This window comes from Malania oleifera, chromosome 3 (genome assembly GCF_029873635.1).
Source record: "Malania oleifera isolate guangnan ecotype guangnan chromosome 3, ASM2987363v1, whole genome shotgun sequence".
Classification (NCBI taxonomy): domain Eukaryota; kingdom Viridiplantae; phylum Streptophyta; class Magnoliopsida; order Santalales; family Ximeniaceae; genus Malania; species Malania oleifera.
This window is the reverse complement of record NC_080419.1, coordinates 73147802-73291980: the sequence shown is the minus strand read 5'-3', so window position 1 is coordinate 73291980 and position 144179 is coordinate 73147802. Positions and strand designations below refer to the sequence as shown.

Below are 144179 nucleotides of genomic sequence, written 5' to 3'. Positions count from 1 at the left end.
AGATAAATCTTGATTTCTGTAAATCTACATACATATATAACTGTGAAAACTTCTCTAGATGGATAACTATATATCATGAATTAACCCCACATGAATCAGGTTATGCAGCCCGTGGGCTGGACTTAACTCTGGATGGCCTACCAGGTTAAGTCAAATTATAAACCTTTATAGTACGATTGGCCTGCTCAACCTGGTCTTGACTGCCAGGGAGCTCGTCGTCTCTTCCTTAAGGCTTAGTCGACTGTCATTCCACACTCTATCTGAGATGTGTGGTTGCCCTATCTATACTGTATTAGCTACGGTACCGTGCTCTGTAATCTGTTTTGGTCTATCAGGGATCCGATACTATATAATACTATGTCAGTATATTACTGTTTTACTATGATTCTGTATAAACTGAAATAGTCATGATTTTATGATAACTGTAATACCATGATTATGTAATAACTATAATATCATGGTTCTGTAAAAACTGTAATATCATGGTTCTATAAAAGCTGTAATATCATGGTTTTGTAATATCTGTAATACCATGATTCTATAATATCTGTATTTCATGGTTCTGTAATATCTAAATAATCATGGTTCTGTAAAAAACTGTATAATCATGGTACTATAAAAGCTATGTAAAAATCTGTACTATACTAATATTTCTCATGCCACACAATTAAATAAAACTCATATATTATAATCTATATTTTTCCGTTGTATAAGAAATATATCTAATCAATAATTTTTTTTTCCTGAAATCCAGATTTCTGAATTTTTTTTGAAAATACATAATTTCATACCCACAATGTCATACTTCTAAATTATCCAAAAATCATATTCTAAAAGCACGTAATTATATATATATATATATATATATATTATATTTTACTGGTAAAAATTTCTAAAATAACTGGCATAACATATTTCCCTTACCTGATTCTTGAAAATAAGCCTGCAAGGATCCTAATTTGCGCCTGCGGCGTATCTGCAAAAAACCCCTATATTTATAAATCCTATTCCAATCACATTAACCCCAAAACATTCTCTATTTAACATTCCTTAACCCATATTCCTTAAATAATTAACAAAACTCAAACATAACTTCCTTACCCTAATTTTGGAGTGATGTCCAAGTACCCCAAATCAATAATCTACTTTGATTAACTTGCATAGAATCATCCCTAGATCCCCGTGGTGGTTTTTGATCATTGAAACGGACTAAAACCGGGCCGAAATCAAAGAGAGAAGGGGGATTGGTCCGAAACCTAGAGAGAGAGAGAGTGAAGGAGAGAAATTTCTTCACAGAAAAATGATTTTAAGCCTATATATAGATTGCTGGCCACGTGTACTCATCGACGAGTACATAAGATTCGTCGGCGAGTCAATGAAGAACACACGTCGACGAGAGAAGCGAGTTCATTGACGATCCTTAAATACTCTAAAATTTCCTGACTCTCAGGATGTCCTCGTCGACGAGCCTAGGGCGCTTGTTGACGAGTCCCTGCTGTGTGCCCTTTCAAATTTTCTTTTCCTTTGAGATATGTCACACATGTATGTTTGTATTTATTTCTCAATCATTATACATACACACTTTGAAATTTAAATGGGATATGATGTATTTGTTGTATGCAAATATTTAATTTGTAGAGAATACCATATATGTTTTAAATATTTGTATGCTTGATTTATTAGGGGAATTGAGACTGTTTAGAAAGACATATTGTCTAAGATCTTAAATTGACTTAGAAAGTTTTAAATCTCCAATTCACCCCCCCCCCTTTTGGGATCATACCATTTACATCAGTTTGGTAAGCCTCGGATTATCTGTCAACTGTGTGAAAAAGTGGGTCACTCGGCCAAGACTTGTTACTCGACTTCTGGACTGAAGTCTGTAAATTGTGTCGCTACCAACACATCCACCAACAAAAAGCAACTTGTGGATTCCTCTACTTCTCACAACATCACCTCCGATCTTGCCAATCTCTCTGTTCACTCGGAGTATGATGGCACGGATGAGGTCGTCATCGGCAATGGCTTAAGTTTGCAAGTCACACATATTGGCTCTATGTCTCTTCCCTCTTGATCGAAGCCTTTTAAATTGACTAATACTCTTTGTGTTAGTATTCACAAGAATTTAATCTTTGTTCATAATTTTACTCGTAAAAATAATGTCTACCTTGAGTCTCACCCGTTTTATTTTCTTATGAATTATCGGAGCACAGGGGCAACTCTTCTTCACGGTAAATGTCAGGATGGTGTCTATCCAACGCCAATGGTGCCTTCTGCTAAAGAGCCTTATTTTTTTGCACTTTTTGGTGAACAAACAACAGCTGACACCTGGCATAGATGTCTTGGGCATTTGTCAAATAAAGTAGTTGATTTTGTTATTCGTACTTTTTCCCTTCTAGTTGTAGTGTCTTGTGTCTCTTCATCATCTATCTGTAATGCTTGTCAATACAATAAAATTCATAAGTTGCCTTTCTCTTCCACTTCTCTTGCTAGCACTCACCCCCTTGAATATATTTATACTGATGTTTAGGGGCCTACGACTTCCACTTCACTTGATGGGTTTCGATTTTATGTCATATTTATTTATCACTTTACTAAATATTGTTGGTTGTTTCCCATCCTAGGAAAAAAAAATGATGTTTGCAACATTTTTTGTCAATTGAAAGGGCTACTTGAAAAACAATTTGAATTTCAGATAAAACACTTGTACTCTGATAATGGGGTTGAATATCAAGCTCTTCATCATTTTCTCTTCTCTAATTCCATTAGCTGGTTTACCACTGCTCCATATACACCTCAGCAAATAGTACAAGTGAAGATCGGCATTGGCACATTGTTGAAATTGGTCTCACTCCGTTGAGTCAAGCGAGTCCTCCTCCCTCTAATTGGCCCTATGTGTTTCAAGTAGTGGTTTATTTAATAAATCGTATGCCCACTCCTATTTTGAAAAATAAAATCTCTTTCAAATGTTTGTTTGGTTGTCACCTCGATTACAAAAAAAAATGCGTATTTTTGGTTGTTAGTGTTACCCATGGCTCAAATCTTATACCACCAGTAAACTTCAACCAAAATATACGCCTTGTCTCTTTCTTGGTTACTCGAGTTCTCAGAGTGCCTATAGATGTATGGATCTTGTTACCTCTCCTATTTACGTGTTTGGGTATGTGATTTTTGATGAATTTGTCTTTCCCTTTTCTTCCTATGCCCATGTTGTTTTGCCTTCTCTGTCAATTTCAAGTGCTACCACAAAGGATCTCGCCATACCAGCGATGTCTTTCATTGGACGGATACCCTCCTTTCCTACCATCATAATGGACAATGCTCCTACAGCTCTGACTTCCCCTTCCAAGTCTTCATTACCCTCTCTTACACATTCTCCACCAGAGGTAATCCCTTCATCCACCACACCTGCATTTCCGGCCCGGTCCAACTGTACTCATGGTATGACTACCAGGATAAATAATATTCATAGACCCAAGAATCTTTACCTTGCCACTAGACACCCTCTTCCTCATCCTATTGAGCTTATATGTGTGTCTCATGCCTTGAAAGATCCCAAGTGGTGGCATGTTATGTTTGAAGAATTCACTGCATTGGTCAAACATGGCATATAAGAGTTAGTTCCACTGCGCTCTACAATCAAACCCGTTGGTTGGAAATGAGTTTTCCGTATCAAACGAAATGTTGATGGTAGTATTCCTCATTATAAAGCACGAATAGTGGCCAAAGGTTTTCATCAACAGTTTGGTTTTGATTATAATGAGACGTTCAGCCCTGTTTTGAAGCCGGTAACTATTCGACATGTCCTCTCCATTGCTATTCAAAAAAATTGGCCCCTTCGACAACTGGATGTCGATAATGCATTTCTATATGGCCACCTTCAGGAGGATATATTCATGGTTCAACCTCCGAGTTTTTTTTATCCTTATATGCCTTCTTATGTTTTTTAGTTAAAGTGGTCTTTGTATGGCTTGAAACGAGCACCTCGTGCTTGGTATCAAGAACTGAATGCTTTTCTTCTTTAGCTCAATTTTCAACAGTCCAAATCTAATTCCTCCCATTTATCTACACTTGTGATGATGTTACTCTGTATTTTTTGGTATATGTGGATGATCTCTTAGTCACTGGAAGTAACTTTACTGCTATTTCTAAGGTTGTTCAGTAACTCGGTCATCGATTTTCTCCAAAGGATCTTGGTCCCTTACATTATTTTCTTGGTGTTGAGGTAATTTTAGTTAACCGTGGGTTGTTTCTCTCCCAACAAAATTATATTTGGGATATTCTTTATCGCACCAAAGATGGATGGTGCTAAGGTAGTGATGACTACACTTTCCACAAAGGATCTTCTTCAGCTTCAAGATGGCTTTTCTCCTACTGATCTGACTTAGTACCGCTGTGTTATAGGAGCTCTCCAATATCTCTCTCTAATTCGGCCCGACATTGCCTTCCCGGTCAATAAGCTGGCTCAATTCATGCATAAACCATCTTAGCTTCATTGGACTACTACCAATCATGTTCTTCGACACTTGAAGGGCACTCTTCATCATGACATCCTCCTCAAGCGCACTGGGAATATCACTTTTCAAGGGTTCTCTGATGTTGATTGGGCCAGTGATAGGGATACCAGATCCTCCACCTTTGCCTATCTTATTTTTCTAGATGATTGTCCTATATCATGCAGCATGCGCAAGCTGCGTGTTGTGGCTCGTTCCTCCACTGAGGCGAATATTGAGCTCTTGCTTCAGCCATCTCTGAGCTTGTTTGGATTCGCTCATTATTTCAAGAACTCGGTATTCTGATTACTAAGCCCTTATATTTGTTTTGTGATAATATTGGTGCTACCCAATTGAGTTTTAATCCTCTTATGCATTCACGGATGAAGCATATTTCCATTGATCTTCATTTTGTTCTTAATCCGGTCACCAAAGGTTTGCTGCAAGTCTCTCATGTTAGCACCCACGATCAACTTGCGGACCTCTTGACTAAGGCTCAATCCCATCACAAATTTCACTCTTTGTGCTCCAAGATCGGCTTAACTGATGACACGCCTATCTTGAGGGGGCGTATAAAGGAAATTGTATTGTTTTCCAACAAACTGTCGATGATTTCAATAAACCCCTTAATGGTTGTTTTGACGGTTAGAGACAGAATGTTTGCTATGAGACCGTCAATAGATTCTGCAAACCGTCGATGGTTATGCATGTTGCTGAATTGGTGAGAATCCTAATAGTTGAAAATTTGATAACATTTGATAGTCTGTGACGATATAAGATTCTTCAGTTGTAGTACTTGAATATTTGTTTGTATTTAATAGTCTAGAATCTATTTGATTTAGTATTTAAATACTTTTAAATTTATAACAACTATACTTTATACAAGTCTTATATATAGGACATCTATACATTAATGAAAGTGCCTTGTATTTTCTATACTATAACTCTGGATGGTGGTAATGTTCTCTCTTTCTTACTTTTGATTTGCAATGCTAAAAAATACCCAATTATGCCTAATCGAAACATCAACATGTTGTGCTTCCCTTCAAAGTAACATCCAATTATTTTTGAAGCAGCAGCACCCATTTGCATAGATGGTGATGAGTATCTTTATATCTCAATTTTCCCAATTTGTTGTGAAGTGTAGACGTGCTAGCTCCTCTCTCAGAGCATGTTCTCAGGTAATCTCACCTTCTCTCTATTTCTTGCATGTTTTACAGTGGAAATTAGTATTTTTCATATTAAGGGAAAGGCCGAGATAAATTGTATTTTGAATGTATACATGCATGTTAGAAGTCCATGATTTTGATTTATATTCTATCAATGCTCTATTGCATAAAAGAATTAAAATAAATTGAATTTTTTTTCTTGAAGCTTGAGATCCCTCAAATTTTTTCATTGGTTGTTTCTTTATCCCTCTTAGGTATTCATGCTTGTTAAAAAATACGTTTTTATTTATTTATTTATTTATTGTGGCTTTTATCACAGCTGTTGGATCGTCTCTAAATCCAATGGTTGTGTGATGTCATATATATGTTTGTAAGCCATGGAACAAAGAGAGTATTGCTCTCTAGGAAGAATTTTCTTCACTGGTTTAACAGGTGAAGGGGTGTACAAGGGATTTGGGATTGGGGAGAGTCTGATCAGATCTTGTACTGCCATCATTTCCTAATGGATTTTTCTCCAGGTGCACACTTCATGGACGTAGGCAATCTTGCCGAACCATGTAAAATCTCGTCTACATTTTTTCTGTGAATGTTCTTTGTGCTATTTATTTTTTTGATCAGAAGATTAAAATCACTACGCGTCAACAAGTGGTATTAGAGTACGGTTTCAATTGGGTGCAGATTTGATAGATCATATCAAATCGAAAGAAATTTGTTGGATAGTTTTTCTACGGGAGTGCTCAAGATCAGAGCGGTTCGTTCAGATCGGATTAAGGTACACGAATTTAGATCAGGTGCCGAAAAATTATTCTGAAATTTTTCAATTGAAAAATCGGATTAAGGTACGCGAATTCAGATCAGGTGTCGGAAAATAATTTCGAAATTTTTTCAATTGAAGGAGGATCATTTTTCAATTGAAGGTGTGAAATTTTTTTTTTTCGTGGATGAAGAACATAATGAACAGTGCCAGAATTGGGTGATAGACTCAAATTCAAAATCAGGTCGGGTATGGAACGCAATGGGTTGACACGTGGGTCAAGAGGCTAGGTTGCAGGTCAGATCCAAGGGGAACCCGTCGAGTCAAGGCGCGGGTTAGCATACGGGTCGGCTAGAACACGTGCAGGTTGCATGTGCAGTGGATCAGGGATCCGGGTTGAGTGGAACGGGTCGGGTCGAGGCGCGGATCCTCCTTGTGGAGCGTTGACGTCATCTTAATAGGACGTCAAAGGAGAGAAAGAAAAAAAGGAAGAAAGAAAAATTTTTTTTAAATGGCGAGTACTTCGACGGCCAAGTTCGAGGTGGAGCCCTTTACTGGAAAAAATAAATTCAATTTGTGGCAGAGCACTATGAAGGATGTATTGGTCCAATAGGGACTGATTAAGGCACTGTATGGGAAAGACAAGAAGCCAGAGACCATGTTAGATGATCAGTGGGAGGAGCTGGAAATGAAAGAGGTAAGTACCATTCGCTTAAGTTTAGTTCTAGAAATTAAATACAATGTGTTGAATGAAACATCACCAGCCGAGCTTTGGAAAAAAATTGGAGAATATTTATATGTCCAAGTCCTTAGTTAATAGATTGTATTTGGAGAAATAGTTGTATTAGTTAAGGATGACTGAGGGCACAGAAGTTAGATACCACCTCAATTATTTCAATAAAATAATCATGCAGTTGCTGAGTATTGAGGTAAAATTGAGGAGGAAGATAAAACACTGATTATGTTGTATTCGCTTCCCAATTCACTTGATACTTTGAAAACCACACTACTGCTAGGTAAGGAGACTCTTACAGTTAATGAGGTGACTACTATCATTCTGGAGAGTGAGAATTTTCATAAACCAGATTATTCAGGACATGGAGAAGGGTTGGTGGCTAAGGGTGAGTCTAGCCAATGGCGGGGCAAGAGTTCTAGCAGGGGTAATTGGAATAGAGGGAAATATTTATCCAAGTGTAGGCATAAGAATGGGAACTGGAGGAGTGGTTGTTTTTATTGTGGGAAAGAAGGGCATATGAAAAAGGATTGTCTAAGGAGGAAAAGAGATTTAGAGGAAAAGAACAAGAAGAAGACTGAGCAAGCTACTGTAGTCAAGAGCAGTTCGTCAGTTTTTTATGGGGATCTTTTGGCTGTTACTACAACTTCCAGTTACTTAGCCGATACCTAGACTTTGGATTCGGCATGCCCATATCATATGTGTCCACACAGGGACTGGTTTGACTCTTATGAACCAATCTCTGGAGGGATGGTGTTGATGGGTAATGATGCTCCCTGTGGTATTCTTGGTATTGGAACGGTCAGAATTAGGATGTTTAATTGTGTGGTTAGAACCATCAGGGATGTGAGGCATGTTCTAGATCTGAAAAGCAATTTGATTTCCTTGGGGCTCTTTGGACAATAATGGTTTCTCTTTTTCAGTTAGGGATGGTGTGCTAAAAGTGGCTGGAGGTTCACTAGTAGTAATGAAGGGTCATCTGAGTGTACAATTTATACACTTTGGTGGGTAGCACAGTGATAGGCAGAGCTGCAACTAGTACCTCTTCAGATACAAATACAGATGATACTACTCTATGGCATATGAGGTTGGGTCACGTGAGTGAGGGTGGTTTGTAGGATCTTAAGTTCTATAAATACTATGTAAACAATGCTGGGTGAGTTTCAGAATAGGAAAGCATACGAGCAAGGAGGTGTTGGAGTACATTCATTCAGATGTATGGGGTACAGTACAAGTACAGTCTCACAGTGGTGCTATTTATTTTGTCTCATTTATTGATGACTTTTCCAGGAAAGTTTGGGTGTATTTTCTGAAGCACAGGAGTGAGGTATTCAGTAAGTTCAAAAAATGGAAAACTCAGGTAGAGAAACAAACAAGGAAACAGGTGAAGTTTCTGAGATCTAACAATGGACTGAAGTGCAAAAACAACCAGTTAATTGACTTCTATAAAGAAGAAGGGATCACTAGGCACTATATAGTTTCACATGGGCCATAGCAGAATGGGGTGACTGAAAGGATGAGCAGAACATTACTAGAGAGGGCAAGATGTTTGAGGATTCAGGCTAATCTTCTTAAGTCATTCTGGGTAGAAGTAATGAGTATAGCATGCTACCTAGTAAACAGGTCTCCTTCTGCAACTATTGACGCAAAGATTCCTGAGGAGGTATGGACAGATAAGCCAGTAGATTACTCTGTGTTGAGAATATTTGGTTTTCCATCGTATATGCGTGTGCAGGAATAAGAAAATCAAAGTTGCACTCTAAGCCCAAACCGTGCGTATTTCTTGGTTTCCAAGATGGAGTGAAGGGATACTAGTTGTGGACCTTATGGTACGAAAGGTGGTCATTAGTAGGGATGTGGTCTTCGATGAATAAGCTATGTTGAAGGAGAATGCTGATAAGAAGGTGGAGTCTAATTCAGCGGGAGTACTTATTTTGGTGGAGCTAGACAATATTCAGAATTCAGGTATGGGTAATACTCAGATTACTATTGTTGATTATGTTGCATAGGATACAGCGAGACAGGTTACAGTTCCTCAAGAAATTCCTTAGACAGGTGATAGACATGAGCCTATAGGGCTAACCATTGGTAGAGAAAGGAGGAATGTTAAGCCTCCAGTCAGGTATGAGTTTGAGGACTTAGTTGCATTTGCTCTGATTGCTAGTAATGGAGATCCTTCTGATTTTCAGGAAGCAGTTTAGAGTTCTGAATGAGATAGTTGGCTTGGAACCATGCTTGAGGAGATGGAGTCTCTTCATAAGAATAACACTTGGGTGTTGGTTCAGAAGCCTAAGGACAGGAAAAGGATACAAATAGGAGGAAGGTATAGATTATAATGAAATCTTTTCTCCTGTTGTTAAGCATGCTTCTATTAGACCCTTATTAGCATTGGTTGTCATGCATGATTTAGATCTGGAACAGATGGATGTAAAGATAGTTTTCCTTCATAGTGAGTTGGAGGAAGATATCTTTATGGAGCAACCGAAGGGGTTTGTGGAACAAGGTAAAGAATGCCTGGTATGTAAGTTGAATAGGTCTCTTTATGGTTTAAAGCAATCCCCTAGGCAATGGTATAATAGGTTTGATTCTTATATGTTGAGGATTGGGTATGTTAAAAGAAGTTATGACAGTTGTGTTTACTTCAGATTGCTTAACAGTGGTGTATATGTGATCCTTATGCTATATGTGGATGACATGTTGATTTCCTCTAACAGTATTGATGAGTTGAATGTGTTGAAAGCCAGGTTACAAGATGAGTTTGAGATGAAAGATTTTGGTGCAGCTGAAAAGATCATTGGCATGAAAATCAAGAGGGACAGACAACAAAAAAGGTTGTGGTTGTCATAGGGTAAGTATATTGAGAAGGTGTTGGAAAGGTTTAATATGGATAAGGCTAAACCAGTAAGTATACCTCTAGGTGCTCATTTTCAGTTGTCTGCTAAACTATCTCTTTCTACTGATGAGGATAAGTTGGATATGGCTAGTGTGCCTTATGCCAGTACAGTAGGGAGTTTGATGTATGCTATGGTATGTAGTATACCAGACTTGTCATATGCAATTATTTTGGTAAGCAAATATATGGTTAATCCAGGTAGAATGCATTGGAATGTGGTGAAATGGATTTTCAAATATTTGCGTGGCACTTCTGATTATGGTATCTTGTTTGAAAGTATTGATGATTGTAATGTTTAGGGTTATGTGGACTGCGATTATACAGGTGATTTGGATAAGAGGAGGTCTACTTCTGGCTTCATTTTTACCATGGCTGGTGGTTCCATTAGTTGGAAGGCTATGTTGCAACCTACTACAGCTTTGTCAACTCCAGAAGCTGAATACATAGCTTTGGCAGAGGCAGGTAAGGAGGCTTTGTGGTTAACTGGATTGATTCAGGAACTTGGTGTTATGTAGGATAGGTTACACGTATTCTATGATAGTCAGAGTGCGATCCACTTGGCAAGGAATTAGGTCTACCACTCTCGCACGAAGCATATTGACATGCGATACCATGTAGTTAGAGGTTGGGTTGAAAGTGTAAGTTCCAGTTATTAAAGATCCACATAGATGGAAATGGTGTAGATATGTTCACGAAGCTTGTTACATTAGCTAAGTTCAAGCGCTGTCTGGACTTAATTAATGTAGTCTCTTGTTGGTTGTTGACAGAGCATCCCAGAGCGTGGGGATGGAATGTTGTGTGATTAAAAGCCAAAGTGGAGATTGTTAAAAAATACGTTTTTATTTATTTATTTATTGTGGCTTTTATCACAACTGTTGGATCGTCTCTAAATTCAACGGTTGTGTGGTGTCATATGTATGTTTGTAAGTCATGGGAAAAAGAGAGTATTGCTTGTCATTTTGTGCGAGAGCTAAAGGGGGCTTTCTCTTTAGGAAGATTTTTTCTTCACTGGTTTGACAGGTGAAGGGGTATACAGGGGATCTCGGATCGGGGAGAGTCTGATCAGATCTTGTACTGCTATCGTTTCATAGTGGATTTTTCTCTAGGTGTACGCTCCGTGGACGTATGTAATCTTACCGAACCACGTAAAATCTCTCATCAATATTTTTTCTATAAATGTTCTTTGTGCTATTTATTTTGTTGATCGGAAAATTAAAATCACTGCACGTCAACAATGCTAATCTTGGGTTGATATACATAAATTTTATGTTTATTGTGTGGTAGAATTAAGATAATTTTGATTTTTGACAGTGAACCAATTTTCTCATTGGTTGCTTTCTCCATGCCTTCTCTGGTATTCATCTTAAGATTGGGTTGGTAAATGACATTTGTGAATGTTGTGGTGGCTCCAAGTCCCTCAGCTATTTTATTGATATCCAATTAAATTGTTAAGTACTGAGCTGTTTCTTTGCAGAGTGTCAAACAAGCTGCTGCAGATAGGGGCTGGGCTGACATATGTTAAATTGCTTTATTTGGAACTGGTAAAAAATGCCAGGCCTGCTATCAAATCTCCAACCGTCGCTGCTAGTTTATCCAAGCATTGGTAAGACAGAGGTCAGGCCAAGCTATAAAATTAAGTTTACCTTAAAACATTTTTGTTGACATAAGTTTAAACTATATTCTGAACTTCTCTAAAACAAATATGGTAATGATTATAATACCTGTTGAAATGCATTTACCTAAACCCAATATTTGGATAGCCTTTGAATTTGAATTATACTAAATCAGAATATATATTTATACTCATAGTTCTTTTCCTTTTTAATTGTTGATATGTTTGTAGATGCCTTACCTAGATGATTTTAATAGTAGATGAGTCCTATTTCTGTGTGTTTGGGAGAGATTTTCAATTTGAATTTGTACATATTTAAATAAGATGTAATGTAATATTGTATTGATTTTTATTCAAATGCATACAAATCTAAATTCAACACCTGAAATCTATGATTCCAAGGAAAAGAAAAAAAATACAAAATACAATACTTATGCTTTTTGGATGACCCAAACTTCTACCAGGGCTTGCCCTTCGAATCCATCCATGCGGCACCAAATTTTGAGAGAGGCGGTGGTGAAAACATTGGCAACCGTCCATTGATACATGCTTGGTAATTCACCTGGCAAACCACAAGTGATAATTGAACTTGGGACCTCGGGGTCACCAAGACCCAATTTCGCACTTATTTAATATGAGATTTTTCGAACATTCTAGTTGAGTTTCGGTGACTTGCCAAAAGCAAAGACCTTCTCCTCATTCTTTAACTTCAAGCAAAAATCTTTACAATTGAAATCTCCTAAAACAAGCAAACCATCCACCATCGATGCTAAAAACTTCAAGACCACAGTGAAAATCATATATATATATTTTTTTTACTTTCCCTCCCTAAAAGAAATTGCAGATGAGCACGAACTTTGAATTTCTTGGGGTTTATATAGAGCCAGATTTGAAGTCATATTATTATTATTATTATTATTATTATTATTGTGAACTTCCCTAATTACTGCATACCATATTTAGCTATGCAATTTCCTATTTGTCATCATAGTGTGCAAACATTTCTACTTTAAGCCATTACAGCCCAAGAAAAGCTTGAATCTCCATAAATGTTATCAAATTTTAGAAGATTTTTACAGAAATATATTTACTACGATTAATTGGTTCTTGTCCATATTCATAAATTAAAGATCTTTTTGATGTTGAACAAATGCATTTTTCCAAGTAAGCACTTGCAATAAAAGTATGCATACTTTATTTTACTTTTACAACCGTGTTAAACCATTTTCCTTTTACCAAAATTTTGGATCTTAAAATTAAGACCTTAAATTTGAGTTTATGTGAATTTTTTAAAAAATATATCTTAAAATATAATAAATTTTGTCTAAACTCACATGGGTCTAAATTTAATACCTGAAATCCGTACTCTAAAGACATCCTCAATATCTAAATTATAAGCAATTATTTCAAAAGCTTTCTCATCGATATATTTTTTTTGTGCAAACTATTTGAAGTGGTTGGCGGCACAAAACTAAATTCCCATGCAATGGGACAAAAAATATTTTTATTTTTATATAACATTCTTATATAACCTGTATATTGCTCCCACACTATTCTATTATGTGAACAATTGACAAGATTTTTTTTTTTTTTTGGTCAAGTCCATTAAATTGAACTGCAAAATAGTAAGATGGGAATTAGAAAGGAAAAGTTAAAATAAACATATAATAATTAACATTTATTAGACACAATTCATTAATTAATTATAATTATTATACTACTAAACTTACCTTGATTAAGCAAAATATCTTATTATTGTATATATCCTTCAAATTAGCCAAAAAGAACATACTAATATATGATTTTCCTTTGTATTACACAAATAGTCAAAAACTACGTTCCATTGGGCTGCGTTTGGTAACATTTAATTATTCAGTAATCATTTTTTTTCGTAAGTAATTGTACATATATAATTTCATGTACATGTACTTTCATATATCACATGTTTTGCTTGCTCATAGTTTTTTCAGTTCTTCACTTGAAATACTTCTCCTACTACTCCAATAAATATTTCTATTATAAATTAATAAGATCAAAATTCCATTTAAAATTTGAAAAATATTAGGAAAAAACATGATGAAAAAACAGCTTCTTTTTTTTTTTTTCCATGTTTATAAATCTTTGAACAAAGATTTAATTTTACATGTAATTAATAGTTGGTCTTTATAATTTTAATCATAACTGAATAACCTTTCAAATTTAATAATGTCTAATACAGAAAGAACATATAAAGAAATATAAATTTTTCTTTTCTCAAATAAAATACTTACCTAAATAGGGCTCAAATAAAATTTTAAATATATAAAAAAATTAAATTTCGTTGGCTTGATTTTGATTTAAAAACAATATAAAGCACATATCTAGAAAAGATCGATAATTATTTCACCAAGAAGAAGAAGAAGAAGTCGTGTTTGGTAATTACACTTTAACATTTTCATTGGAACAAGAAAATCATGACCGTCAACTGTAATCTAATTTGGCCTTTGATCAGTAACAAGAGTCCCAAAAATAAGAATTGTTAGGCAAACTAAATTTTTGATTCCCTCAAATTAATTTTTTTTCAAAATTTTTCTTCTTTCTTGGCATGCAATTCATGTTGTTTCGACCTTAGGGTTTTAATATATATATATATATTGTATGTATTATTCTTTCATTATGAAAAGTTATTTTAATTTATCCCATGGAGAAACATTAATTCATTTACTGCAAGAATAAAATGGAGTAGACTCGAATTAGTATTTGTATTTTTACAAATTCGTCATATTATTTTCCATTCTACTACACCCTCAATGTATTCCATTCAAACATTGTAAACTATGTCGAATTAAAGTAACTTTGTTCATTTTATTGGTGCACTGTAAAACTGGAATTTGCTTGGAAACCTTTCTATCCTACATCGGATTGTGTCATGATTTGTGTTCCACATAAGGTGAATACCTTTAGATGACCTTTCATTTTAAATAAAGTATTTAATTATAAGGTAGGTATATAAAATTAAATGTGTTAGTTGTTGTTTGGTTTGACCGTATTTTTCTTTAATTTTCTATTCAAATTTGTTCTTTATTTTGTCTAAAATTCATTTGATCATGTGACTATTCGTTTTATTCAATTTTAGTGTATCGATTTTGCAAACTCACTAGATTTTGTTGATTCTCCGTTTGATATTGTCTTATATATGATTTTTAAATGTTTTATATTTTCTTTAGTACTTGGCTGTAATTGCATCTTTAATTAGTATTCTTAACAAAAATTCTCAGCAAAAAAAAAATAAATAAAAAAAATTCCTATTTAGTAATGTTGGAGTGTCAAACTTGGAGAAAGAAGAAAATCCAGGTCATCCATTTCGTTGGAGAGATCCAGCAGCTGTGTTTTCTACTTTTGTTAGTGGAGGGGCAATAATGTAATTTTATTTGTAATGTATTGTGAAAAAAAAAAAAAAAACCACAACAAGGGCAGGGGTTCTTTTTACCTTCTGTTTGGCGGATTCAGAGAGCAGCCGCGAGAATCTTCTGCTTCACTCGAGCGTGAGAGTCTTTTGTGCACGAGGGAGACCTACAACCCGAGGAAGCCATCACCCGCTGAGAGAGCCTTTCAGCCGTAGCGCACGTGAAAGGGAGACGGCAGGAGGTGGGTGCAGCATTGGGGATCTCCAGCCTCCAGCAAAGGTCCACGTAAGGGTAAGGGAAGGTAATGCACAGATCTATTTCTTAGGAGGGTTTCTTTTAGGGAAATTGGGGAGGAAAATAGGAAGAAGCCTAGGGTTCTTCGCAGGTGCGAAGAGAGGCTTTCTTGGGTTGTTCTTGAACTGATTTCCAGAGGAGATTGGTAAGCCAAGAAAGGGTAAATCTATGTATGTATACTTATTTCCATCGATTTAAAATAGTGTCTACGAAGGTGAGTTCCTGTCGTGGATGTAGGCCAATTTTTGGGCAGAACCATGTAAATGTGTTCTTGTGGTTGTGTGATTTTGACATGTTTATATTTTTTAAAATTTATTGTTGCTTTGTTGAATATTGGATTGGTGAATAAAAGATTTTTCTTGATCAGGCTTGGCACACACGCACGTTGGAATAAATAGGTTTTTGTTTAGGTGTGATTGTGGTTGATGCTTAGATAAAATTAGATTATTATTGTGGTTTGTTTATAATTGGTTAAAATCTGAAAATTAGAATTAGCAATCAGCTTATACACACAACAAGTGGTATCAGAGCCTGGTTATGTGATGGGGACCGCTAGGTTTGAAATTGAAAAATTCACCGGAAAGAATGATTTTGGTTTATGGAGGATTAAGATGTGTGCCATCTTAGTATAGCAGGGGCTTGAGGAGGCTCTTCTTGGAGAAAAGAAGGGGGCTTCCACTTCACAAGAGGGGAAACCAAGTTTTCCCTCCGCCGACAAAGTGAAGCCCGAAATCCTCCTAAAGGCACATAGTGTCACTATCTTGTCCTTAAGAGACTAAATGCTTAGGGAAGTTGCCAATGAGGATACGACAACTAGAGTTTGGTCAAAACTAGAGAGTTTGTACATGACAAAATCCCTAGCAAATAGACTCCATAAGAAGACTAGACTCTACACCTTTAGAATGACCCATGGAACATCTATTGATGAACATTTAGATGAATTTAATAAAATTCTTTTGGATCTTGCTAATATTGATATTAGTATAGATGAATAAGACCAGACAATTTTTTATTGAGTTTTCTTTATTCCACATATGAAAATATTAAAGAAACTATGATGTATGGGAGAGAGAGAGAGGTTGACTTTAGAAGATGTGCAAGCCGTTTTGCACTTTAGGGAATTGCACACTAAGTTTGAGTCTAAATCAGGGTCAGGGGAAGGGTTAAATGTGAGAGGTAGGTTTGAAAAGAGGGACAAGAAAGGAAAAGGCAAGAGGTTTAGATCAAAGTCTAAAAGCAAAGCACTAAAGTGTTTTGCCTGTCATAAGGAATGACATTTTAAAAGGGACTACCCTGAAAGGAAAAAGGTTGCCAATGCCACCACCTCTGAATCAAAGGGTAAGATAGCTGTAGTTTTAGATAGGTATGATAGTGCAGAAGTGTTGAATGTCTCTGAGAAAGATTCGAGAAAAGAATGGATATTAGATTCAGGATGTTCCTTCCACATATATCCATTGAAAAACTAGTTTGAGTCCTTTACATGCTTAGAAGAAGGTCATGTTGTCCTAGGAAACAATAAGTCATGTAAAATACATGGTATTGGGACTGTGAGGCTTCTAATGCATGATGGGATTGAAAGAGTACTAAGAGATGTGAGGTACATACCTCTGTTGCAGAGAAACTTGATTTCTCTTGGTAGCTTAGATAAGACAGGATGCACGTTTAAGTCTAAAGAAGGTAGCATAAGGGTATGTAGGGGTTCACTGGTAGTGATGAAAGGGGTGCTAAAGAATGGGTTGTACACTTTGGTAGGAAAGACAGTGATTGGTGAGGCTTCACCTATCAATCACAGGGTAGAAAATTAGGTTTCTTTGTGGCATAAGAGGCTAGGGCATGTTAGCCAACAGGGCCTAAAGAAGCTAGAGAAACAGGGGCTGCTTGGGGATAGGAAACTTGAGGAATTGTCATTATATGAGGAGTGTGTCTTGGGTAAGTCTACTAGGGTTAGTTTTAAGAAGTCCACTCATACCACGAAATAGACTCTTGATTATATACATTCAGACTTGTGGGGGCCTGTTACGGTTAGTTCTCATGGTGGTTATAGGTATTTTCTGTCAATTATAGATGACTTTTCTAGGAAAGTATGGGTTTATATTCTAAAACATAAAAGTGATACTTTTTAAAAGTTTAAAGAATGGAAAACCTTAGTTGAAACTCAAGTTGGCAGAAAAGTTAAAACACTGAGAACAGGTAATGGATTAGAATACTTGTCAAATGAATTTTTTGAATTTTATAGAGCTAAGGGCATTGCTATACATAGGACTATTAGGGATACTCCCCAACAAAATGGACTAGCTGAAAGGATGAGTAGGACTATTCTGGAAAGGGTAAGATGCATGTTAGCCACTTCAAGTTTGCCCAAGACCTTTTGGGCAGAGACTGTGACCATTGCTGTATACCTTATTAATAGGTGTCCTTCCTCAGCTCTAAATTTTAAAACCTCTTAATAAATTTGGTCGGGTAAGCCTGCTAATTATTAGGTTTTAAAAATTTTTGGGTGCGTAGCCTATGCCCACATTAGAACTGATAAATTAGAGCCTAGGGCTATTAAATGCATTGTTGTGGGATACCCTGAGGGGGTTAAAGGCTATAAGGTTTGGGTTATAGAACCTAGAAAACAAAAATATATTATTAGTAGGGATGTAGTTTTTAATGAAACTAAAATGGGGGGAAAACTAGAAAATTCAGATGAAAGTGTTAGGCACTCTGATACTAGTGACCTACAGCTTGAGGTGGAGCAACCCTCCACTTCTCATAGCCATTTAGAAGCAGATGCTACAGATTTTGAGGAGGAAAACTCAAAACCAGAAACTTCTGAATTAAGTATAACCTACCTTCTAGCACAGGATAGGGAGAGGAGGGTCATAAAACCTCCTCAAAGGTATGGGGAAACTGATATGACAACTTTTGTTCTTTCTGTTGCTGAAATAGAAATTGAGGTGGAGCCTAGCCTAGGACTTTTAGAGAGGTCATGGATAGTAAAGAGGCTAAAAAATGGATTCTTGCAATGTAAGAAGAAATGAAGTCTCTAAACAAGAATAAGACATCGGTGATGGTACCTAGATAAAAAAAAACAGAAACTCATAAGATCCAAGTGGATCTTTAAGAGGAAAGAGGGAATCCCTAGAGTTGAACCACCTGGGTATAAAGTTAGGTTAGTGGCTAAGGGATTTACACAAAGGGAAGGGGTAGAGTATAATGAAATATCTTCCCCTGTTGTGAGGCATAGTTTAATTAGAATTCTATTATCTTTTGTTGCTGTACATGACTTGCATTTGGAATAACTTGATGTTAAAACTGCTTTCTTACATGGTACTTTAGAAGAAACAGTTTATATGCAACCTCCTGAGGGTTTTGATATAGAAATGAATAAAAATCATGTATGTTTATTAAAAAAATCTTTATATAGGCTAAAACAATCACCTAGATAATTGTATAAATGATTTGATTCTTAAATGATTCAAAATTATTTATGTAGAAGCAATTATGATGGTTGTGTTATTATAAATCATGTGATAAATGTCATATATATTTGCTATTATATGTTGATGACATGATGGTTGCTTGTGGAGACTTTGATATGTTAAATCAAGTTAAGTGCATGCTTAAATCTGAATTTGAAATGAAAGACTTAGGGCCTGTTAAAAGAATACTTGGTATGGAAACTAGAGAAAGGAATAAAAGGCTTCTTTATTTGTCTTAATAGTCTTATATTTCAAAGGTGTTGAAAAGATTTGGAATGAGTCATGTTAAATCTACTTCTATTCCTATTGATAGCATGTTAAATTGTCTAGAAAACAGTGTCCTGAAACTGAAAATGAGTCACTATTTATGAATAGAATACCTTATGCTAGTATGGTTGGTAGTGTAATGTATGCTATGATATGTTCTAGACCTGATCTATCTTATGTTGTAAGTCAAGTGAGTAGATTTATGAGCAAACTTGGAAAACCACATTGGCATGCTTTGAAACGAATTTTTCAATACTTGTCTAAAACAAAACAACAAGGATTAATATTTGGAAAAAAGGATATGCATTGTGAAATAGGGTTAAAAGGATATGTAGATTATGACTATGCTGGAAATCTAGATACCAGGAAGTTTTTGTCTGGTATGGTCTTTTCTTTTTTAGGTAGTGCTATTATTTAGAAATCACACATGCAGTCGGTGGTAGCCTTGTCTACCACGGAGGCTGAATATATTGCCATGACTGAAGCCTTTAAGAAGGCTATATGGATAAAAGGACTGTGTCTAGAGTTAAGAATGTATAGTGGAACCATTATAATTTTTTGTGACAATCAAAGCACTATTCATTTGGCTAGGAATAATGTTTATCATGATAGGTCCAAACATATAGATGTTAGGCTGCATTTTGTGAGGGATATTATTTCTAATGGTGAAATAGAAGTAAGGAAAACTCCAACAGAGGATAATCCTTCTGATATGATGACTAAAGTAGTACCTAAATCCAAGTTTGAACATTGTTCAAACTTGGTTAACCTTGGAAGTTGCTAGTGTTTGTTTTGCAGGAACCGCCATAGGAGATTCTAAGGAGGTGTAAGGGTTACAAGCTTGCCAAGGTGGAGAATTATTGGAGTGTCAAGCTTGGAGAAAGAAGAAAATCCAAACCGTCCATTTCGTTGGAGAAATCCAGTGGCTGTGTTTTCTACTTTTGTTAGTGGAGGGGCAATAATGTAATTTTATCTTTAATGTATTGTAAATAAAAATAAAAAAACACAGCAAGGGCGAGGGTTCTTTTTACCTTCTATTTGGCAAATTCAAAGAGCAACCGCAAAAGTCTTCTACTTCACCCGAGCATGAGAGTCTTTAGCGCACGAGAGAGACCTACAACCCGAGGAAGCCATAACCCGCCGAGAGAGCCTTTCAGCCGCAGCACATGAGAGAGGGAGACGACAGGAGGTGGGTGCGGCATTGGGGATCTCCACCCTCCAGTGGATGTCCACGCAAAGGTAAGGGAAGGTAATGCACAGATTTATTTCTTAGGAAGGTTTCTTTTAAGGAAATCAGGGAGGAAGATAGGAAGAAGCCTAGAGTTCTTTGCAAGTGCAAAGAGGGGCTTTCTTGGGTTGTTCTTGAACTGATTTCCAGAGGAGATTGGTAAGCCCAGAAAGGGTAAATATGTGTATGTATATTTATTTCCACCGATTTAATATATTGTCTCCGAATGTGAGTTTCTGCCGTGGATGTAGGCCAATTTTTGGGCCAAACCATGTAAATGTGTTCTTGTGGTTGTGTAATTTTGGCATGTTTATATTTTGCTGAATTTATTGTTGCTTTGCTGAATACTGGATTGGTGAATAAAAGATTTTTCTTGATCAGGCTTGGCACACACGCACGTTGGAATAAACAGGTTTTCGTTTAGGTGTGATTGTGGTTGATGCTTAGATAAAATTAGATTATTATTGTGGTTTGTTTATAATTGGTTAAAATCTGAAAATTAGAATAGCAATTAGCTTATACACACAACAAGTAATTTCTATATCAAAATATTTATCAGTAATCACAATTCTCTTCATTCTCAACTATTGATAAGTTTGTAGATACCTTGTATACTATTTGTATTTTGTACATAGACAAATCTATATAAATTGTTTAATTCTTTTGTGACCAAACTTATTTATAAAAATCTAAGGTGGAAACGATGTTTTTTGAGATTTTACAAATTACAGTTGAAACGGTGGAATTTAAAGAAATGATTTAGAGGTTGATATCTAAGGTGGGTTTAAAAAAAAAAGAATTCAAAGCTTTGTTAACTAAGCACATGGATTAAGAAATGGTTTTAAATAAACTTTCATATGAAAATCTCCTACGAGCGTTGACCACCCGGTGACGTTAGGGGTGAGCATAATTTGGGAAAACCTGAATTAACCAACCAAAATTGGTCGGTTCGGTTTTGCTAAGAACACAAGATTGGTTGGTTCGGTTATGGTTTGACAAAGTTCGATTAATCAGTTAATCAGTTTAATTTAAGAGGAATGTTAATTTGGTTAACCAAAATAACCGATTTAATAATTAATTAAAATATAAATATAAATTTGAATATGTTAATTAGTATATGCTAATTTGTTAATATGTTAATTAGTATATGTTAATTTTTTAATATATTAATTAGTATTTAGTAAAAAATATACAATTATATTTTATTTTTATTAATTAATTTCAAATTAATTCGGTTAAATTTGGTTAACTAAATTACTCAAAAAGGTAATTAGGTCGGGTTCGGCTCGGTGAGGCTCCTCTATTCAATTGGTTTGATTAACAGTTCTTATTAACTGGAAATTTCAGTTAATTCGGTTAATTAACCGAATTTGTCCAAGCCGACCGTTTGTTCACGCCTAGTTGACGTAGAACAATTGTTTTTAACAATTTTGATTTTGCATTTAGTTAGTTTTTATTTTTCTAGACTTCAAAATTTATAAAGAAAAAATATATTTTTATTTTGGGATATATATATTTGTTCCAAAATTTTGACTCAATGGTGATTTTTTTGTTTTTATTTTGTGACACTATATTTTAGCTATGAAAATTAAATATTAAAAGAGAAATAACAAATTATATTTATTATATATATATTAATTAATATACATTCATCTAAAATTTTTAATTAATTGGACGAATTCTGGTATTAATTTTAGGATTTTATTTACCTTTTTAAAGAAACCGATCGAATAGAATCCATTCAGTTAAAGTCTTATCCATTAACAACAAGAACTGATCCATTTGCAGCCCGGGTCGGGTCTTAGGTCAAAGCCCACTAGTTATGCAGAACACCCTTCTTGAAGAGAAATTATTAGGTAGACCGAGTCACCATGTCATCCATAGATTAATCCAATAAAATAAAGACAACACATACAATAAACCACATAAGTAAAACATAGTTAACTTTCTTTCGAAACAAATAAAAAAAGTCCATGATTAATTTTCCTTCAAATAAAAACTAAGTACAAAAAAAATCCACCATTAATTTTTCTTTCTAAAATAAATTACAAAGAGATTAATATAAATTGAGGATCAAAAATTTTAAAAACTCATATTTAATATAATTATTTTACAAAAAGAATTAATATTTTAAGTGTTAATTTAATTAGTAGTTTTAGCAGATTGGTAGTTCATTGAAACTTTTTTATTTTATTTAACAAAAAATGTTATGAAGTTGCTAAGCTAATTTTTTATAAACAAATTAATGGATTTATTTAATTTTCAGATGTTTATAAAATTATTTAATCATATGAATATTTTAACTATTTTTAAAATTTTCTTTGAACTAACCATAAAATTTTATAAAATATAGATAAATAATAGTATTATATTTTTCATACAAAAAATAAAGATCGTTCTAAATAATAATAATCGTTTAATTAAATTAAATAATAACACATTTTCACATTTTAATTTTTTAATATGAAATCACATGGACAAAAATGAATAATAGAAAAAATATTGATTTACAAAAGAAAATTAACTATGTATTTTTTTTTTCTTTTTGTAGTTTTTAACCATAAATTAATTTAGATATCTTTGTAATTTGTTTTGAGAAGAAATTTTAACTATGAATTAAAAAAAAATTTATGGGAAGGAAAATTAATCATGTATTTTTGAGAAAGATACACTAATTTCTCCTGAGGTTTGCAAAAAGACAATGACCTCTTTTAAGGTTTCAAAAATTTTAGAAACCTCCCCTCAGGTTTAAAAAATCTCAAGGACCTTCCTTGAGATTTTTCAAAACGACACAAGCCTCCCTTTATATTTTACAAAAAGAAAATTTTTTTTAAGGTTGGTCTCTGTCATTTTTGACAAACTTCAAAAGAGATTCTTTGGATTGTTAAAATCTTAGGCGAAGTCTTTGTCTTTTTGTCAAAGTTTAGGAAAAGTGATTGTCTTTTGTCCTAATTTTTTTTATTTGTTTTAGATGATTAATTATATTTTACTTATATGATCTAGCATATGTGTAACGACCTGGTTAATTTACCCCATAATTAAATATCATTTACTTTAAACATAATAAGGTCAACTCGAACCCATGGGTAACGAGGACACACATGTCATACACAGCGGAAACCTAGTAGCAGTATACATAAATTTCAACCATTCAACCATTTTACACAAAATATCAGAGTACCTATATTCCACCATATACTGTATATATATATATATATATACAATCCTCCAAAATATCAAAAGATAACACTAGGATCTTACATTTAAAAAAAAAACCTATTAACCCTAGTTCAAAAGACTCACCCTCCCGTCTGTCTTTTTGGGTTTCCTAAAATGGTTTAAACTGGGGTGAGACATCTTTCAGTAAGGAAAAATAAACTAAATACAGTTATTTGGTAACATGAATATTTGCGTGTTATAATAAATATACAGTACACATCACATTTCTGAAAACACCGATAATATCATAACTGAAAAATTCATACATTTCATAGTCATACTGAATCATACTATATTTCACTAATCATAAAATCATCTGATATGACTAGTAATTATGAAATTTACCCAAAATGAATAGCTAGTTGGTGTCATGTATTACCCCCCCATAATGGGTTGTGTAGCTCAAAAGCGGGACCAACAATGGCTGACCGACCACTACAAAATCAAAAATGTCTGTAAGTATGAAGGGCCCGCCACACCCTAGTCTAGACTGCCAGGTGGACATTTACAACTCTACACTGAAAGCCACATCGATTATCCATCTCCCACCCCCTCTACTAGTAGGGGCGGCTAGCACAAGTTTGAACTAAAATGAACTGTATAGCTACGGTACCGTGCTCCTAAAACTAATCTAAACTGTCATCTGGGTTCTAATAACATATAATACATGAACATATACTGTTTTTAACATAAATAGATTGATAACATTTTCTGAATTCTGTAATAACATAAAAAAATTACGGCCTTATGTCGGATACATGCATAATTGCGGCCTTGCGCTGGCTATCAATCATGGCCTTGCACCGAACATAACATACATACTGATCTGAGTAAAGGTATTATTTATCATGTATTCTGAAATCATAATGTACTGCATTATCTTGTTGTTTCTGAAAATCACTAAAACATGCTTTAACTGTAAAATTGACTTAACATTAGGGGTGAACATAATTCGGTGAAAACAGAATTAACCGAAATAACTGGCCAAAATTGGCCTGTTCAGTTCGCGTAAAAAACTCGGTTTGATCCGTTCAGTTAAAATTCTACAAAAGTCCGGTTAATCGGTTTCGGTTTGGTTAACGGTAACAAATATATCGGTTAACCAATTAACCAATTACTACTTAATTACATTTAAATATAATCATGTCGGACAGTCGGGGGACTCGGGCTTGGGGCTTGGGGCCTAAGGGGGAAAAGGGCGAAGCCGCGGAGGGGTCTCACTTCACTGAGACACTAAGTGGGAGAAAAGGAATTTGGGAATTAGGGATTGGGGATTAGAGTTAGGGCTAGGGTTTTCATTTCTCTGTGCTCTACCCATTTGCGCCGTAGGCCCACCGCCCGCAGCTCTTCATCGGAGTCATTGGACCACCTCTCGGAGTCGACGAATCCCCTCTTCGAGTCTTCAGCAGCTCGGCTCTCTAGAGTCCAACCTCTCGGCCCTCAGCGTCTCAACCACTCCACTTGGCCCTCGGCGTCTCAGCTTCTCTTCTCTATCTCAGCTCGGCGGCCACCAGCTCGTCGTGCAAACCCGATAACTCTTCCTCTCCTCTTCTTCTTCTTCTTCTTCTTCTTCTTTCGTAATATAATTATCTGAATCCAACCTATGTCCTTTAGCTATATTCAATGATCTTTTCTGTGAATTTGCTCTTCCATTCTCAATAATAGTAGAAACATATGGTATTTCTATCTCTAATATTTAGCCAACTTTCTTTATCTTTGAATTTCTTTATTAGCAATATAAAAAAAAACTAGATATTCTTCCATTTTTTTTCTTAGCTTTTGTAGGATTTAGCAGTCAACACATCCTCTTTGGCAGAAGTAATTATACTATTTATCTTGCAGTTGCATTGCTTATGGAAAAGCCTTAGTTTACCTTATAGAAATTTCAACTTCATGCATGAGAATACATGGGAAATCCATTCACAAATATATTCCAAGTACTTGCAACAATTGATAGGAAAGGCTGAACTTTTTTTTTTTTTTTTTTGCAATCAAAATTGATGGTATTCTCACAGGACAGGTTTCTTTGTTTCCAAGCATAAGAGTAATAGGAGAGTGATTGGAAATACCTAGATACAAGAATTCATTTTGAGAATAGGAGAGAAATTCATCAGCCTCGGGAGAGAACAAGATTCTATCTAATTTTCCACTTTTTGAGAATCAACTTGCTTGACTTTAAATCTTGCTTGAGATGAGTTTATAGAACCTTTATATTTATTGCATTTCCATTCAACACTTTTTTTTTTCCATACAAACAAGGACTTCCATTTTTCTCAGTAGAAGGGAGAATTCTTCCACTTTTGATAGTAGCCCCTAAAGGAATTTCCTTTACAGAATCAGTAACCATATCTGCCAAACTTGTGGAAGAAGGTTCTTCATATTGTTTTATTTTAGTTTTTTCCTTCAATAAACAAAGCCATGCGTGTTTCGTTTTTATTTTTTTTTAGATATTAAAGGGAAAATGAGCAATGACTTGCCTATAGAGGTGGAGGTGCCAAACTTGGAGGATACAATAATGATGCAAGCTAATTCCCAACATTAGCCTTCAAATCCGAGCAAGACAAGTGAGAGTGCTACTAATCCTCCTACTCAATCTAATTAGAAAATTAGGAAGAGAATGAGACCAAGATCTGAAGTGTGGGATCACTTTACTAAATTTGTAACGGAGTCTGGTGAAATTAAGGGTAAATGTCATTATTGTCATATTGATTACTGTGATGATCCTAAAAAAAATGGTACGGGCACACTTAGATATCATATGGTTAGATGTGCACAAAATCCACATGTTGAAGAAACAAAATAGACACAATTAAATTATCAACCAGCCTCAAAAAATGTAGAGGGCTCAGAGGCAACTTTTACAAATTGAAAATTTGACCAAGAGGCAATTCGAAAGGCATTATCTTACATGCTTACGGTTGATGAATTGCCTTTTAAATTTGTAGAGAATATGGGATTCAAACATCTTATGAAAGTTGCATGCCCTCGTTTTCGAATTCCATCAAGATGGACAATTTCTTGGGATTGTTATGACCTTTACATGGAAGAGAGGTTAAAGTTGAATTTTTTTTTGAAAACCTCATCTCAAAGGGTTAGTTTCGCAACTGATAGATGGACTTCTTTGCAAAAGGTCAATTATATGTGTTTGACTGCACACTTTATAGATAATAATTGGAAAATGAACAAAAAGATCCTTAACTTTTGTCCAATTTATAGTCATAAAGGTGAAGATATAGGTATGGCCATTGAGAGGTGTTTGCTTGGCTAGGGAGTTGATAATGTGTTTACAATGACTGTAGATAATGCAAGTTCAAATGATGTTGCAATTGCCTATATAAAAAGAAAAGTTTCAAATTGGAGAAAATACATTCTAGGGGGCAAATTCTTGCACATGAGATGCATTGCACATATAATTAACCTAGTTGTGCAAGATGGTTTGAAAGAAATGGGGGATTCAGTTGCTCGTGTTAGAGACTTAGTCAGATATGTTAGGCATTCACCTGCTAGGTTGAAAAATTTCAAGCGTTGTGTAGAAGTAGAAAAAGTAGAATGCAAAAAGATGTTATGCCTAGATGTTAGCACTCGATGGAATTCTACTTATATGATGCTAAACACAGCTCAAAGATATGAAATGGATTTTGAAAGCTTTAGGGATGAAGATCCTTCATTTAGAATTGAGCTTGAGACTAGGGATGGCATATCAAGTAGTTTTGATTGGGAAAAAGTCAGAAAATTTGTGATGTTTTTGAAACATTTTTATGAACTCACTGTACGAGTTTCAGGTTCTTTGATGAAATTAGTGGGATTGATTGTCTTCTAAAAAAGTGGGAAAATAGTGATGACCTGGAGTTGAGTTTAATGAGCATGAAAATGAAGGATAAATACAACAAGTACTGGGGAAACATTGACAAAATGAATATGTTGATTTTTGTTGCATTTGTTCTTGACCCTAGATGTAAGTTGGGATTTGTGCAATATGCTCTTTCTACTATGTATGAAGGTGACAAAGGTTTATTGGTGGGGAAAAAGGTTCAAGATACAACATTTGAATTGTTTGCTGAGTATAAAAAGTTGTCACAATCTAAAAATGAAGAATCAAACAGAAGTGAAACTTCAAGCTCCATTTGCTCCACTAGTCAAGGTGAAGCAGCAGAACGAAAGTTCAAAGTTTTGTATCAAAAGTACAAGACTCAAATTGGAGGTGGAGATAATAAATCAGAGTTGGATAGGTATTTGGGGGAGGATTGTGAAAAAGATGTGGAGGGCTTTGATATTTTGGAGTGGTGGAGGTTAAATAGTCAAAGGTTTCCCGTCCTTTCACATATGGTTCGTGATGTTTTAGCAGTACCCATCTCTACAGTTGCTTTAGAGTCTGCTTTTAGCACAAGGGGGCATGTTCTCGATGCCTTTAGGAGTTCTTCGACTCCTAAAATTGTTTAAGCTCTTATCTGTACACAAGATTGGATGTGGGGTTCATATACTCCAATTAAGGTTGAAGAAGACATAGATGACCTTGAAAATCTAGAAAAAGGTAATATTATATTTATATATTATCAAAAATTTTCATTTGTTCATTGAATGATTAATTATTACAACTTACAAGTGCTTCTATACAATTTTTTAAAGTTTTCAACCGTTGCATTGGAGTCCATAATTGGTGAATAAGTCAAACAAAGAAAGACAAAGGGTTAGTTTCATACTTTCATATTGAGATTATGCTTTAGTGTTTTGTCATATAAATTACATGCTATCAATTATCATTATTTTGATTTGTTGCAGACTTGCAGGTGAAATAAGCGCAGAGAAATTGTAGTTTGTATTTTGTAATGTAAGAAGTTGAAGAGTGGGGGTTTGTAATACAAGAAGCTAGTCAGCTCATGTATGAAGCATTGAAGCCCTAGTTTTTTTTCTTAATTTTTCAGAAACAATTTATATTTCAAGTTTATTTTTTATTTTTATTTCATACAAACTATTTACATTGGTTTGTAATATAATATTAGGGACTTTGAACTCTTGAACTCAAATCCAAGTAGACACTACAGACCTTTAAATTTCATGTTTGGTCTGTGATTATATTTTTTTAGGAAGATTTTCTAGATTGTTTTGATATGCTCATGATTTTATTTTTACATCGATTAGATTTTATGTAAACAGGGTTCTATACTTCTATTTTTACATTGACTAGATTTTATCTAAGCAGAGATAAGACACCTAGCTAGCTAGCTAGTTATGAGCCTTTGATGGTGTCATCATAGATTTTTTTTTTCTTCGGAATTAAGAGTTTCTTAATTAAGCTGACGATGGGTAACCCTACCACCAATTCACTCCACCCCACCTATTTTTTTTTTTTTCCTATTGAACTCTAGGATTGTCTTGCTTAATTTGCCTTTACTCTTTAGTAGAAACTAAACTTGTGCTTATACTCGTCATTTGGTTTGGCAATTTTATGAACACTGGTTATGCTTATTGTGAACCACCTTATTTTGCTTATGCAGGTGCATTAAGGAGTTTAATTAAGCTTGCTTATACTCGACATTATTATTATTATTATTTTTTGTCGTAGTTTTTCTTGTTTTGGATTCTTTGTTCTATGGTAAAATATTATTTTCATTAATAAAATTAATAAATAAGGTATTTAATTAAGATGGATTTGGTTTTAAAAAAAATTATAACTGTATTCTATTTCTAGCAATTAATTTTAAATAATTTCGGTTAAAATCAATTAAAATCGGTTAACTGAATTACCCGAATGGGCAAATCGGTCGGGCTCAGTTCGGTGTCCTTCGTCAATTCGTTCAGTTCCGTTAATGGTATTATTTGACCGAATTTTTTGGTTAATTCGGTTAATTACCCGAATTTAGCCGAACCGACCGTTTGCTCACCCATACTTAACGTAATACAATATGCGTAAAACTATATTCATGCCACACAATGCTAAATAAAATCATACATTTTGTTCTGAAATCATATTTCCTATATATTAGCAGTATTTTTCCCAAATATACATTTTCTCAATAATACCCATATATAATACATACTATCTGAATATAAATCAGCTAATAAATAATAAAAATTTTCATGGAAAATTACTACTTTAATTTATTCCCTTACCTGACTACTAAAAAGTCCCCTAGTATAACAAGGACTACACCCGCAGGGTTCCTTGTTCAACTCTCTAAAACAATATCTTTCAGAACAAAACTTCAGTATTTCTTTAAGTATTATACTTTCTACAACCGTAGGAAAGCCAAATATTGAATAAAAGGATTTTCCTTGAATTTAGGATGAAATCCAAGTTGACCCCACCAACGATCCACTCTGGCAGACTTGAAGACAACTTCCCTATAACTGCTGTGGCAGCCTCGGATCATCGAACCGACAAGAATTCGGCCCGAAATCTTAGAGAGAGAGAGAGAGAGTGTGTGTGTTCTGCATGAAATTTTCTTAAGAAAATTGAATCTAGGGCTATTAATACACTAGTCTTCGTCGATGAGCCACGTGAGTTTGTTGACGAAGCCACGAAGGGAGTTCGTCGATGAATGCTATCCCTTGTCGACAAAATTTAGAGCTTAAAATAGCCTTCTCGGTATCTTCTTGTCGACGAGACACGTGTCCCCATCGATGAGCCCAAGAATCCCGTTCGTCAATGAGACCCTGTTTAGTTCCATTTTTCAATTCCCTTTTCTCTCTCCTCCTTTATTATTTAATTGATATAATTCATCGGGTCTCTACATTCACCCCTCCTTATAAAATTTCATCCTAGAAATTTACTATCCATATGATTCATCATCCCTTAAGAAAAGTGGTCTACTTATTTTATTACTTACCCTTACTTATGACAGAGGAATACAATGGTTACATTCCAAGTTCTAGGAGATTACATGTATAAAATAAAATTCTCCCAAAACCAAAATACTACTTACTAACTAAACTAATACATACACTGACTAACCTGCAAAAGAAACATTACACTTACCTAATTACAACTGAACCCCATGGAACAATTACAGGTATTTCTGTCTTATCTGTTCCTCAAGTTCCCAAGAAACTTCTTTTATTGCATGATTTTTCCACAGAACTTTTACTAGAGGAATCTTCTTATTATGTAATTCATGTTCTTTCCTGTCCATAATCTGTACTAGTACCTCCTTATAAATTAGTGAATCATTGAATTCTAATTCACCATAACTAATTACGTGAGAAGTGTCTGAGACATATTTCCTCGACATAGAGACATGGAATACATCGTGTATCCTGGACAACACAGGTGGTAAAGCTAACCTAATAACTGTTATTGTACGCGAACTCTACCAGCGGCATAAACTGAGTCCAACTACCCCCGAAATCCAGCATGCATGCTCGAAGCATATCTTATAATATCTGAATCGTTCTCTCAGCCTACCCATTTGACTGAGGATGAAAATCCATGTTGAAAGATAACTGAGACCCTAGAGCCTCCTACAAGTTCCTCTAAAAACATGACGTGAAACGTGGGTCTTGATCTGGCACTATAGACACTAGCACACCATGAGAACGGACTATTTCCTGAAGATAAATCTTTGCCAGTCTATCCATGGAGTAGCTAATCTTAATGGGAAGGAAGTGGACGGTCATAGTCAAATGATCCATGATCAGGCAGATTGCATTATGGTCATGCAATGCCGACGGTAGCCCTGAAACAAAATCCATAGATATGTGATCTCATTTCCATTCTAGGATAAAAAGTGACTACAAAAGGCTTGCTAGCCTCTGGTGCTCAGTTTTTACCTACTGACACATCAAACACTATGCTACATACTTGGCAATCTCCTTCTTCATACCACTCCACCAATAGGATTCTCACAGATCCCTATACATTTTCGTACTACCGGGATGAACCATGTACAAAGATCTGTGAGCCTCTTCTAAAATGGTCTTCCTAATATCAGCATCAGCAGGAACACATAATCTTGAACGAAACATCAAAGCTCCATCATCTATAATACAAAAATCCTCTCCCTGACCATTCTGTACTCTGACCATTACCTCTGCTAATTCTGGATCCTCCTTCTAAGCAACTTTAATCCTTTCCTGCAGAGTAGGCTGCACCACTAAACTAGCAACGCATGTGTGAGGATCACTCTCAACTATCTCTATACCAAGCCTCTCCAGATCCATCATGATCGGATACTAAATCTCCATAACTACTAGCGCTGGTCCCACAGACTTCCTGCTCAACGCATCAACTACCACGTTTTCTTTCCCTGAGTGGTAACTAATAGTACAATCAAAATCTTTAATTAGCTCCAACCACCTTCTCTGTCTCATATTTAGTTCCTTCTGAGTGAAAAAGTACTTTAAACTCTTATGGTCGGAGAAGATTTCGCATCGTTCGCCATACAGGTAATGCCTCCAAATCTTCAATGCATATACTACTGCAACCAATTTAAGATCATAGGTAGGGTAGTTCTTCTCATACTCTTTCAACTGCCTGGAAGCATATGCTACCACTCTACCATGCTGCATTAGTACACAGCCAAGTCCCTTCAAGGACACATCACTGTAGATAACATAACCTTCACCCCCTGACGGGATGATCAACACAGGTGTCGTGACAAGCCTTTGCTTCAATTCCTAAAAGTTCTACTCACAGCTATTGTCCCATTCAAACCTGACGTTCTTCCTAGTTAATCACGTCAAAGGCCCTGATAATGCTGAAAATTTCTCAACAAAATGACGGTAATACCCAGCTAGCCCCAAGAAACTTCTAATCTCCTGGACGTTCCTCGGTCTAGCCCAATTCATTATCGCATCAATTTCACTAGGATCCACAGAAATTTAATTCCCTGAGATGACGTGCCCCAAAAACACAACCTTTTCGAGCTAGAATTCACATTTACTGAATTTGGCATATAACTTCTTTTCCCTAAGCGTTTGTAAGACCTACCTCAAATGAGTCTCATGCTCCTCATAGCTCCTCGAATAGACCAGTACATCATCAATAAAAATAACAACAAACTAGTATAAGTATTGGTGGAAGATTCTATTAATCAAATCCATGAATATTGTAGGAGCATTTGTCAGGTCAAAAGGCATAACAAGAAACTCATAATGCCCATACCTGGTCCGAAAAGCCGTCTTCGATACATCTTCTACCCTTACCTTTACGTGATTATAGCCTGATCTAAGGTCAATCTTAGAATACACCCGTGTACCCTAGAGCTGGTCAAATAAATCATCTATATGGGGTAGAGGATACTTGTTCTTGATGTCACATTATTAATTTTCCTATAATCTATACACATCCTCATAGACCCGTCTTTCTTCTTCACAAATAGTACTGGAGCTCCCTACCGAGATACACTAGGCCGTATAAAACCCTTATCAAGTAGATCCTGTAACTGATTCTTTAATTCTACCAACTCTGCGGACGTCATTCGGTAAGGTGCTTTATAAATTGGTGTTGTACCTAACAACAGATCAATAGGAAAATCTATCTCACGATCAGGTGGCAAACCTGGTAACTCATTTGGAAAAACATCTGTAAACTCTTTTACTACTGGCGTACTAGTGAGTTTCAATTCATTCCTTAACATTTCCTTCACAAAGGCCAAGAATCCCTGACAATCACTCAGGAGTAGTCTCCTCGCCTGAATAGCTGAAACTAACTAAGATAGGGATTGCACTCGCGACCCTATAAACCTGAATTCTGGTCTTCCTAGAGGTATGAATATTACTTCTCCTAAACGGAAATCTATACTGGCAAAATTAGTTGCTAGCTAATCCATGCTGAATATGACATCAAACCTGTGCATGTCCAAAACTATCAAATCAGCAGACAAAATCTTCCCCTGAATATCAATTGGACAGCCCCAGAGCACCCTACTACACCTCACTGCTAACCCGATCGGTGTAGTTACTAATAGTTCAGTATCTAATAACTGTGTTTCTGTCCCACATAATTTAATGCACCCCATAGACACGAATGAGTGTGTGGCTCCTGAATCAAATAATATAATAACTTTAAATGAAAACATGCTAACTATACCTGTCATTACGTCGTCGACTGTCTCTGCATCACCTGACATCAAAGCAAAAACTCTAACTAGAGCCATATTCCTCTGTTGGCCTCCACGTGGCACCTAATAGACCCCCCGGGGTGCCAAATAGGTATAGGAGCGAGAGCAGCACCAATCTGAGCTTGACAATCTCTCATTATATGTCATGCCTCCCCACAAAGATAACAGATACCTTGTCCTGCACGACACTCACACGAATGTCTCTTCCCACAAGACGGGCAAGCTAGAAAAGGTTGCATACCCTGAAAACCACGATTCCCTAACTCCTACCTTCGATCCTTATAGTAGCCACCTCTCTTCCACGAACCACGACCGAACCCCTGCTGAGAACTAGAAGGCGTGGATATCTTCTTCTATCTCTGCTCCTCAGCCTCCAACCGCTCCCCGTTTTCTGCCATAGTTGCCCTATTTACCAGCTCGGTAAAATCTTACAATTTTAGTATCGACACTTGCTTATATAATTCTCTCCTTAAACCTCTTTCAAACTATCGTACCTTCTTCGTCTCGTTTGGAATAATGTATGGGGCGAAGCAAGATAACTTAATGAACCTCGCTGCGTACTATTGTATTGTCTATTGTCCTTGCTTCAAATTTAGGAACTCCTCTATCTTGGCTTCCCTAGATGAGTTAGGAAAATATCTATCGAAAAATATCTCCTTAAATCGCTCCCATGTCATTTCTATAGGCACTGTCCTTTGCTACTCCAAGAGTTTCACTGACGTCCACCATCTCTCAGCCTCCCCAATCAGTTTATACGTAGCGAACAACACCCTATGCTTCTCAGAACACTACAACACTGCAAATACTTTTTCAATCTCCTGTACCCAATTTTCAGTGACTACATGATCAGTTCCTCCTAAGAAAGCTGGAGGATTCATCTTAATGAACTTTTCAATCGAACTGTCGTGGCCTACAGACGGACCACCCTACTCTCTGGAGCTCCTAACAATTTCAGTCATAACTTGCTGAGCCACGCTCCGTAGTACTGCATCTGAATCACCATCCGCAGTGCCTGAGGGCCCAGCATCCTCATTACCACTAGCATGGGTGCTACTACCTCCAGTGTCCATCTTGAAAAGACAATAAACTTAGTTTAGGACCCTATCACCACAATATACCCTACACAAATTATTCAACTAATATGCCATATCCTTAACTATTTCATTACCCCTGATCTTGATTTAAAGTTCAGTCCTGTAACCTAGATACCCAACCCGACAATAGTTTACCATGACTTTCCTAAAATCGTCACCCCAGGAAAGACACACAAACCATCACTACAAACTTGCGCCGAATAACATAAATAACTGCGGCCTTACGCTAGCTATCAATCACGGCCTTGCACCGAACATAACATACATACTGATCTGAGTAAAGGTATTATTTATCATATATTATGAAATCATAATGTATTGCATTATCCTGTTATTTTTAAAAATCACTAAAACATGCTTTAACTGTAAAATCGACTTAACATAATACAATATGTGTAAAATTATATTCATGCCACACAATGCTAAATAAAATCATACATTTTGTTCTGAAATCATATTTCCTGTATATCAGCAGTATTTTTCTCAAATATACATTTTCTCAATAATACTCATATATAATACATGCTTTCTAAATATAAATCAACTAATAAATAATAACAATTTTCATGGAAAATTATTACTTTAGTTTATTCTCTTACATGACTACTGAAAAGTCCCCTAGTATGACAAGGCCTACACCCGCAGAGTTCTCCGTTCAACTCCCTAATAGGGGTATTCTTCGCCCCATAAGGAGAGGTTGTAAATAGCTTCTACCCCACCCGTTTAAGTGAGCAGGGATAGTGAAATCCTTGGGGGGTATGTCCAAGGCGAGGACATAGGCTGGTTTAGCCGAACCTCGATAACAAATCATGTCTCTCACTCTCTCTCTCTCTCTCTCTCTCTCTCTCTCTCATTTAATCTCTGCACTTTAAATTCAGTTTGTGTATGCTTGTTCATTTATAGTTATAATTATTTGCATGCACACATTTAAATTTAATTTTTTTTCTTTTCTTTCTTTTTCCTTTTTCTTGTTTTCTCATAAATTAAAATTTTTGGGTCTTTACATCTATGGTGCGGCCAATGGAATGTGGTTTCTTGTCTCATGCTCACTTTTGAAGAGTCCGAGTTTGCTTCTCCTTTTTAATCCTCTACCATTTCAAAATTCAAGGTCAAATTTTTTTTAGCCAGGAGAGAGTTGATGTAGGAAAAAAAGTAAGACCTTTGGGAAGATCCTTGTTGGAGAATACTTAAGAAAAATTGGATTAGGGATTGTTGAGTTTAGTAAGTAGTTTATTATGTGTTTACTTTAATTAGTAAAGTATTATGTGTATTTGGGGGCTTGTTTATAGTATTTGTAAATTCTAGGGGAATGTTTGTAATATAATGTAATTTCAGGTATTTATGCAATTTCATGTGAAGATGTTTTCTTATAAATAGTGTGTGAAAGCCACGTTGTAGGCAGTTGTTGATGAATTTAAATTGAATTGAATGTGAAATTTCCCCTTAGTACCCCCTATCTCCTCCCTTCCCCTTCCTCTCTTCTAATTTCTCCATGGCTGCAAAATCTTGATGTTGCCCCTACATCAACATGTGTTTTTATTTATTATTAACCATAAATTATACCATCCATTACAAATATTCCCTTAAACTTTTAATATGACACTTAAACCCTCTTGACTATATAAGGAGTAAGAGAGTTAACATCCATTGGCTAAAATAAATTTTTAAAGAATACTTAAATACTCTTTTGTTTTAATTTCACTCCACATAATTTGGTAGCAACTTTTCAATAATAAGTATCAAACAACCTCAAAACTGTCGAAATTGTTGTGAAGTTTCAAGGATTTCTAGGTATAAAGTGTATTAAATATTATGAATAAATAAAAAAGTAGTTCATTGATTAAGTTTAAATTAATTTTTGAATTAAGTTTTTGGGATAGTACAATGTAAGTTCATAAGATAATGTTATGGGAATAGATAAAATTATAATATATAGGATACGCTACTTTATTAATGTATACTATACTACCTATGTAATGTGGATACCGTGTATTTTAATTTTAGAAAATTAATTATTTAATTCCTCAATATTTTGTCAATTTTTTATTTTTATAATTCAATTAATATTTCTATGTTTTTTCTTTTGTTTTTTGTCATTTGAGCCCAAAGTGATTTCTTCACCCCCCCGCCCCCCTCTCTTACGGGCATTTTTGCCACAATCACTCAGTAAAATGCATTAAAAACAATATATTCCTTCGATTTGTGAGGGAAATTTTGTCTTAAAAATGATTAATTATTCATGTGTCATATGTATTACATTAATCCATTATATTTAACTATTTTTAATTAATGAAAGGAACTTTTTACAATCATGAAGATAGTTTAGAGAATATAAGTGTCACTCTTAAAAGTTTAAGGAGGCATTTGTAATAAATAGTATAATTTAAGAGGGTATAAGTGTATTTTTTTCTAATTTTTATTACATTTATTTTTCTTCTATTATTTTTCACACAATTTTAAAACCAAATGTTATCTCAATTTTGGAAAAAAGAAACTGTAGATAGATGTATGTCCATCTTGGTGAGTATTTGGATTTGTTCATCAAACAGTTTAAGGATTTGATTAACGTATGAAATATGCTTATCTGTGCATAGATTTGCTCATTAAATCTTTGAAAATTTTAGTTCTAGAATTCATTACGAAGTCACAGAAATAATTGCCAGATTGGTACTTCTTAAGAACCCAACTCCTAGAGAGAAAAGGGAAAACGATAAATTTTGGATTCTATTTTTTCTATAACACACGCTTCAAGATTAAAATTTTATTTTCTCAAGTAGATTTAGAAGGCTAATATTATTTTTATCCATTTGCATTTTGCAATAAAATATTGAGCTTTGAAATTCTTCATCATAGCATTTATCGAAATTGTCTTCACAATTAATTTCTGATTTTTCTCTTGAGTACTTTGATGGCTTATTACCAATATCATCTTCATACTCGAAAATGATGCTCCTTCACTTCTTTGATATTCCTTCTATTCTAATTTCAAAATAAAATGATTTCGGATGTTTTAAACTGCTAATTTTGGATGCACATGTTTTGTTTAATATGATTCGATTTGTTTTAATTGTTTGACAGCAAATTGAGGTTCATGCTTACGCAGGCATTAGTGTATTTGTATTGAATTATCAGTTTGATTGTTCAGGTCTACTTAGAATTAAGATGGATTGATTAGGAGTATGTAATATGGGGAGTTTGAAATTACTTTTATAACTTATTGAAGTCAAGTATCTAAGTGGTAATATATCTTTTGTAACTTTAAAACTAATATAAGCTTTAGGTAGGCACAAAAAGTGTATAAAAATATTAGCATGCCTAAACAAACGACAAATGTTGTGTGTACCATTTTTCTATTTATTCAAAGAATATACTTGTGCATATGCCATGACACATTTGTCCTAATTTTTTTGTGGTATCATTCAATTTTCGTTTGTCTATTACTTTACTAGAAATATGGAGACGTTACACTATAAGGATCTGCATGATTTATCTTATAACAAGTAAATTTATTGACATTGAAAAGTTTTACAATTAAGTAATTTATTAGACTTATTCACAATTTTACATACCATTGTATACTCAAAGTTATTCTAGTAGAGATATCCATCAAAGTCGTGTTGCATAGTTTGATACTTGGATATTGTAACAATATTGTTCTTCATTATCATTACTGGAATTGTGATTTATGTTATTTTAAGTACTCTTGATTCTTGTGAATTTGTTAAAATACTATTATCACATTTATAAAATAAAATAACAATTAGAAAACATATAAAAGATAAACAAATGTGCATTTGTTCCTCAACCATCATGAATATAGGTAGAACTTGAAATCCATGTAATCTATTTATTATAATATCTCTTATGAGCACTATAATTTTTTTTTTCTTTCAACAATAGTAGTTTTTTATAGGACTAATTTGGGATTTTTTTTTTTGAATCTTTCTAAATTTTTATTCGAGATATAATGGGAGTTTACAAAGAATTATTGCGAAACAAATATTACTCTCTAACGAATTTCACCATATTGATTGCATGAATTTTTGTTTTGTTGTGATGCTTTAGACTTATTTGATATGAGAAAAATTTATCGTCTATAATTGCAGAAATTATTAAATATGATTTTTGATATATTTTTTAATATGATAAATATGCAGTGGTGCATAAGTATGCAAATAAGTATGCCACGTAATTATTATTAATATTTTTTAAAGAAAGATAAGTGCAAACGAAGTGCAATCTTTGTGTGGGAGCAGTAGTGGGGTAATGGAGTCACCTAATTTTATGAGCCATAAATGATACAAAAAAATAAATTGGAGTATGATAATTGATGCATATAGATGTGTAAACTTGTGTTGCATTTGTTCAAGTGGATAATAGACACATAGCTATAGTTTCGACATTGGTTAGTGTATGCGTGTTCTAACAACATCTAATTGAATAGTTAAAATGGACTATTGTAAGAGTGATGACAAAAATGTGGGGAGATACTTGGTACCAATACAATGAAAATTGTAACATTTGAGAAACAACTACAACTATTGAAAAAGGAACTTCTTAACTAGAGGTCTAGCTAAAAATTAATAGAAAAAATATTGGGGGGGAGGGGTCTTTAGCCCTTAACATAAATTACTAATGGCGACAATCCAAACTATATGATTTGAGATTGCATGAACTAAGTTCAGTGGGTAAAAACAAGTTATTGAGTAGTTTGGCGAGCACCATTATTTTTCTACTCACTCCTATGATTTTGAAATAGTGCAACTACAATATTATGAGGTTGACTTTATCTCTTAACAATTTTGGTCTTTATTAGGTGGTAAGTAACACATTAGATGGATTTACCTATATTAGTGTGGAAATGGGATCGCTTCCTATGAAAGTTTATTGTGGTTAAACTTTATAAAGCACTCATGAAAATTTGGGTATGATGCATGATCTATTTGTATCAACTCGCAAGAGTTTTGTGTCCAAAGTTGTTTTGTGTCTATTTGTATCAACTCACACTAAAACAATTTGGTTCAAAAATTAAACATTCTCAAGTTGTTATAATGTTATGTGACTTGACTCTAAAAACACCTTAGAGATTACTCCCAAGTATAAGAGTGTCGACAAGTAGTAATTAAGGGAAGTTCCTAAGTCATCTCCACATGGAACAGTATATGTGAATTCCAAATTTAACTATTACCCAAAAAATGAAGAGAATTAAAACATTACAACTAACTAAAGTGATATTTACAATGAAATGGGGTTTCCGGACATGATCCAAAAATGGTTCTTTTTCTTGATTTTGTATAAGATGGTAAGTTATCTAATCAATGGACTAAATGAAATTAAAACACAACATGTTCACAATCCAAGTAAAACAAAAAATATGATTACGTAATTGTTAGTACCAGAGGAGCCCATGGGTGGGCTTGATACACATGAGTGAACACCAACCTAACCTAAAAGTTTAAGCCTATTGGGTCTTGAGCACAACCATGTATATAAGCATCCATTATCCACTCTAATTTTCCAATGTGGGACAAGCTCACAAGTGGAATTCTCAACAATCTCCCTCTCACTTGTAATTTCCAACTACTCCCCCTTGAACGGAAATCGTCTCCCTTTTGGGAGTAAGCCCAATTCTCCAACAATTGCTCAAGTGGGCCTTACCATTTGCACCTTACGTGCGTCGGATTACATTCCACATGCCTCTGAACCAATCCTACCTCTCATGTCTTGACCCTATTCGGATCCATCCGCAACCTAGATGATCCTTATTGGCCTCAGCCACACACTTGGTCCTCCAACTGTTAGCACGTCAGGGGAATGAACTTCATGTCTCGACTTTTTACGATGTCGCTCACCCAGAGTTACGAACCGTCGACTCTGATACCACTTGTTAGGATCAGAGGAGCCCATGGGTAGGCTTGATACACATGGGTGAACAATAATTTGACCCAAAAGCTTAAACTTATTGGGTCTTGGGCCCAACCATGTATGTAAGCATCCATTATCCATTTTAATTTTTCAATGTGACAAAAGCTCACAAGTAGAATTCTCAATGGTAACAAGTTCAAAAATTCACACACCAATATCCGTGTCACCAACACTATATTTGTACCTAAATCATAAGAAATGAAGGATGTGTGTTGAATGAAAGGAGATTATCCTTGCTTCAAGGAGCTAAACCACATTCAACAACATTATCTAATCCATTATTTCTAACAATCAATGGTCAACTATAGTATTCATGCTCTAACGGACATTTTATCGAACACCTTGTATGTAACCTTGTTACTTAACCAAATTCTAGTTTTTTTGTGTTTTAGAACATCCCATGAATGCAAATAAAATCTAAACAACTAAGTAACACCCATGCAACCAATTTTACTCCCTCAATGATTCATCCAAACAATAAAATAAACGATAACCAAATTAAATTAGTAAAATAAACCTATGTTTAAACATTCATACAACAACTAAATACTAGGTTTGAAATTTTGGACAAAAGACCAAATATGAGAACTTTATTAATCAAATTAAACATTGAACCATAAAATCCTCAATCAAACATTAACTTAAACAAAACAAACTTAAACCAACAACTTAATTGAAGCAAACTTAACCCAACAATAAGCCAAAATGCAATATTGAAATAAACATGAAATTAAAGAAATTAAAAGATAAAAGATGGAAGTATGAAAGAGGAGAAGAGAGGATTTCATGGTGTGGCCAAATTGAAGGGACTCCGCTCTAGGCTCGGCTGCCCCAATGATTCCAACCCGCAGCCCTTGCAAGCTTCCTTCAATGGCCTTCAAAATAACCCCCAAAACGAAGAACAAAATAGCACCAACAAAGAAGAAGGAGAGTGGAGGAGGAGAGAAGAGTAGAGAAGAGGATTCTAGGCCTGGTGATTACACCAGTGGATCCAAAACTCTCGGCTTGCTGCTGCCCTCAAGCTCACAGCCTCCCCAAAACTCCCCTCAACTTGATGGCCAAAAAAAACATTAAAACCTTTCTTTTCTCCTTCCCTTTGCTGCCCTAAACGTGTGGACTCTCTAAAGTGGCGCAGCATGGGCCTCTTTGCTTTGGCCAATGCTTCATTTTCTCTTCAAGCACATCCCTTTGTAACCTTTTTAAGCCCCAAGTCCAACCAAATTAGCCTCTAATCATGTAGGACTCCTTCAAGTAGGCACATGGGCCTTCTTTGTTTTGGCCCATGTCATATTTGCTTCTCTAGTCTTCATGGTCCATGTTCTTGTTTTCTTCTTTAATCTTCGAAGTTCCTTGATTAAATTGAGATCCTTCACGCGTGTCATCCTTGTGCATTCCATCTTTAAAATCCTTAGCCTTCACTTTTTTATTTCCGAACATTGCCTTGCAACAATTAAACCAAAATGTCGTAAATTTACGGGTAAAGACAAGATAATTATCTCAAGATCATCAATGAAATTTAATGCTAAAATATTTGACATAATTAGACATTTAAGTAAAATTGTAATACTTAATTAACTCCTGTAAATACATAATTATGTAACTTTGACGCGTAATCATGTGAGTGATATGTTTATAGCATTACACTAAAAGAATTTGGTTAAAAAATTAAGCATTCTTAAGTTTTAATAACTCATAAGACATTTTTCTCTAAGTGCAATTCAAACTGAAAGGTATTCTCACCCGATGCATTACATCTCGTGCTTATCCAATATTGGTATTCCCTGTATCTTTCTTCAAATTTTTTTAATTTAAACCATATGGGGGATTGTTGGTATCAATGTTTGGCTACATTTTTTTTTTTAAAAAAAAAACATATTTATATTTAATACAATATTATTTGTAAGTTGTTTGAAAGAATAGACTAACAGTTCCAAAGTTGGAACTTTAGGATAAAAAAAATAACTCTAAATGAGGTTTTAAGTACCTTAAACTTTAAATATGCATATTTAAGTCAAAAATTATGCACCTCCATAGTTCTTGTGGATAATATGACCTATGTATAAAAAATTGACCAACGACTCCTTAGCTGGAAGCCTGAAACTTAAAAAAAAAAAAACTCAAAATGGGCTTCTAAGTGCCCGAAACTTAAAATATGCATATTTTGGTAAAAAATCATGCAGTGGCACAACTTTTGTGAGTAAGCGAGTTTTCAAGTTGAAACCTTATAAGGAAAGAATAGCTGAAAAAAAAAAAAAAAAAGGGTTCCAAGTGCCCAAAATTTAGAATATGCATATTTAAGTCAAAACGTACCGATGCAAATATCATGAGCAAAATGGCCCGGAAGATTAAATCATGTCATAAATAGACCAACACTTCCTATGTTGAGGCCTTTAGAAGAAAAAATAACTCAAAATGGGGTTCTAAGTATTCAAAAATTAGAATATGCACATTTAAGTAAAAAAACCATACATCGATACCACTATCATAAGTAAAATGGCGCATAGCATCAAGTTGTGTAAAAAATAATTCATAAATTATAAACTTAGGAGGAAAAAAATAACTCAAAATGAGATAGTAAACATTCAAAATTTAAAATATTTATATTTTAGTCAAAAATTATGTACCTAGACAACTCTTTGAATACAAAGATGCATAAGATCAAGTTGTGAGAAAGTGGGCCAATGGTCCTCAAGTTGGACCTTTATATTAGATTGTTACTTTACCTAAAAGTTTAAACTCTTAGGTTGTAGGCCAACAAAATAAACCAAGCACTTTAACACTCTCTTGCACATGCAGTCCGACAGCACATGGAGAGATACACACACATTAAATTTTTAAGTATCACAAAATAAATACGGATGATGAGACTAAAACTCATGACCTCCTAGTAACCAACTCTAATATCATGTTAGATTACTACTTTACCTAAAAGTTTAAATTGTTAGGTTGTGGGTCAACAATGTATATCAAGTTTTAACACTTTAGGAGGAAAAAAAAAATCAAAATAACTTCATGTCTTATTTTAATTCTTTTATCAATTTTAATGTTTCATTATGTAACACTTTTTTTTTTTTGGTTGTATTTTTTAGTTTCCTTTTCCATCATCAAATAAATTAATGTCTGTTTCCCTTCTCAAATCTTTGGGTTTGCCACTTCTTGTAATGTTATTGTATTTTGAAGGTGATTTGTATCAATATTTTCTTAAGAACTCGTTTAAGTATACATATAGCACTTTAAAAGCAGTGAATTATTAATGCCTAAAATTACAAAAATTTCTCATTTATTTTCCTCACACCCTCCCTATAATTTCACCTGCTCTGGTTCTATATAATATTAATTGATTTAGAGATAATGGGTTTATCAAAAGTGCGCGTGCAAGGCGAGAACATATGGTTAGGTTAATTAATGATATGTTAAACACATGTGTACTAATTTATCCTCCCACCAATAATATTTTATTGCATACTAAATCCCTAATGCTTGGAAGAAACAAATGGAGTAGTTTACAGCAGTGTTTCATTCACCCTTTGCCTGTCTCAGGTCCCCATTTTTTTATCAATTAGAAGTATATGTGGCAGAGGTCATTATCCTGATGAATCGAATACTATTATTTCAGAAAATAAATAAACAAATAATTAACTTTTTTTTTAAATTCCAATTAAACTAAGGTCTACATCTTATTCTACACTTTCCATAGTTTTAATACCATTATCATAATTTTTTTTTTTTAAATAGTGGGAGTTAAATCTCATGAGTTTAGTGGTGTATCTTCTAACATTGTCGATGGATATGTAACTGAGTTGGTTGGACGGTGTGTACATATTAGGATGATACAAATAGGCTTGGCGAAACGGGTTCAGACCCCCTGATTAAAACAGGTACGAATTTATGAAAATAAACTCTTTTATAAACGGGTCAATTCGTGACCCACTCGTTTATAAACGGGTCAACCTGAATTCAAGTCGGGTCACCCATTTATTTACCTATATATACACCTTTAACCCAAATAACCCAATAACCCTAATTTCTTACCCACACCAACCATCACCCACAGCCACATACCCACTATGGCATTGCCCTCTATCGCTTCGGTGCTCTACCTAACTATGCCCACCGTCACCACATGTCATTGCCTCACATCGTCGCCACATGCCATACATCCTCTCACCACATGTCATCGCCTCAGTCCGTCTCCCTCTCACTCCTTCTTAGTGCTCTCACTCTCAGGCTCAGCCTCACTCTCGTCTCCCTCGGACCCTCAGTGGCTCAGTCTCTCTCATGATCTCACCTCACCCTCAGTCTCTCCCTCCCTCTCACTCTCAAACCTCAATCTCCCTCTCTCGACTCGACTCACTCCTAGTCTCTTAGATCTCAAGTCTGTGTGTGTGTGTGTGTGATCTTAAACTCAACAAGCAGGTTAAGGTTTACATGATTGGGATCTGTTTAACATCAACCCGTTTACGACCCGACCCATTTATGACCTGACCTGTTTACAACCTTCCTAGACTTGGCCTATGAACCTGTTTTGCTACCCCTAGATACAAAGTAGATCTATGATAAGTTCAATATATTTTTCTTGGTTGTTGGATGCCTACTAGGCTATGGTTATTAATTGTATTATCTTTGTATAGTTTCTCAGAATGTAATGGTAATCGTTTAGATAAGATAGTTGCGATAAAATAAAGTTCTTGATTTTTTATCAAATAGTTATACAACATGTAGTTCATTAATTTCTTTCTCATCCTATAACTATTCTCATCCATCCCCTATACCTATTCTTACCCATCACAAAATCAATACTCAAAATCTCTAACATAAAAACTGGCAAGTTCTAAAAAGTTGAATGTTTGCTAAAAGTTAGGTGAATTTAATATCTAACAATAGTTAAATGTACCAAAAAAAATCAATTCTATTAAATATAGTATGATTTAGTGTTTATTCCTACATGAAAAATTAAGGCTACATCTCAAGCCTTCATCGTCCCGGCGGTGTTTATTTTATATTACATAAATTTTTAATACAAGTTCAAAAGCTTTGTAATCAATGTTGTTTTAGTTGAGGTTGACCCCGCATGTAAGTTTTGGTCATGGTGGTGGGAAATTATACAAAGGACTAGGTCTTCCGTGTGTTTGTTTTTTAAATTCTTAATATGTTGAAAAGGATATCTTTCTTTATATGTCTAATATTAATCAATGTAGGATCCATTTGTCATATATTTAACATTTAAAATACAAACAAGTGGGCATGTAAAGAGGCAGCCGTGATGGTGGTGGTTGTTGACTTCTAATTGTTGTTTTAGTATTTCTTTCATTTTTTTTATTTTTTTAAAAATTTTCTTGCTCTCATTTCACCCGAAAAGGATTTTTTTTTACTTTAATATTTAAATTTACTATGAAAAAAGTTAAAAGAACGTCAAAGGTAAATTACATGGTTAGGTAAAGTTCACCAATTGTACATTACTTTGTGACCTTAATGTTAGGACCGGAAGAGCCCATGGATGGGCTTGATACACATGGGTGAACACCAACTTGACCCAAAACCTTAAGCCTATTGGTTCTTGGGTCCAACCATGTATATAAGCACCCATCATCCACTCTAATTTTTCAATGTGGGACAAGCTCACAAGTGGAATTCTCAACAATCTTCCTCTCACTTGTGAGTTCCAACTGCTCCTCCTTGAACATAAATCGTCTCCCTTCTAGGAGTAAGCCCAATTCTCCAATAGTTGCTCAAGTGGGCCTTACCATAGGTGCCTTACGTGCGTCGGATTGCATTCCACGTGCCTCCGAATCAATCCTACCTCTCACGTTTTGACCCTATTCGGATCCATCTGCAGCCTAGATGATGGTCTCAGTCACACACTTGGTCCTCCAACTATTAGCACGTCAGGAGAATTAGTTTCATGTCTTGACTTTTTTACGATGTCGCTTACCTAGACTTACGAACTGTCGGCTCTAATACCACTTTTTAGGACCGGAGGAGCCCATGGGTGGGCTTGATACACATGAGTGAACACCAACTTGATCCAAAAGTTTTAGCCTATTGGGTCTTGGGTCCAACCATGTATATAAGCACCCATCATCTACTCTAATTTTCCAATGTGGGACAAACTCATAAGTGGAATTCTCAATACTTAAATCATTATATTAAACTCTTTTAAAAAAATTATGATGTCATTCCTAAACATAAATGATTTTCACAACTTCCATTAAGCCACATGATCAACACATGAATGCATTGTGCATCATTTTGGATGATATAGCTAGCAATGTCTAAAAGAAATCATAGAAGTAATGTGTTAAGTCTCCTAACATAGAAGCAAGAAAAATTGATAATCATATGACATTGTAATTTTTGAAAGTTTAGAAAATTAAATGTCATGATAAAGTTTAAGAGTTAAATACAATTTAATGAAGTTTATACGGATTAATTATCCAATTTATCCAAAGTTAAAAGTTTGCTAAGACAACTGAATTACATAATGTCATTCTACTCTTATAAAATTGTCTCTAATATCATTAGTTGCTTATGAACAACTTCTCCTTATGTGTTGCATGAGCTATTTAAAAAATAAATATAAAAATTTCTCCCTCTCTATCTCACGCCAAAGGTGCATCTTGAATTCTAATATTCTCTCTCATTATGTTTCAGCACAAAGATCAAAGATGCATATCCAAATCTTATCCGCCCTTAATGCTTTGACTCCCCACGATGGGTTCAAAATAAGGTGGTTAGATTATGTATAGATAGTGGGATAGTTAATTATAGAGTGGATTTATGACTAACTTAATATCTTTCTTTTTTTTTTTAATATGAAGCCACTCAAAGTCTGAAAATGAGAGAAAATAATTTATGAATTACTTTTGTTGACCTTATAGGTCACGCCCGGTTTTGATAATGACAAATACTCATTATATCTAATGGGTGTTTGACGTTATGTGTAAGAACTAAAATTGATAGATCTTAATGCACATAGAAGAAAGTGAAGATTGAAGACCCAATTTTTTATGTTATAATATATTTCATTTATGCAAAGGGTCTGTAATAGTAATTAGGGTATTTGGTTTGTAATAATCACACACACATCACATGCATGGTCTAATATGTAAGCTCAAACCAAAGCATAACTAAAACAGGACTTAAAAAAGACCCTAGGACACTCAGTCACTCACTTGCATGTATTAGACTTGTCAATATGGTGTTTGTTGGATGAAACAGGACTGAAATGCACAAAATGTGCACATTTGGTCAACTGGCACCTCACATTCATTTTGCCCCCGGTTGACCGAAATCCTGTAGTTCAATTGGCCCCGGTCGACCAAACCTCCTAGGAAGTCAACATTTTGACCTCCTAGTCGACCGAGAACTTTTTGAAAACCTGGTCAACCGAGTTCCAGAGTGTGGGAACCCACCTATCTGGTCGACCGACCAGTCTAGTTCAAATTGACCCTGGTCGACCAAACCTCGCAAATATTGAAAAATCGCCTTCAGGCGTACATGTCGATCGACCGAACAAGCAGTTCATTTTTGGCCCGGTCGACTGAACACCAAGAACTTGGGCCAACCAAACTTGTCCTGGTCGATTGGTGCTCTAGGGTTAGACTTATTTTTTTATCGTGATTAACTCGGTTAAACGGGGTTAAAGTAATTAAATATCATTAAAACTTTTCTAATTATTTCAACCATGTTTTTAACGGTTATATTTCAAGGGAAGTCTATAAATACCCCTCTTATTTGGAATAATTAGCATGTAATTAGAAATTTTAATTAGGAGAAATTCTCTGAAATTCTCAAAATTCATCATACACATCTCTAAGCTTCATTCACTCATACTTACCTTCTACTATTGCCTAAATCCTTTGTATATTTGTTTTGAGTGATTGTTTGCTTTAAAAGGGTTTGCTCTCGTTTGGTTTGTGATTGTTTGACATAATTTTTCTAGAGAGCCAAACTTAACTATTCTTAGGGGATTTTGTTAACAAGTCTCTCCTAATAAGACTTTCATTTGATCTTCTGAGATTGTATATTCGTTGCAACATTTTGAGAAGTTCGTATTTTATTTTAGTTGCAAAATCTTTTCAAAATCATTTTCAAATATCTATTGTGCTTTATCTTGAAAAATATTTGAAGAGATATTTGTTTATGAGGTGAAAATCTTTATTGCAATATTCCTTGAGTTATATATTGTGTTGAACATAAAGATTGAACCCCTTTTGCAAACCAAAGTTATATGTTGCTTAAGCTTTATATGATTGAGATATTTAGCTGATTGAAATATTTGAGAGTTGATTGATATCTTTGTGTGGGCATTTAGATTGAATACATATTGTGATACAAAGATCATACTGGTTTGCACTCTCACGCACTGATTACATCGATTGCAAATATATTTGAGAGTTGATATATTAAACCACATTGAGCTTACTTATTAAATCATTTGGTGGTGTATGTAATTGCACGTAACTGGGTACATATCTACTTTACATGAAAACATAATCATTGTACCAATCTCATTGATTGTGAATATACTATTGTATTTCTAGGCACGGGCCTGAAGAGGGAAACTAGCCCTGTGAAATTGTCCCAAATTGACTTAGACCCTGTTAGGAAAGCTAGCTGCATCATCCTGTTAAGGCATGTAGGTTGAGGTCAGCCAGGCTAATTGACCTGGTTGTAATCGATGCCGCTCCACCTGTTAAGTGATCCTTTAGTGGAATCCTTTGGCTTGCGAGCTAGAGGCGAAGACGTAGGCACAGTTGACCGAACCCCGATAACATATCGTGTGCGTTGTTTATATTTCTGCACTTTATATTTACCGCATATATATGTTATGGTGTGAATGATGCGCTTAATTTAAATTTCTGCTCATTATATTATTGGCGCATTTGGAATTGCATAAAAAGACTCTAGGTTGTGTTATACGGATATTTCATTTAACCTAGAAGATAAATTTTAAATTTTCAATTCACCCCCCTCTTGGGAATCAGTCACCTTTCAGTCCTCCTATGTTTTGTGGTGTCGATTACACCATGTGCAAAATTAGAATGAGCGTTTTTATAAAATCAATGAACTGGAGGGCCTGGCAGGTGATTGTAAATGGAATTTGTATGCCTGTAGAAAATGATATTAATTCGATGCATGAAAATTCATACACCATGGACATGCAATATTGTGTTTTAGATACTGATATTCTTCATGAGATTATGACATGTAGTAGTGCACTGAAGATTTGGGTTGAGTTGGAAAATAGATATAGAGAGACGCAGGACAAGGAGATTGCCTCTCTAGAAGCTCAAAGATCAGATGATCTAGTAGCGGCAAATCATAAGCTACTAATCAACAAGGAGGTACATGATTCACCTTTTGTTTCAGTTTGTTATGCAATTGATGATTCTTATGTTGATTACTGCAAAATATCATGTGAAGAATCATCTGTGGTTCCTTGTGAAAATGCATGCTGTTGTTGCATGCAATGCTTCATGTGAAAATTATTGTTCTAATTCGTTTGATATTCCTTGTGATATTACTATTGACATAGCATGCAGTGGTTCATGTAATAACTGTGATATATCTTATGATAAAATGACCAATTGTCTCTGATAATGATACTGTATGCATGGATTCATATGATAATTATAGAAATAAATCTTATATTGAATCATGCAGTGAGTTTTATGATGAAAGCTTATCATTGAATGGACAACTAGAAAATGAGTCATTTAAAATTCATAAGTCTCTAGTTAGAATGTCATATCATAAAGCTTTTCTAAAAAATCAAAACAAAAGGATAGTCATACAATTGAGAGGATTAAAATATTATCATGCTATTCTTGATAAGAGAAAAATTAGAAAGATGTTGAAAATTATCTGCTTAAGGATAGAAGTAAGTGATTATTCTAGAGCTTCACCCACAGTAAAATGTGGAAAGAATAATCATACTAAACCCTTGAGGTTCAAAAGAAATAAATCTTTCAAAAAGGGTATATGTTCTGTTTATCAAACCCACAGTAATGTCTCAATGAGCAAAGCTAAAATAAATAAGTATAATGCTTCACGCATATATAAAGTTAGCTTATCCTGTATGAGAAAAGGGCACATTTGGTTTAATTGTCCACTCAGAAGTGCCAGAGGCTTAGGAAGAGATATGGATTGGTTAGTCATGATATAGAATCCCGTAGGACTTAAGGTAAAGTGCATTTCAAGTCAAATCATCCTCTAATTGATCCTGCATTAGTCTCTAAGTTTAGGGGTTGTAGTAATTGCACTAGGAAGTAATATACACTTAATCTGTCAAATCTTGATACGTGCTTTAATTGCATAATATTACTTCACCAAGGATCCCTAAGAATCGTGCTAATGTCAAAATATATGTAACATATCAAATTTGAACTTAAGGAAAAAATTTTGGTCAAAATAAAGTCAAATCGGAGAAATTAACTATGCTCGATCGATCGAGCATTGACTGAACTAGAGCTCCCGGTCGACCGACCCCTTGACCTTTGACCGTATGGTTGATCGACACTCAGTAAGCTTCTCCACTCTGGTCGACCAAACCTGTCAGTTTTCCCTTGGTCAACCGAATAGAAGAACAGTACTCCACCTCGGTCAACCGCCCATTTCAGTACAAATTCTTTCTGGTCTACCAAATAGTGTCGGTTCGTGAGGAATTTGAATCATCGGTCGACTGAATCTGCTCCTGGCCGATCGAACCAAGATATATAAATGCCATCTTCACGTTCAAAGCTCATTTTTCTTAAAAAATTTCAGAGCCTTCTTCACTGTTTCTCCAAACCTTGCCAAAAACCCTTAGACCAATGCTAAATCTCTCTCATCCAAGCACCCATGGCTCATCCAAATGATCATGTTGAAGCCCATGATCTTGCACACGCCGAGGATGATTGGTTTTTATCAGAGCGCTCCAAGATCATACATGTGAGGGAGTTTCGCCCGAAAGAAGCAATATTGGGTAAGATTCTAGATCTGGATTTTATGGATCAACACTTTGGAAATGTCAAGAATATGTTTGAGTATCAGGTATGGAAAACATTCATTTCATATCAGCCTAATGACCACTACCGTACATACATTAAGTTATTTTATGCAAATCTAGGGAATGATAAAAATGGTTATTTTTCTAGGGTAGTAAGGACAGACATTCATTTCGATGCACAGTATCTTTCTGATGTCCTAGATATAGATCATGGAGACTTTGAGCGCCCAGACTCGGTAACTTCCTAGATCCATGAACAGGATTTTACGATTGCTACATTTGCAAACCTAACCATGTTTGATCCACTAGCTGCGAGCTAGTACATCCCCCTCAATATAGGCAGTTCACACTAAAGGCTAAGGTCGTGCACCACTTGATCACATATAATATCATGGCCAAGGCGGGATCTAGAGTGCATGTATCTTTCTTAGACTGCTTCATTATGTGGTGCTTGTTTTCTCAGAAAAAGCTAAATCTACCTAGTTTGATGATACGGTGGATGATGGCCAAGACAATCGGCCACAGGATCATTATGTCATACAGAGGGATCTTAAACAAATTATTTCTATCCATAGGAGTCACCCACACAAATGTGGTTGTGCTGAAGAGAAGAAGGACTGCTAACATATTTTTTGCTATCACCCTAAGACTGATGGGGTATAAGCTGGTTTGCAATATTTGGTTGCCATCTAGGGGTGCTGCAGCATAGGAGGAGGCCCCGCAGAAGCTACCGCCACAGCCCATGCGTCCGTCGAACGTGGATCTGATGGTTGCCATCACTAGCCTTTTTGATTCCTTTGGGCAGTTTAGAGGATCAGTCGAGTCAGATATGCAACATCTTGTATCATCATCTACTGCACTTCATGACGAGTTCAGACAGTTCTCTATCTCCACTGCTAGCTGGTTCACAGATTTGGAGAGGACCAGGGCAGTTAACTTCAGCAAGTTAAATGACCGGATTCAAAAGATGCAGGACGAGAGAGACCAGATGACCATAGACTTCGACTTTGATGCAAGTGATGGTGCCGATGGTGGTGTTGATGGGGGAGACATCTAGATTCAGGAGAGCAATCTGCAAATCAGGATTTGTGGTTATGATTCATTTTTAATATATATATCGTCTGGTATGTACTTATGGAACAATTATTACTTTTTATTTTCTTTCTTTCTTTCATTTTTAATTTTGTTACATACTACACTCTGACCACGGTTTATTTTGGACTCTGCTGATGATTGGGTTATCTAGCTTTGTCTACTATGTGTGTGTTATGCCTTGATGATTGTCTGTTGCTCTCTGGTTGAATATCACAAACGACATATATATCACTATCTACCTACTTGCATGTTTAGGATAGAATGTCTCCTGCATAGTGGATGCAGTTGATGTGTAATTGCATGCTGTTAGTTGATATAGGTTCTCGCATGCCTTAAATCTCTTATATATTGAATGTTGAGAATCTTTTATGTAGGTTTATTTGGGAAATGTCCTATTTACAGACGACATGCTGTTGAAATTTCGACAGGATTTTTCCCAACATAAAACCTTATCTAGGGATGATTATGATGAAATTAGCTTTAAAATATTTTTTTAAAAGGATGAGTGAAATTTTAAATAGAAACATTAATCCTTCATCCCTGCATAATCATCACATATTTAGAGGAGCTTAACTCCATCTCCAGAGAAAAGTAAATAATAATCTCGTATGCATCATGGTTTAACTTGTTGAATATTAAGGCTCTTCTAAGAACCCTGATCGTCAGTATATTCTGTATGCTTTGATAAGGACGGTTTCGGTTATGTGCTTCACTTAATGCCTTAATGTATGTCTTTTGATGCTTGTGTGATATTTAAGGGTGATTACACTAATTGACTGATAAAATGAACAAATATGCAATCCACGACATTTACTTTTAAAAGACTCAAAAATTAACCGCTTACACTTCTTGCGATTCTAAATGAAATATCTATCCACTTAGTCTAAGCAGTTGCTTTTTCTCCTAGCTTGAATTCAATTTGCTAGGGGGAGCTCTCGAGTGAAATTTACAAGTCTTAGCAACTAATATTATTGTTGATATGTCTTCTTGCCTTAGACTTTGTGAATATTGATTATTGTTTGTATGCACAATTCTTATATATATATAGCATGATCATATTGGACTTTATGAATATCGACTATTGCTTATGATGCACAATTCTCTTGTCCACTTCATGATGCTATTGGACTTTATGCTTTATTGCATGGATCATATTGGAATTGTTTGAGTAGTTGTGGATAAACTGCCAAGACTTATAAACTCAAACAGGTTATTATTTATACATGATTTGTTTTGGAAAGTCCAATTTTCAAACGACACTCTGCTAAAGTTTTTCAAAAACTTTCCAAAACTTATAATGTATAAATATTATACTCACCCATTGCCTAGAGCTTTTCACTCTCATGACCCTTTTTGCTATTGCCAAAAGGGGGAGATGGAGAGGCAAAAATTGGGTAAAATAAAATAATTAGGTTAAAATTTGATGCATATTGATAGGGGAGCCTTCTTAGGCTTATACCCATATTTTTGTTAGGTGTATTTGTCATCATCAAAAAGGGGGAGAATGTTGACCTCATAGGTTACGCCCGATTTTAATAATGACAAATACTCATTATATCTAATGGGTGTTTGAGGTTATGTGTAAGAACTAAAATTGACAGATCTTAATGCACATAGAAGAAAGTAAAGATTGAAGACCCAATTTTTTATATTGTAATATATTTCATTTATGCAAAGGGTCTGTAATAGTAATTAGGACCTTTGATTTGTAATAATCACACACACATCACATGCATGGTCTAATATGTTAGCCCAAACCAAAGCATAACTGAAACAGGACTTAGAAAAGACCCTATGACAGACACTCACTCACTCACTTGCATGTATTAGACTTGTTGAAATGCACAAAATGTGCACGTTCATTCTGCCCCTAGTCGACCGAACCTGGTCTGGGTCAACTGGTTGACCATAGCCCGGTCGACCAAACTCCTGTAGTTCAATTGGCCCCGGTCGATCAAACCTACTAGGAAGTCAACATTTTGACCTCCTGGTCGACCAAGATCTTTTTGTATACCACCAACCTGGTAGACCAAGTTCTCACGTATGGGAACCCAACTGTCTGGTCGACTAACCAGTCTAGTTCAAATTGACCCTAGTCGACCGAATCTCGCAAATATTGAAAAATCGCCCTCAGACATACATGTTCGGTCGATTGAAAGGGCAGTTCATTTTTGGCTCGGTCGACTGAACTTGTCCTAGTCGATCGGTGCTCTAAGGTTGGACTCATTTTTTTTATCATGATTAACTCGGTTAAATGGGGTTAAATTAATTAAATATCATTAAAACTTTTCTTATTATCCCAATCATGTCTTTAACGGTTATATTTCAAGGGAAGCCTATAAATACCCCCTCATTTGGAATAATTAGCATGTAATTAGAAATTTTAATTAGGAGAAATTATTTGAAATTCTCAAAATCCATAATACATATCTCTAAGCTTCATTCACTCCTACTTACCTTCTACTATTGCCTAAATCCTTCGTAAGTTTGTTTTGAGTGATTGTTTGCTTTAAAAGGGTTTGCTTTCATTTGGTTTGTGATTGTTTGACATAATTTTTCTAGAGAGCCAAACTTTAGTATTCTTAAGAGACTTTGTTAATAAGTCTCTCCTAAGAAGACTTTCATTTGATTTTCTGAGATTGCATATTCGTTGCAACATCTTGAGAAACTCATATTTTATTTTAGTTGTAAAATCTTTTTAAAATCATTTTCAAATATCTATTATGCTTTATCTTGAAAAATATTTGAAGAGATATTTGTTTATGAGGTGAAAATCTTTATTGCAATATTCCTTGAGTTATATGTTCTGTTAAACATAAAGATTGAACCCCTTTTGTAAACCAAAGTTATACGTTGCTTAAGCTTTATATGATTGAGATATTTAGTTGATTGAAATATTTGAGAGTTGATTGAAATCTTTATGTAAACATTTAGATTGAATACATATTGTGATACAAAAATCATACTAGTTTGCACTCTTACGCACTGATTACATTGATTGCAAATATATTTGAGAGTTGATATATTAAACCACATTGAAATTACTTATTAAATCATTTGGTGGTGTATGTAATTGCGCGTAACTAGGTACATATCTGCTTTGCATGAAAAGATAATTACTATACCAATCTCAGTGATTGTGAACACACTTTTGTATTTCCTGGCATGGGCCTGAAAAGGGAGACTAGTCCTGTGAAATAGTCCCGAATTGGCTTAAACCCGGGAAAGTTAGGTGCGTCATCCTGTTAATGTACAGGTTGAGAGCAGCCTCGCTAATTGACCTAGTTGTAAAGGTTGAGGTTAGCCCTATGCTAATTGACCTAGTTGTAATCGATACCGCTCCACCCATTAAGTGAGTCTTTAGTAGAATCCTCGAGCTTGCGAACTAGAGGCGAAGACGTAGGCACAGTTGACCGAACCCCGATAACATATCATGTACGTTGTTTATATTTTTGCACTTTATATTTACTGCACATGTATGTTATGGTGTGAATGATGCGCTTGATTTAAATTTTCGCTCATTATATTATTGGCGCATTTGGAATTATATAAAAAGACCCTAAATTGTATTATACGGATATTTCATTTAACCTAAGAGATAAATTTTAAATTTCCAATTCACCCCCTCTTGGGAATACACCAATTCTAACAACTTTGCTTCTCCTTCAAAAATTATTTACAAAATGTTTGAATCAATAAAAATGAATTCTAGATATTAATGTCCTAATAGTCATATTAACCAAAAACTATACAATTTACTTTTTCAATTATAATAACAATAATTCAGAAACTAACAACATAAGCAAAAAACTAAAAATGTAGATGTGTGTTTTTGCCTGGAGATCAACAAACAAATACATGAACAATTTTTTCTTAGAATATGTTTGGATCAAGGATTTTACTTGAGAAAATGAAAAGAAAAGAAATTGTGCTTTCCTTTTATGTTAAATTTTATTTAAAATGAAACTTTGTCTATATATGATTAAAAATTAAGAATAGCTAAATAATAATGATGCATAAGGTTAAAATTTTGTTTATGAGTTTGGTATATTTTTTGTTTTCTTTCTTCTTTTCCTCGATAACAAATTATGAAAATGTGAATTCGTTAATATTTTTCTTTTCATTTTATAATATTTTCTAAGTCCCACTAGGGGTGGCAAAACGGGTTTGCAGCGAATCGTAAACGAGTAAGCGTTAAATGAGTTCAGTTGACACTGTTTACTAACGGGTGACTAATATAAACCTAAACCCACTCGTTTAATAAATGGGTACCCATTAAGAACCCGTTTAAAAATATAGTTCATTTATTTTTAATTTTTTAAAATATTTCATATAAAATAATATTTTAGCAAAAAAAAACAGCACTCTTTTATTTTATTTATTAATATCGTAGTAAAAAAATATAAAAAGTTGAAAATAGTGCATCTTTTTAATTAATATTTTTTTAATGTAATATACATATATATATGCCAAATTGAACGGGTCACCCGACGGGTACCCAACCCAAACTCACCTAACCCATTTAATAAACAGGTTGGGTTTAGGTTGATCCGTTTATAAATGGATCACCTTCTATTAGACTTGAACCTGATTTAAATGGACGGTTCACGAATCACTAGCCGAATCACGATCTGTTTTGGGACTCCATGGCAACATATATACATATTTTGGAAGAAAAAGTGGACAATCCATGGATGCATATAGTGACAAAAACAAAGACAATCTCAAAAAGGAAGGAAGCTTATTGCAATTGCAATTTCCAATTAAGTCCACAAACATTTAAAGCCAATCCAAATAATGAAGCTTTTCGGGTGGAAATCCCACAAACATACGTTGTGCAATTTGCACCCTCAAGCCACCAACCTCCATTCTTCCATCCCTAAGCTTTTGGTCAATTCTCTTCACTTCCCAATTTACCACTTTGGTATTATGACTTCTGATAAGACTAAAAGCAGGGCGTGTGGAGTCCACACGTCTTAAATAGAGAAAGTGCAACTAAACTAAAGGTTCTTTTCACCAAAGACCCAGCTCCCAAAATTCAATCCTGTTGGGTTTAAAAATAAACCTTCCAGTTGACCGTTATGTTTAAGGGAAAGAATAAATTTTATCCTTCTCCGTAAGATAAATTTTAAAAAATGATATTAATTTAATAAATTATAATGTGTCTTGAAGATTAAATTTGTAAGTGAATCAAACATCTAACGATTAAGTCGGGTAAATCAGTTGACATAAGCATGATAACATAATCGAATTATTATTTTAAAAATTAAAATTATAAAAAATGAATAAATAATACTAATAATTCATAAAAATACTTAAATAATTTGTTATATACATTTCATGAAAATTATATGACTAAATATATCTTTAATAAATAAAATTTAATTTAAAAAATTAGCTTAAATCGGACACTTGATTAAATTGTGACTCGTTTTTTTTGGGTCTAGTTGAATATCATATTCAATAACAGAGCAACTTGAATAAAATTAGGAAAAATTAGTGAACTGTCTCAAACAATGGTCAACCAATAAATATAAATTTAAATTTTCTTTATTCATTTAGTAATCATATTTTGCACATAGTAAAACCAACATCCAACTTTATAATTTTAATTCATAAAGAATGAATTTTGAAATTTTATTTTATCTTTTCTTAATGCTATGCTTGTATTGAAAATTCCACTTGCGAGTTTGTCCCACATTGAAAAATTAAAGTGGATGATAGGTGCTTATATACATGACATCGAAAAAAAAGTCGAGACGAGAAGTTAATTCTCCTGACGTGCTAACAGTTGGAAGACCTAGTGTGTGGCTGGGGCCAATAAGGATCATCTAGGCTGCAGATGGATCCGAATAGGGTCAAGACGTGAGAGGTAGGATTAGTTCGGAGGCATGTGGAATGTAATATGAGGCACGTAAGGCGTCAGTGGTAAGGCCCACTTGAGCAACTGTTGGAGAATTGTCCCAGAAGGGAGATGATTTCCGTTCAAGGTGGAGCAGCTAGAACTCACAAGTGAATGAGAGATTGTTGAGAATTTCACTTGTGAGTTTGTCTCACATTAGAAAATTAGAGTGGATGATAGGTGCTTATATACATGGTTGGACCTAAAACCCAATAGGCTTAAGCTTTTTGGTCAAGTTGGTGTTCACACATGTGTATCAAGCTCACTCATAGACTCCTCCAATTCTAATAGCTTGATAAGTTACTTAGATTTAAAAAATATTAAATTATACTTTATTTATTTTATGTTGTGTTTAGTCATTAAGTTTCTGACAAATATTTTGTAGTATTTATAATTACTAGGTATTTTTTAATAATTTATTAAGTAATTTTTATTTTTCATATATATATTTTAAAAAAATTAAAATAATAATGATTTTTATACTAATATCAATTGGTTGATCTAAAGCGATTGATCACATAAATCAATTAATTTGAGAATCAATTAGGTTTTTGAATAGCATAGTCAATTTTTAAAACATTATGTTAATCAAAATTTTAATATAATTTATTAAACATGTGTCATTTTAAAATACATTTTGTTATAATTGAAATTAATTATTTTTTTTCAAATATACATAACGATTAACTAACGATCAACTAATGGAAGGTTCATTTTATTAATAAACTTAAAACTGAGGGGGTTCTTTGGTAGCTTTTGTGTTGGGCTTTTGTAGAGCCTAGTTGTGTTTTAATTTGGATGACGACCCGATCTCTATTTAATTAGAGATTTCTATCCTAAGGCTTAGTCCATGGAGCAAAAATTAAGAGGCGGCTTGGATTTTTGCTGAAACGGCTCAAAGGAGCCAATCCCATAAAAACGCCTCGGATGAGCCAATATTCCACTTAAATGGCTCGAAAGTAGCCGAAATTCCACCCAGCGATTCAACAAAACTATGAATGGTTCGGATGAGCTGATGTCAACCTCATGTGACTCGGTTGAATCGGAATTCGCCTGTGGCTTGAAGAATCAAAAGATAGCTCGGATGATTCGATGTCATCCGCACACAGCCCAACTGAGCCAAAACTCCCTATGGCTCGGAGAATCATAAGACGACTTGGATGAGTCGCTATCCACCTCACGCGGCTCAGATGGAGCTAGGACGCCCCTATGGCTCAGAGAATTAGAAGGCAATTCAGATGAACCGATAATCCACTTAATGCGACTCGAATTGAGTTAGAAACCATCCGGCAGCTTGGAGCGCTAGCAGACTACTCATCTCCACCACATGCAACTTGAATTAAGCTGGAGCTACAAGCAAATAGGCTCGGATGAGTTGATCAATCATCAAACGACACAGATTAAGCTGAAGCCTCTCTAATTAGCTCGGATTGAGACACAAACCCCTCAATTTGCATGAGTTGAGCCTAACTTAGCAGCCAGGATTGAGTCGGGGCCCTCAAGGTCCAAATTAACACGCATGGTTCGGGTAAGATGACTGAGCCTTGATTTTCTCAAATAATACACCAAACCATTTGAATTGAACCAAAGCCATCGAAAAAAAAAAAAAAAAAAAAAAAAATCTAACAATTAACCTCCAATTATTACCATTAAACCAAAATAAAATCTCCCACTATCAAAATAACTCACAAATAAATGTCAAATTTAATAGAGGCATGCCAGTCTCAGCTATAAAAGGGACATTTAGAGAAGGGGGGAGGCATCTCATTCTGATCCAATCTTTCTCATTGCTGTAATTTTATCCTCTCACGATCCCTAACTTAAGCATCCGAGCGATCCCTCAGAGTCCATCTCGAGTCCTCCAAACCCCTCTTGTTCGATCTTTTATAGGTGGTTGCGGTTAAAGAACAGCTTACATCAACCTACCAATTTTTGGTAACAATAAAATTAAATGTAAAAATTAACTTAAGTGTGATACTAAGCCACAACATCTTTTTTTCTTCTAGTATATTTTATATGATTGGCCACTTCAAATTTTTACCTCTTTTCCAAATTCAAGTAAATTAATTACGCACAAATCCACAATCAACACCAAGCGAAAGAATGGAACCATACTCTCTCATACGCTAATTACTTCAATGGAAAGGGAAGCAGTTGCACATGCAATGAAAGGAGAAGAGGAGAAAATGTTCAGTTGAATGGTCGCAATAGATGGCTCAAAATTAGGCGCACTGGCCCTTAATTACGAACTAAGTTGACAGCTCGCTCACTTCCAAATTTGGTGTGTCCTGACTCCTGGCATCCTTATTCCCCACCCACACCACACAACTTACGTACCGTAAGGCTTTAAATTAGCCAGCTTAGCTACCATACAAATATGTACGCACTTTTTCTTTTTGTTTTGATTGGTAAATGTGTTGTGGGCATCCCCACACCAACACCAACACCATCCTCCGCCCATCGTTTCCCTTTCCTACCTACCTACCACTTTCCTGGATTTCATTTCTAACTCTACCACCTCGGTGGTTTGCCCCTTTTCCGGACTCCGCATGCACGAGAGCTTTGTGCATCGTATTATCTTTTTTTTACCTATTTCAAATAAAATTCTAAAAAAATAAAATAAATGCACGCTTCTGTTCCAAATTAATTAAATTCTAAAAAAAAGCATGTCTAAATGCTGTATTATATATTTCAAAAAAATGTTTTTTATTTGCTCAAAATCATCAACTAAAAAATTGATAAATGATACTGTAAAAAGATTTCACCTTCTCATGTTTCAACCATGCATGTTAATGGTTTAAGAAAATTTGACGAATGTACGTCACTCTCGTGTCTTAATTCAACTTAGCAAAGCTAGGAGTTTGAATCTCCATAACATGGGAAGGAAATGTGGTTTGATTTATAAATAGCTTAGATTAGGAGACATTAAAGCAACATTTGACCGGGATATAAGGTTAATTTTTTAATTTTACTTTTTAAACATTATTTTTTTTAACCACCCACCCACATTCTCACTCTCTTTGCCACATTTTAAAAATCCTATTTTAAGAGTAAATATTGAATTCTAAGCGTTTAATATTATATTTAATATTTTACCTCCTTGACGGTTACCTTTAAATACTACAAAAGGAGCATTAATTAAAATTTTCAAACATAACAAGTCTACAATTAGAGTAAAGTATGAAGGTTTAATATTTAAATTTTATTAGTCAAAAAAATACGAAGAAAGTTATAAAAAAGATTGTTCTAAAGACTCAAAATTCTTTTCCTTTTATAAACTTATGAATGTTCAAATTTTATAAGAAAAGTTAGTCAATCTCATTTTTATTCTATCGACATAAGTAAATATTAATAATAATAGTAATGATAATGACTTAAATAAAGTTTCTTACATCTTTTATTTTTTAATGATAAATTTTACATCAAACACACTAATTCCGTAGCATGAATTTGGAGTTTTGAACTTAGCTGTATATATTTAGACAAAATTATATACAATATAGTATTGAGTTTTATATAAATATGCACAAATTCAAATTCAAAACTCCAAATAATGTTCCCAAACACAATCTAACGCCGTAGTTGAGAATATAAATTTTTAGATTTGAATTTAATTTTATGTAAATTTAGACAAAATACGATATAAAATTATATTGAATTTTATTCAAGTGTATGTAAATTAAAATTCAAAATGCGAGATTTATGCTCTCAAACATTATTTAAGATAATATTTATGAATTTTAAAGATTGAGTTTATATAAGTGTAAATTTAAAAAGAAACTTAATAATTTCACATTATTTTTTATTTAAATTAATATAAATTAAAACTTAAAATCCCAATTAATTAAAATATACGCACCAAAAAAAATAATTTTTTAAAAGTTGAATGCATACGCATTTATCTTGAAAAACAAGAGAAGAAAAACTTTCATGTCTTTCCCGGAAGAATGTAATACGTGGCTTAATGGGTCACTGTCACCTAAGTTTTGGTGCTGTCTAAGCCTTGAGCTGGACGCCTACGCAGAGACGCATCTCTCTCTCTCTCTCTCTCGTCCAAACGCGGGATTCCCAATTCCATTCTAGATCTCCGTTATGTTGTGGTTAAGCAGAGGAAGATTTCTGGTAAAAATATAAACGAACCCCACGTTCAAAATTTTTCTATTTAAGACATGGACATTGTCGAGCTCTCACTTCATCATCACAATACGCGGAATAGCGATTGAGCAAAGACCCTCTTTCAGATTCGTTGAATTCATTTGTTTTTTAAAGTAAAAAAAAACACCCAAGACTTTTCTCTCCTCGCCGCCTATAAAAAGGCAGTTTCTGTTTTCTGTTCAAAGCACACAGCATTCTTTGACAAGTAACTACCACTGTTTTTCCTTTCTGGGTTTTCCGATTACTAGCCTTTCCTGCTCGCAGGGCAGAGCCCTGGGCGTGTTTGGCCGGCGAGAAAAAGAGAAAACAGGTTGTTGGGTTGTGATGGAGAGCACGTTGAAGGAGATGAGGAATGGGTATGTAGATGCCAGGAATGGTGGTGCTGGGGGTGGGGTTGAGGACGTGTATGGCGAAGATAGCGCCACTGTTGATCAGCTGCTGACCCCCTGGACTGTCTCTGTTGCTAGGTGAGTGAGACTCAGAACTTTTCAAATTTTCAATGTTGGTTGATATTTTAAGTATTTCTGTGATGTGTGCTAATTTTGTGTTCGACCTGCTGATATTAATGTTTCTTTCTTGAGTTTTCCGCAGGGTGTGTTGTGTTCATTTGGAAGGTTGATGCGTTCAACGCTTTTCAACTGTTTTTTTTTTTATTTGAAAAAGAAAGAAAATTTGGGGATATTGCTTTTGTGAATTTAGAACTAAATGATGTGATATGCAGCGGGTAGTGAACCTTTTGTTTTGTTCTTTTGAGTTTTCGTTTTAATCATTTTTATTTTTATTTTTGGCTAGATCTTGTGTTGTTCTATTTAAGAAAACAAGCTGCACCAATATTAAGGAAGGAATTATAATTTTTTCTTATTGATATTTATATTAAAAAAATTGCATCTAGCTTATTGATTTATATTTAAAAAAAAAATTGAATCTATATTATGGATCTGGTGAATGGTTAGGAATATTTTTATATTCTTGTGTTTGTAGCCGAAGAATTTATACTTTGTGAATGACAAATTATGTGAATCCTCAAGAATATGAGGACACTAATATATCAATTCTTCTTTTTCACCTCCTCCTCCTTTATTTCCATTTTTTTAAAACTAAAAAAATCCTCTGAGCTCTTTCCAGGGAAAGCCTGGGTGCAGGATCTTCATCCACACATAATAGTATTCCTAAGGATCACTATAGTTATATTTTAAATGCCTTACACTGCTTACAAGTTTTTTCTTTTTGTTAATTATCTATCAAAAACTGGGTTAGGTCGGTCCTCGGCTAGTATAAGGCTAGCAAGTTGTATTAGAGCTTACAATTCAAGTTGGGCGTGAGTGCATACATATGATCTATTGATGTAGACCCCAAGGAAGAGTAGATGAATGGACTTCGACCCTTCGCTTTCCAATGATTGAGTGACACCTAAATAATTGAAAGAATGGCTTCCGTTCAAGGGAGAGATGTTAGAAATTTGAGTGAAGCATGGTGACTTAAATATATGCAAGGGCCAAGACTTACGTGCTTAAGCTTTTGGGTTAACTTGATGTTGATCCCATGTATATCAAGCCCCCCTGAGGACTTCCCTGGTGCTAAGTGCTATCCCCAGATTCTATGTGTCATTTTGTATAATTTGTGCTCCTGCATTTTAATTTCAGTTTTTTGTGAAAGCCAAAAAAGGCAAAAAGTAGGGGGAGGCCTGAAGGTTTTGTCATTTCTTACTTTACAATTCAACAATTATAATCCTAGACTTGACTTTTATTCCTTGATATTTCATTGTTTTTCTTTCATTAAAAAACCTCCTAGTTTACTGGTACATTTTTTCTTTAATAGTTTTCTCTTCTTTCCAATTTTGTTGATTTGAGTTGGGCTCAGAAAACTGGAACTCCCACAACAATAATAGTTATAGCTTCATTATTTTGATAATTTATTTGTCCTAATATGGTAACTAATTCAATATTTCAATAATTTTTTTTCTGGTTTTTCAGAATTATATTGCGGGTTATTTGTTAGTTATTACCTTTGAAAACTATAAACAAGTTCATAGATCATGAATTTTTTTTTTTGTTACTCATCATATTCATAGTCGTCTTTGTTGCTCTTACAGTGGATATAATCTGTTGCGGGATCCACGCCATAACAAAGGGCTTGCCTTCAACGAGAAAGAGAGGGATGCACACTACTTGCGTGGCCTTCTACCCCCAGCAGTCCTGAGTCAGGAGCTTCAGGTTACCTTAATGACATTGCCTTGGAATTTAAACATATGTGTAATCATATTTTCCGTGATTTAGACTGTTCTTGCTCTTCATGATTCTGGTTAATGGTGTACAGGAGAAGAGAGTGATGCACATTCTCCGCCAATACAAAGTCCCATTGCAAAGATACATGGCCATGATGGATCTGCAGGTATCAGTCCAATCATACCAATTATATGTTGGTTTTTTTATGTGGATAAATAAATTACGGGCAGCTCTATAGCAATTTAAGTACAGGCAGCTCCTTTGCATTTTCTCCACCGTTGCATCATGCCGTGCCACATTAATGGGAACTGACGTTGGTTAGTGTAAAAGAAAGGTTGCTTTATGTAGTACAGTTGTTTTGCTTTTACAATGATGATGTCAATCCTCAATGCTGCAATGTAGATTTTGTCATTAGAGATTTGCTGCCTGCCTGTGCGTGGATTAGGTTTCTGTGTTATATGTGTATCTGATATTGTTCTTCTAAGGTGTCGTAGCAAAGAAGTTTAGAAGTGTCTGCCCATGAATAAATCAGGTTTCTATGTGGTCAATGGTATTGGTATTAGTGTTTTAAAAGGCTCAATCGAGGCTCACCTTAAGGCTCGCCTCAAGGCACAACATACCTAAAACACCTTGAGGCTCAATCTAAAGTACCAATTTCCAAAAAGGCTAACACATTATATGCTAAGGCTAATGCAGTTTTACAGAAGGCATGCCTTTTGTGCCTTTTTAGTAGGCTTATGCATTTTGGCTGTGTGTGAAACTCAAGTAAGAATTGGTTAAAAAATTCCAACTACATGTTTTTATAAAAGGAATCTCATAATATGAGTTGATTTCTATAACTCTTGAACCTCAATCTTTCCAAAATAACAGAGAGTTGTATCTTAGATCATGAAAATAGTTTGAACTTTGTAATAGTATAGCTATCACTTGTCATGATTTATGTCTTGTATTCAAGTTAGCAATTTTTTGAATGGCCGACAAGTAGTTATGAAATATATATAATTTTTTTAATGACTGACAAGTAGTTGCGAAGTATATATAATTTTTCTTTCTTACATTATATTTTTTATTTTCTTAATTTTTCTTTATTTTAAAAATATATAAAATTTATTTACATTTTTTAAATTTTAAAAATAAATTCTTAAAAGGGTAAAAACGTGCCTTACACCTTGACCTTTTAAAACATTGATTGGTATACATATACCTGACTTTGATCGGCTAAGAATGTATAGGCTTGACACTGAATTTAGGTTTGACATTTGAAAGATCAAAGCAAAAAAGATCTTGTCAAGTATTTATGTCTAATTGATACTACTACAGAATGGGAATTCTACCATTGTACAGTTATTTGTGCTGTTTTTACAAGTTTGAAAAATGTCTCTGGACAACTTGTAAAATCTCATACTTTGCACTTTATTTGATGATGCAGTTTCTTTTACATTTTCTTTTAACGCTCTCAAAATGTCCCTTCCTATTTTTTTATGTTGCATTTCTAGGAGCCTGTCTTGCATGCCCACAGCTAGTGTAATATACATGGATTATTATCCCATATAGTGGCAGGCTATTGATGCTATGGAAAGAAGGGGAATAAAAATTGCATCTCAAGAAATTCACTTTTAATTTTTTCTCTAATTTTTTATATTTTACAGGAGAGAAATGAGAGGTTATTTTACAAGCTTCTCATTGATAATGTTGAGGAACTGCTTCCAGTTGTGTATACACCTACAGTTGGCGAGGCTTGCCAGAAATATGGGAGCATTTTCAGGCATTCCCAGGGTCTCTACATCAGTTTGAAAGAAAAGTATGAAATACCAGAGTGCATTCTTTCCATTTTCTCTTAGTAGTAAATTGGTACATACTTCCATTCAATGCAAGCAGCTACTGAGTAGTAAACATTGTCAGGGGAAAAATTCTTGAAGTACTGAAAAACTGGCCTGAGAGGAATATTCAAGTTATTGTTGTGACTGATGGCGAGCGTATTTTGGGGCTTGGGGATCTTGGCTGCCAGGTAATAATGTTCAGTTTTTTATTTCAGTTGAAATTTATCATTGTCATTTGAATTTTGAGTAGGAAATGTGACCCTGTTCCCCACCCCCCACCCCTCAAGGAAAAAACACCGCTACCAGATACACACGGATTCTTAGTTAATTGATGAGCATGCTTGATTGTATTCAGGGAATGGGGATTCCAGTGGGAAAACTTTCTTTGTATACAGCACTTGGAGGACTCCGTCCCTCAGCAGTAAGCACTACTATAATTACTACCATTTTGTACAATTAAATTATTTTTTGAGTTCTTTCCTATGAGCTATGTGAATTTGCTGGGCTCTGCAAGTTTTTTGAACAATAGAAGCCTCTCCTCATTTTATTCAAGAAAATTTACAACTATTTATCATTTGCAGTGCTTGCCTATAACCATTGATGTTGGAACAAACAACGAACAGTTGTTGAAGGATGAATTTTACATTGGGCTCAGACAAAAGAGGGCTACTGGAAAGGTTCACTTATTTTTTTCTCTTATAAACCAACTGCACTTTTTGTTCTGCAGAAAAAGGGATTGCAAAATTCTGTACGTATGTTGCTGAATGTGTTAATCGCTGGTGAAGATGTGGCTTTTAATTTCGTAATTTTTAGGAATATGCTGAGCTTCTACACGAATTCATGTCTGCAGTAAAGCAAAACTATGGGGAAAAAGTCCTTATACAGGTCAGTCATCAATGCAAAACATCCTGATAGTTATATTTTTTTACATTAACTCTTTGGAGCTCTAGCTTTTAATTGCAAAATTTATATTGTTCCCTAAATATTTGTTCATGCTTTGTAGTTTGAAGATTTTGCAAATCACAATGCTTTTGAGCTGCTAGCAAAATACCGCACAAGCCATCTCGTCTTCAATGATGATATACAGGTAACGACGTGATGAGAAGGTTTTTATTTATACATATGTGTGCATGTATCTGTAAGTATATTATTGAGAGGTATATTCCTTTAATTTTTGAGCCTTTTCCTTTGTTGCAGGGAACAGCATCTGTGGTTCTGGCAGGGCTTATTGCAGCTTTGAAATTAGTTGGGGGAACTTTGGCTGACCATAAATTCTTATTTTTGGGTGCTGGGGAGGTGAGCTTATATTTGCCTGCTAATATTTCTTCACTTTTTTTCTTGCCAAATTAATAAACATTACAAATTAAAATACTCATATAATTGTTATTTCTGTATTTTCTGATACCCGATGGCTGTACCTATTTTGTGGGCATCCTGTATGAAAAATTACCAGATTTTTCTTATTTCATACATTTTCAATGGTCTGGACACTGTCCATTGGGAAATTAAGGCTCCAATCACTTGTGCAAAATTATTTCCAGTTTTCCAAAGAACCACAACAATACCACCTGGTTCAACCAAACATGTCCTATACATCTCTACTACCTTCTAGTACATATCCTGTTTATACCACATGTTTGATTGTTCATCTTTATTCCTTATACTCAAAAGCAAACACACGCCCTTGTTTTACCATATGCATTATCTGTATCTCATTCTTGTTCCTTTGTCGTTGTAGGCTGGAACTGGCATAGCAGAGCTTATAGCTCTTGAGATGTCAAAAGAGGTAAGAACTTAAAAATTTATCTAGTCTCTTGTTTTTGTCATCTAGGATTTGTAATAACTATGTGCTTATTTCTTGGCAGACAAAAGCTCCATTGGAGGAAACACGAAAGAAGATTTGGCTTGTGGATTCGAAGGTAGCAAGGGCCTTATCTGAGTTCCCTTCTTGACAGATATTGTCGCCATTTTCTTTGCTCTCTTTATTTTTATGCTTTGAAAATTAGAAGTGTGAAATTCTTGTTGCAGGGACTCATTGTCAGTTCTCGCAAGGAGTCACTTCAACATTTCAAGAAGCCTTGGGCACATGAGCGTGAACCTGTAAAGGATCTTTTAGATGCTGTTAAGGTATGAAAAATTGTCTTTGATTGCATTCTGATCCTATATGAAATTTTTAGAAGACCTTTTGTTTCTGTTTTATTATCATGCTTAAATTCACAAATTTCTCAGGCTATCAAGCCAACGGTGCTAATAGGATCATCTGGAGTAGGAAAGACATTTACAAAAGAGGTGGTTGAAGCCATGGTATCCTTCAATGAGGTTGTCCCTCTTCATCCCTCTCTCTCTCTCTCTCTCTCTCACATTTTGTCACGTGCACACACACACATCCATGTAAAACAAAGCTGACGTCAATGCAAACAAATTTCGTGTAGAAACCTCTTATTCTTGCTCTATCCAATCCAACTTCACAATCAGAGTGCACAGCTGAAGAAGCCTATACATGGAGCAAGGTACAACAAAATTTCTCCTGCATTCTTTGTATTAGCTACACCATGTCATGCATACCTTTAATCTCCTCTCCATCTGCAGGGCCGGGCAATATTTGCTAGTGGAAGCCCATTTGATCCTGTTGAACAAGATGGGAAAGTTTTTGTCCCAGGCCAGGTACTATGCCTGAAATTTACTGTAAATTAGGTTCTCTAGCTGAAAATTTTATGACACTGGGGCCTCACTCTTTATTTTTCTCCTGCACCCAGGCAAACAATGCTTACATATTTCCTGGATTTGGTTTGGGTTTGATCATATCTGGTGCCATTCGTGTGCATGATGACATGCTTTTGGCAGCCTGTAAGTATACCAACAATCAATATTGTTCTTTAGTTTGTCTGATCATGGTGAAGAATTCATGTCTTGGGAATAATCAACTTTGGGAATATAATGGAATTTGGGGCATTGAAGAAGACAAATTTGACATCTTGAATCCAAATTTGTGTGAATTTGAATAAAATTCGATACAATGTGTCATAAAATTTCAAATTCATGGTCTCAACTTTGTAATCTTGAGAGAGAGAGAGAGAGCTCATAATTTCCTCAAAAGTACATCAGAATACAGACAATTTTCACTAAGCAGAATGTGAACCACATTTCCCTCTCTTTATGCTGATGGTGGGAAACAATGCTGTGGTCATGCTTTAATTATTTTAATTGCTCCCCAACAGCGGAGGCTCTGGCTGCACAGGTGACTGAGGAAAACTTTGGGAAGGGCCTGTTGTACCCACCATTCTCCAATATCAGGAAGATATCAGCCCATATTGCTGCTAATGTTGCTGCAAAGGCATATGAACTTGGTCAGTCCCTGCAACATAGGTGCAGCTCTTACTAGCTTTATTCATTAATATGCACTAATTTTTTATTGTTCATTTGCTTTACAGGTCTGGCTTCTCGTCTTCCTAGACCTAAGAATCTTATCAAGTATGCAGAGAGCTGCATGTACAGCCCTGTTTACCGAAGCTACCGTTGAACAGGGGCAGAAATCCCCTGCAGTTTTGTAATCTGCAGTTTAATTATAGGCTTTTCATCATTCTTTTTCATTTGTATGCCCCCTTCCAGCTCTTATTTCTTTTTCTCGACATATGTTATATGCGGATCCTGATGTTGGTATTGCTATCCATGATTAATTTTTAAGTATAGTGCTGGTAATATTTACGTGAAGTTAGCTTTATTTTATGATATGATTGAACATGTCAGCAAAAATTTATCAATAAACTTAGTTTGCCTCCAATTTCTTCCTGGAGCTCTGGCCACAAAAGCATGTGGCAAAAGAAAGTAATGGCGAGCTGCATTTAAATTAACAAAATAGGTTTCACTTGCTAAAACAAGGGGATGAAGTGATTGAACGTTACACCATGTTTTGTCAACTTGGTTTTGATGTTGGTTGGTTCGAAGGATGTGGGAAAGAGGACTGAAGCTCCCACCGGTGCTCTCTATTGTAAGATAACTCTCAACACCAAACTAACCCTCTGCTTCATGATTTGTTATCCCAATATGTGTTTTTTCAAAATCCTAACCAGCCCTTTCTACAAGCCATAGGTAGGACCGCAACAGATTAAGTAGTACATGAACAGTGGCTCGACCCTGTTAGGGTTTGGTCGGGAACAGTTGCTTGACCTGGTTAGAACTTAGTTGGGCTTGTATGTTTGTATGAATTACTTATCATTCCCTAACCTAACTCTGAGCTTGTTTATTAAGTAGGCTGACCCTCCACAAACCTAAACTCATCTTATTTCATCTCATGAACCTAATTCCGCTTACATATATATATATATATATGTACATGACTCCATTTAAGCCCATTTGGTAGCTCATCAATGGACTCATTAGAAAGCCCCCAAATAGTCACTAGTACTTGCAAATGAATGTTAATAGTTCATAATTTTGCTTAGCTAACGTTTTATCACATGAAAACCTATTCACACAAGTCTTAGTATTAGATATATGTATTAAAAAATAGAAGAAAAGGGATAAAATAAACCAATGTAAGAGAACTAGGTGGTGGAACCTAAAAAAGAAAATATAATAAAATTTAAAGATAAAATGATCAAAGATGAGGATTAGACTATAGAGGATGGGATAGATACAAATATTTTTTGGAGTAGATTAGCTAACTCTATTAAAAATATAGTAAAAGAGATTTTAGGTGAATGAAGGGGAAGATTTAAGCAAAGAAAGTTTGTGGTGGGATAAAGATGTACAAAAAACCGAAAAGACAAAAAGAATTTGGTATAAAACGTGATAAAAATATAGAAACAGAGATAACTTTGATAAGTATAAGGAGACGAGTAAAGATGCAAAAAAAACCGTTAGTGAAACTAAATACAGATCATTTAATAGTTTGTATAATAGATTAAATACAAAAGAAGGGAAAAGAGATATTTTTATGCTTGCTAAAGCTAGAGAAAGGAAGAATAAATACTTAGGAAATGTAAAATGTATAAAAAGTGAGGATGATATTATCTTGGTTAAGGGCGAAGACATTAAAGAAAGATGGCGAAGTTATTTTAGTAAGTTATTTAATGAAAACTAAATAGAAGACTTAAACTTAAAATTATCAAACAAGAAAAAGATTAAAAATATGAGATTTATTCGTAAAATTCGAGTTAACGAAGTTAAGTTTACACTAAAAAAAATGAAAAATGGGAAAGTTATGGGACCAGATAACATCCCAATTGAAGTTTGGAAAAGCTTAGGTGAGAACGGAATTATATAGTTAATTAATTTATTTAATACAATTATAAAAACTAATAAAATGTCAAATGAATGGAGGAAAAACACTTCAATACTTATATACAAGAATAAAGGAGATATTCAAAATTGTAATAACTATCGTGGGATAAAACTTATGAGTCATATGATGAAATTATGGAAAAGAGTAGTTGAACAAAAATTAAGGTTAGAAACGAAAGTCTTAAAAAATCAATTTGGTTTTATGCCTGGGAGATCTACCACAGAAGTTATATATCTTTTAAGAAGATTAATGGAAAAGTTTAGGAAAAAGAAGAAGGATTTACATATAATATTCATTGACCTTGAGAAAACATATGATATGATACCTAGGGAAGTTCTATGGTGGTTTTAGAAAAAAAGGATGTATGTAGTAGGTATATTGATATCATTAACAACATATACGATAGAGTAAAGACTAGTATAAGGACTATAGATGGAGAAACTAGAGAATGTCTAATCACTATAAGTGTACATCAAGGATCAGTTTTGAGTCATTATCTTTTTGCTTTAGTGATAGACCAACTGACTAAGAGTATTTAAAAGAATGTTCCACAGCGTATGTTGTTTGCAGATGATATTGTATCAATTGATGAAACTATGGACAGAGTAGAGGCTGAGTTAGAATTATAGAGAAAAGTTTTAGAATCTAGAGGCTTTAGGATACGTAGAAATAAGACAGAATATATGAAATGCAATTTTAGTAATGATAGAAGGAATATTAGAGACAGTTAAATTTGATGATTAAGAAATAAATAGCACTTGTAGATTTCAATATATTGGATCTTTTATGCAAGCTGAAAGAGAAATTAAACATTATGTAATACATAAGAGTTAAAATAGATTGGGTAAAATGGAGAAGTACTTCAAGTGTGCTCTATGATCGTAGGATACCCTTAAAATTTAAAGAGAAATTTTATAAGACAACTATAAGGCCAACTATGTTATATGGATCGAAATGTTGGGCGAAGAAAAAACATAATATTCAAAAAATAAAAGTTGTCGAGATGAAAATGTTTAGATAGATGAGTGACATAATATTGAAAAATAAATTAAGGAATGAACATATTCGCAATTAGGTGTAGCTCCTATAAAAGATAAGGGAGGGATGGCTTAGATGATATGGACACTTGCAACGTAGACCACATAGTGCATCAATGAAGAAAAATGAGTTAATTACTCTGGAGGACCGTAGAAGGGGTAGAAGTAGGCCTAAAATAATTTGGGAGAAAATAGTAAGTAGGAATTTAATATTCCTACATGTGTCAAAAGAAATTATCTATGATCGTATAAATTTACGAAAAATAATTCATATAATTGACCCCATCTAGTAAAAATTTAGACTTGATTTACATTGTTGTTTGTTGTAACGTTTTATCACAGCATTGAACGAGTCAAGCCTAAACACAAAGTCCTAGCCCCGTGTAATAAAATAGATACGACTAGAAAATAAGTGAGCTAGACTCTGTTCATGACCATAAACATACCCACTATGGCTTCGCAGACAACCTGGGCTGAGCGAATATGAGCAATTTCCGACGTCGTGAAGATGCTCTCAAAATACACATGTAACCATGTGCTTGTACGCAAGGCTGATCGTCTCTAAATTATATAAATATAAAGTAACATGGTTTGATTAAAAAACATAGTCCAACGTGATATATAACGTCATTAGGTTTCTTTTAAAAGGCTTTAAATAATGAAAAATTTCCCAGCATCTTTATTGACAAAGTGTGGGCAAATTTGTTAAACTTAAATAAATTTGCATGAGTTAAAATTAACTAATACATGATGATAAACTTATACCTTGACTTCAGCTGAATTACTAGTGAACATCAAGCTCTTTAAAAAAAATAATAATAATAACTTTAAGCGATGATAAAACTGGACTCACTTGGGCTAATTTACAGCCCTGTCCACAAAATTGTCTTTCCCCATGCCCAGCTCTGGCACATGTCCAGAACAAGGAGAGCCATACCCCTGAATCAAAAATACTGAATGATGGAGGCCCTCGTCATCATGAACCCACGTTACAAAACACCATGAAAGCTCCCTTACCAAAAACCAACACCCTGCGGCTGCAAAAGGAAAATTTTGAGAGCATCCATATTATCTGTAGAAAATCAACCGACTAAAATCAAGAATGGGGCGAGCATCATTCATATCCAGAGGCAATTGACATGCCATTACACTCGGAACAAGAGATCTCACATAAACAGGTTGTCCTTGTTTGCAGACCTTGGTGATCCTGAAAGTTGTCATGGAACAAGGTATCTCACGGGTACAGCCTTGTCTAGGCAAATTTGCCAACTTCGGTCCATTCAAATTCAGTCCCCACCCCCCCACCCAAAAGTAGCATTGGAGAATTTCTCAATGAAGAAACCGTTGTGATACCAATGCAACCTAGAGTAAGCTAAAATGAGCATCACAACTCCAGATTCCATAACGCAGCAAACAGAACTTAATACAACTTAATCAACATGAATATTCTCTCCTTTTTACAAAGGTAGGAAAAGCTCTCCTAGAGACGAAAAGAGAAGTTAATATCTAATCAGATCTGCTCTCATGACATGCAAATTATCCTCCCACCGTATTACACACCACAGGCATATTATCCGCATCAATGATCGCTGATACTTAAGAAATCAGCACAAGTACCCGTACCGAGGCTAAATTGTCACATGGTACGTGGAGGGTTTTATAGAAAGCATTTGAATGTTTCATGCTTCAACGCATGTCATCAGCTACCTGGGAGCTTCGGATCCCCCAAAACGAAATAGGCTTCAACTTTCTGTTCACGGCTGTAAATAGCCATCCCATTTGACTTTCACAAGTGGCGCATTGTGTGATCGTCCACGCATATCTGCAAAATAATGGTTTTATCATCTGTACTGCTCTTCATTAACATGAGCTCCAAAAGAAAATTTAAAAAACCATTGCTCAGATCATTTTCACAGCTAAATTAGACGAAATATAGCTGCGGAAACTAAGACAAATGTGGAGATCTCCACACTACTGATATCTATCTCAAATCTGCTGATCCATAAAAAACTACCTACAATACCTATATTGTTAAGTGAATTTAACTCAATTTTAGATTCTCAATATTGCAATTACTTGGGGAATGACAAATTTCTTGATTGTTCTGGATAATTTTAGGCTGACATTTCAGCTACTCTGTCGAACATTTTCAAACACATTTCATTTTGTTTGACCTAGTTGGATCTTAAATTTCATAATTATTATATTACTTGATTACCAGAATTTGTTGAAATGTACACAATTCTTGAGTGATGTCTTATTGTACCCATACACTACAAGTTAATCATTATGAATCATCAAGCATTTAGTCACAATATTGACACCAAAAATGAACTTCAGGAAGGCCCACAGACATGCTCCAGAAAGCACAATGAACTTATCAAAAACTATTTAAAAACACAATCAACAAATAATCCACAAACTATGCAGACTTTTGTTCTCCATAAGGATGTGCCCTATTCTAAAGAAATTAAATACGGACATCATTGATCATCCACTAATTAGAAAGTGAATCTGGACGGTTAAGTGAATCCACTTATTGTACCTTTTACTGGGGGAAAAAACTGGCCTAAGTTATGTAAAGCACTGGACATCCAAATGAACCAGATCAGTTCTCAAAGCATTGACAATCCCCTGTTTGCCTATAAACCTTTAGAATAGCTTTTTAACTTCCTTGGCCCTTTCTATGGACAAAAATTACTTGTCATGAAAAATATTCAACAGCAAGCTTCCTATAGAAACCCAGGTTAGGATCATACCCTGGAAACCAGCTATATTCTTCGGTTGATCTCCCATAAAGTGCTAAGCCATTCGCTTTGTAAAAGGTCATTATCTCATGCACAAAACCATTTGGGTTCACATAAGCACCGAGAGGACCTTCACTAGACATCACCAACATATCACTTCGTCTTGCAATTACTGTCTGCATAATATACATATATATATATATATATATAGATATAAGTAAATAAATAGCTAATAGCCTAATATATAGACAGCACACAAAGAAAACCTGGAAGTAAAACAAGCTTGCTTTACCTGACAATTCTTACATCGAATGCGATCAAAACTCTCGAGCAATTCAATTTCCCGGCGCAATCTATGTGAAATTCCATCAATATCCAAAAGCTCCTGCCTTGTAGATTCAGAAACAGGAATTTTGCTGGCTATATAAAATGATAAGAGGCCAGGCTTCTTCACCAAAGCATCCATGCCTGGTACTGCTACTATCCTTTTCCACATGTCTGCAAAGCATTACATATTCCCATCATTGGAAGATGAAATGTAGTTATACAAAGAAGGTTCAAGCATGTAGCCATAAAGTTGATTCTCAAACTTGTTAACGTAGGATGAGAAACCAACCATGGATGCGTCGATTTGACCCTATTTGGAGGCCAATTCAGAATAGTAGGTCAAGGGCCTGTTTGAACTTAAACCTAAACGTGTTTAAATTAATTAGTTATGTTCGTGTTGTGTGTGTGTGTGGGTTGGGGGGTTTCTGTTGTAGATAGGGTTGTCTTAAAAGTTCGTTTGAAAACAGGATTGACTTGAGAGGGGTGGTGGAGATCAGTTTTATAGTTTCTTCTTTTTAATCTTCCCTATAAATTAGAATGTTGTACTGTATGAAATGGTTGAAGCTTTGAAATTGAAATGGAAATTAAAATTCCCCCGATCTCTCCCAACCACCTTTTTTTAATCTTATCTTCCCTTCCCTCCTTCATTCTACACCATTTGTTCACCTTGTTTCACATTCCCATTGAATTCAAGTACAATTCCTAGATATTAATTCTGATCACTAAGCATAAGAATGACCATGTATAACACTTTGCACGAGTTTCCCTATTAAAACCCAATGTGAAAACAATAGCTAGTAGTTCCACATACAGAGGGAGGAGTTGATTCAGATAAGCACAAATATGTGACCTTAAGTTAGTATTTACAACAGAACAAAACTTTCTACTTGCAAGTAGGGGGTGATGTAAGAAAGAAAGAAAGCTAAATACCTGCTGCTCTTTGAGCAAGATAATAAGAATCGTACATACGATAAACCCAATAGGGCCAGAATGCTCTTGGAACTTGATGAGACTGGTTTAACTTGGCAGTCATCCAACCCTTCTTCCACATCTCCTGTCTGCTTAATTGCCTTTTCAAAATAAACCTCTCTCTAATTTTTAAATTGGCCTTTTTGTCCCATTTCTCATTGTCTGAGTGTGATAACCCTATGGAGCTATCTAAATTAGACTTTCCCAATTGGAACTCTGACTCGCATACAAACTTCTCTTCATCACTGCTAGTGGATTCATCACGAATATCATACCCAGAACAGGAATCTATTGCAGACCGGTGCATTCTCAATTCTGATGGTGAGAGCTCACTCTCGAAGCTTTCATCTGAAATTCCCTCTGAATCACTGTCTTCATTACCATATCCATGCCCTTTAGAGTGAGAAGTTGGGCGTCGTGCACTTGAGGGACTACAGTTCTGTGTGTTAACCAATGGTGGTAATTTTCCAAAGGCGTCTCGTGGGGTCCTTAATGGCAAATCCTCCTGGATGATTTGCACCTCTCCGAGGGGCTAAAAAGATGGAAATTTCACACCAAGTAAGACCTTCATTGCATATGTTAAAATCAGAAGGCATAACAAAAAAAAAAGTACATATTTTAAAATATAATATGATCCTAACCATTCCTTCCACATCAATCCAACGGCGTTTTAAGTGAAATCGTTGCTGGCCACGGGTAACCACATTCACTGAACCATCCTCTAGTTGCCGGTATTGCCGAATCTGTAACAAGGTAAATTTAATCAATTGATGTGAATTGTTGACAGGTCATGCTTGTGTGCGCCCGCATGCAGGGGGGACGGGGGGGAACCTATAGACAAAGTTGATGTTTAATCTTGAAGCGGGGGTATCATATAATATAATTGCATAAAACATCAGGGCGAGGAAGAATATCAGCCCATGCTGTACACTAGATTATGAAACAAAACAAACTTCAAGTGGTCAAACCAGCACTAGGCAAGTCACAAACCAACACAACCCCATCAGCATTACAATGAGCTTCAGCAACTTAATTTTACAAGAAAAAGAAAATGCTCCAAACAAAGATGAACAACTATTATAAACTTCATTTTTCAGAAAACCAGTTCTTTGCTTCACATATTACTGATGAATTTCTGATAAAAGAACTCCACATGCACATTGTTTCTATTGCCCATGTTGCACCATTAACTATAGATTTTGAGTATCTGTTAGTGAACTTGATTTATTACTCCACCCATTCATCACTAACACACTTTATTCTGTAATTGTTTCAACCACCAGCTGTTAGTTATAAATAGGCTTAGAATTTTTCTAGGGCCCAAGCCATCTTACCTGCCCTTCCCTCATCAGCCCTTTCCTTATCTTGCCTTCCACAGGTGTTATGCACATTCATTCCATAATTTATCTTTTAGAGTTACAGATCGTCCACCTCAGCATTCTCAGTTCAGCTATAATTGTCCTATAATTGTCCGTCTGCCACATTCATGCTTCGTGTAGGAATGTAAATGGATTCAAGTTGGTGGATATCCCATCCCATCCGATCCCATCCCATCCTCCCCTATAGGGGCAGATTTGATAGTTCCTTAATGGATTAGGGAAAGTAATTGGGATAAATTTTGTAACCCAAGGTGGGTTTGGGGCAATATGGGGGGAAATATGTTTTACCACCCCGAATCCACCTCTCCCCCAATACCACTATGCTTTTAACTGATACCCGCCCCAATCTACCTCAAATATAAATAAATAAACAAAAAATATATATGGATGCATGTGTGTGTATAGGAGTGCATGTGTATGTATAAATATAGTATTTTTCATTTGATCGTTCATAGCTTTTACATGTATTATTTTTATTTTATTTTCTATATTATTATACAAAAAAGATTATGTTATCTATAATTGTATTAAAATAAAATCAAGTTATGTTATTTTCATAATATAAAGACATAAATTGTTCCTTTTTTAAAAATTTTGAATTTTTTTTTTAGCTGGTAGGGCGGATTCCTGATCCCCAGCAGGAGGCAAATCCCCCACTGAGTTGGAGATGGGGATATAAATAAGCTTCAAGGCGGATTCAAGTTCTGCCCTTCCCGCTCCAAATCCACCCCATTTACATCCCTAGCTTCATGCGACAGCATGAGTAACATGAATTGATCAACAAGGATATCAACAATGAATGACCATGACAGTGCTGTTGTAGCCGTACACTAACTTAGGGTGCATTTGGTATCATTGTTGTTTCTGGTTTCCTGTTTTTGTTTTTTTCCCGGATGCAAAAACGACACTCAAAAACATGTTTGCTTTTGTTTGCTTAGGAGGCTGCCAAAGGAAAATGTTTCCCTTGTTTCTGTAAAAACCAAAAACCACAAAAAGTGGTTTTCAGTTTGTTGAGCAACAGGGAGAGGTGGTGATTTGTTAAAGACACGCAAGGGTCCTGGGTTCGATTCCCACCCCATGCATTTTTTAGCCTACTTTTTCCCTTCTTATTTATTTCCATCTAGGGCTTCCAAGAACCCCTTCGTTCATAGCAGGCACCCACTCCCTTCCTCTGTTTTATTTTCATCCAGGGCTTCTAAGAGCCTTTTGTTCGCAGCAACCTGCAGCAACTGCAACAGCCTGTAGCAGCTCTCTTCAGCAGGCCGAACACCAGGAACAGCAGCTTCCCCTTCGTTCACAATAGCCACAACAGACCGCAGCAGCACTTAATGGAATTCTCTGCTGGTTCATGCGGATTTTAATTTGATTTCATTTTTGTTTTGTTAAAATTAGATTTACTAGATTATTCCAATTAATGTAAATTAGATGTATAATAGGTTATTTCAACTAATATAAAATATAGATCTAAATTAGATCTGCATTGTCTCCAGCCAGTCAGTTTATTACATTTGTTTTGATCATCAAAATTCATTGTTTATTGCAATTAATGGAACATTCTGCTGGTTCATATAAACAGGTTTTTGTTTTTCATTTTCAATTTAAGAAAAAACTGAACAAGCAACCAAACAGGTTTTCAGTTTGTGTTTTCAGTTTTAGTGATAGAGCCAAACAGGTTGACAGTACAGTTTTTAGTTTTCATTTCTGGTTTTTGTTTTCAAAATTTTTGACAGTGATACCCAACGGCCCCTTAGTTGCAGGTTGAGTGTCAGTGATTAAGGGGGAAGGCAGCTTCATTATCAGTAAGAGAAGACTGATCATCACCGAACGATTGGATCAGAAAGTCCATTCCTTACTGTTTACTGCTGAAATAGCAAAATGGGCAGCACTGAAATTACATACCTTTTTACAGAGACATTTAGGGCACCCAACCATTTCATATTGCTCAGCATGAGAGTAACCAGTTATGGTCATCTTCTATAACTGGGAAAAAATTCACAGAAGGGTGCAGTAACAACGCTTTATATTCCAGATGGCAACGAGGCTTCCGGTTTGTGGCAGTTTTTTTTTCAGCTATGGTTTTCGTGCTGTCTGAAAAAAGAAGGGTGATTCTGTTAAGAGTTGACCATCTGCAACAAATGAAGGTGATATGCAAAGATGCTAGGACTGCAGTTCCACCGGTTTGGGTCCACCCATAGAAGTGGGTAAGGCAGGGAAGAATGCAAAGAGATAAAAAGTCAATGTTCTTACAACCTTCAAACCCAAATTACGTGTGACATACAATCTGAGTTGTCATTGGACTCTTAAAAATAATGGCCAGTTATGAGCATGGCCAATCTGAATGAGCATAATTTAGCTAGGGCTCATTTAACTTGGGCCTGAAGGAATAAAGCGCAGCCAACACAATGTTGTCTTCAACCTTGTAACAGAGAAGGAAAGAGCATTGGGAAGCTTCATTGCAGAGTACAGAATCAGTAGCCGCTGCTTTGCCGTTTGAACCGAACATCAGGCTTATTCAGTGGAAAGGGAGGGGGAAGAAAAAAAAATTGTAGAGGATAGTTGATGATCATCAGAAACTACAAGATTGTAAAACAGGTAGAATCATGGCTCTAACCAACGGCTGTTACATAGCATAACGGCCGTTATCTAATGGGAAAAACAGGTCCCAAATACCGTTTCAGACCACTATAGTGGTGAGGAAGAAACTTACGTCTGTTTACAGGTAACAGATTTGATGGGTCATGCTCAGAGAATGAAGACAAGGCCGATTATTAAAGCACTTACTATCATTTTGATGAAGTGGACCTGTCAATTGAGCAGATCACGTTAAATAGGGAATTACTACCCAAACTGATGGCAGAATCTAAGACAGTTTTAAGGATCAATGATGATGTACATTGTGAGAAGGAAAAATGGGGAAATAAAACACACTCTTGAATCAGGTGGAGCGAAACAAATCTGGATAGATTGATTCATTATGTACTACTTTGCCTGAATTGTATGGTATTAATGAAGGTAAGAATGGCAAAGCAACAGGTGATGCTTAGATTCAGAGGGAAATGGTTATAAATGCTAATCCAGATGTAAATATGGCTCAATTCTCTGATTTTTCTTTAGGGCCAAGTTAAATACCTTTCACCCCATTCAGAGGCCAGGAGATACATCAGAGATTCATATGAACAAGGTAAATACTTCTGCAGGTATTCTTCCTATCCCATGTCACTTAATATTAACTGTGAGTTCCATTTCTTCCATGGGGAGCCTACATCCAAAGGGGAAGTCCCTACAGTGGACCTACTGGGAGAACCAAGATGCTCAATCCCTTCTGAATGAGTTGGGTCTTAGGTTTGTTAGTCCTCAAAGGAAGTTCATTTGGCTAGGGAAGGATTCAAGACTGGAGAAAAATGGGAATTGACTAGGCTGGCTTCATCAGTTAATTACAGAGGGGGGCTGGGAGGAATTAAGGCCCCAATGTAAGTCAAAGTGAGCATTCTTTCACAGAATGTACATGGTTGTTAGGATAATGTAAAATGAGAATGATTTAGTGGATAGGATTGCTCTTGATGTTTTGCTTATCCAAAAATTTCGATTTAGAGGTTCATATAGCTAAGAGCAGTATCGCAGAGGTTAATATGAGTCAATATGTAATAACGGGTCATGTTCTGTTGTGGCCTTAACTTAGGTCTTCCTTTAGAGGGTAATCATAGATCTGCTTCCTTATGGGCTCTGGTGGTTGAAAGAGAGAGTAGGAGATTAAAGGGTGAAAATGAGCCTACATTAATTTTAGGGGTCATACACAACTATTATTGGTGGTCTTTCCAGCATATCTATTTATTTTTTTGTCACTTTTAGAATTCTGATTAATGTGGCAGGAAGACTAGAAAAGATGGGGCAAGTTTTCTTTAATATGGTGCTTATAGTGAGCAGGATCATGTTATTAACTGAAATGTTGTTATCAGACCTAAAGTCTGAAGGGGGTCGAGGCTTGGAAATTTGGCACCTAAACACTTTCGCTAGTGAGGTTTTCGAAGACACAAGGAAGCAAGGAAATTATGGTCATTTGCAGTTTTTTGCTTCATGGCTTGAGAGAAATGCCTGTATTTTTCTTGAATGCTATTTCCCATTGATTTGCTTTGGGACAGGACTGTAATTTTTTGCATTGATGTTAAACCTCTTCTATTTGTTCTACACTTCTATTTGTTTGCTTCATGGCTAGAGAGAAATACTTGCATTTTTCTTGAATGCCAATGCTTGTTGACTTGCTTTAGACAGGATTGTAATTTGTTTGTGTTGATGTCGTTTTCTCTTCTATTTATTCTACATTTCTAGTGATTTTGGTTTCTTTTTTTCTTTTTTCTTTCTTTTTCTCCTCTTTTGCTCCTTGTTTTGTTTAGGCAGATTTCTTATCATTCTTCCCACTTTACTTCCACTTACATTCAGACCAAGTCAGTTGGTGTTTTTGTGATAGTTTCCCTTCAGATGCCTCAAGAGGCATCTTTTCCTTGTTTAGGAGTTTGTTCACATGGACACAAATGAGCATCAGGCATGACAAGGAATTATGAACAAGAGTTAAGACATTCTCTCAATAAAGTTTCTTTTTTGTCCACGCACACACACACACATTTCTATGGAGGGAAAATGGTGGTGGCAACTTCATTTAAGAACAAACACCTTCAGCACAATGGTATTAAGAGTAGGTATGTACTTCATTCTAGTGGGTAAGACATCAAAAGAAGTGCTTACACTACTCACGAGAGTCCCTAGAAGTCTCTCAAATAAACAACAACAACAACCAAGCCTTTAGTCCCACTATATTGGGTCAACTAAAGTTCTTATCTCAAATGTCCCACTTCATTCTTTCTCTTGCTTGCTATAAGGTTGATAATGGTAATTCTGTCCATTTCCACGAGGAGCCTTGGGTTGGATAAAACCCATCATTAGTTTGGTTCCCCATATTTTTTATATTATTCTCCATGCATAATACTTCATAGTTCTCAACTGGACGATGTGGGATAGCCTCCTGCAATAAAAGAAATGAACTAGGGAGGCCCTGAGGTTGACTCTAGGAAGTCTCTAACACTCAAGTCATGAAGCAAATAAGAAATAATAGGACAACAGGAATGCTCCTCATGGCTTGCCTTTGTAGCTCTGGGAAATACCATGTAGAATCAGATTCTATGAGCTTATCCCCCTGGCTTTTTGTTACAGCAATATTGGGAAGCAAATCATTCTTTGAGCAAGTGGATAAGTCTCCAAGTGGTAACCTTTAGATGCAATCTTTGGGTCTTGGGGTGATAATAATTGGGTGCGCACTCACCTTCATATGAGCACAGCCCAACAGCATCGGGACTTTTGATAGATCAAAAAGGCCCATTGCCTGGAGCTCATTTTGCCCCTATCAAATGTCCCCCCACTCCTAAGCATGAGGTGCTCTCCTCAAGTAAAGTAACTCTAGGTGAAGCTCCAGATATATGACCGCCTTACTGCAGAGCCATGGGCTCGAATGCCATAACTGACCTACACAACCACACATGTCAGCTGGAACTTGACCACCTCCCAAAAACAGTAAAGCAATCTAACTGGTTTAGGTCAATATAGTCTTATAACTCCCTTGCTTTGTCATGTCAACTCAAACTAGCAACCACAACTCTCTTGCGCCTTCAACTACTATGAAGACACCAGAAACAAGGACAAGATTTGCATGACATAAGCTCGTAGGCTATGTAGCTGAATGGTGGGATAAAATGCAATACTGAAGACAACAAAGTAAAACTCAAACCTTCTTTTGGTTTAGAATAAAAATTTTGCTCATATTAAAATTTTTCCCTGACTATAATTGTGAGATCATTTCCATCTCAATAAGTGAAAGAGTGCTTATTTTGGATAAGAGAGAATTTTATTTACAAAATAGATTTATAAGGCAGGAAGGCTGAGATGACCTCCAAAAAACAAGAAGAGAAGTGCAAACAAAACAAACTAAGCTAGAACTGTCCTCCAATCTCCTTGAAGGTTGACAGAGACAACCCCATAAAAGGCTGAAAGAAAGAGCCAGAGACACAAAAGCACCAATTTATCCCATAATAAGCTGGGAGAGCTAGATCAACCCTTGAAGATTTTAGCATTCCTCTCAAGCCAAAGAGTCCACATGTTACCACACAGCCCATAATGCTATTCCATTTCTGTTGTACCCAAGAACCAAAAACCTCAAGCAAGAAATTTCCCACACTCCTGGGCCCCACCCAAGTTTCACCAAAACGAGCAAAGAGTGTTCCAAAGATAATTTTACATCTGACAATGAAGGAAAAGAGGAGCGTTGGTTTTGTTGGCGCGCGGCACAAGGAGCATATATAAAGACCGAGAGACTTATAGGGTCTCTAGGTCTGTATCATGTCGTGCATTTTAATCCAATTGAGAGTGACGGTCCAGGTAAAAGCCAAAATCCTAAAGGGTACTTTTGCCTTTTAAACGTTGTGGCTCCAAGGAAATGAGTTCGGGAAAGGAGTTTTCAGGAGGTGAAAGAAAAAGGATTTGGAAGAAAAGAGACATGAGAAATCAACTCCAAAACTCTCCCATCCCCCATCAAACAGATTAAAATGATTGTTTCATTGACTTCTCTTTCATAGAGATTCCTAAAAAACTTTAAATCCCAAGGGAACCCCCAGGCCCCTTGAACATAAGAAAGAGCTAATAGGCGCATTGTGAACATAAGAAAGGTTAAAAAATGAGGCACAAAAGCTCGAATGAACTTTTGCCCATCTCAGCATCCTCCGAAAACTGAACATTATTACCATTATCCTCTGTGAAATGGGTCAGAGAGGGGGGGGCCGCAGGGAGAAAGAGAGAGAGAGAGAGGGAAAAAAAAAAAAAAAAGCAACCTGAGAGAAGAACACCCACAGACTAGCACATGAGAAACAATGTGAATTCTTTTAGTACCCCAACAATTCCAATAAAGCCCATACTTGCTTCTTATAACCTTGTGCTAACGGAACTTCTAAGGAGAATCTCAACAATCATTTACCTATTAGAGAGATTCTTTTGGAAACCAAATTACCAAGCCCCAATCCCCTTTCAGATTTAACAGAGTTCTTATTTTGGACAACATGAACTTCCAATCTCAAAACAGCCTATCAAGGATGAGAGAAATTGTTTTTGCTATGGACTACCCATATGATGACAAAGAAGAGGAAATTGCAAGTGAACCTAAATTTATTGTTGCATGGATTATCAAGGTGGAAACCAAAGCTCCATCGATTGTGTGGATAATAGTCCATATGAGAGAAAAAATGCAATGGAACAAAATATTCAAGTAGAAGGGTCCAAGAGCAAGTAGCAAAATTCAATATTAAAATTGGGAATTCAACTCAAAGCAAGAGCTCTTTAGAGGGTGAAATTGTTGAATCTTGTGATAAGCTTGTGGCACAGTCCCCAAGCCTTGGATCATCTCCCAAAGTGTGATAATTCTCCACCTATCAACTTTATCAAGATTGGGAATCTTGAGGAGTTGAATGGCTCATTGGCACGTATTCCCTGCTGCTCTTGTTGTGCCATTGAAAAACCTGAGGTCAATTTTTCTATAACAAGAGGAGTTTGATGGAGGATTCACTTGCAAATAATTCTAGGTGATCATATTTTGTTTGAAGAGTTAAAATTAGGGATATATTAATTTGATTTAACTCTTCAAACATAAAATGATATATTAATTTGAGGATAACCTCGCAATGCTCTCTCTGCACAACGTCTTCCTCTGAGCCTGCGAGTATGGCGGCTTCCATCTCTCCCTTTTCTCCTGAACTTTACTACCTCATACTCCATTAATACCCTAACCATGAATCAAACCAAAGCACCAACAAACCAATAGCAACTGAGCCCTATTTTCACCTATTGCTAGAAATTGAACTTCCTTTCAGCAAATCATCCTCAGTCATCAAAGACCGATCGATTCCTTACAATTAACTATTGTGGACCTTTACAGTCTACTCATCAATCAGTTTATGGCCTCTGGAAGTCATTCAATTTAATCTAAAACACTTTGCACTTGGAAGCCACTCAACTCTTTTTCACGATTCTGAGTCTCCAGAGTTGCCGTGCAATTCCGATTCTCTGGGAAATTAGAAATTCTAAAATCTCACATTTGAATCTCCTCTACCTCTATGGCCCACTCCAAGGCTTGCCGATGAGATGAGAGGTTATTCAATAAATCTCTCCGTTGAAGACTGATGGCCTGCCATCAAAACGGTTCAGATTTAATTTTCGTCGACCATGTCTTTTCCCATCAAAGTTGATAGGAAAGTGTTCTATTGTGAGTGGGTTCCCTCTACGCATGTGCTCAAAATTTTGGAAAGATATGGGATTAAAGAATCCCATTGTTTATTGCTGGAAAGTGAAGTGAAATGAGTACAACTGTTCTGTGAAGTCTGGTCACAAAACTCTGATTATCCTTGGGTAAAAATGACGAGAAACCCAGGAGGTTCCTTGATCATGTGTTTGATGTAAAATAAATTTGGATGTGTGATTGTTATCAATAAACTCTTGCACTCAAGGGGAAAGTTTTCACTGAGGATTTCAAAGGGGAAGGAGGATTCGGGCAGGTGGTTCTTCTACAAATCATTGTTAGAGGATGAAGAAAAAGTAAAACAATACCCACAGCAGACCATAATGTTTTCTTGAAAAAATTGTGGATCCAGAGATATAGAGAAGAGTGAGGGCGAAAGTCTTGCGTACGCTGGATCCCCTAATGAACGAAGCTATGCAAAGATGGTAAAATATGGAGGTTCTGGTGATCATTGGACAATTCCAGCAATATCAACCGTCAAGCTCAGCAAGGCAAGCCATCATATATGGAAAGCGCGAAGTTGGGAGGGGGTGATTTTTGGGCAATATCCAAGCACAAATCTGACTTGAACTTTAAATATTATTTCCCTAAAAGAAATGGACTGAGTCATGGGCCAAAGCTCATAAATATTGACAATAACCTACATATTACGGTTAAGGCCAGGAGGTCTAAGCCTGAAGAGACAGGGCCAAGGATGGGTAAATGGGTTGGCCTAGCTTGGGTGGAAAATAAAAAATCCATAACAATTAAAAAGTCAATTTTTTTCCTGGGCCTCTCTTCATGGATGGAGGCCAGAATGTAAAGAATATGAAGAAGTCGACCAAAGCCGCAGCAGAGACATTCAAGGTACATATGAAACTAAACAGGGATGACTTCACTTCATCCATATAGGAAGATACGCAAGAAATTTTGAAACAGAAAAAAGGGAAAGGCGTTTTTCTTCCTTGTTGTGAGGACATTAGGGCTACAGCAGATTTGCTACAGAATGCAGCATGCAAAGCTTATACGGAAAAGGCTGGAGTCACAGACAATGCTCTGGAAACCAAAGTAATAACCAGAAAGAATTTGGGCAGGGAATCGGGTATGGAAAATACAGGTCTTAATGAGCAAGAAAGTAGTCATGGGGTGGTAAGGGACAAACAGCAGTTGGATCCTATTTCCAACTGGGATAATGAAGTAGAAGACTATTGTGAAGATGACAATAATATGTTACTGGAACAGATTCGGGAATTTGAGGATGTGGACTTCCCATTGTCTCAGTTCGAGGATGGGGTAAATACAGGGGCTGTTGAAGAACCAGATAACTATTTGGGCAAGTGTCTAGCCGGTTTCTCAATACAAAAGGCAATTTTGAAGGAGGAAGGAACTTTTATCAAGTCTTCTTCTGCTGATAAATCTGAAAAACTTCGTTCAAGCCTTTCCATAGGTTCAAAAAATCTTTTTGATGAGGAAGCTTTGGATACTGATAACCTCTTGGGGAACCCTTCATGCTGTCTTTCTTCTTTTAATTTTCTTGATGATCTTAACTCTGGGACTGTTCCTTCTGATGTTCATAATGAGTAAATTAATTTTGGCAAAGGTATCCTACCTACGCCTGTGGCTGGCCTTATTGAAACAAATTACCTTTCTTGCCAAAGAGATCTAGACGCTGTGGGAGGGACGTTAACCCTTGATCCATTAGGAGGTAAGAGGAAATCCAGGACCCACAAGATCTTTTAGAGAAAATGGGGTGCTCCGCAGTCAATCCTCTAGGCCAGGCTGTCAGAGTGGTTGTATCCCCTAGAATCTATGAACAAAAAAAAAATGGTGGAAAAAAACCACAAAAATTGGCCTCTAGTGTAAATTATGGAGGGGGGAAGGGTAAGAGGATTAGGTGCAGTAAGGTGGTAGAATGAAGATTTTGAGCTGGAATGTTAGGGGTTGGGCCCCGGTAAACATCATCAGACTAAGGATATTATAGTTAAGGCCACCCCATACATTGTTATGATCCAAGAGTCCAAATCGAAGATGGTGTATGGCTTTCTTGTTACAAGCATCTGGGATTCTAAATTCAAACATTGGGCGTGGTTAGCTTCTGCTGGTTCCTCTCGGCCTGTTGTTATTTTTTGGGATACCAGATTTTCTAGTAAATTGGATGCTCTTATTGGTTCTTTTTCTGCTTCCGTTCATTTAGATGTCAGAGGCAAGGATTAGTGGTGGTTTACCTCAGTTTATGGCACTAATGAACCTCAGTTGAGAGGCACTTTGTGGGACCAACTAGCTGTAGGGCATGGCTTGTATTCCCCTCGTTGGTGTTTAGGGGGTGATTTTCATGTCATTAGATTCACTAATGAAAAATTGGGAGGTTCCAAAATTACATCAAATATGAGGGGCTTCAATTTGTTTATTAAGATTGTCATTTGAAGGATATTTTTCTCTTTTGAATGCTCATTTTAGTTGGTTCGCCGATGGCATTAGATCTGCAGCTATTAGAATTGATGGGTTACTGTTTACCACTGAATGGGAAGATGCTTTTCCTACCCTTACTCAAGGAGTACTTCATAGAGTTGTTTCATATCATTGTCCCTTCATTCTTGAGTCTAATCTTGTTCAGTAGGGCCCTACTCCGTTTAGATTTGAAAACATGTGGTCTCATCAGGATTTACGGAGTTTGATTAGGAGTTGGTGGGGAAGTACACTTTGGTTTATGAAAAAATTAAAGTATTTGAAATAAAAATTGAAAACATGGAATATTGAGACATTTGGAGATGTTGATTGACTGAGGGGCATATTACTGAGGATATTGTTGCAAGATGTATCCAGTTGTCTAATGAATTTGAACAAGTTGTTTTAAGGGAAGAGATGAACTGGAGGCAAAAATCTAGGATGAAGTGGGTAAGGAGTGGGGGGCTGTAATTAGAGGTCCTGACTATATTGCGAGTTTGATTACTGTGTCCTATATCAGCTGATAAAGCAACATGGCTAGAGAGACCCTTTAAAGAAAAGGAGAATAAGTGCTTGCCTTTTGAGATGGATAGAGGGAAGGCCCCAGGGCCGGATGGCTTTACCATGGCTTTCTTTCAGGACTGTTGGAATATTTTGAAGGGAGACCTTCTCAAAATGTTTCTTGAATTCTTTGATTATGGAGTGGTAGGAAGAAGTATGAATTCTACTTCTATTACCCTGATGCCCAAAAAAGATTGTGGTTAAAGTCAAGGATTTTAGACATATTCGCTTAGTGACAAGTGTTTATAAGATTTTAACTAGGGTCTTATCTAAGAGATTGGCTATAGTTATAGGGGATACTATATCTCTTAGCCAGAGTGCTTTTATAGGTGATATACAGATCCTAGATGCTACCTTGATAGCAAATGAGGTGGTTGAAGATATTGTTCAAACTTCGAAGGAATAAGAGAGGTCTAGTGCTGAAATTGGATTTTGAGAAAGCTTATGATAGGGTGACCTAGAGTTTCTTGAATAAGGTGATGGCTAGAAAAGGTATCAATTAGAGATGGAGGAAATGGATTAGAGGATGCTTATCTTCTATGCTCTTCTCTATCTTGTTAAATGGCAAGGCTAGGTCTTGGTTTCATGCATCTAGGGGTCTAAAACACTTACACCTTTTCTCTTTACTATTGCGTTGATGCATTGAGCAGGATGAATGAGCAAGGAATCGATAGAGGATTGGTGGAGGGGATCAAAGTGGGGTATGAGGATTGTATCATTCGGCATCTCCGATTGGCAGATTATACTATTCTCTTTCTCGCAGATCATATGGGTTGCTTCTCTAATTTGCTATCAATCTTACAAGTGTTTGAAAAAGCTTCTAGGTTGAAGATTAACTTTTCTATGAGTGGTTTTGGTAGGCCTTGGCATTGATGTGGGCCCTTTTGTTAGGCTTGTGGCATGCGCTGCTCTGACTTGGCCGATTACTTATTTAGGTGTTCCTTTAGGAGGCAATCCTAATGCTGAATCTTTCTAGGGTCATGTTTTTGATAGAGTGGCTAAGAGACGGGATGGGTGGAAAGGAGCTTTCTTCACCTTAGGGTGTCGTATCACTCTTATCCATACATGTTTATCTGCCATTCCTAGGTATTATATTTCTCTTTTTAGAATTTTTTGTTTTAGAGTAGGGCGGAGGCTTGAAAAATTGATAAGTGACTTCTTGTGGTTTTTGGGGGGGGGGGGGGGGTGGCTGGGATCACCTTCTAGGTTGGAAGATTGTGTGTAGATCTAAAAGGAGGGAGTTTTGGGCCTTGGTAATTTGGTGTCCAAGAACATTTATTTGGTGGAGAAATGGTTATGACACTTTTTAGAGACTTAACACGTTTTGGCATAAGGTAATTCGCAGTAAATTTGGCCTACTACAAAATGAGTGCGACGCTAAAGTTGGGGTAAATATTACTCATGCAAGTCCTTGGAAGTTCATGTCTTTTCAGATTTATGATTATTTATTTCCAAAAGTCCAGTATATGGTGGGTAATGGAGAGCATATTCATTTTTGGAGGATCCTTGGGTTGGAGGAGATGCCTTTGGCTATTGCTTTCCCTCATCTTTATCCAATCGCTATTCTCCATGGTACCCATATTGCTGACTTTTTTTATTTTACAAGGGGATAATCTCTCTTGGAATTACCATTTTGAGAGAAGTCTGAATGGTAGAGAGATTAATGAGTTGGCTCTTTTAACCAATTTGCTTGATTCTTTTCACACTCATTTGGGGAGTGATAAATGGGTTTGGAGTTTAGAACCTTTTGGGGAATTATCTTATGAGTCTTTTTTCTCCTACTTGATTAGTGTCCCTAATGCGGATCCTTTTGGTTTTGTATTCTTTGATCTGGAAAGCTAAAGCTCCCTCAAAAATAAAAGCTTTTATTTCGACTGCAGTTCTTGAAGAAGTTAATACTAATGATTTGCTCTAAAAGAGAAGGCCTAATAAAGGCCTGTATCCGAATATTCGCGTCTTTTGTTTGAGTGGTGAGACTTACATCTATTTCTTCATTGCCCTTTTACTTGAGTTGTCTGGAATAAACTTTTTGGTATTTTTGGCAAAGATTGGGTTTGTCCCTCCACTTTTGAGGCTTCTTATACAATCACTTTTCGGGTTTTGGTAAAATGATGGATAGGAAAGTTGTAGCGATACACTGTTATGGCTATAATTTTCTGTGTCTGATTGTGAGAAACACAAGAATCTTTAAAGGGATCGCTGTGGGTGTGGGCTAACAGATTTTTTCGTCATGTTTCTCAGGAAGACCTGCAGCAGAATTGGTTGGCTCTGCTTCCTTGAGTTGGCTTTCAGCTTATGATGAATTTTTGTTGTAATTTATTGTTATTGATGTAAAGAGAGGATTTTTATTCTCCATGTTCTATTTTCCATTTTTTATTTTCTATTTATTTTTTCTAATTTACATTCTTCTCTCTTCTAATAAATTCTTTGTTTATCAAAAAATAATAATAATTTGAGGATATTGGTCTATTTCAGTAATTTTCAATTACTTTGGGATTATTTTATGATTTTTTATTGTTTTAAGGTTATTTGTAATTTTTAATAGTTTTATAATTCTATCTTTAAGGTTCTTAGTCTCCAGTAAATATAGATTCATGATGTTATGTTCATTAACTTTGGACCATGATTTGAGTCTTGAGTATTCTTTCCCCCACAAACAATCTCTATTGCCCCTACCTCATGTGTGATTCTCTCCCTCCTTCTCACATCTCTTCTTCCTTCTTTCTTTCTTCTTCCTTGTTTCCTCTTTCTATTCTTTTCCCTTCTTTGTTTACTCTCTTCTCCCTCCGTACTTCTCTCTCTCTCTAAACTAGCTGTTTCTCTCTCCCCTTTCTCTGTAGCTGTCATACATCACCTACTCCCTCATTTCAGCCAAATCTAACTCCATTTCAAGTTCTCCTCATTCAATTTAGGGTCAAAGGTTGCCAGGCTGGCACTACTATCTTAGCAAGTACCATTGCCTCTGCTTTAAAAATCTAAAACCGAAAGGAAGTTTCCTTGACATGCTAGAAGAATTGTAAGCAACTCCGCCACCTGCCATCCTCAAGCTGTCTCTAATTGGGTCTTGAATCCATGGATAGTGGTTCAATTCATGTTCTCTGCCGAGAAATCAATTTTTAATTTTGTGCTTAACTACTTTAAGTTGTTAATATCTTTATTATCAAATCGTTTTTTGTGATCTACCACCACCACTCAAGGTATGACATGCCTGCACACTACATACTTCTGTAAGAAGTATATCATATACCCCACCCCGGCCCCCAAAAATGCCACACTTTCATGAAGTAATATATCATAACAGACACATATGACCCACAACTTTTGCTAAAGGACCAAGGAGGCCCATCCCCTGCTAGACAAGGGCCAATGGGGTCAACAAGTGAGTTAACTTGGTATTAGGCAAGTGAGGTATGCCAGTGCATCTTTGGAATCAAATCAAATTTTCATACTAAGTCTTAAGAGCCCTTTTTCACGGTGGATCAATAGTTGCCTAACCAGGACCACGGCATTGAAGGTAAGGTACCATAAAGATAAGAGTCCTAGATTTGTGATTTTGCACACTTGTGTCATAAGAAGAGGAATTTCCTTTTTGAACAAGAAGCAAGGCTTTTTACACTGATTTATTCCATTATTAGCAACAAAGATCAATTCCATGCCCTTGATCGATTCCCTCTCAAGCCTAGCGCATCTCCTTATCTTCACCGGGTGATACCCCAACTTCTCTGATACAATCGTTTCTTCTACAATCTTTCTTCCCTTCTTCACGCTCATTGATCTGGATATCCTAATTTCAACTACATTCACCCAAACATGTTTTTGCTCACTTACACAACACTCTAATCACTATCCACCGACGCTATCTTCTCATGATTCAAACAAGCTAAAATTTTCTCCATTCAACAAATTATGGAAGTCAAAATCTTACTGCGGATGCGACTCTATAAAACAAGTGCACATTCCTAAGGGTTGTTGCACAATATTTTGGAAATGCACATGCTAAAAGGCTTGCTTTAGTGAAACCAATCCATGCACCAACCATAATATTCTACTTGCATCCACAATTTGAGTGTCAAGTGTGTAATGATCCTCAAACTTCTTATATTCAACTAATATGACTTTACTAGAGTGGAGTTCAAAACTTAGAAGAGCATATCCATTGACCATGTGCATCTTATAACGACAAGCATAGAGAATTCCATACAAAATAAGATAAATTAATGTGGAATTACTTGACATTTGATTGCATAATGGAGACAAGCATGTGATGTTGATATTCTCGAGCAACAGCAGTGCACGAAATCTCAAGGAAAGACATTGAAACTCGGTGTTTGTTGGATGAACTGGGCTGATATTAGCAGTTTTTTTTTTTTGCTTTTCTTTTTCTGAGTTTTATTTTGCTTTTTCTCTTTTTTTAGATTTTAGTATCCTCAATATGGTTGTGCATTCTCTTTTTTAATAGATTTTCTTTTGCTATCCAAAAAAAAAAAAAAATTAAAAATTAAAAACAACAACAACAGTACTTAATAGTACATATAAAATGCACAAATGCAGGAAATTCCATCAACACAATTGGAGAAGAAAGATTTTTCAGCGGTGAGGTTTAGAAGCAAACCTCAGCAGTTGTTCCTATGGTTGCAAACCTTACTGCCCTATCGTCAGAGTCCCTGTATACATGGATCTGAAAAAAAATTCAAACATTTTTTTCAAGTAAAAGGCTGAGAAGATCTCAGAGATAGGTAAAATCTTCATCAAGCAAAAATTGCCATAAAAAGCTCACATACCACACCTATGATATAAGGAGCATCAACTTGGCTCAATGCTCTATTAACAACAGCTATAAAATTTGGTTGAATGACCCTTAGGGGAAGGGTAGCCTCTGGGAACAGGACAACTCCTGACAACAACAATAGAAAAAACCCAAAAAAAAAAAAAAAGTTACAATATACTCCTTAAAAATACCTGAAGCTGAAAAAGAAAAAGAAAAAGAAAAAGAAAAAAATGGTGGTCGTGGCGGGTGTCGTGAGAGTGAAAAAATAATCCATGTGTGGCTTGCCAATTGCTTAGGTATTTGACTAAGCCATAATGCCAACTCAAATGCAATCACACAAGCTAATTGCTTAGGACCAATTGAATTGACAGAAATAAATAAATTCAAGACCCTCTAATTCTAGCCATCAACTTTTGATCTTGGAAGAAAACAGAATGTAAAGCCAAAACCAATAATTCTATTATCATATCCCTCCACAAAAATATTGATGGAAAAAATATTAAAATAGCACACTTATTTGCTCGAAAATTCATAAATGCCCTTAAAAACAGAAAATGGATAGAGTCTTCACTCACTACCAATGCACCTTGTCCCATGTAACTATTCTAACAATCTCCCTTAGAGGTTACATGGATACAGTCCTCACTCACTATCAATGCACCTTACCCCATGCAAGTATGTAACTATTCTAACAATCTCCCTTAGAGGTTATATTAAGGATACTCCGCCACACCCCCAGCCCTTTTTCTCTCTCCATGAGCACAAGCTTCAAGGAAAGTGATATTCATAATCCTCCTTAATTCAAAAGTCACTCTTGCACCCATTTCCATTTTTATTATAAAATATGTTTGCAGGAATAGGTTTCCCAAAAAGCAGCCAAAAAAAATTACAGTGATCATGTTTTTTTTTTTTTCCTCAAAAATAACAGGAGAACTTCGCACTGCTTCGACCCAAAATAAATAAATAAAATGAGCCGGTGAGTCAATGACATGATGATGGTGATAAAAAATTATAATAGTTAGTGAAGTAATCATCACCAACTTGTAAAAAAATAAATCACTGTATAAATACCTTCAAGGTAGAAGAGTGGGAGGTTCAAGATGGCACCACTCTCAAAGCAAGCCAACCTATGATGAGTGTCTTCAACCTCTGTTACACGCAAATATAAAATAAAAATTACTAAGCAAATAATAGTTTAGATTGGCCCAAAGAAATAAAAACAAACACAATTGATCACCATATGCCTACCGCCAAGATATGTATGCATTGAAGCCAAACAGGTGTTGAAGGTGATTTCACCAGATGTCCCAGCCCCTCTATAATAACCACGATCACTTCAATTCAGTCCATATCATGCACAAAAATGTGACTAGTCAAAAGAGACAAAGGTAATGCCTAATATATAGCCAAAACAATGCCTACTCTACCGCAATTAGTGCCATTCAAACGTGGTTTTGCATTCAATCGATAAACCTGCTTCTTGTGACATTTTATAAGATTCCATGCTTCATTACAATTTCACAAGATTTTCCCCCAGCAACCAAACAGGAAATTGAAATTTTCAATTATATGCCCATGAAAAATTGAGGTATTAAATTTTAAATTCATATTCTTTATACTGTTTACGCTGGAAGTAATTTTTTGTTATACGCAGGCCAAACATCAACTGGCCCTGTCATGCACAGATGAGCGGAATATAGATTAAAAAACATAGTAAAGCAAAAATATGTGTGCGCGCGGGCGTAGTGAGACGTGATGGAAAGGATAGATATTACCACATAAAATTCCACCAAAACACTTAAAAATCCAACAAGTTGGAATGCTATTCTAGAAAGATTTCAAAACCCTACTTTTCTAGAACGATTTCAAAACCCTAAGTCCCAAACAAATATAAGCAAAGCAAACCTAAAAAGAAATGAGAATAATATTGCCATAGCGTGACATGATTGGGATTAATGAATCGGACGATGATCTGATGATGATAATTGTGGTGATGGTGGTGGTGGAGGCGATGCGGTAATGAAGAGGGTGAATACTGTACCCGCGGTCATCGTCGTCGGAGTCTCGAAGGCTTTCAACTTCCTCGATCTGAAGTTCCTCGAATTCAAGCTCGCGAATTTGCTGGATCTGATGCCTCTCCCTCTCCAGTATGCTATCATCAGCCATTTTCTGCTGCTCACTTTCTATCGAGTTAGTGTGAATATGTGAAATGGAAGCGTTCGCAATTCAAGGCATGATCGCCATGTTTGATCTTATTTAAGCATGAATCTTCTGGAAATTCGCGCTCTCTTACACGCAAATTTCTCTCTCGCATGCAAATATGAACCAAAATGAGGATATCCCGTAGAACTATGGTGCTTGCTTTGTCAAACATAAAAATAAAAATAAACTTAAAATCCCAAAGATGTTATAAAAGATGTCGAAAATAAATAGGATAATAAATAAAAACAGAAATTTTACACTATACCTACTCCATTAGCGGATGGGATCAAAAACTTCATTACCTTGGGATGAATTATAAGATGATTTGGAACCGACACTTATACAAAATATCTTCGGCCTTAGACAAGATATTTATCCTCTGTTTGTCTCTCCTCTTCTTTTTATATACCCTACTTACTTTAAGCACGCAAGTGTGTATACAAGCATACAAATATGTATGCATTATAAATGAGAAGTAGAGGGTGTCCTTATATATGGCAATAAGGATGGCTAAGCATTTATTGAGGTGAATCACGAAGGGGTAGAAGATAGGGTGACATTCATATTTTTCATAACATTCTCCCTTGGATGTCACCCATATATTAACTTCTTCTACTAAGATCTTTAAGATGTCTCATTCAGATGTGATGAACCAATTTCTTGAATGTTGTATTAAGCAAAGTTTTGGTGAAGAAATCTGTTAAATTATTACTTGATCGGATTTTTTGAACATTTACATCCCAATTCTTCAGGAGTTCAAGTGTATAGAAGAATTTTAGAGAGATATGTTTTGTTCTATCACCCTTTATATATCCTCATTTTAGTTGAGTTATACATGCAGTGTTGTCTTCATATAAAACTGATGAAATATCTTTGATTGATTGAAGACTACAATTTGCTTGGATCTTAGAAATCATTGATCTGAGTCACACGCATTTTCTACTAGTTTCATGAATAGCTAGTATTTCAGAATGATTGGAGGATGTTGTTGTAATCGTCTATTTTACTGATTTCCAAGATATAACAGTTTTTCTATAAAAAAATACATATCCAGTTTGAGATTTACCATTGTAAGGATCAGATAGATATTCAGCATCTGCATATCATACTAGGTGAAATTTGGAATCAAATGAGTAGAATAGACCCAAATCAAATGTATCTCTCAAATAACATAAAATGTGCTTAATTCCATTCTAGTGTCGCTGAGTAGGAGTGGAGTTATATCTTCCTAGTAGATTTACAGAAAATGCAATGTCGTGTCTTGTAAAATTGGTCAGATACATTAGAGAGCCGATAACACTTAAATATGGTACTTCAGGACCAAGTAATTCATTCCCCTCATCATAAGGTCGAAATAGATCCTTCTTAACATCAAGTGATCGCACTATCACTGGAGATCTCAAATGATGAACTTTGTCCATTTAGAATTGCCTTAATATCTTTTCGGTATATTTAGATTGATGAATAAGAATTTTGCCATTTACATGTTCAATTTGTAGGTCAATACAATAATTTGTCTTTCCTAAATCTTTCATCTCAAATTTCGCAATTAAATAATTAGCAGTTTTAGTGAGCTCTTCAAGAGTCCCAACTAAATTCAAATCATCAACATAAACAGCAATTATAACAAATCCAGATTCTGATCTTTCAATGAAAACACATGGAAAAATTGGATCATTTATGTAACTTTCTTTCACAAGGTACTCACTTAATCGATTGTACCACATGCATCCAGATTCCTTTAATCCATATAAAGAACGCTGGAGTTTAATTAAATATAAATTTTTGGGTTTTGCTTCAGGAAATTTAAATCCTTAAGAGTTTTTCATATAAATGGCATTATCCAACAATCCATATAGGTATGTTGTTACTACGTCCATAAGACGCATGCTTAGTCGTTCAGCGACTGCTAGCCCAATTAAGCATCTGAAAGTGATTTCATCCATTACGGGAGAATAAGTCACCTCATAATCAATTTCGGGTTTCTGCGAGAAATCTTGTGCCACAAGTCTTGCTTTATATCGAGTAATTTCATTATTTTCATTTCGTCTGTGTACAAATACTCATTTGTATCTAATAGGTTGGGCATCTTTTGGTGTCTAGACTATAGGTCCAAAAACTTCTCTTTTTGATAGAGAGTTTAATTTTGATGTGATGGTCTTTTTTCATTTTGGTCAATCACTTTTATCTTGACATTCATTAACAAATTTAAGTTCAAGATCCTCATTACTTGTGGTAATGTTAGTAGCTATTAGATATGCAAATGTATTGTTGACAACAACTTTATTTCTATCTCACATTTCTCCTGTGTAATGAATTGAGATCTCATTAATTTTTTTTTAGGTATATTTCTATCTCACATTTCTCCTGTGTAATGAATTGAGATCTCATTAATTTTTTTTTAGGTACTTGTCCCTTTTTAAGGGATCTCTCTTTAGGAATTTTCTCTTTAGGAGATTCCTCTTGAAGACGTTCCTCTTCAAGAGGTTCCATAATAGGGATTTCATTTTCAAGAGAAAAGGGTTTGTGAATTTTGAAGGGATTATCCACATCTATAACCTCTTTTGGAGTGTTTACAAATTTCAATTTTCTCTTTCTAGGAGTTTTATCTTTTGCACCAATAGGCCTTCCACACTTAACTTGCAGTTTAAGTTCATTAGCCGGCTGTTGTCCTTTAAGGACATCAATACATGTTGAAATATTTGCAGTAGATATATGAGATTTTAATATGACTTTGATATCTGCAAAAGAATTTGGTAACTGTTTTGCAATCCCTTACAAATGTATAATCTTTTGAACTTCATGTTCACATTGATTTGTGTGAGAATCTAAATGAGATAAACTCATAACATTTCATGTGATTTCATGTTGTGCTTCAAGCACTGATTTTGCTCTCCCTAATATAGGAAATACTGTTTCACCAAAATGACTATCTTGAAACCATGCTTTAAACAAATCACCTATTAAAGGTTCAAGGTATCTAATAATAGAAGAGGAATCAAAACCAACATAGATACCAAGTTTACGTTGATGACCCATTTTAGTTCTTTGAGGAGGGGCAATAGGAACACATACTGCACAACCAAAAGTTCTTAAATAAGAAATATCAGGTTGTTGCCTAGAAACTAATTACATGGGTGAAATATTATTGTAAGCAGTTGACATTATACGAACTAAACATGCAGCATAAACAATAGCATATCCCCAAATAGATAAAAACAATTTGGTTCTCATAATCATAGGTCTAACAATGAATTGAAATCTCTTAATAAAAGATTTAGTTAAACCATTTTGAGTATGGGTATGAGCAACAGGATGTTCAACATTTATTTCAAGTGACATACAATAGTTATCAAAAGTTTGGGATGTAAATTCACCTACATTATCCAAACAAATTGATTTAATTGGATAATCGGAAAAATGAACCCGTGATCTAATCATTTGAGAAAAGAAGTCTAGCAAATGCAATATTACAAGTAGAAAGTAGAGAAACATGTGACCATCTAGTAGATGCATCAATTAAGACCATAAAATATCTAAATGGTCCAGAAGGTGGATGTATTGGTCTGCATATATCACCATGAATTCTTTATAAGAAACTGGGAGATTCAAGACTTACTTTTGAAAAAGATGGTTTGACAGTTAATTTCTCGTGAAAGCAACCAGTACATATGAAATCATTTGATAAAAGAATCTTCTGATTTTTTAGTGGATGACCGTGTGAATTCTCAATGATTCTTCGCATCATTACATCCCCATGATGTCCAAGATGAGCATGTCAAAGTGTAAATAACTTTGGGTCATTGCACTTTTGGTGCAAGACATTATATGATTCAACTGTTTTAATCTTTGTACAATAAAATCAAGAAGATAAAGTTGACAGTTTTTTTTTAAATTTGTTTCTTTCCGGAAATAATAAAAGTAATATAAAGGGATTCTTTACTGCATTCATTTGTAGTTTCAATATGACATCCATTGAGTCTTAAATCTTTAAAACTTAACAAATTTCTTTTGGATATGCTGGAATATAAAGTTTCATCAATTTGTAATAAAGTACCATTGGGTAACTTTATATTAGTTCTTCCGGAGCTTTCAATAAAATTTGTAGAACTAGATATTGTATTAGCATTTATTGAAGATATATTCAAGTAATGAAAATATTTTCTATCTCGAAGAATTGTATGTGTTGTAGCACAATCAGTTAAACAAACTTCTTCCAATGACATTTTAGAATCGATCAAAGCTTTAAGACAATTCACACTACAATACATATTTTAAAAACCCATTATTATAATTGAACATAGCAACAATAAATACGATAATTTATTTAAAAATTAAAATATAATATTGCTTACTTTATATCTTAAAATATGACATCATTATTTTCATCTTGATTTATAAGGAAATCAGCAACATAAAGATAAACAGAGTTTGATGGTCCAACATTAAGATCTAGTGGAGCAACATTATTAACAAAATTTGTTTCAACTTCTTTACTCTTTTCATTTTCTTTTATAGAGGTTTGGTATAGATTTACCAAGTGTTTGGGCATACGACAGGTATGCGACCAATGACATTTTCTTTCGCATCTCTAATATTTAGTTTTATGTTGTCTAGGTCGCTGATTTTGATCATTAACCCGCTTCTGAGGGTCATCCCTCTTCCGAGGGTTATCCTTTTTTATGGGGGTTTGCAACCTCATGTTGATGTTAGTGATTATTTCGACCATGACCACAACCATGTTTGCGGTCTCGTCCTCGACCACGAGATGTATTCATATTCACTTCAGGGAATGAGGTTGAACCAATTGGACGAGTTTGGTGATTTTTCATCAAAAGCTCGTTATTTTGCTCAAACAACAAGAAGACATTATATAAGTTTATAAAATTTAGTAAATTTTCTCTCCCTATATTGCTGCTGCAGGAGCACATTAGTGGTATGGAAAGTAGTAAAAGTTTTTTTCTAGCATGTTTTCATTAGTAATATTTTCACCACATAATTTTAACTTCGAGTTAATCTTATGTAGAGCTGAGTTATATTCACTGACTATTTTAAAGTCTTACAACATTAGGTGCAACCATTCATATCAAATTTTGGTAAAATTACAATTTTTTGGTAGTCAAATATAACCTTTAAATTTTTTTCATAGGATAAGTGAGTCTTTAACAATGAAGTATTCAGTATTTAATTATTCATCAAAATGATGACGGAGGAAGATCATATCTTTTGTAGGATCCTACAGGGATGCAATATTTCCATCTAAAATAATGTTTCCAAAGTTTATTGCATTTAGATGGATATCAACATCAAGAATTCATGATAAATAATTGTTGCCTTTGATGTCAAGGGAACAAATTCAACTTTACTTAAGTTCTACATCTGAATGAATTAACAATAATAAGGTAATTTAGAAAACAAAATGTAAAAACTGAAATAAAATTGAGATTATAATATAATATTATTTACACCATTCTGGGGTACTTAAATATGTTTCTTCAGGAACATTATATTATTTTTTCTCAATTTGTGCTATTTAGAAGTATGATTCAAATTTACAATATTAAATTGGGTAATGATTTACCATTTCTTTCGAAAGTTAAATATACTACCTCATATGAAGGATAAATGTTTCATCTCTTTAGAAGGTCGAATTTAACATCTCTTCAGGAGGTTAAAAATATACCATCTTTAGGAGGTAAATATTTACCATATTTTATGGAAATTAGATACATAACCTTTTTAGAAGGTTTATCTCTTAGAGAGATTAAATATATGGACGAGAGATTTAAATATATTGCCTCTTCAGGAGGTCTGTCTCTTCGGAAGATTAAATATATATATATACGAACTATTTAAATATATAGCCTCTTTAGGAGGAGTATCTTTTCGAGAGATTTAAATATATAACTTTTTTCAAGAGAACTATCTTACCATCTCTTCTAGAGATTGGTGCTCTTTAAACTTTAAAAGATATATTTTCTTCTGAAGAATATTATATTCTTGTAGAGTAAACTCACAAGAAATAAATAAATTAAATAAGAATTAAAAAAATAACTCAATTGGTTAGAGTCTCGTGCTAATAACGTGTTATAAAAGATATAGAAAATAAATAGAGACAAGAAAAAAATTTTATGTGGTTGGGCTATGCCTACTCCACGGTTGTATGGGATAAAAAATTTCAATATCTTGGGAGGAATTACAAGATGATTTGGAACCGATCCATGTACAAAATAGCTTCAGCCTTGTACAAAATATTTCTTTTCTCTTTATGTCTTCTTGTTCTTCTATATACCTTATTTACTTTAAGCATGCAAGTGTATATACAGACATGCAATGTGTATACTAGCATGCAAATATGTGTGTGTTACAAATGAGAAGGGGAGGGTGCCCTTATATAGGGCAATAAGGATAGCTAAACATTTATTGGGGTGAAAAACGAAGGGGTGGAAGATGGGGTGACATTCATATTTTTCATAATAAAAGAGGCATTTTTAAAAAAAAAATTACATTGCACTTGTTTTTTCCATTAAAATTATGCGTAAAAAGGAGTAGAGAAAAAACCAAAATATTCATTAAATTGAAGCTAAATTACATCATCCAATGTTTGGAAGGGTCTTAAATTTGGAGTTGTACAGAATCTTGATAAGATATGTATAAAAATTGTATTAAAATTTGCCTAAATTCATCCAAAATCCAAATCTAAGGTTTGAAATTCATTCTCCCAAGCACTACCTCACATATCTTGAGAATTGAAAAAAATAAAGAGACCTGTTAAGAAGTTTTAAAAATTTTATGAACCTCTTTCACTCTCATAGACCTTTTCTAATATCTAATTTTTGGGATCCTTTAAAAATTATTGTCCTTTACAAAATATAAGGGGAGATTTGTATCTTTCTAACAAATCTCAAGACATACATGGAGTTTTTAAGATCTTGTTAGCATCGAAGGAGTCCATAGGTAGTCTTGATACACATGGGTGAGTAGCAATTTGATCCAAGAGTTTAAGCCTATTGAGTTTTGGACCCAACCATGATATAAGCACTCATCATCAACTTATTTTTTTTTTCAATATAGGACAAACTCACAAATGAAATTCTCAACAATCTCCCCTTCACTTGTGAGTTCCAATTGTTCTCCCTTGAACGGAAATCATCTCCCTCATGGGAGTAAGCCCAACTCTCCAACAATTGCTCAAGTAGGCTTTACCACTGCGCCTTACGTGCCTCAGACTGCTTTCCACGTACCTCCGAACCAATCCTACTTCCTACGTCTTGACCATACTCAGATCCATCTTCTAGGTCTAGATGATCCTTATTGGCCATGGTCACACACTTGGTCTTCAATTGTTGCCTCGACTTTTTTTTTTTTTTTCACGATGTCGCTTACCTAGAGTTACAAACAGTTAGCTCTGATACCAATTCTTAAGAAACGTGCGGCAATTATGATGAATAGTACAAAAAAACAAAGAGATAAAGCAACAAAAACTCATGGATTTAATGTGATTCTACAGTATGCCTACATCCACAAAAACAAGCGGCAGCTGAACTCCTTTATTATTAAAAGTAGGGTTATATCATATGTATTTATACTAACTCTAGTTGTACAGATGTATTAGAAAAATTCCTCAAATACCCTTGTACTGTACTGCGGGGGCGTTGCCCCCACCCCAACCCATTAATTGTCCCAACCAATAAAATAATAAATTTCAAACTTAAAAGGCTGATGCCAAATAAAATTATCGATAGTTTCATCAAACCGTGGATGATTTTCTTCAGGCCAGCTTCCTAGTTGACTTCTAGAAGAAACCGTTGATGTACCTATGGAAAACCATCAACGATTTTCTTCAAGCCAACTTTCTAGTTTTCTTCAGCTTGCTTTCTCTATACACGTGTTCCACTTGATATGAGCCATATACTACAACAAATCTCATGAGAAGTTCTTATAATTTTTGAAATCTTAGGAAAAGTGAGTGGCTTTTATCCAAACCTCGGTAGAAGTCATTATTTCTTGTCCCAAAATGTACTAATTAATTTAAAATATTAATTTATTGAACTAATGGCAGCATAAATTTTATGTCATAAAAATTAAAATTAGTCCCTATTCACCTCCAAGTACATTAACTATTATTCTAGATTAGATAACCAATTGCTTTTTAATTGGCTTTTTAATTGTTCATCAATTATATTAACTTATTGCTAGCTTGACAATTAACATTATTATCAGCAAACTTGTGCATAGTTGTATAATGCATTGATTTGACAAATTTATTGCTAGCTTTTGGCAAGGAAGAAGCAAGTCTTAGACTTTCTATGAATATTAATTAAATTAATTAATATTTTAATTTGATTAGTTAATTTTATGGGTATTTTAGTTTTTTTAATATCTTTTATTAGTAAAGCTAAACGAGGGTTGCAATTTTACACACTTTTAAAAACCATAATAGGTTTAGGGCCATAATAAAATCATTATATATCTCCTTGTTTTTTAATATGAAAAATAGGGTCATTACAAGATGAATTGCCCCACTAAACAAGCAAAAGTCAAAAAGCAAGGAAAAGACTATCTTAATCATATTGAACAATAGCAAATAATAGTTTTAATATATACATCTCTCTCTCTCTCTTCCTCTCTGTAATTAAGATAATAAAAAAAAAGAAATACATATTAAAAATATTACAATAAAAACAAAAATTATTATCAATTGTTTACTCAATTATTATATTTTAAAATTTACTTTGCAATATAACAACCTTATTGTACATAACAGTTGACAATAATAAAATTATTTTTTGAATGATTTTTATTATTTTTAAATTGTTTTAAAAAATTTATGGCTTTATTTTTATTATATTTTATATTCATATGGTTATTTTATTTTTATTTTAATTAAAAAGGTATGTGCAAAATGAATGATTTAATCTACAAAATTTAATTTTGTTTACTAAAGTATCTGGGGAACAAGGAAACAACTAAATATTATAAAATCTAATTTTCAATTTAAAAAAAAAAACAGTTCAAAAATGGATAATAGAAAATGAAATTGATTTGTTAATAATTTTGATAAAATATTCTTCATTATTTTCTAATGATCCTTTATGTTTGATAATTTGACTTTCAGTTTTTGACATTTTCCAGATCTTGTTTGAATCTTGATTTGGTAAGTTCTTACCCTTCCAATTTGATAATCTTTTTTCAATTTTACCTAAGGATATTTGTAATTCTTTCTTGTCTGTTCTTTTGCTTGTTTCTTCTTGTTTATTCTTAACTTCTTTTAAGAATTTTCCAGTGTTCATGATATTTTGAACTAGTTTATCCATCTTCTTCCTAAGTTTTCTTTATTTGAATGTTTTAAGTTTTCCTAATCGGGAACGGTATCAGGACCACCCTAAAACGCTCTCCTGGCAATTTCGAGCTGACCAACGGATTTTCACTGCCTTACCAACGCTTAGCGAAAATCAAAACATTCAAATGTTAAAAACTTTTGAAAGAGCAATGAATAAAACTGGCTCTAATACCATATACGCCCAGATCACTCTTAGAACAAGGAAAGTTTAAACAATTGGTAATAAACATCGTAAATAATAAATTGAAAGGGGATTTCTCAGATTTAAGGGATAACTAATAGTCTGCTAGTGGGACGTGCTATTATGTTAGAATAACTGGCTGAGCTAGGCTTGACTAACAACCCTTGAGCAATCTTGAGAATGAGGGATGAATAATTTAAAACAACAGTTTTTCTAATGCACAAGACCGAACTAAGTCGCAAGTGCAGAGCATACTTATCAAAGCTTTTGATGAAATAAATGAATAAAACAAAACTTTATTATTGAAAGCTTGACTAATTATAAGAGAAGTACTTACAGAAGAGAGAGAGAAAGAGAGAGAGAGAAAGAGAGAGAGAGAAAAGTTGAGTGGAGCTTGAAGACTCAGGCTTTCCCTAGTGGAAATTAAACCCTCAACTTGGTGTGAGGAACAACTGAAACTAAACTTCTAATTTATAGACGAACTGGCTCGGATTTGAAAACAAATGGAATCCAAGGAAATTAGTGTGGGTGCTCATTGGGCCCCATTGACCACTAAAGTATTCACGGGTTCCTTACAGGACACTCGAGTCAGCGCAAAACAACAAACAACTTTAATTAAAGGTGACAACACATGGACGGTTGCATTTGTGTGAAGAACCCACCACCTTAAAGACAACTCAAAATAATTACAACCCTGGTCGAAAGGTGGATAGGTGTAAAAGAAAATACAAGCTGGGCCAAGTGGCTAATAGTTGTAAAATTCTTTTGATAAGTTTTGAGTAAATGACAGGGTGGCCTGTCAATTTTGAGTAAGTGGAGCTGCAACTTTTGACAAAATGCTTCATCTTTAATCTTCTGGACTTTGAGCAAATTTGTACCAGGCATCAATATCTGAACCTAGCAAGCTGAACTTTGGAGCGGCAGGTGAGTAGGGCTCGGATTCAGAGTCGTCCGAGTTGAGTTGGGCAATCATTTTGAGTAATTTTGACTTTGTTGATGATTTTGACTTTCTTGAAGAAACTATCGACATTTCATCATCATCTTCAAGAGTTTTCATCTTTTCTTTTTGAATTTGACAAGCAGCTTCTGGGTTGAGGGAATGTGCCAGCCATGCACGAACCTTTCCTTCAGGCATGGAGAATTTTTCCCACCAACGTATTTTAAAAATTCTTCGTAATGTCTTTGAATGCTCAAAAGAGCTTTCTGATGGTGAGACCAAAACATAGTCCCAGCAAGAGATCCAGGTGATCATGAATGTTGAGCATAAGAAAAGGAGATTTGTTAAATCTTTAGAATCTTTTGTATAAAGAGAGGGGAGTTTGAAATTCTTTTTAAATAAATCAAAATCATTTTGAATTTCTTTTGGAAAGATTTCGGTTTCTTGTCCGAAGAAATTGAACCAAGTAAGAAACCATTTTGGAAAATGTTTGATAATTTTTTTATCAAAAGTGATAAACCAGGAATGAGTGAAATTTCTAACATAAAGGGCATAAAACCATGCCTTTTGGTAATCTTGATAATCGTAAGATTGAGGAACATAAATTCCTTTAAAATCTTTTGCAGTGCAGGGATGCTGACCCCATTCTGAAGGAGAGATAATCTTTAAAATTCTGATTTTTGAGAAATTGATTTTTGTAGCATCCTGGAGATCAAAAGTATGATCAACGGTGACTAAGTTTGTTTCAATAAGAATTAATTCATAAAACCTTTTGTCTTTAAGAATGTCAGGAGTATCAAAATGACATCCCCTGAAGAAACACTTTTTGATAATTTCAAACGGTTGAGATGAATCCCATTCAGGTTCAACAGGAAACAAATCTTCATGAAGATTTTTGGTAACGTAACATTTTGATGAATTTTTTGAGGGAGAAGGTCTTGGAGAGGAAACTTGTCCTTCCATAATTTCTTTAAAGGTTGGAGTTTGAGGTCTTGAGGGTCTTGAAAGAGGAGAAAACCTGTTCGAAATAGGAATTCCTTTTGAAGGTTTTGAAGAAGAGGCTTTTAAATAAAAATCACTGGTGGTTTGTCTTCTTGCCATGATTTCCTATTAAGAATTCTCTTGTTAAGAAATCTGGAATTGAATTTGATGTTCCTTTTATAAATTCAATTTGAAAATCAAAAATTGAAAGTATTGCTTGCCATCTTGCAAAAATTTGCTTTGAAACAAGATTTTTAACATCTTTTTCAATAATATTCTTTGCACTTGCACAATCAATTCGAAGTAGAAATTCTTTGTTGATTAAATATCTTGAAATTTTTGAATACATAAAACAATCGAAAGCATTTCCTTTTTAATAGTCGAATAATTAATTTGAGGACCAGACCCAGCTCCTGAATGAAATCTAACTAAAAATTCTTTTGAATCACTTCTTTTTTTAAGAATACCTCCAAATCCAGCATAAGAGGCATCTGTCTCAACTATCATAAAAGCTGTTGGATCTGGGAGACATAGGCAAGGAAGGGTTTTGATTAAGGCTTTAACTTTGATAACTATTTGGGTACATTCATTGTTCCAGGCAGGAGGATTCTTTTTGAGTCTTTTAAATAATGGTTTGACAAAAATTCTGATATTAGGAATAAAGTCTGCAACATAATCGAGACAACCTAAAAATCTTTGCAATTGATTTTCATTGGTAATTTCATTTGGGAATTTATCAGCAAATTCTAAAGATCTTTGAATTGGAGTAATTTTGTTTTGATAAATTTGATGACCAAGAAACCTAATATTAGTTTGAAATAGTTTAATCTTTGGTTTAGAAACAACTAAACCACTTCTTTTAACAATATTGTAAAAAATATTAAGGTGTTTGAAATGTTGACTTATTGATTCAGAGTATACAAGGATTTGTCAATGTATACAATAGTAAAATTTGTATAATTGTTGAAGATTTCATTCATAATATTTTGAAATTCTGAAGAAGCATTTTTGAGTCCAAAATGCATTACATTCCATTCGTAGTGTCCGAGTGGTACTGTAAATGCAGTTTTGTACTTATCCTCTTCAGCGATCTGTATTTGCCAAAATCCTGATTTTATGTCAAATTTTGAGTATATTGCAGCAGTATTTAATCTATTGAGTAAATCTCTTTTGTTAGGTATTGGATACCTAATCCATTGTAAAGTTTTGTTTAAAGGCTTGTAATTGATAACAAGTCTTGAGACACCTCTTTCTATTTCAGCTTGATTCTGAACATAAAAAAGCTGCACAACTCCAAGGGGATCTACTTTTTCTAATAAGTTTTTTATTGAGTAATTCTTGAATTTCTTTTTTACAATACTCGAGTAATTCTTTGTTCATTTGTATTGGTCTTGCTTTTGTAGGTATTTTTTCTTCATCAAAATTTTTAACATAAGGTAATTTGACGGAATGCTTTTTCCTTATCCCAAAAGGAATTTGTGAGATCTGAACAAACTTCTTTTTCAAGTTTTTCTTTAAACGAGTCAATTTGTATTTTGATTTTTGGGATCTGAATTTGTTCTTCAACTTTCTTATGATAGATTTCTCTTGATAAAGATTTAACATTTTTTTGTTTATTTTGTATAAGGTTTATTTTGCTTATTCCTAAATCTTTAAGTATATTGATTTCTTTTTCATGCATTTTGTCGACAAATTCAAACGTAATATCTTGACCACTAATTGAAGTAAAAATACCACTTTCATTTACTGTGAAAGGATATATCATCGTAAAGAAAGGTGTTCCTGGTATGATTTCTTGTTGCATATTTTTGACAAGTACAAAAGTAGTTTTGAGACAAATATCTTGTTTACAAATATGAGCATTCGAAATTTTGTACTGTATTTTGAGTGTAGAGTTTGTTGCACTAAATAATTGTACTTTTGTTTCTTCATAATAACAAGAGGGTATAAGACCTTCTTGTATGCAGTTTAAGTCTGCTCCTATATCAAGAAGGGCACAAGCTTTAAGAATAAAATCTTTATTAATAACAATTTTGATTTCTGAATACCAGTTATGAATATTAACTTTTGATAAGTAATGAAGAAATCCGTGATTAATCTGAAAATCATCTTCATCATCGGAATTGATTTTTTCTTTTCCTTTATAGTTAATTTTGTCAATTTTTGAATTTAAACGAAGCATTTCATGTTTAAATTCTTCACTTTGATCTTTTAATTTTTTAATTTCTTCTTTAGTTTGATTAACTTCTCTTTGTAGGTCTTGAATACTTAATTCTTATTTTGGTAAAGATTCTTTATCTTTGAATCTATTAAAAATTTCTTCAAGATTATATCCTTCATTAATTTTTGGAAGTTTTTCTTTTTCTATATTTTTCTTTAATTTTTGTAAGTATTTGTTTTTTATTTCTGGGTCTTGAATATGTTCAATCATTTCAAAAATGATTTCGTTTGTTTTTGAAATAACATTAACATATTTTGAACATTTATTACAAGAACAAAATCCTAGATCTTCTTGACAAGATTCTTCTGAAGAAATTGTTAAGTTTGAAGATTCAGAACTTGAATTAATTTCATTGACAAATTCTTTATCAGAAGATGAGCTTGAGTAAGAAGTTTCAGATTCTTCTGATTCTCTATTAATTATTAAATTAAGCATTTGTCTTCTTAATTTCTTTCTAATATTGAGTTCTTTAATTTCTTGCTTAACTCTGCAATCTCTTGCATAATGTCCTTTCTTTCCACATTTGAAACAAGTTTTTTGACTTTTGTTTTTCTGGGATTTATCTCTTCTTTGAACTTTTGAAGCTTCTTCAGGTTTCCTTTTCTTTTACTTATAATATTTTTTGTCATATTTTTTATAGTATCCTTTTGAAGGTTTATATTTTTTATGGACCTTTTTCCCTTGTTTTCTTGAACGTGCTTGTATTTTTTCATAACCGTATTGAGCACAAAAATCACCAAGCTCGCCTTTATTCTTTTTAAACTCAGTTTTCATTTGAGATTAAATTTTAAGTTCATTACATAACTTAAGTCCTTCATGATTAATTGTACAAACAATTTGTCCATAAGTAATTGATTCGTAATTTGTTCCCAAAGTTTCTTTGACCCGATCTCTTACTCTTTGAGTAAAAAGTTTTGGTAATCCACTGATGAATTTTTCTTTCCAAAAACCAGATCTTTCATTTGGTTGACCCATAACTTTTGCAATAAAGATGTCTTTGTACCATTGAAAATCTGATAATTTTGGACAAGTGAGATTAAGTAGAATAACACTATTTTTCTCGTGCTACTTTGTTCTCCAATAAATTGTCTAAAGATTGACCAAATAAGTGCTGCTACTGCATCACTTTCTTGAGTATGAACTCCATTTTCTTCTTTAACCTTTTTGGATTCATAAATTTGTCTTTTTTCAAAGGGAGTGAGATAATGATCCCACCATTCTCTAAGAGTTCCAACAAATCCATGAGCAAGTAGAGCAACAATTTGTTCCTCACTTACTTTGTTTGAATGAAGTCTATAGGCAGTTGCTGCCATAGCCATTTAATGTAAGAACGAATGAAGTTGATGTTTTGTTAGTCCATCAATTCTCCATTCATGGATTTCATTTCCTTGAAAATTTCATTGAGGAAGAAGATCATTTGATTCTTATGATAATAAGCTTGGAGGGGTAGGCTTTTTGTAATAAGTTCTTTGACTCTGACTTTTCCAATCTTTGATTTTATTGACTTCAAAACTTTCTTCCATAAAATTTGACTCAAGAGCATTAATTGCTTCTTCTTTGGTTATCGTATTAATCTTAAGATTTGTAGTTTGACTAACTAATTCATCAATTTTTTTAATGAGTAATTCATTTTGTTTGTTAAAGTTAAAATCTTTAAGATTTTGATCTAATGTATTGAAATTAATTGGTTCTTCAAGTTTTTCTCTTGACTTACTTGATTCACCTTTTTCGTAAGTGCTATTTGATTTTATTTCAATAAAATTTTCTAATTGATCTTCAATCCTTGTGGATGGAGAGGCCATTAGTCTTAACATTTGATTTGTATAATTGTTTTGACTAATTATTTGATCAATGCCTGTTTTTCCCTTTGATTCTTTGAAAGGTGAGGCAATAATTTCTGATCCTTTGTAATTGAACTTGATTGAATTTTCCGGAGGATGAATTGATTTAATAGGATAATTATCAATAGTCTTCCAACTTCTTATAGGAGTTTGAATAACATTAATTGTTTGTCTTTCTTTGACAAATTTGAAGAAAGGAATATTTTCTTTTAATTTTTTCATTTTTGAAAACCATTCTGATCTAATATGTTCTCTTTCTTCTTGATTATATTTTTTAAGAAATAATTTCCTATTCTTTTCATTAAGTTCATGATAATAGTCTCTTTCAATTTTTCTCATGTCTAGTATAAAATCTTGGTTAATTACCATAATATTTTTCCTCTGATTTTCTTCATGAAGAAGATCTCTTTATTCTTCTGTTAAGATTTGTGATTCGATTGGAGAGTTTGATTCAGGGATCTCTTGATAATATCTTTGAGGTATTTCAAGATTAAAGTCGACTCCTTTGAGTTTAAGATTTCTGCTTGGTTCAACATAACTATAAAGACTTGAAATAATTTTTTCTTCTTAAATCAATTGATTGTTTCGAAGTCTGTCCTAAACTGTGACTTTTTGTGAGTAAAGATTGAAAGTTAATTTTAACGTTTCCTTCTTCATCTTGAATAACTTTTGTAGCAACTGTTTTTTGTATTTCTGGAATAATTTGATAATCTATTTCGTTTAGATTTATGAATTCCCAATCTCCCCCGGCTTGAATAGGGTCATTACAAGATGAATTGCCCACTAAACAAGCAAAAGTCAAAAAGCAAGGAAAAGACTATCTTAATCATATTGAACAATAGCAAATAATAGTTTTAATATATACATTTCTCTGCCTCTCTCTCTCTCTCTCTCTCTCTCTCTCCTCTCTTTTCCTCTCTGTAATTAAGATAATAAAAATAAAAAAGAAATACATATTAAAAATATTAGAATAAAAACAAAAATTATTATCAATTGTTTACTCAATTATTATATTTTAAAATTTACTTTGCAATATAACAACCTTATTGTACATAACAGTTGACAATAATAAAATTATTTTTGAATGATTTTTATTATTTTTAAATTGTTTTAAAAAAATTTATGGCTTTATTTTAATTATATTTTATATTCATATGGTTATTTTATTTTTATTTTAATTAAAAAGGTATGTGCAAAATGAATGATTTAATCTACAAAATTTAATTTTGGATACTAAAGTATCTAGGGAACAAGGAAACAACTAAAGATTATAAAATCTAATTTTCAATTTAAAAAAAAAAACAGTTAAAAAATGGATAATAGAAATAAAAAATTGATAACATAAACCAATGCATTTCATAATTTATTCACTATACAAAAATGATACTAAACAAGCACATAACTTTTGGAATAAGAAAAGGGACATTTGGAAAGAAACTTTTTTTTTTCGTACACTGAATAAGAAAAAAATATTTTCCAAATAAGCTAAAAGTAAAACTAATATGAGTTCTAAAGACAAAGTTTAGCTTTCTATTAATCTATATAGTCCCAACAAGGTATGAGTCAAATTCGACTCTTAATTTGTTTTTGTAGGAAGATTCAAGTAAGCCGAGCAAGGTATGCTAATAGTACTTGTTCAAGACACATGGTTGGATATAGAAACAAAATGTTGACTTGATAGGTCACACCCAGTTTTGATCATGACAAATACTCTTAGAACTGATGATTGTACTAAGGCTTGCATGCAGGTTCACCTTACGCGTGTACTCGAACCAAACGATATATCATGATGGCGTGTGGTGTTCGTGCCAAAGAATGAAGAAATCTATGTTGTAATTTGTATTTTCTATTCATCTTCTTTATTCTGGAATGTAAATTTAATTATGGACTGTACACCTATGGCTTGTAATAATTTGCATCATGCATGTTAGGTAGGTATGCTCAAATTGATCTTAGATGGACTTTAGGAACCTACACGTAGTGCACATAGTCCCCAACATCACTTATCATATTAGGGAAGTTAAATGAACCCAAATTGGACTTAATTAGGCGACCGAGCCTGTGGTGTTGAAAACGCCTCAGGTGACTGAACCGTGGACAAGTCAACATGTTGACTTGTGTTTGGCAGACCGAACCATTTTTGAATGTATCTTCCTCAGTCACCTGAACTCGTGTCAGAGTACTTTTCACCAACCCTGGCGCCCAAACCTTTGCATTCAAAATGGCCTCGGGTGATCGAACTTGTCAATTCATTAATCAATTGTACTCCAAGCACCTGAACTGCGGTCTTTTTGGGGAATCGCCTCTGTTCGGCTAATCGAAGCATTTTTCAGGCGACCAAACGTCAAAAATACATGTTTTGCATTGAGTCTGTTTGGGCACCCGAATCTTGGACCGAGCACCCGAAACTCTCGGGTTGAATTAATTTTAACCGAGATAAAATGGGGTAAACTGGGTTAATTTTTCTAATCTTTCATTAACATTTATAATAATTCCCATTGGGTCCCCAACGATTATAAATCCTCAATTGCCTATATATACACGTTTATTTGCAATAATTAGCAAGGATTAGCAAATTGATTGAGTCCAAAATTCTCTCAAATTCAAAAATCCCTTTTCAGCATATACTACTCCCAAACACTTATATACTTCATTCTTCTTGATCTTTCAAGTGTTGTGAGTATTTCTAAAGTACTTGTGCTTAATCTCACTAGCTCATACTCTCATTTGCTATATTGATTGTTTGAATTCTATTGAGAGTAAAGCTTTAAGTTCTCCTATCAATTTTATTTGATAAATCTTGTGTGGGAAGACTTAGTGACTTGTGGTTCTTGCATTGTCATTGCAAGTTACCTTAGCCTATATTTTTTGTGTGCAAAAATCATTTTCAAATCTTGCATTCAAATATCCATTGTGCTTAGTACATTGAGAACATCTTATTAAGGTTGTTTGAATCATCCAACTAGCATATTTGAAACCTTGATCTGATACTATAATATTCAAATATTTTGTTTTAAATCTTGCTTTGATATGCACTCTTGATCTTGATTGATTATCTATACTTGACTGAGTGTTTAGCACACATTAGAGCACTGATCATATTTACATATTATTCATGCTTGCGTTATTGCTTGAGCTATACTAGTGTACATATCTGCTTGTTGAAGAAGCATATTTCCATGTACGAAAATTTTATTTTTGTTGTATTCTAGACGTGGGCTTGAAGAGGGAGACTGGCCCTGTGAAATAGTCGCGGATTGGCTTAGACCCAATTAGGAAAGCTAGGTGCACCATCCTGGTAAGATGTAGGTTGAGGTTAGCCCTGCTAATTAACCTAGTTGTAAATGGTGCCGCTCTACCCCTTAAGTGAGCTTATAGTGTAATCCTTGTGCGAGGTGTGCCAAGGCGGGGACGTAGATAGTATTGGTTGAACCTCGATAACATATCGCGTGTATTGTTTACTTTTCCGCTCTTCATTTTACTGCACGTGTATGTTTATTTATTGATTGCATAGACTAACTTTAGGTTGTATAATACTATTGTTAAACAAGTTGACCTAGGCAATAACTTTTAAAATACCAATTCACCCCCCCCTCTTGGAATTGCACCAAAGCTAACACAAAATTTCTTCCATCCAACCTAATGATTTTGGGTATGCCACTTTTGGTAACAAAAGTAAAGTTACTTATGAAAATATGCTTGATAAGATACCAAACACCTATGTGGGACTTTTCTCTTTTTTTCAGAGGGGGTTGGAAAATATCTTATTAGTTGATGGAATTGAGTACAATATGATGTAATTTGTGTAATCGCATGAGGGGGGTGAATTGGATATTTAAAAAAATTTAGGTCACTTCTATTCTAAGTGTTGACTTTATTGTAATCCCAAGAGAGGGGGTTGAATTAGATATTTTAAAAAAATTTCTACCCTAGGTCGATTAACTAGCAGCAGTATTTCACAAACCTAGGGTCAGTCTATAATGTATAAGAAGTAAACCAATAAATACAGTTGTAATTAATTTGCTCCAAATAAATTAAACAAACATGCACAGTATAGTAAAGCGAATAAAATAAAGATGACACCAAATGTGTTATTGAGGTTCGACAAAAGTGCCTACGTCCCCACCTCTAACTCACAAGCTTGAGGATTCCATTAAAACTCACTTAACGGGTGGAGCGGTACCGTATAACTAGGTCAAATTACCAGGATTGACCTCAACCTTTATAGCCAATATTTATGGGCTAGATTAACACCCCTTATGGCCACGCTTGGAATACAATAGATAATGAAACACAAATTTTGTGTACAATATGCGTGCTTCCCCAATAAGTAGATTTGTACCAGTATAACCAATGTACTTCAATATGATAGAATATTATAAGCTCGATGAAGATTATATAACTACTCTCAAGATAATGCAAGTATAGCAATCATGGTTTGAGAGTGTATGTATAGGGATCTTTTATTTAAAATAACAATATCAATCACAATGTTCAATATCAAAGATTTGAAATACCCAAGAAAAAATCTCGTAAATGTTTTTCAAAAGATAAGCACACGAGATATTTTGAAAACTAGCTTGTCAAAAATATTTTCTTCATAACACAAGACAAGCTCTTGAGTCTTGCAACAAGAATGCAAAGACTCACTAACTTAGGAAAGTTTTCCCAAAATAAATTTATGGATTAAATCACAAGGGAAAACTTTTTCGCTTACTTTCACTAAAAATGAAAATCAATCCAAGTATATGAGAGTGTAAACTCGTAGTAACAGTGTAGGTTTTCTCAAGATACTCTCACCAAAGACGTTTTTGCAAAAGGAATGAGTAAGGGTAGAGTATGTAAGCTTGTATGTGAAAGAAGGGCTCAAGGAATTTCAGAGGATATTTTTGATAATCAAAGTCTTAATCAATCCTTAATTTTTCCAAATGAAGGTATATTTATAGCCTTTGATAAAAATATAACCATTGGGACACAAAGGGAATTATTAGACAAGTTTAACCAACCTTTTTACCCTAATTACTGCTGTTAAAATAAGGCAACCTGAGAGTTTCGGTCGTTTGAATAGACATAGATGGAAAAGTTAACTTTGTGATGTTGGGTGCTTGAGGATGAGTCTGGGTGGCTGGGCTAAGGTGATTTTTCAAACGCTCGAGGTTCGGTCGCCTGGTGAACGGTTTGGTCTGCCAAACTTCATAATTCGATCACTTGGAGTGATTTTGAACTTAGAGATCGGGCAACCCGAGAATGAAAAAAGTGTCAGATTTTATGTTCGGTCGACCATGAACAGTACGTTCATTTTGGACCGGTCGCTCGAGCCAAGTCAACTTATTGACTTTTTACCTATTCGGTCGGCCAAGGCGTTTTTAATGTGCTAAGTTCGATCGGCCGAAGCCCTTTCAAAATTAATGGTAGGTCCTGTTTTTGCTTAAATTTCACCCTTATTTGCATAGATATGACTTGTTAGTTAAAGAGGATTTTCAAGTGATGTTAAGAGACCTAAGGTTGATCTATGGTCCTTGAGCTCATATTAGCCTATCGTGCATACAATACATTAATTATTACAACCCATGATTATTATAGACCCAAAATTAAATTAAACATTAAATACAAATAAAAACAATTTGGTTTTCATTTCCCTTGTATCTCTATATGCCACCATATGATGTAAGACTTAGCCATCTCATGCAAGAATGAACCTGCACACAAACTCAGGGCATAGGTAAGATACAAAGATATTTGTCATTATCAAAACGGGATATGACCTACAAGGTCAACACTAATTCTGTCCACAACCAGTATAACTCAACCTAAGGTCTTTTCTAGTCAATTCTAATTCAACAGATACAAGGACGTTCATATAAGCTAGACAGATAATGCAGTTCCAGTATTACTTAAGCATATACAAATACGTATTTAAATATCTATGCAATGAATTCAACAAATACAAATAAGCAAGTAAACATAGGAAAGTAAAGGGAAATAAAAGAATTGTGACACACAATATGTTATCGAGGTTTGGCAACTGTGCCTACGTTCCCGTCCCTAGCTAACCAGACCAGGAATTCCGCTAATGCTCACATAAGGGTGGAGTGACACCGATTCCAACATCCACTCCTTACTGGGTGAGAAAAGCCCAAGTTAGATTACAGGGACCCCAATTTTTACAACCGATCCTTACAAGCTAGATCAACACCTCCTCAGGCCACACCTGGAATACAACAACAAATATAAATTTTGTGTACAATACAAGTGATTCTATACTAAGTAAATATGTACCACAATACAACCAATGCACTCTCATATGATAAAGATTTATGCTCAATAGAGTCTATGTGGATATATCTCTATATAGAGATATGTGATAGATAATGATCTTTGAGTTAAAAAATAATTTATATTAAGAGCTTTTCAGAGATCAAGTGCCCAAATAATATCTCAAAAATATTTATAAATAAAGTGTAAGAGATAATAGATTTTTGATTGACAAGAGATATATAGCAATGAGTACAAAGTAGGCTTTTGAGTCTTGCAATTAGGATGCAAAAAGGCTTCCAAGCTAAGAAATGATTTCCCAACAATATTTATCAATGAAACAAAATGGGAAATACTCAAAGCACACACCCAAAAAAAATATTAAAAATTAATGAATGAGAGAGTGTATACTATAGACAAATATAATAACCAAGCCCACAAAAATGAATATTAATCACTTTTCACTTTGCAATGAGTTTGCAAATGAAAAGGATGAGATTAGTGTTCTCCTCTATGAATGATTTTATCAAGAAAGAATGAAGGAGAAATGAATAGTACGCTTGAAATTTGAGAGTATATAGCAATATGAGTATGATAATTTTCAGAGAGAATTTGCTAATTAAGTGTACATAGAATTCCCAAGTTTTTTGATCATTGGGGACATGGAGGGAATTTTATACAAAGTTTAATTAAAATTTAACCTTGATTATCGCAGTAAAAAATTGAGAACCCGAGAGGTTCGGTCGCCCGGTGCTAGGGCCGATCAACTGTTCACTCATATGAAAATCGATTTTTAAAGTGGGGTTTGGTTGACCGAGTATAGTATCGGTCGGCTAGCCAGGGCGATTTGCCGAACCTTTGTAGGTTTGGTCACCTGTGGGAAATGGCCAGTCAGCTGAGATGCAATTCTGGTTTGCCGAGCCAATTTTAAAGCTTAGAGGCTAGTCGGCTAAGGCTTAAGAGCCAGGCCAGAAATGCGGTCGAGCGGCTGAGCATTTAAGTGTACATGAGGACTGGTCGGTTGACCAATAAGAAATTGAATATTTAAAAGTTCGGCCGACTAAGGGTATGTGAACACTAAAGGTTCGGTTGACCGAGGCCAGATAAAAACATGATTTTGACCCTGTTTTTGTTTCAAAATCTTGTCAACCCTTTGTGTATAAGATATAGCATTTTGATTTAAGGGTTTTGGAGCCTAATGGTCAATCTATGGTCTTTTGGGTTTGAGCATTCAACCCTTACCATGCATGAGATGCAATTAATACAAACCATATGATTATTACAGACCCAAGGAATATAGTGCAGTTTACAATTGAAAATATTGGTCTTCATTCCCTTTTGCTCTTCAAATGCCAAGTATATAAGCTTCGATGTCCATCATGGCTTCCATCATAATCTTACTATCCGTGCGAGCTAAGAATGATCCTATTCAAATGCTTAGTGCACAGGTAAATTACAAAGTGATTTGTCATTATTAAAATGGGATATGACTCATAGAGTCAACACAACATACTCAACGCAAGTCAATTATGTGATAAAGGTTGATAAGACACCAAACATCTATGCGTAACTTGGCTTTTTTATTATATTATATCATTTTATATTATATTTTATTTTATAGTTGGGGGAGGGGGAATATAAGATATCTTATTGGTTGATGGAATTGAGTACAACATACTCAACATAAGTCAATTATGCAATAAAGGTACTTTTGTCATCTTTTTAAAATCCTAGAGCATCATTAAAAATCAAGATAGTAATACTTTTTACACATAATTTATTTTGATTAACTTTGATATTACATATATTAGTAAATTCCTAGTATCTTTACATAATGAATACTGGTTATGAGATAAAAGATTTAGTTACAATACTTTTGATTCTTTCATCTTTCGATAATAATATTGTTCAATGTTCACTAAGTTCTAAAATTAACAAAGATGTTATTTGTGATACATACATGAAAGAAAAAATATCTTTTAGTTCCAACAACATGATTTATACCAATAGACATCATCAACTTCATCTAGATGAGTCCCATGCAAAAAAAAAAAAACCACCAACGTTAGTGAAAAAACATTTTACTCATGCAATTATTAATGATTTCACACATTTTTCTAGATTAACTTTTTTAAATAAAAAGATTGAAACTTTTTTTTCTTGAATTTATGTCATTATTGATTGAGTAGAAGAAAGGAACTTCTTCCACTTCTATAATTACCCTTGCAGTGCTCTTCTTTCGTTGCAGTTCCAAGTCATGGGCCTACTCTTGACTTGAGTCGAGATTGAGGCTATTATTATGTAGCAATTCTTCTTGGCCTTAATAGAGTTAATTTGTGTGGTTAAATTTTAAAAATTGAAAATAACTTAATCCAATATAAGATTTTAGTGATAATATCCAATCTAGTTGCTTAACGTATATATATAATAATTGCTTAACGTATATATATAATTATAATAGGTCGTAATATGAAAATACTGGCAATAGCATGCTTAAATAAATCATCAATTCTTAAATTAAATCTTAGAAGCATGCTTGAGTGAAACCTTCTTCAAATGGACATATGCATTTTTATTTCTTAATGCTATATATATGCTTAAATTTAAATATCCTAAATATAGCACATTTTGTCCGTCACACAAAATTGAGCTTTAGGGAGTTTATCAAAATACTACATACATCACATAACCCTAAACTCATAATGAAACTTAATTGTTTAGTCATATCCAAATGCATTTGAAGCTCATCCCCTTGCTAGAAATTATTGGTTAAAGCTAAGCATAAAAAGTCAAATGAAAATAATTGAATATATAGTACATTCGGCTAAGGAATTAAGTGAAAAAGGGGTGTAAAAGAGGGCAAAACTTCAAAATTGGTAAAGCCCAATCGATCGGACCTACATGTCCAGTTGACTGAACACCTCTAGGCTCAAATATAACATAGCCCAAGTCGATTGTCCACTGGACCCCTCCGATTTTCCCCTAGTCGACCGGGTCATAAACCGTAACATTTGGTTTGCGCCTCAGTCGACTGGACCTATGTCCCCAGTAGACCGACTAGTGTAAAATGGTCTGATTTGCCTATAAGTTCAAAGCCAGAGTTAAGATTATGAAAATTTAGAGTATTTGGCTAAAAAATTTAAAGCATAAAAGATGAAAATTGAGAATATAATGTTAAGGCTACATAATTGAGGGGGAGTGGCATTCATCCAATAAACTTTTTATTGTATTGTGCTTATTTTTAGACACATCTTTTATATTGGATGCTTTGTGTGAACTGAATGCTACTATCCATTAATTGTTGTATGATTGAATTCATTAGATGGATGGTTAATTATGATCACTGCACCAAACTCTAAATATCCATTTTTGTTTGATGTCATATTATCTAATGAATGGATAATTTTTGCATGAATTGTTCTGTATGCTTGAGCTGAATGCTACTATCCATTACTTGCTAAATATTTAAATATGTTTGGTGGATAGTTAATTGTCTTTCTAAGCATGAATTGGTTTGGGTTGTACTAAATCAGGTTATTATACTAGTTTGCATGCTGGTAGTAAACTTAGGAGATTTGCACACTGAATTATGTTGAACGCTATCTGCATGGTTGATGTAGATTTGTGAAATGCATGCTGATAGTTAACTAGGATCTTACATGTTGAATTGAATAATCATATACAGACTCTCATGCTATCTAGTTGACTGAAATCATGACTCCATAAGACTGTTTTTGAATTCTAAACACTTTTATGTGGTATCAAAGTAGTGACCATATTCAACTTAGTATTTTAATCTTAAATGGTCACTTAGACTGGTTCATGCACATTGTCATTATTGAATATTTATAACTGATGTATGATAAAAAGATCATTTGCATGCTGATTTAATGGTAATTATAAGTCTTTGCATGCTAAATGAAAATATTTTGAATCTTATTGCATGTTGGTTGAACTTTATGAATACCTTTATAGAAAATGCATGCTAAATAATTTAATAGGTTGGTATATGTTGATTCCTATGTGCTTTGCTCTAAATTGAAAAACATGTACAATCTTCATAGTTCTTTGAATTTTCCTAGGATGCTTCTCATCATATACACATTCTATGCTCTTAGGAAAATCTAGTTCATAGACACCATTTGGTCCAAATCTTTGGATTCTGAACTTCACTCAGGACCTAAATGGTTAATCATGCTATTTTAAAATTCAATATCACATGTCATGATTAAAGTCCATGAAACTGGGAGAAATGCATGACATAGGGGTAGTTTTCATTTGCCACACACTCATTGAGTCTTTTGAGTTGTGTCATCTTTTTCCATATTGAATCCCGTCTGCACAATTATTGCATAAACTTGAGTATAGCCTTGATTGGCCATCATGTGCTGAATTAAAATGTAATATGTCATGATTGTGCGCTAAATGATTAATATTTGCTGCATGCTGAAATTCTTTGATAGATGATTATATGATAAATGATGAACATCATCCTTGAACTGAAAGTGCAAGTATGTGTGCATGCAAATATACAGGGGAGCATAAGCCCCATCCTCAAGGAAAAGGGATTAAAAATCACCTGCCCTATGGAATCACATGCATCGTATTGTTTATTGTTTTTGTTTTTGAGTCCGAAAACTTTTCTAGGAACCTTGAACGTCATATCTTGGTTTTATTGAATTTAATTTGATATGAATTGTTCTTGGGATTTGTGAACACCTCGTAGGATTAACTATAAATTTTCTAGTGCATGTGTGTTCCATGCAAATATTTTTACTGGTTGGATAAAATGTCTTAATATTATCCAGTAAAATTAGGTTTTTTTTTTTAAATCAAAACTGATTGTTTATACTAGTTGACACATTTCAGCATTTGAAGGCATCTAAGCTAGTATTCAAGTCAAAAGGAGGAGCTTTTGAAATTAAAATTCCATCCTTTTTACATTCACCCATCCTTTAGCTTAGACTTCTTTTAAAAGTTTTCAGAAGTGGCATGTTTAAGATTCCCTTCAACCTATCCTCACTTCTTTAAGCCCATCCTTCCTGTAGGTTCCCACTAAGATTTTTACTCTTTCTATTTATAAATATGTTTAAACATATTTTTCCCATAGTAATATTAGGTGGTACCATTGCTCTAATTTTTACCATATGATCTTGCATTAAAATTTTTAAATTTTCAAGATCAATATGGTTTATTTTTCTTGTTATAATATGGAATGTTCTTAAATGTCTACCAGAAAAATGTAGGCTTGCTTGACCTTATTGTTAAGATTATTTTTCAACAAGTTTTGGTATCAAGTCCCTTGCAATTAATGATAATATTCAAAGGGGAGATTTTTTAAAACTCATGACATATGCTACTTATAATTTTATAAAATCAATTTTTGTCATGAAATTCAAAAACTAAAGGGCTCCGATTGTTTAAAATGATCGTCTTAATTAAGGAGAAATTTTTTTTAGCCCTTTTGCTAATGGCAAAAGGGGGAGATGTCTTATGAGCAAAATTATTATTCCTTTCTCCATGTCCTTTTGTTTATTCACAAATAGAAAATGATAGACATGATACTTGTTGCATAATTTTAATCATTTTTAGTATCATGTAAACTTTGTACTTAACTAAATATCTTTTAAAGTTAGTTTCAACATAAACTGCACATTTGTATCAAACTGGACTTAAATGCAAAACTTGGAAAATTCTGAAGTCTTCATTTTGCATTTGTTTGAACTATATTGAATATTTTTTAAATTATGCATATTGTAAGGGGGAGATTGTTGACCTTTTGATTCCGATTCCTGTTTTGATTATGACAAACCACAACATCTCATTAGTGTGCTTAGTGTATGAACAACTTCAATTTTTTGAAAACACAGATGATGCTGCAATATGGAAGCCGTAAAAGCACCTGAACAAGCATACCTTAGCGCATTCCATGGTAATTCTGGGAGCTGAAGACTGAAGACTTTATTTATTTTTCAGTTGTAAAAGTAATTAGGTTTAATTGTGCATGCATGCTCACATGATTTAATTTGAAGCACATACACGACCTCAGATTGACCTTAGGGACCTCCAAGTTTCATTAAAAACCTTTTCACTTAAAAGGCTAAATTTACAAAAAAGGTTTTAAAGGGGCTTTGAGCTTAAAAGAAGGCTAAACTAAGACTTTATTAAGTGCTCAGTTGACCAGCCTTATTAGCCCAGTCGACCGGCGTGTGCATATGAGTAATCTTACAAAGGCCCAACCGACTGGCCACCTTAAAGCACTTGAGGACCAATCGGTTGGAGGGTGCATAATGGCCAGATTTTAAAGGCCCAGCCAACCAGCCCTTTTAATCCCTTTGAAACCCAGTCGACCGGATCTTGGGCCTTATAGACTAGTTCTTGTGAAATTGGAAATTGCCTTAGGGCCAGTTGACCAGAGCTCTCGGGATTTTTAATTTCAAGGCATATAATGGTCAGATTTTTGAAAATAAAATAATATTATATTACCCAACAGTCATATATGTTGATTTTAGTGTTAACCTATGAGGGGGGAGAATTGGATATTTAAAATTTTTCTGCCTAGGTCAAGTATCCAATAACAGTATTTCACAAACCTAGAGTCAATTTAGTGCAAGACAGATAGATGCAACTACAATTAAATTACTCCAGATAAATTTATAAAGCAAGCACAATATAGCAAAGCAGGTAAAGAAAAAATGACACTAGATGTGTTATCGAGATTCGGCAAAAGTGCCTTTGTCTCCGCCTCTAACTCGCAAGCCCGAGGATTCCACTAAAGCTCACTTGCAGGTGGAGCAACATAAAATACAACACCCTTTCCTTACTGAGCAAGGGAAACCCTAGGTCATATTTGTAGGGCTGACTCCAACCTTTACAACCAATCCTTACAGGCTAGATCAACACCCCCTCAAGTCACGTCTGGAATACAATAGATAAGCAATGCAAATTTTGTGTACAATTTCAATGCTTCTCCAATAAGCAAGTATGCACCAATATAATCAATGCACTTTAATATGATGGGATTTATAAGCTCAATGAAGTTTAATATAACTACTCTTAAGATAATGTCAATATATCTAGTAATATGTGAGAGTGTGTTGTGAATGAATCTTTGAGTCAAGATATGTATGTATGTACCAATCACAAGTTGCAAACTCAAAGATTTCAAAAGCACAAGCAAATATCACAAAAATAATTTTTCAAATAAGTATGAGAGATATTTGGATTTAGCTTGATAAAAATGTTTTTCATAATAGCACAATACAAGCCCTTGAATCTTGCAACAAGAATGCAAAACTCACAAGCCTTGGAGAGTTTTCCCAAAGAAGACTTATGAATTAAATCACAAGGGAAAACTCAAGATTACTCTCAATAAAAATCAATCTCAATCAAAGAATATGAGAGTGTAAGCTTATAGTAATAGTATGGATGATCTCAAGATGTTGACCTAATAGGTCATATCCCGTTTTGATAATGACAAATATCTTTGTATCTTACCCATGCCCTGAGTTTGTGTGTAGGACCATTCTTAGCACGAAATGACAAAGATTCAGACAAGGCCATAAAGTACTTAATGCTCACATCATATGGTGGCATTTGGAGAAGTAAAGGAAATGAACAAATATTTCATTTGTATTTGCTGTTTAATTCATTTGGGTCTGTAATATGGTCTGTAATAATTAATGAATCACATGCATAAGAGGGTTAATAAGATCAATGATCATAGATTGACTTTAGGTCCCCATAAACACTTCATGAAAAATCCCCTATGTTGGCCTAACTAGGCTTATGACTCTTGATTTTGATGATAACAAAGTAAGGCTATCTAATTTGCTTCAAAGTGGTGATATTTTAGTTAATGAAGGCAAAGTGGATTTCAGATGATAAAATGGCAATCCTGAAAGCTTATGTCAAAGATCAAGGATCAAATAAAGCTTAGACCTTAAAATGACATATCTTGAAAGCTCACATGGATCAAGGTACATGGAAAGCTCATATAAAATTAATGATCCATAATGAAAGCTCAAAGAAGATTGAAATATCAAGGATTAGCAACAAAGAGATAAAAGTCAAGAGGGTCAATAGGAGAAACATTGTAAGTAGTTCAAATATAATTCAAGTATAGATTTTCATTTTGAAGCTCACTAGGTAAAGAGACCTAGAAACCTTGTTTTTAAGTCTTGGAACATATTTTTCAAACAAAAATAAATTGATATTTCAAAATTGAATAAGCAAAGAAGAGAGAGAACAAAAATATTTTAAAACAAGAAAAAATTGCTTGATAGGTGACTGACTACACATGGTCAGTCTACTGTCATGTTAAGAGTTTTAAATGTACAGACTGAAACATGACAGTCAACTGTCTAGGACTTGACAGGCGACTGCCACTGTAATTTGAGACGACTGATTGAGTTTTGATAGTCAACTGTCACCCTTCTGCTTATCTTTAAAAACTCAATTATTCAGTGACAAGCGTTTGACCCCATATTGACAGGTGACCACCACCCTACTACCTGTGTGTTTTATATGAGTAATACATTGACAGGTGTCTGACAGAGTCCTCACAGTCAATTGCCACGCGGCAAAATTTAAAATGCATAATGGATATATTTTTAAAAATTCAATTACTTAAGGCTCAAACTTATTTAAATCTTGAACCCTACTCCAAGTAAACTTGGGGAACAAGTTAGATACTTTTCTACCTCTATAAATACACCCAAGTTAAATTAATTTAATTACCAAGAATTAAATTTAGCATTTAATTCTCTCTCAATTGCTCTCAAATTCTCAAGGCTCTCTCTTGCTCTCAACTTACATGAAGTTTATTGAGTTTTTGCTGATTCTCACTCATTGATATTGTGCTACAAATACTAATTCTTTCATCCATTGAAAGAATCATATGGTGAAATACTTTTAGAGCTTTAATATGAATTTCATATTTTGAATTACATTGAAGTATATAGTTTTGAACTATACTAATCAGCTCTTTTAGGAGCAATTCTTGTGCATCTTGTTTCAAATCTCTTTAACAGATTGATTAACGGTTCGAGTGTTGAATCGTTGGACCGAGCGAGGGTATATCGTTTGGAGGAACGGCTCTAGCCTAATCGAAGGAGTGTTGTAAACGGTGTTGTTCCACTCGAAAAAGGAATTAACCTAGTGAATCCTTTGGTGGTTTGCCAAAGGTGACGACGTAGGCTGGGTATAAGCCGAACCTCGTAAAACCTTGTGTTCCTCTCTCTCTCTTCCCTACTCTTTACTTTTCAGCAAACTTTACAAATTGCGTGGACACTTTATAATTTTTGAATTCCAAGTGTTTGGTTGTTAAATAGACTGGAAGATAATTTGTTTTGATTTTATTAGCATTGATTGTGGAAACCGAAAGGGACTACATTGGTTGATCCTCCTAAACTTATTAAACTGAAGGTTTATTTAAAAACTGAACCTTGGGAAGAAGTGTGATTGTGAATTTCAACACAGGGCTTATACAAATCCAACAAGCATTACATATTACTACAGGGCTATTGTTACAAGAGTCAAGTGCTTGGTTATTTCGTTTTGATTGTGGTTGATTTGGATTGATTAGTTTACACGTATTTTGTGATTGAGTTTGGGTTGTGTTTATTGTTATAATACAAAAGCCTTTAAAAAGAATATAAATCTTTTAAAACCCAATTCACCACCTTTTGGGAACTATATCCTATTTTCAATTGGTATCAGGGCTTAATTATAGTAAATCTTAACAAGAAGCTATAAAAATATCAAATGGCACACTTAGGAGTAGCTCCCTTCGGAGAGGGCCAATCCTCAACCCGACCACCTATCTTTTGCGGACATAACTGTACTTTTTGGAAAAAAATGAATGCAAATCTATTTTCAACATATGGATTGGAAAGCTTGGGAAGTTGTAATGGATGGAGATCTAATTCCTACAAAAATAGTTGATGGAAAACAAATTCCTAAAAAGAAAAAAGACTTGACCGATATAGACTACAAAATGCTACAAATAAATTCAATTGCCATAAATGCCTTGTATTGTGCTTTAGATGCTAATGAATTCAATAGAGTCATGGCCTGCAAAATGGCCAAAGAAATTTGGGACAAGTTAGAAGTAACTTACGAGGGAACGATATATGTTAGAGACAATAGGATTGACATGCTAACCAATGAGTATGAAACTTTCAAAATGAGTTCGGATGAAATAATCACTAGTATGTGTACTAGATTTACTCACATAATAAATTCTCTAAGTGCCTTAGGAAAGACCTATACCACCTATGAAATGATTCGGAAAATACTAAAAGGCCTTCCCTTCATATGGAAACCAAAGGCCACTGCAATAACTAAAGGTAGGAACCTTAAAACTACCTCACTAGATGAACTTATAGGTTTACTACTCACATATGAAATGACATTAAAAGAAAAAAACCCTAAACCTAAGAACAAGAAGTCCATTGCCTTAAAAGCAACTAGTGAAAGCTCAAGTGAAAAATGAAAGTGAATCTAGTGATCTAGACCAAGATGAATTAGAATTCATCACTAAAAGACTTGGCAAGTTCTATAGGAGAAATAAAAAGCTCCATAGAAAGTTTAGTAAAAAGAAATCTGAAAAAGGGGAAACTAGTAGGAAAGAAAACAAAAGTAAAAATGACCCTCCTCCATGTTATCATTGCAAGAAACCAGGACACATCAAGCTGGACTTCCCTTTACTCAAGAAGGATAAAAAGAAGAAGAAGGAAGCCATGAAAGCTACATGGGATGATTCAAGCTCAAGCGAAATGGAGAACGAGTCAAGCTAACAAGAGATAGCAAATATGTGCTTCATGGCAAATAATGAAGAGGTAAATTCTTACTACTCCTCATCAATAGAATCTAGTAACGAATCTTATGATGAATCTTGCGATAGCATGCTCTCCTATAAAGAACTACAAGCTGAGTTATTTGTTTTACATAAAAGGTTTATCAAAGTCTCCAAAAGAAACATAAACTTGAAAGAACCAAATGAAAAACTAATGAAACAACTTGAATGTTCTAAATTCATTGAAAAGGAGAAAGAATCTCATATTGAAAAATTAGAAGAAAAAATAGAAGATATGACTCATGAAATAGTCAAAATACAAGAAATGATCAAAATAAAAAGGATTTAGAAGTAATTGAACTTAAGAAGTAAATAGAAGATAAAGAGAAAATCATTTATAACTTTACTAAAGGTAAAGAAAATTTTGAAAAAATGATTGGACAACAAAAATTACATGGAAATAGAGAAGGAATCGGATATAATGAAAAAACAAATAAAAGAAGTAAGAAGTTATTCATGGGATATTTTGTTAAAGAAACAAAGTACTATGCAAGTACTTCCTCAACCAATATACATGAACAAACTACTTGCTACATGTGCAAGAATAAAAGACATGTGATGTTTAACTGGCCACTCAAAAGGAAATATGTTAAAGTTCAAAATGAATGGAAAGTAAACAATGGAACTAGAAATAATTCAAAGAAAGTAAAGAAAATTTGGGTTCCAAAAACTAACACCATGAATCCTTCATTGTAAGTGTGCTTTAGGACAACACCATCAAGGGAAAAGTGGTACTTGGATAGCGGGTGTTCAAGACACATGACCAGAGATAAGACCAAGTTCACCACACTAAAACAAAAAGATAGGGGATACGTGACCTTCGGTGACAATGCCAAAGGTAAAATTATTGGCATTAGTAAAATAGGTAAAGAACCATCTCTTACAATTGATGATGTATTGTTGGTAGATGGTGTTGACTCTACGAGTCTAATCCGGTTTTGATAATGACAAATCACTTGGTATTTGATATGTGCATTGAGTTTGTGAACAAGACTTATATTAAGCATGCACGGAAGGATAACGAGTCATGGAAACCTTAAAGTAAAGCATACATATCTTGGCAAGATCCATGGAACTCAAAGAATATGAGAATCAAGATACAAACGGCAAAGTTCAAGCACATATTGGGAATGGGTACTTAGACCTCATGTATTTACATTTTCGTATGATTTAATTTGAGGTTCAACATATACCTTAGAATGATTTTAAGACTTATGCATTTCATGAACATCATTAGGGGACATTCATGGGCTTAGAAACAATGTCAAAACCCTGGAAAGTGTTTTTATAAAAGAGCCAAGAAAGAAAGCAAAATAGATTTTTGAACCGGAAAGAAAATATGCAAAAATTGGGAACTTCAGATGACTGAACTTTAAGTTCAGTTAATTGAAGAATTTCCTCAGATGTCTGAAGAATAAGCTCAGTCGTCTGAAGATTTATAGGTGAAAAGCAGAAACTGGTAGAAGCACCTCAAATGATTGAACCTTGACCTCGGTCATCTGAACTCGACACTTTGGTCATCTGACCCTTGACCTCGATCGTTTGACCCTGTGTCTAGGCTATTTTTTCAAAGGATAAAATGACTTCAGTCGTCTGGACTCTTGACCTCAGTCGTCTGAACTTGCAGGAAAGATTAAAAGTGTAATTTTTATTGATCAAACACGCGAGCTATCTTATGATCCAATGGTTGAGATCAATTCTAAGGGTAAGACATTATTTATACTTCATATCTAAACCCTAGTATGAAAGGCTAAAGACACACAAGAAAAGAAGAACACATCTTATAGAAAGAGAATAGAGAAACTTGAGCTGATTAATATACAATTGCTTGCACTTAATTCTGCTCATCGAGCTTGGGCAAATCAACTCAGAATCTCGAAGGGAACTTGTTTACTCACCTTGTTTTTCATTTTAGTATTGAGGTTTAATCATTCAAGTTAATATTTTCAAGAGTTTCTCATCCCATCACTTGTTATTTAATATCATTGGAAAGTTTGATCTTGAGTGTGCATAAACATATAAAGATTGCTTTTGACAAGATCATTACTTGAGAAAGTTTTTAGCTATTGGTTGAATATTTTTTGATTCAAGAATATATATATTTTTCATAGAGCTTATTATTGCAAAATCTATTTTTGATTAAGTATTAAGAGGTTGATCTTGAGTGTGCATATATATTAAATTACTTTGACAAGATTACCACTTGAAAAGAGCTTTAACTATTGATTAAATATTTTAGGTTCAAGTGAGTTTTCCATTCAAAGACTTGATATTTTTAATATTACAAATCCACTTGATTAGGTATCCTTGAAGTTCATAAATATATGTATTGTTGAAGGATATTTTCTGAAATAGATTACATTAGTTTTTGATCTTTGGAATACATGTCGTATATATATACTTGCATATTACAAAGATCGGGTTGTGATTAAATATTTGAAAGAAAGCATTTTGATATAGATTGATAAAATATTCAAGATAAAGCTTTTAACAATTTCACATTAGATATATTTGTGTATTTTTACCAAGTGAACTAGAACCCTAAAATTCTCCAAAGTGCTTAAATATATCTTTATTTAGGAGATTTGATAAAAAAAAATATTGTGTGTTGAAGCATAATCATTTATAAAACGATTGTATCGTTTTCATACATTCTGAGCTTCAAGTTATATCATATGTTAATGTATTAGAAATTTGAATTGTACTCACCAACTTTTGTTAGAAGCAACATTGAGTGTTTGCAGATTTGAGCCTAAATTGTAAACACGGTTCGGGTTGTGAACCGGGTGTGAGGAGGAAACTGTACCTCTTGTAAGTAGCGGGTTAGGAGGAAGTTGTCCCTCTTGTAAGTAGCAGAGTAGGAGGGAGATGTACCTCTTGTAAGTAGTGGATTGTAAGGGAAGCTCCTTCCCAATTTAAGGAGCAGAGATTATAATTGAATCCTTGAGTGGGTTGCTCAAGGTGAGGACGTAGGCCTGGTTGGCTGAACCTTTTTAAATCATGATTGCATTCTCTCTTCCCTTATCCTTTTATTTTCGGCATCGTATTTCAATTTCCAGCTCACTTATGTATATTGAATAACTTTACATTCACTTAATCGAGTAAAAAGGAATTCATTGATTTAATAATTCAAATCAGCATCAAATTCCAGTCGTTAATTAGTTAAACATAGAAATAGGGATTGATTGGTAAATAAGTTTCAAAGAATTTTTTAAAATACCCAGTTCACCTCCCCTTTTGGGATTGCACCTTAATCAACAATTGGTATCAGAGCAGGTTTACATAGACGTAATTGTTAATTTGTAAAAAGATCCCGATGAATTATTGTGTTGTATCCCCATTTGGTGTGGAACAAATCCCTGCACGACCTCCAATGTTTTATGGTGAAAAGTCCACCGGATGGAAAATGAGAATGACTATTTTTATCAAATCCATGGATTGAAGAACTTGGAGAGTAATTGATCAAGGAAACCTAGTTCCTATGAAAATTATTGATAATGTTGAAATCCCTAAATCTGAATATGAGCTGAATGAAAATGACATGAAATTAATGCAAATAAATTTCAGTGCTATGAACAGAAATAAGAAAGTAAAGAAGAGAGAAAGACACAAGGTTTTTACGAGGTTCGGCTTCAACACAGCCTACGTCCTGGCCCTTGGCAAAACACCGAAGGGTTCCACTATAGCAGTTCTATTATCGGGTGGAACAACGTCTGTTTACAATTACTCCTTGGCCAAGGCTAGAGTCCGCCTTCTCCAAACAATATACCCTTGTTTGGTCAACGATCCAATATCCTGGAATCATCCAAAAATCTACAAGAGAGATATCAAAAAACTGGTGTACAAGAGATGCTCACACAAAGAGCAGATTAGTACAAATTGAAACTATGTACTTCAAAAGATAAATATCAAGAAAGAAATACACTTTTGAAGCTTAACAAGGATTTCACCAAATTCCTTTTCTCCATATGAGAAATTAGTAATCTTTCTTCAGGAATTGATGAGCAAGAATATCAGAACCACAATACTTTCAGCTTGCAAGAGATTGATCAAGGTGAGACTTTGAGAGCAAGAGAGCTTGAGAGATTTTCAATGCTTGGTATATTTTTGATTTACAAAAACCATGTATTTATAGATTTCTAAACAAGTTGCCTTATTGCAAGAGTTTCCTTAGAGAGTTTCCCAAGTTGTTAGAAAATTTGGGGCTCAAACAGCTATATTTAAAAAAATTAGATTTAAAAAAAATTTCCCGTTGAACAGTGTTCAGATGTCTGAGGATTCGAGTTCAAAAGTCTAAAGTTCCTGAAACCCTTTAAAAATTTAACTAGACATAGGGTCAGATATCTGAAGCAAGGGTTCAGATGTCTGAGGTGTTAGGTTCAGATGTTTGAAGTCGCGAGTTTAGACGTCTAAACTACTACTGCTTGTTTCCGTTTTGATCCATAAAATTTTCAGACGTCTGCACTTAATCTTCAGACGTCTGAAGTAATTCTTCAGATGTCTGAACATGAAGTTCAGCCATCTGAAGTTGCCACTTCAGACATCTGAACTGAGAAGTTCAGTCATCTAATCTGCCAAGAACCTGTTTTAGAAAATATTTTTCTTTTAAAACTTATTTGCTCTCTTATGATTTTTACAAGACTTATTTCAGAAATCTTAAATAGGTCTTTAAGTCCTCATAATCTCTTGTAAGAGCTTCAAAACATATTTCAAACCATATTTTAGCTTTTGAAATACTTACAAATTGTTTCCTAAGCCTTTATATGTCATGCTTGAATTCTTTTTCATTCGTTGCTCTTGAAGTTCTTTGAAAATTTGTTTGAGCTAACTTTATCTGCAAATGCCTTAGTTTCTCCTTGGATCATTTATTAGTTGACCCATACTTGATTCATACTTGATCTTTACTTGAATCACACTTGATCTTTACTTGAACTATACTTGATCTTTACTTGAACCATACTTGATCCATATTTCCTGAAACACAAAAACTTAACCTTTCCAAGTTAAATAGTGTCCTTTGTTTGTTATCACCAAAACCAATTGAAAAACCTTGTTAGGCCAACAATTTCCCCCTTTTTGATGTTGACAAAGGAGGAGTAAAGATAAAGGTTTTATGAAAAATGAAGTACTCCCCCTTACTATAAACATTAATAAGCAAGCCATAAAAAAAATGAAGTCCTCTCCCTTACTATAAGCCATAGAAAATTCATCATGTGTTCCATATATGTTACAAGCCATAGAAAGCCATAGCCATGTTAGTTCGTGTGGATGGAAAAGGTTCATTTGTTCACATGTGGTTTATCAAGTTCTTTCATTTTTTAACATTCATCAGGTTCATTTTTTTATTTTACTAAGCACTCTATTTTATCTTTACTAAGAACTCTCTCCCCCTTTTTCATTAGTCAAAAAGAGTAACAAGATTAGAAAAACCATCAAAAAGTCATTCTTATAATCAAAAGGTAATCAGTACAAGAGGCAGTACATAGAAGGTCTATGTGTTCCCATACAAAAACACAAATGTAACACAAAAAGCTGCATTGTATCATGATTACAGACATCTAAGGTACATGAGTCTTGATACTTTATGAAAAACAAAAAAAATTCATAGTGACCTAAGATAGGTAGTTTCTAACTATCCTAATCTTCTTCTTTAGAACCATTTCCTTGCTATTCTTCTTCTTCTTCTTGGGTTCCTTCTTCTTCAGTATTCCCTTCATCACCTTCTTCTTCTTCTTCTTCAGAATTTCCTTCTTTTTCTGCAGAGTCATCATCATCATCATTATCATCTCCACTTTGAGGAGTGGAGTTAATATCCATTGGATCACTTCCCTTAGAGGATTTTGCCTGATATTGTTCTATATGAGTGACCCTCTTATCGAGTGATGTGACTCTTTCTTTAATACTCTGAAGTCTAGTGCGTACTTCAGAGGAAAAGCTGGAGAAATCCCTTTGAAAGGATAAGAACCATGAAGGTGTGTCTTGAGATGAACCAAGGTCTTGTGTAGAAGAAGATTGTATTGCTGTTGATACTGGTGCTGAGGCTGAGGCTGAAGCTGAACCTGAGGCTGCTGCAGATGTAGGTGGTGCATGTGAAGTTCTTCCTATTTTCAAGTACCATCCTAAACTCCCCTTGTCATACCCCATTTTTTTGAGAGAAGTCTCATTGAAAAGATCATATCGGGTTCTCTTTATGAAGAATTCAGAAATATTTGTAACATTTAGATGAGTGAAGAGAAGAGTAAGAATTCCTCCATAAGGAAGAATGACATGAGAAGATTCCAGTTTGGTCCACATCCACCGAATGATCAAACTAGCCAAGTCTAGTTTCTTTTGTTTAAGAAGACACCAAAGAACAAAGCATTCAATATAGGAAAGATGATCAAAAGAGCCTTGTTTTGGTATGATATTGTTTGAAACAAGTTTGTGTAGAATCTGGCCTTTTAAGTTCAGTTGTTTGTATAGCGGAGGATGTGAAAAATAGATGGGTTCCATAATCATTGGAAGAAAAGCTTCAGGAGTGAATCCTTGTTCTAGGATCCAAGATTGAGCAAACATAGGACAGTTAAAATCTCTTGGAGTAATTTTGAAAACGAGAGACAATATTTCAGAATTCAGCAAAATTTTCTTTCCTTTAACTTTTGAAGAAAAAATCCCATTTTCATATGTCATATTAGCATAGAAAATTTTGACAAGTTGGGGAAAACAACCTTTGGGTTGTTGAGTGATGAAATCAAGCCAACCAATGTCATGAAATAACAAAAGGATATCTGGAATCTCAGTATTGAAGAATGAAACATCCAGAATTTTACCTAAGATTGGTTCTACAGTACTTAGTGAAGTACGATAACGGATTCGAGCTCGAGGAGCAACCAACCACTTGTTAATATTTTGAGCATCTTTCCCCAATGAAAAACCCTTGTTTGCAGTCTGCTTGTGTAGAGGCATGGAGATACGTATTTTTGAATGCCCTAGGTTTCGTGAGGTAAATCTTTGAAGAGTAGAAGCTTCAAATGGAAGTGAGAATGAGAGAAGATGAAGAGGGAGGTGTTCGGATGAGTGAAGCAAGCAACTTTAGAAGTCTAAAATTAGGGTTTAGTTCGCAAGAAATATATAAACCTCGCGACTTCAGATGTCTGAAGATTTTAAAGCCCAGAATTTTAAAAGTCAGTAGGCGCTTAGACGTCTGAAGTCCCAGGTTCAGTCATCTGAACCTGTTTGCTAAAGTGTTTAGACATCTGGGGTGTGAAGTTCAGATGTCTGAAGTGCATAAAAATGTTGAATTTTCATTTCTAATATACTTCTCTGCTATGGATTAACTCAAGTTCTCTCCTAATATGTATAAGTCTTTCTTCACTTAGGGGTTTTGTAAATATGTGAACTCGTTGTTCACTTGTATTTTTAAACTCAAGAATTATATCCTCTTTTTGAACATGATCTCTCAAAAAATGATTTCTTATGTCTATATGCTTAGTTTTTGAGTGTGAAATCAGATTTTTAGATATATTTATGGAACTTGTGTTATCACACTTTATTGGTATTGTCTTATACTCTAGATTGAAATCTTTTAATTATTGTTTCTTGTATAAGATTTGTGCACAACAACTTTCGACTGCAACATATTCGGCTTCGGCGGTTAATAAAGCTATCGAATTTTGTTTCTTTGAGAACCATGACACTAAGGATTGTCCTAGAAAGTGACATATGCCACTTGTACTTTTTCTATCAATTTTACAGCTGGCATAATCAACATCGGAGTAACTTATCATATTAAAATCAGTGTCCTTTGGATACCATAAGCCTAGATCAAGTGATCCTACCAAGTACCTAAGAATTCTCTTAACAGCTGTTAGGTGAGATTCCTTAGGTGCTAATTGAAATCTAGCACACATACACACACTAAACATAATATCAGGCCTACTAGCAATTAGATATAGTAAACTACCAATAATTCCTCTATAGTGTGTTATGTCTACTTGTTTTCCTTTTTCATCTCTATCAAGGCTTGTGGTTGTACTCATAGGAGTTCCTATGGGTTTACTTTGTTCCATATCAAACTTTTTGAGCATATCCTTGATGTACTTAGTTTGATTTATGAAAGTTCCATTTTTCGCTTGTTTTATTTGTAATCCTAGAAAATAATTTAGCTCCCCCATCATACTCATCTCAAATTCTTTTTGCATACATGTGGCAAATTCTTTGCATAGATCTTCATTTGTAGCTCCAAATATAATATCGTCCACATATATTTGAACTATTAGCATATCTTTGTGTTTAGTTTTAATGAATAAAGTACTATCAACCATTCCTCTTGTAAATTCATTTTTAAGTAGAAATTTACTTAATCTCTCATACTAAGCTCTTGGAGCTTGTTTCAAACCATAAAGGGCTTTTGTCAATTTGAATACATGGTTTGGAATTTTAGAATTTTCAAAACCTGGAGGTTGTTTAACATACACTTCTTCATCTATATATCCATTAAAGAATGCACTCTTTACATCCATTTGATATAACTTAAAATCCTTATGGGCTGCATAAGCTAAAAGCATCCTAATTGCTTCCATCCTTGTCACAGGGGAAAAGGTTTCATTATAATCAATTCCTTCTTCTTGATTATATCCTTGTGCTACTAGCTTAGCTTTATTTCTTATAACGAATCCATTTTCATCATTCTTATTTCTAAACACCCATTTGGTTCCTATAATTGATTTATCTTTGGGTTTCGGTATAAGTTCCCACACTTGACTTCTTTCAATTTGATTTAGTTCCTCTTGCATAGCTATAATCCAAGAATCATCATTTAAGGCTTCTTCAATATTTTTGGGTTCATCTTGCTTTAAAAAGGCATAATAATTGCAAATATTTTTTAGTGAGGCTCTAGTGGTTATTCCTTTTGAGGTTTCACCAAGAATTTGTTCTTTTGAGTGATTTTTATTATATTTCCATTCTTTAGGAAGTTTCATATTTTCTATAAGGTTATTATTTGGAGCATCATCATTATTTTCTTCTTTTATTTCAAGGTCTTCTTCTTTTTGTGAAGTATCTTCTTTTTCATCATTCATCTCTTTAATGTCATAATTATTTGATTCATCAAAAGTTATATGAATTGATTCCATAATTGTAGAAGTTCTCTTATTATAAATCCTATAAGCTTTACTATTTGTAGAATAACCTAGGAAGATACCTTCATCTGACTTTGCATCAAACTTTCCTAAATCATCTTTAGTATTAAGTATAAAACATTTACATCCGAATACATGAAAGTAGGAAATATTAGGTTTTCTATCTTTCCAAAGTTCATATGGTGTTTTATCTATTTTTGATCTTATTGATACTCTATTTACAATATAACATGCTGTATTTACAGCTTCTGCCCAAAAGTATTTAGGTAGATTATTTTCATTAAGCATTGTTCTTGTCATTTCTTGTAGAGTTCTATTTTTCCTTACAACAACTCCATTTTGTTGTGGAGTTCTAGGTGCTGAAAAATTATGAGTTATTCCATGTTCATTACAACATTTATCAAGTTCCTTGTTTTTAAACTCTCTTCCTTGGTCACTTCTAAAGCTTGTTACATTATAGCCTTTCTCATTTTGTAATTTCTTGCATAAGATTATTAATTGATTACAAGCTTTATCCTTGTTTGCTAAAAAGATTACCCAAGTGAATCTTGAATAATCATCTACTATTACAAAAGCATATTGTTTTCCACCTAAGCTTAAGGTTCTAGTTGGACCAAATAAGTCTAGGTGCAAGAGTTTTAGGGGTCTTTTGGTGGATATGTATTTTTTCTTTTTAAAGCTTATTTTTACTTGTTTTCCCTTTTGACATGCATCACACAACTTGTCTTTTATGCATTTAGTATTTGGTAGTCCTTTTACAAGATTTTTCTTAGATAATTTGGATAGTAGGTCCATGCTAGCATGACCTAGTTTCCTATGCCATAACCAACTTACTTCATTCATAGCTGTCAAACAAGTTATGTTTTGATTTGCGAATTTCTCAAGATTTATGCAATAGACATTATTTATTCTACGAGCCATAAACAAAGTTTCTTTATTTTTAGGATTTTGGATAACACATTTTTCTTTCATAAAAATTACTTCGAACCCTTTATCACTTAGTTGACTAATACTTAAAAGATTATCTTTTAGACCTTCCACTAATAGCACATTATCTATAGTTAGCGAAGGTTCTTTACCAATTTTTCCGATACCAATAATTTTACCTTTAGCACTGTCGCCGAAGGTGACGTATCCCCCATCCTTTTGTTTTAAAGTGGTGAACTTGGTCTTGTCACCGGTCAAATGCCTTGAGCACCCGCTATCCAAGTACCATTTGTCCGTTGTCGTTGTTGTCCTAAGGCAAACCTACAATGAGGGATACTATGTGTTAGTTTTTGGAACCCAAATTCTTTTGACTTTCTTTGTTTTGTTGTTAGTTCCACTATTTGCTTTCCATTCTCCTTGAACTTTAACATATTTTCTTTTTAATGGGCAATTAAACATCACATGACCTTTAGTTTTGCACATATATCAAGTGGTGTGTTCATGTTTGTTATTTGATGAAGTGCTAGCATAAAACTTAGCTTCCTTAGCAAAGTATCCCATGTATAGCTTTTTATTCTTTTTATTTGCTTTATCATTGTAGCCTATTCTTTCTTTGTTCCTATGAAGCTTTTGCTGTCCAATCATCTTTTCAAAGTTTTCTTTACCTTGGTAAAATTATAGATGATTTTTTCTTTATCCTCAACTACTTTTTTGAGTTCATTTATTTCTAGATCCTTCTTATTCAAGTTATCTTTATGAGTTTTATCTAACTCTTGTTTTGTTATATTTATTTCTTCTTCCAACTTCTTAATACAAATATTTCTTTCTTCTTCAATAGTTTTGAATGATTCAAGTTGCTTCACTAATTCTTGATTTTGATCTTTCAAAGTTATATTTCTTTTGGAAATTTTTATGAATCTTTTATGTAGTGAGAATAACTCAGCTTGTAATTCCTTATAAGAAAGCAAGCTATCACACAACTCATCACAAGACTCATTTTGAGATTCGGTTGAAGAGTAGTAAGAATTTACCTCTTTGTCATTCGCCATGAAGCATATATTTGCCATCTCTTGTTCACTTGATTCGATTTCAGTTTTGTTGGAGCTTGAGTCATCCCAAGTAGCCTTCATTGTTTCCTTCTTTTTCTTCTTGTCTTTCTTGAATAATGGGCAGTCTGATTTGATATGCCTTGGTTTTTTGCAATGATAACAAATTGGTGGTTCATTTTTACCTTATTTTATTTCCTACTTGTCTCTCCTTTTTCGGTTTTTTTTATTAAACTTTCTAGGAAACCTTTTATTTCTTCTGTAGAATTTTCCTAGTCTCTTAGTAATGAATGCTAATTCATCTTGATCTAAGTCACTTATTTCACTTTCTTCTTCACTAGTGCTGTGGCTAGATGCTTTTAGTGCTATGGATCTTCTATGCTTTGGTTCAGGATTCCTTTCTTTCAAGGCCATTTCATAGGTGAGAAGTGAGCCTATAAGTTCATCCAAAGATGTAGTCTTAAGGTTTCTACCTTCTGTGATAGCTGTAGCCTTTGGTTCCCAAATAGAGGGAAGGCCTCTTAGATTTTTTCTGATCATTTTATAGGTAATACAAGTTTTTCCTAAGGCGCTTAAGGAGTTTATTATATGGGTAAATCTGGTGTACATGCTTGAGATTGTTTCATCAAGATTCATCTTGAATGCTTCATATTCGCTTGTTAACATGCTTATCCTATTATCTCTAACATCAAAGGTTAATTCATAAGTTACTTCTAATTTGTCCCAAATCTCCTTAGCTGTTTTGCAAGCCATGACTTGATTAAATTCATTAGCATCTAATGCACAGTATAACGCATTTATAGCGCTTGCATTTATTTGAAGCATTTTATAATCTAAGTCGGTCATATCTTTCTTTTCTTTTGGAATGTGTTTTCCATCAACTATCTTAGTGGGAATAAGATTTCCATCCGTAAAACTTCCAATGCTTTCCAATCCATGTATTGGAGATATATTTTCATTCTTTTTTTCCAAAAGGTATAATTGTGTCCACAAAAGATTGGTGGATGGGTTCAGGATTGGCCTTCACCAAAGGGTGCTACACAAATGTTTGCCATTAGATCTTTTTATAGTTTCTTGTTAGGAATTTCTATAACTAGGCTCTGATACCAATTGAAATTAGGAATAGTTTCCCAAGAGGGGGGGTGAATTGGATTTTTTTTAATTTTAATAATTTTGAGCTTTTGCTTAGGACACCATGAAAAATACGTATAATAACTTATAATCACACTTGAAAATACTGAAATTAAAATTCACAAGCCAATCAATGAAACCAAAGTAATTCAACCACTCAACCAAAAATATTAGTACTTTTGTCAATTTCTCTGTGAATGTTTACCACCATCTTTGAGTAACCTCTTCATATGCACTTCTCTTGATTAAGATTTCTGCAGATTAACCAATGTACTCCCTTTTGGGTTTCTGCAAATGGTTAATCAAAACATATTTTCTAAATATCAAGAGTCTATTATGTCTAACTTTAAAACCTGCAACCTGCACTTTAAATCACACAACAACAGCTAGTACAAAAATTAGAAAGTAAAGAAGAGAAAAAGACACAAGGTTTTTACGAGGTTCGGCTTCAACACAGCCTACGTCCTCGCCCTTGGCAAAACACTGAAGGGTTCCACTATAGCAGTTCCGTTACCGGGTGGAACAACACCTGTTTGCAATTACTCCTTGGCCAAGGCTAGAGCCCGCCTTCTCCAAACAATATACCCTTGTTTGGTCAATTATCTAACAACCTGGAATCGTCCAGAAATCTACAAGAGAGATATCAAAAAGCTGGTATACAAGAGATGCTCACACAAAGAGCAGATTAGTACAAATTGAAACTATGTACTTCAAAAGATAAATATCAAGAAAGAAATATACTTTTGAAGCTTAACAAGGATTTCACCAAATTCCTTTTCTCCAGATGAGAAATCAGTAATCTTTCTTCAGGAATTGGGAGCAAGAATATCAGAACCACAATACTTTCAGCTTCCAAGAGATTGAACTAGGTGAGACTTTGATAGCAAGAGAGCTTGAGAGATTTTCAATGCTTGGTGTATTTTTGATTTACAAAAACCATGTATTTATAGACTTCTAAACAAGTTTCCTTGTTGCAAGAGTTTCCTTAGAGAGTTTCCCAAGTTGTTAGAAAATTTGGGGTTCAAACGGCTATATTTAAAAAAATTAGATTTTAAAAATTTTCCCATTGAACAGTGTTCAGATGTCTGAGGATTCGAGTTTAGACATCTGAAGTTCCTGAAACCCCTTAAAAATTTAACTGGACACAGGGTCAGATATTTGAAGTGATGGTTCAGACGTCTGAGGTGCCAGGTTCAGATGTCTGAAGTCGCGAGTTTAGACGTCTGAACTACTACTGCCTGATTCTATTTTGATCCATAAAATCTTTAGACATCTGCACTTAATCTTCAGACGTTTGAAGTTCCCACTTTAGACATCTGAACTAAAAAGTTCAGTCATCTGATCTTCCAAGAACCTGTTTTAGAAAATATTTTTCTTTTAAAACTTATTTCCTCTCTTATGATTTTTACAAGACTTATTTCAAAAATCTTAAATAGGTCTTTAAGTCCTCATAATCTCTTGTAAGAGCTTCAAAACATATTTCAAACCATATTTTAGCTTTTGAAATACTTACAAATTGTTTCCTAAGCCTTTATATGTCATGCTTGAATTCTTTCTCATTCGTTGCTCTTGAAGTTCTTTGAAAATTTGCTTAAGCTAAATTTATCTACAAATGCCTTAGTTTCTCCTTGGATTATTGATTAGTTGACCCACACTTGATTCATACTTGATCTTTACTTGAATCACACTTGATCTTTACTTGAACCATACTTGATCCATATTTCCTGAAACACAAAAACTCAACCTTTCCAAGTTAAATAGTCCTTTGTTTGTTATCACCAAAATTGATTGAAAAACCTTGTTAGGCCAATAATTTCCAACTTGGTACTACAACCTACCCTGCAAGAAAAGATTAAAGCTACTCAGAGGAATGATGCATAATTAGTAGAGTTGATGGATAGAGTATAGGAGGGACAGGGAAAATATTTTAGTATTTCAGATGATAGAACTCTGAGGTTCTATACCAGATTGTGCGTACCTGAAGATGCCGAAATTAGGAAAGTTATCTTAGAGAAGGCGTATAGATCCCTTTACACGGTACATCTTGGAAACACTAAGATGTATCGGGACCTCCGAGAGTCATTCTGGTGAAGCGGCATGAAGAGGGAGATAACTGAGTTTATGGAGTAGTGTTTGACATGCCAGCAGGTAAAGGCCGAGCACTAGAGATCGGCAGGATAGCTGCAGCCACTCCACATCCCTAAATGGAAATGGGATTATATATCTATGGATTTCATTACAGGGTTACTGTCGGCGTTGTATGGACAGAACGCCATTTAGGTAGCTGTAGACCGACTAACGAAGACTGCCCACTTTCTCCCAATTAAAGTCAACTACTTTATAAACAGGCTAGCAGAGTTATACATTTAGGAGGTAGTTCAACTCCATGGAGTGCCAGTATCTATAGTTTCATATCGAAACCCATATTTCACGTCACGATTTTGGAGGAGTTTGCAAGAAGCTTTGGGGTTTTAGTTATCATTTAGAAAGCCTTTCATCCTCAAACTGATGGGCAGACGGAGAGGACAATCCAAAT

The 144179-nt window shown here is 34.6% G+C and overlaps 2 protein-coding genes across 3 annotated transcripts; one reads left to right on the top strand and one right to left on the bottom strand.

Annotated features, from left to right (window-relative positions):
• Positions 1-62506: 62506 nt before the first annotated feature.
• On the top strand, positions 62507-70557 carry LOC131152409 (NADP-dependent malic enzyme-like). The gene is made up of 20 exons (XM_058104273.1): positions 62507-62698; positions 62996-63198; positions 64824-64944; positions 65048-65122; positions 66606-66757; positions 66859-66964; positions 67132-67197; positions 67358-67453; positions 67590-67661; positions 67780-67863; positions 67974-68072; positions 68515-68562; positions 68642-68695; positions 68805-68903; positions 69006-69095; positions 69209-69286; positions 69366-69440; positions 69533-69623; positions 69995-70123; positions 70208-70557. The coding sequence occupies exons 1-20, from the start codon at positions 62669-62671 to the stop codon at positions 70294-70296; spliced, it is 1857 nt and encodes a 618-aa protein (XP_057960256.1). The 5' UTR covers positions 62507-62668; the 3' UTR covers positions 70297-70557.
• Positions 70558-74499: 3942 nt separating this feature from the next.
• Positions 74500-97012, bottom strand: LOC131152407 (uncharacterized). Of its 2 annotated transcripts, none has more exons than XM_058104271.1 (10): positions 96643-97012; positions 95850-95935; positions 95673-95750; positions 94615-94727; positions 94446-94511; positions 77782-77883; positions 77102-77672; positions 76137-76342; positions 75857-76020; positions 74500-74919 (listed from the first exon to the last, which is right to left on the bottom strand). In XM_058104271.1, the coding sequence occupies exons 1-10, from the start codon at positions 96765-96767 to the stop codon at positions 74784-74786; spliced, it is 1647 nt and encodes a 548-aa protein (XP_057960254.1). In that variant the 5' UTR covers positions 96768-97012; the 3' UTR covers positions 74500-74783. The 2 variants fall into 2 exon arrangements, with proteins under 2 accessions (XP_057960254.1, XP_057960255.1); XM_058104272.1 differs by having other exon boundaries at positions 95850-95917.
• Positions 97013-144179: the final 47167 nt, after the last annotated feature.

Bases quoted from the DNA above. Each gene is read 5' to 3' on its own strand.
- LOC131152409 (XM_058104273.1), top strand. From the start codon at position 62,669: ATGTTGTGGTTAAGCAGAGGAAGATTTCTG. The intron at 67,864-67,973 runs GTAACGACGTGA...CCTTTGTTGCAG, and splicing joins TCTTCAATGATGATATACAG to GGAACAGCATCTGTGGTTCT. The intron at 68,073-68,514 runs GTGAGCTTATAT...TTGTCGTTGTAG, and splicing joins TATTTTTGGGTGCTGGGGAG to GCTGGAACTGGCATAGCAGA.
- LOC131152407 (XM_058104271.1), bottom strand. From the start codon at position 96,767: ATGGCTGATGATAGCATACTGGAGAGGGAGAGGCATCAGATCCAGCAA. The intron at 94,728-95,672 runs GTATTTATACAG...TGTTGTTGTCAG, and splicing joins CCCACTCTTCTACCTTGAAG to GAGTTGTCCTGTTCCCAGAG. The intron at 77,673-77,781 runs GTTAGGATCATA...CCATCTTTTTAG, and splicing joins GGATTGATGTGGAAGGAATG to CCCCTCGGAGAGGTGCAAAT.